This window comes from Sciurus carolinensis, chromosome 14 (assembly GCF_902686445.1).
Source record: "Sciurus carolinensis chromosome 14, mSciCar1.2, whole genome shotgun sequence".
Taxonomy (NCBI): Eukaryota; Metazoa; Chordata; class Mammalia; order Rodentia; family Sciuridae; genus Sciurus; species Sciurus carolinensis.
Window position 1 is genome coordinate 6,737,815 of NC_062226.1, and position 119,201 is coordinate 6,857,015.

The following is a 119,201-nucleotide window of genomic DNA, read 5'->3' on the forward strand; positions in this document are numbered from 1 at the left end:
AACAAACATATGAAGAAATGTTCACCATCTTTAGTAATAAGAGAAGTGCAAATCAAAACTACACTAAGAATCCATCTCACCCCAATTAGAATAGCGATTATCAAGAATACAAGCAACAATAGGTGTTGGAGAGGATGTGGGGAAAAAAGTACACTCATACTGCTGGTGGGGCTGCAAATTAGTGCAGCCACTCTGGAAAGCAGTGTGGAGATTCCTTAGAAATCTTGGAATGGACCCACCATTTGACCCAGCTATCCCACTCCTTGGCCTATACCCAAATGACTTAAAATCAGCATACAGAGATACAGCCACATCAATGTTCATAGCTGCTCAATTCACAATAGCCAGACTGTGGAACCAACCTAGATATCCTTCAATTGATGAATGAATAAAGAAACTGTGGTACATATATATATATACAATGGTATATTACTCAGCTATAAAGAATAATAAAATTATTGCATTTGCAGATAATGGATGAAATTGGAGAACACGCTAAGTGAGATAAGCCAATCTCAAAAAATCCAAAGAACGAATGATCTCACTGATAAGCCGATAATGACACATAATGGGGGATGTGAGGGGTGCAAGAATGGAAGAAGAAGAGACTGTGCAGAGGGAAAAAAGGGGTGGGAGGGGTGGCGGGGAAAGAAAAAATAACAGAATGTTTCAAACCTCATTACCCTATGTGAATGTATGATTACTCAAATGGTATGCTGTTACTCCATGTACAGACAGAAACAACATATATCCCATTTGTTTACAATAAAAATAAATTTAAAAAAAAAACTATATTAAATTGTTTCTAACGTGATTTCCAGCTCTGGTTCTGAGGGTCCCCTTGCATAAAACCATAAAACGATGCTGAGAAGTGAGTCTCACTGGTCCCGACTCAAGAGCGCAGCTCTGGAGCCAACCAGGGGTCTGGAACCGGACCGAGAAAGCGCCCTTCTGCGTACTCCGGCGGCCGACCCACTACCCGCTCTTAGTCCCGGAGCCCATGCTCCACACGGCTGAGCCCACCACCGCCCAAGCGCTCTTACTGCGGACGCGCCTAGGCCACGCCCCGCTAGTCCTCCGATTGGACGGTTTGGTGGAGGTGTGGCCGGGAGGTACGGGTCTAATTGGCAGGGGCGTGGCCAACGGCGGGCGGCGGAACATGGCGGAGCGCGCGAGGAAGCGGCCCTGCGGACCGGTAGGTGATTTCAGGTGGGGGTCCAGCCGGCGCCGGCGCTGCGGGGTGAGAACTACCCACGTGGGGCATGTGGCGGGTCCGGTCCGCGCTTCCCGTTCCCTGCTCCTCGCTCCTTGCGAAAGGTGCCGCACGCCGGTGGCCGCGTGTGCCCGGGACGGGGTGGCAGTCGGGGCCAAGGCCTGGGCTAGGACACGTCGCGGAGCCTACGGCCGACGGAGGCCCTGTGGTTCTCCCGCGGGGGCTGCATTCCAGAAGTGGAACCCGTCCTCATCCCGAGCCTTCTCTTCTGATTCCCGAGGCGGCTGTGGGCAGGTCCTGTCCCCTGAGCTTAGTTTCTTCTGACCCGTGGGAACTCATTCAACAGTTTAAAGCTTATTATGGCCTGAGCCCAGGTATGGTGGGTACAGGGGGTCCCTGCCCTCCTGAGGCGTTTTCTGCGGTAGAGGGATAGGTTGGCTGTGGAGCCCTGTGTGCTCCCTTCGCATTTGTGACCGTTCAGCCTCTCATTCTTAATCCTCCTCCCACTCCTACTCCAGGGTGAACATGGCCAAAGAGTGGAGTGGCGAAAATGGAAGCAACAGAGTACGTACCGGCTGGGCCTGGGGTGGGAAAGAGTGACTGTGCCCAGACCACTCCAGGAGAACACAGCCAGCCTCGGCCAGGACACAGGGAAGGACACAGTTTATTCCCTCTGTGTCTCACAGCACCCAAGAGTAGTAAGCCCTGGCTGCTCACCCAGCAATACCCCAGCATTCAGGCTGACCTAATGAGAGGGAACTGTCCATCTGACTGCTCCCAGTCACTCTTCCACCACCAATCAGGATGTTCTCTTATCCAGAGAAAGAGGAGAAAAAGAAGTGGAAGGATATGAAGTTGACAAAAAAACTGGAGAAGCAACGGGCACAGGAGGAGCAGACAAAGCGACAAAAGGAGGAGGAGGAGATAGCTGCCCAGAGGGAAAAGCAAGGTGTGTGGCTGAGTCCTGGGGAGGGGCACAGGCTGTGGCTTCAGCAGCTGGCAGAGTAGAGAATATCATATCTGGAAGAGTCCATAGTGACCATTGGGTCCAAACATCTTGTCCTGATAGAGAAACTGAGGCCCAGAGAAGAGGAGGGACTGTATTCACTGAGTCCTAACCTCCTATGTAGGTAGATTTCAAGCATCATGTCTCTTAACTTTAGACCTCCAGAACCTTGAAATTTTCTTCCCTCCCTTGCCTTGCCTTGCCTTTCTTCACCTTTCTTCCCTCTTTCTTTCTTTCTGCTGGGGATGGAACCCAGGTCCTCACACTTGCTAGGCAAGTGCTCTACCACTGAGCTACAGCCCCAGACCAGAATTTCATAATATTAATGAGTTGTTGTTGTTTTTACTTTTTTATTGAGTTTTCTGAATGCTTCAATTTCATTTTCATTTAATTTTTATTTTAATTTTTATTTTACAATGAAAATGTTTCGTTTTCCCATTATAAATAATACATGCTTAACAATGCCCCTCTGCTGCCTAGGACGGCCCTACACTCTGAGCGTGGCCCTGCCAGGCTCCATCCTGGATAATGCCCAGTCACCTGAGCTTCGTACCTACTTGGCTGGCCAAATTGCCAGAGCCTGTGCCATCTTCTGTGTGGATGAGATTGTGGTGTTCGATGAGGAGGGCCATGATGCAAAGTGAGAGGCCACCCAAGGGCCTGGGGACTCAGGGAGGAGGAAGGGGTTGCCAGGGTTGACTATGGATTCACCCTGTCCACCTGCCCAACTCCTCTATAGTACCCTGTCTAAAATGCTCAGTATGGGCTGGGGATATAGCTCAGTTGATAGAGTGCTTGCCTCACAAGGACAAGACCCCAGGTTCAATCCCCAGCACAAAAAAATGCCACAATATAATCCTTAATGGGTATAGTAACCAGGCATGGGCAATGACCACAGAGGTCAGATTAGGTGGGAGAAGCTCTAGAAAGGGACTGCAGTGACTTTTGTTTGGTTGGTCTTTGTGCTGGGTTTTGAATCCAGGGCATACACTCTACCACTGAGCTCTATCTCAAGCCAGAAATTGGAATTTGAGTCAGGTCTTTCTCTCCAGGACTGTGGAAGGAGAATTTAAAGGAGTGGGCAAGAAGGGGCAGGCATGTGTACAGTTGGCCCGTATCCTGCAGTACCTGGAGTGTCCACAGTAAGCAGTGACTTCCTTGGGCAGGAGGGGGTAGGGTGTGTGTGGGATCAACATGGAGGTGAGCTAGGAGGTGGCCTCCCCTGGGAATCTCCTGAGATCTGCATTCTTTATCAGGTACCTGAGAAAGGCATTCTTCCCCAAGCACCAGGATCTACAGTTTGCAGGTATGCCTGGTAGGCCTGACCCCACTTCCCACAGATCACCCCTCAGACACTGAGAAAACATCCAGCCCCCCACCAGGTGTCCTGGTGGAAGGCAGGCTCAGGAGAGCAAGGCCAAGCCTGATGTCAAGCAGCATGTCTATGGCAGAGCTGTGGCTTAAACTAGGGTCCCGGCCTCACCCCTGTATGCTTTAGCACCTCCCATACTCCTCCTGCTGCCCCGCCAGGGCTCCTGAACCCCTTGGACAGCCCTCACCACATGCGCCAAGATGAGGAATCCGAGTTCCGAGAGGGCATTGTGGTGGACAGGCCCACCCGACCAGGCCACGGCTCCTTTGTCAACTGTGGAATGAAGAAGGTAGGAACTGAAAGGTGGGCTGTGATAAACTTAAGGACACACACTAGCTGTGGAGGGTATGCAGGGCATATGGGTGGGGAGACCTGACTGTGAAGCCCCATTGATGCATATTTGGGTCTGGGACATGCCCAAAACAAGCCTGAAGAGATGAGGCAGAAGCAAATTTACTATTTTTTACTTATTTATTTTTGGTGCTGGGATTGAACCCAGGCCTGTGCATGCTAAGCACCTGCTCTGCCACTGAGCTGCACCCCAGCTTTACCGTTTTACTTAAAGCAGATCAAAACACAAACCAGAACCCTGCAAAAACAATTACTCAGGCTTCAGTGTGACACACAGCCTGGCCTGGGAGTAGAGCACTCATTTGCTACCTGTTGACTCTCAAGGGTCCTAGAGTCAGAGGCAGAAGCAATGAAATCTGTAGGATTTCCCCACCCCTCAAAAAGACCAGACCAGACATAAATGGCTAAATTAGACCAGGATGACACAAACAAAAGGGAAAAGCATGAGAAACTCTCAGAATAAGAGTGCCCACCAAGAGTGATAAATTCCAAAGTGGAACAGAACACAAATAATTGTCACTCATCACAGCTAGCATGTGTTAACCATTTACTTCATGCCAGAGCTTGTGCAGTGTAAGAATAGCTGCTGTTTGTGGAAGAGTTTTCAGTTTGGCAGATGTGGAGACAGGTTCAGAGAGGTTGAGTGACCTGCTCAAATGTCTACAGCCAGTAATTGGCCAAATCATCAAAATGTAAAAAACTGTGATTTCATCCGCTGGGAAATGCTCACTTCCTGTGTGTGCTAAGCCCATAGCCTTTATTACCTTGTAATAGTCCTATGAACAGGTCTGGCCTGTGCCAGAGCAGGAGGATAGTAAGTTGACCTGGACTCCCTGGGTTCCTTGCCAGCCCTGCAGTTCCCCCAGCAGGGTCTCGGGGGCAGTGCCTCCTGCTGGTTGTGGTGGGGAACAGCATCCATTTCTTCTGGTCTCTTCCCAGGAGGTGAAGATTGACAAGAACCTGGAGCCTGGACTTCGGGTGACTGTGCGACTGAACCAGAAGCAGCTTCCAGGTATCTGGAGGCTTCCTTTACTTTTATGGTGGCTTAGCCAGCCCCAGGTCTCCAAACCTCCTTCCACCTCCCTGTCCCCCTGGCTCATTTTACAGCCTCTCTTTCCCTTCCAGAATGTAAGACCTACCGGGGAACAGTTGTATCATCGCAGGACCCTCGCACCAAAGCTGGTCTCTACTGGGGCTACACTGTCCGGCTAGCCTCCTGCCTCAGTAAGGACGGCTTCCCTCTTTGAATGTCCAGCCAGCCCTCTGTCTGGGAGGTGGCAGAGAGCCTTGCTTAACCCACAGGTCAGACCAGGGTCCTTGCCCTACCATGTTGAGTGTGTCCTTGGGCAAGTGTCTTCTCTGGGGTTTGGTTTCTCTGAGTGCACTGCCTAGAATGTTCTTGAAGACTTCTGGGGAAAAGTATCAAAGCTGATTGATGGATCAGATGGGTCAACATTCTCCATGTTCTTAGAGCTGCTTCCACCCACCTTGTTTGTTTTCCCAACTACTTTCAGGCCTGGTCTCCCTCCACTGTGTTCAGTCCTCAACTTCTCAAGTGTCGTGGAGGGCCAGGGGCCCCCTTACCCGAGCCCCAGCTCCACCCCGCCCTTTCAATATAATGTACACACAGCCAAGAGCAGGACCCCCCACTGAGCTGGCCCCACCCCCAGGTGCTGTGTTTTCTGAGGCCCCCTTCCAGGATGGGTATGACCTAACCATTGGGACGTCAGAGCGTGGCTCAGATGTGGCCTCTGCCCAGGTGCCCAGCTTCAGGTGGGTGCTGCCTGGGGAAGGGGGCAGAGGCCAGAGGCCAGGGGAGGAGAAAGAGGCAGGCACCTGCCTGGTGGGGCAAAGCTGCGTGGGCTGGGCCCCTGCTGCATATAGGAGGCTGAGAGCTCTGGGGCTGTGTTCCATGGGACCTTGGTAAATAGTCATTGATCCCTTCTCTGGGTGACAGGCATGCACTTGTGGTGTTTGGGGGCCTCCAAGGGCTAGAAGCTGGAGTGGATGCTGACCCCAACCTGGAGGTGGCTGAACCCAGTGTCCTCTTTGACCTATATGTCAACACGTGCCCCAGCCAAGGCAGTCGCACCATCCGCACTGAGGTGAGCCCACCTGTGTTGATCCCCAGCCAGTGGCTGGGGCCTCAGATCTGTGCAAAATAGTTTGCAGCAAGCCTGGCCAAGGGGCCTTCTGGAGATGGGCTCCTCACCTCCTCACTACCATGAACTGGTGGCAGGGAGAAGACATGAGCGTGGGAGGGGGTCATGAATCCTGGGTGCTGTGTCAGTCCTCTGTTCCCCCCTGGGACCCAGGCAACCTGCCCTCCCCTGCTCAGGACTTCTATTTCCTTAGCTGTATGCTTAATGTTCTTCAGTGGCCCCAGCTCTGCCACGTCCTCTCCTGTGGCCTCAGTGGATATGGCTGCTGTCCCCTCAGGGTGTCACCTGCATCCCTGTTCCCTAGGACGCAGTGTGCCTCTAGATCTGAGAGCCTCAGTGCACCCACTTCTCAGCACGGAATGCTGTCCTTATGAGCACCGACAGAGGCCGTGTTACCCGACAGTCTCATGGGGTGGTGGCTTCACTGAGGGACAGCCCTGGTCTGCCTGTCCCTGAGGCCCTGCTCTGAGCCTGCCAGTAACACCCACAGCAAAAACCTGACTCCACTCCTGATACCTCAGGGAAGGCCGAGAACTCTGCCCATCATGTCCCCTCCCCAGCCCAGTGAGACTGGTGTTAGTACTGTCACCCCCATTTTATAAGCACACAGGAGCAGGGCGTGCAGATCTCAGGGTGAACCTGGCCCTTCGCCCCCAGGGCCCACTGGAAGCAGTCGGCTCGTGGGACAAGGCCTGGGTGGTCAGCCAGGGCTGGCACCTGCCTGCCTCCCGGGCCCCAGCCTGTGTTCGCTTCTCTTCCAGGAAGCCATACTCATCTCGCTGGCTGCCCTGCAGCCCAGCCTCACCCAGGCAGGCACGCGGGCCACCTGAATGTTCTGACGGGTGCAGGGTGTGGATGAAGTGGCAGTGAGAAGAGGCTGCTGCAGGTCACCAGGACAGACACGGCTCAGACTTGGCTCCAAAAATAACCATCTTTAATGCAACCCGTCCCCAGTCTCCAGGCTGCTGCCCTCATCTGCTGCCAGCAGTAATGGCCTTAAGGTTTCCTGCCCGGGCCAATATGTTTGGCACAAAGAGCAGCCCTGAGGCCCGCTCAATGCTCTCAATGGGCACCAGGAAGCGCTCCAGCGGGATGGCCTCATCCACGGGTGCGTTTGGCATCACGTAGGAGCGGAGCTCGATTTGCCCACCCGCTGCCTCCAGGATCAGCACCTTGAAGAAGTGTGTGGGCACAGCCACATGGTTCTTGCCAATTACCTGGTACTTCACATAGGACTTCCCGTCAGCTTCCGTCCTGTGGGCAGACCCAGCCACATATGACCAGGGCATCCTGGATGGACCCAAGGCTGCCTTCTCTAGGAAGCTTCCTCTGACCTGACATCTACCTTCTGCCACCCACCAGATCACCCCTTCATTGTGAGGCTTCCGTGCCCTGCTTGGCTCCTCCTTGAGGCTGGAACCCCCACACGGTTCAGGCAGAGTGAGTAGCAATAAATGCTGCTGAAAGTACCAGTCCTCTCACCTTCAGTTCACCAGCATGGACACATTTTGGCTGCCTTTCTGTCCTACAGTGGTGCACCAAGAGGGCAAGGGTCATGATAGCTGAAACCCCAGTGCCAGCACAGGGCCTGCACGTGGTAGGTGTGGGTATACTGGATGGGTGACTGGCTTCTCAGCAGCATTGCCTCCATTTCACTGAGCACTAGCTAATGATGTCCACCATCTCATTCTGTGCCCTCAATGACTGTGAGGTCACAGGTTTTAATCCCATTTTACAAGGGGAAACATTGAGGTCACTGGCCCATGGCACCAAGGGACTAGATATAAGGCCTGGATTCCATCCCAAGCTTGTGGACTTGAGAGGCAACTGGCTGTGACCCACTGCCTCACCTGGCCTTGTCCTCAGGGCACCAGAAACATCAATGACCACAGGAGCTCAGCCCTTCCACCCTGGGAGACAGAGCTGCAGAGGGACCAGAGTGAAGGCCCTGGTCAGGCAGACCTGAGGGTAGGGGAGGACAGCTTCGAGCCCAGCAGAGACAGTGAGGGCTTCCATCACTGTAGAACATGGGGCAGAAGGTGTCAGAGGAGGGAGGAAGGGAGGTTCAGGGCCTGGTGTCCATGGACAGTGTGGGCTAAGGAGGGCACCCAAAGGACTCTGGCTGCAGAAGTGGAATGAGGGCCCAAGGCAGAGAAACAGATGAGTGATGACCTGTTCTTGACCTTCAGTCTGGGGCAACAAGCCTGCTGGAGCTCAGTGGCAGCCCCAGGCCCCAGGTTGTGACCTTACCTGGGCAGGAAGAGTGGCCCTGTGCAGACATAGACATTTTGGTAGGTGCGGGTCAGGCTGCGGCTGTACTTCTCCAGGTTGTTCCAGGCGTTCTGGTTGAGGTGGGGCACCTGTGGAAGAAGTGGGCCTCAGTGGGATCATGCCTGGGACCCTTTTCCCTCTGCCACAGGGCTGCCCAGGCCCTGAGGAGGTAGGCCCACAGGCAGAGGAAACTGAGGCTCCAGGAACGAAGCACTCCATGAGCCATGTGGGTGGAGCCAGGTCCGAGCGGGCAACACTGCTGGCCACACCCCTCCAGCCATCCCTCTTGCACCCCCAGGTCTCTCAAGTCTTCTCAACTCAAAGAGCTACACAAAGAAAGGAGAATCTCTCCCCCTCTGAGGACACTGAGGGTCATTTGAGCTCTCCAGGCCTCAGGACAGGGTCTAGGAAAAATGGGTAGAGGACTGTGCCATGGGGGAAGGAGTTGGGTAGGAGGCTTGTGTCCATGGGTTTTACACAGGGCCCCCCATCATCTCCATCCGGGGTGCCAGGACCTGCTGGGAACCCACCTAGAGGTAGAGCAGGATGTCTAGGGTGCACTGACTGGCAACAGCCTGCCTGCCTGCTAGTTGTGTTCCTGGTAACTGCTCACAGGCAGACGGAGTAGAAAAGGGCTGGGATCTCAGCTCCTCTAGACAGACTTCCTGGATTCTCCTCCTCCTGTGTGGACCACGAGGTTACTTTGACTGTCTGAGCTCCGTTCCCTCAATATAGCTAATGATCAATGGGCCATGAACTGTGCTGGGTACTTTGGCTTACATCATCTTCAGTACCTCATGGCTACCACAAGGAGGTGAATAGTAGCATTATCCCCATTTTATTTTACTTATTTTGGGGGGGAATGAAACCCGGGATGCTCTACCACTAAGCTACACCCCAGTTCTTTATTTTGAGGCAGGTCTGGACTGGGCTGCCCGGGCTGGACTCGAACTTGAGATCCTCCTGCCTCAGTCTCCCCAGCCGCTGGAATTGCAAAAATGCGCCACCACCCCGGGCTCATCCCCATTTTACAGAGGAAGAAACTGAAGGTCAAGTAGGTGCCCAGGTCTGACAGCAGAGCCCTGCCCAGAGCGCTCAGTACGCATATAACTTGGGGCTCCCACTCGGCAAACCGGCTACCTGGGGCGCGACGTTGCTCAAGTAGAAGGTGTCGTCCATGGCCTTCTGGCTCCACCGATGGTTGGCGGCGGCGGCGAGGTGGCCGCGGTCGAAGCCGCTGCCGCGGTAGTCCGCGTTAGTGGCGCGATGATATGCATGCACCGAGTCATCCTCGCGGAAGTCGCACGAGCGGCGGTCGCCGTCGCCGCGGAGTCGCTCCGGCCGCAGCTGCTCGACCACCCAGAGCGCGCCGCGGGTGCGCGGGTCGTAGCACAGCACGTACGACTCGCGGCTCTTGAGCTGCGCAACCCCAGGCAGCCCGTATTTGGCCAGCTCGCCGGGCCCGCGGCCTGCTGGTCCCCCGGGCAGAGCGGGCACGACGGGAGACTCGGCCGCCGCGGCCACGGGCAGCACGGGCAGCCGGCCCAACAGCCCCGGCGTCGCCTGCGCGTTTGCACGCCGCCGCCTCCAGTGCTCAGCGGCCGCGCCCAGTCCCGCGCCCAACGCCAGGGTCAGGCCGACCCGCAGCGCCATAGCCCAGCTGCTCCGCGGCGGGGATGCGGCGCGGGCAGAGCGCAAGCCGCGACCTCCGACCAACCCCCGGAGCTCTTAAAGGGGCGCAGCCACACCGCGGGACCCACCGCGGAACTGACGCAGGGTGGGGATCGTGGAGGGTGGAATATCCTTTCCTACCACTGGCAAACGCTTCCAAGGGCTTGGGGCTCAAAACCATAGTAAGGGGGACAGGCCCCAGGTGAGCGCCGCGGCGCCCTTTCTTTGCCCCTTTAAGTCGCAGGCCCAAGGTATGGCTCCGCCTTCACCTCCTGCACCTCCGCCTTGGACCTTCCCCTCCGCACGCCACTAAGCGTTACGCGGACTCTAAAGCGCTTTCATCACTGAATTCATCCTCACAATAGCCCCCCGGGAGCTCCTAGTTGCCGGAACAAGGGCAGACCCCAGGTCCGTCAGACTCCAGAGATCTCCTAATCCTTACACCACAAAACAATCAAGAATTCTACTAGATTGGCAGTAATTTTCTTACTACCTGTCGTGAAGACAAGGGCGCAGACAGCAGAGGCCAGCAGCTGAATGGAACAGAAACCTGGTACAGTGATTTCAGAAGGCAGCTTCACAGTGTGTGTGAAAAGTCAAAAGGGTTCGTATTTTTTAAGCCACTTAGAGGACTGAGCCGGGAAAATAAACTGAGAACGAAGGAGTTCAAACACAAAGGCTCAGCACAAGAAAAGTGTGGCTAATAATAGAGGATGCAATAAGCAAAGTGCAAATAGAAACTGGCTAAGGGTATTTTTTGTACTTAGATGGAACAGTATTTAGGCCATTAAATATTTTAAAATCATACAGCAACTTTCTCACCACCTAAGGTAAGGGAAGGAACAATATACAAACACTATAAATCAAGAAAATAACAATTATGCAATAAAAATTACATTGGGGGAAAAAACCCTACATGTTATCAGATATTTTCTTTAGGTTGTAGGATATGGGGGGGGCATGTCTTATTATATACTTTTGAATTTCCAAGTTTGTGTAAGTTGTTAAAATATAATTGTAAATATTGTGGGTATATTATTTTTTTATATATGTATACAATGTGGAATGATTAACATCACCTCAAATGCTTACTTTTGTGATGAAAACATCTGAAATAACTCTTGGCAATTTAAAAATGCACAATATGAACCACAGTCACTATACTGCAATAATTGATTTCAGAAAAACTTATTCCTCCACCAGTCATGGTGGCACATTCCTGTAATCCCAGCAACTCAGAAGGCTGAGGCAGGAGGATCACAAATTTAAGGCCAGTTATAGGCAACTTAGCAAGACCCAGTCTCAAAAAAATAAAAAGGGCTGGAAACGTAACTCAGCAGTAAATTGTCCCTGGGTTCAGTCCCAAAAGACACAAATTTTAAAAATCAATTGACTATAACTGTGCATTTATTTATGGGCTCTCTATTCTCTTGGTTGATATTTCTATATTTTGAAATCAGGTAGTGTGGTGCCCCAGTTTTTTTTGTTATTGTTGTTTTGTTTTGTTTTTCCTGTTAGAGGTCAAACCCAGGGCCTTACACATGGTAGACAAGCTCTCTGCCACTGAGCTACATCCCCAGCCCTCCAGTTTTCTCTTTGCTCAAGATTGTTCTGATTATCTGGGATCCTTTGTGGTTGCATACAAACTTAATATTGGTGCCAAGTGTAATGACAAGTGCCCATAATCCCAGCAACTAGGGAGGCTGAGGGAGGAGGATCAGACATTCTAGACCAGCCTCAGCAATTTAGTACACCTTGTCTCAAAAATAATAATAATAATAATAGTGATAATAAGGGTTGGGGATGTAGCTCAGCATTTTAAAGCCTCCCTGGGTTCAATCCCCAGCACCCCCCAAAAAATTTAACTAACTTTTTTTTTCTATTTGTGATAAAAATTATGTTGGAATTTTGACAGGTATTGCACTGAATCTGCACATTGCTCTAGATAATGTGGACATTTTAACAACTAATTCTTCCAACCCATGAACATGAGATAGCTTTCCATTCATTTGTGTTCTTCAATTTCTTTCATTATTAAGATTTCATAGTATTCAATACATGAATAGGTTTTTCACCTCCTAGGTTAAATTTAAATTTGTTATAATTGTTTTGGGTGAAGTTTTCAGGATTTTCTACATACACACATCATATTGTCTAAAGAAATTATTAAATCTTTCCTAACTGGATGACTTCTTTATCTTGCCTAATTGCTCTGCCTAGGCATTCCAGTCCTATGTTGAACACAAGCGGCAAGAATGAGCATCCTCACCTTGTTCCTGTCTTAAGAGGAAAAGCATTCAACTTTTCGCCATTGAGTAGGATATTAGCTACACGTTTCTCATCTATGGCTTTTATCCTATTGCAGTATATTCCTATTATGCCTCATTTGTCAAGTTTTATCATGGAAAAAATATTGAATTTTGTAATATGCTTTTTCTGCATCTAATGAAATGACCTAAGTGTGTGTGTGTGTGTGTGTGTGTGTGTGTGTGTGTGTGTCTTGCAGTGCTGGGGATTGAACCCAGGAACACTCTACCACCAAGCTGTTTTATTTTGAGATAGGGCCTAGCTAAGTTGCTAAGGCTAGCCTCAAACTTGCAATCCTCCTGCCTCAGTACCTGGAGCCACTGGCATTACAGGTGTGTGCCACCATGCCCAAAGTGTTAAAAAAAATCTAAAAAATAACTTGCTATGTAATTATATGGCACCTTCTTCCTATGTTCATATTCCCTCCTCCCCTGGCTGCAGATCACTGCAGTTTGATTAGAAGAACTGAACAGGATCTCACAACAAGGACTTCCTGGCCCTCTTCTTAGACTGCTCCAAGAGACTGACTTCATCCCTGCCCCAACTTTTTTCCCTGTTCCAGAGTCTCAAAGGTATCAACCCATCAAGCACCAATGCCCACTGCAAAGAACACATGATTTATTAAAGACAACTCATCATCAACAGCACTGATTCAAAGAACAAAACAGATGAATAAACAAAAGCAGATTACCACTCTGACCCTCTGGACTGAGACCTCCTGCATTCACAGCTCAAGCTGTAGTAACCAGGTCTTGGGGTAGCTTCCCAGTAGAAGCCTTAGGCACTCTGACTCTGGCCCTCTCTTGAGAATCTGGAGGAGTCAAGGGCAGGTCCCTTCCTTACACAGCACCCACTGGGAAGCTCAGCTCAACCAAGACATGGTCCCTGGGCTCTTGACCTTCATCTGAAGGACAAGGAGGGCACTGGACTCAGCTGTCCCACTGAGGAAAATCAGATGCAGTGATTCAAGTAGTATGGTCCCAGGAAGGAAGCCAGGGACAGGCAAGAGGGAATGCATTGGGTGTCCTGGGCAGTATCTGCTGGGTCCCAGGCAGTAGCCCACGCCTCAGGTTGTGACAGGGGCAAAGTTGGGAAGGAACCAAAGCTGACAAGTTCTGGGTGAAGGGTGGGCCAGGCTGGCAGGAGTGTGTCTGCCCCATCTCCAGAGTCTCTGAAGCTGGCAAGGACACCAGCTGTCTGGTTTCTCTACACTCAACTCCAGTGCAGAGCTCACAGTCATCCCAGCCAGGACCTCCTAGAAATCCTAAAGGATCCAGAAGCAGGGGAGAGGATGTCTATGTTGACCTTGAGAAATAACAGGACCAGGTTTCCAACTCCTATCTTCCCAACGCCTCACCCCCACCCCAAAGCACTTGCCAATCTGCAATAAATAGCCAGGAATCAGAATAAATAGGAAGGACTCTCCCGGGACACTGATAGGAGAGAAGGTGGCAAGCAGGCAAATGCAGTAGGTCCTGGCAGCATTGGAGGAGCGCCTCAGCACCCAGCAGGGTCTGAGGGCAGCAGGAAGCCCTGCCTGTCAGACTCAGCAAGGATTCGGGGGCAACAGGGCTGCTAGGCCAGCTCCTGGCCAGTCTGGGGACAGGGTAAGGACTCTTGCTCCAATGCCCAGCCTTCAGATCCAGACCACCTGCCCTCTTCACACAAGCTGGGAAGGGACTTGGTCAGAACACAACTCACTCCTTGCAGAACTGGGAGCAGTCAGTGGCTCCTGCTCAGGATACACCTGCCCTAAATCCTGGGAACAGCCCAAGCAGGTGATCAGAGGGGAAGGGCCAGCACTGCCCTTGGTGTGTAGAGGGCACACCAAGGTGCAGACATGGCCCGCCGGCCCTGACAGAATCCAGTCTACACATCCAGTTATACCAGGACCCAGGGAGGCTTCACTGGGTCCCAACTGCCCTTTGTGGGACTTGTACACTGCTGGCTTGGAACCTGGCTGGAATTCAGGAGGGTGACAATGCTTCTGAAGCACTTGGATACCAACCCCTGTGCCGAGCCACGTTATTGTCCTCTGAGACTGGAGGACCTCTGGGGAACCTCTCAAATACCTGGGCTCCCTCACCTCCCACCTCTATTCCCTGGTAGAAAACAGGGACAAGAGCTTCACCAGCCATCATTTCTCAGCAGCTTTTGGTTTCCAAGATTTCTGTTTTGGGGAGCAGGATCAGAGCCCTCTGGTGAGGCACTGTGGACTCCTTCCCAGTCTGGGGGACCTGGGAACCTCAGGTTGGGGGATGGCCAAGGCCAAGGTTAACCATCAGGGGCCTTGCTGAGCCAGACTCCTCATTCTGTCTTCTGGCTTCATGAAGGGCGGGGCTCAGGATAAGGCACCCCAAGGAGAAGGGCAGAGGAACAGTAATGGAGAGAGGAACAGAGTAAGAGTATTACACACACCTCTGAGGACGAAGCGGAGGGAGGCAGAGACAGAGAAGAGGAAGCAGGGAGACCTGCAGGGACTCCATGACACCCTCTTCACCTCCAATACGCCTGTGCACACAGAGAGGCAGGGACACCTGTGGGATTCCGGGAATACACCACTGGCAACTGTGAGCAGACACACACGCTCAGTGGAAGATGAAGGGTGGCCCTGGCCTGGCAGTTGCTTAGCTCCTTTGGTGTCACTTTCCCCACAGAGAAGCCTAAGCACCAACCCCCAGAAGTGGTTTCTGGCCCATTTCCCAAGCACCTCCCCAACCAGCATCCAGGAGGAGACTGGAGGCAGGAAAGGATGAAGAGAGCAGCAGAGCAGAGGCAGGGAGGGTCCCTTGCCAGAATCCTGCGCTCCCAACAGGAAAACAAGTTCAGGAGCTCCATTCCTGCTCAGCAGTCTGGGCAGAGGGTCCCAGGGTTTGAAGAGCAGAGAAGATACCAGGGCTTGGTGGCTGGGAAGGAGCACAGCACAGGGCGCCCCTGTGGGAGCAGCCTGGGTGGTGAGAATAGGCATGAAAGCCTGCCACTTCCCCTGAGGCCACTGCACATCCCAGGAGCCAGAGCACAGGTGGTGCTGAGCTGCTGCCCCAATCTAGGTCTCTTGCTGCCAGGCTACTTTGAGTCTTGGAGTTCCTTGGCTTTCTGTAGGATCTGGCAGACATCTGTGATGGGGTAATCCTAGACATGGGAAAGGCAACAATGTGCCCCTGAAGCAGCTCTGCCCTTGCCACCTCAGTCACACCCACACCCTTCCCCCCGGGACCTGTCACCATGCTATGGATCTCAGGGGCAGGAACCACAGAATATCAGACACCCTGTGCATCCTGCCCAAAGATCTGCTTGTTGCCAAGGCTACACCTATGAACTTAACCAAGCCAGTCATGAAAACCCAAAGGGTCTCACAGCTGTTCTCGGGACCCGACTGTCCAGGCTCTCCTCTCCCGCCTCCCGCCAAGGAACCCCAAATTTCACTTACACTGAGCAGGCTAGGGCAGGGCTGCTGGCTGTATGTGTAACAGCTCCAAGTCCCCTGAGCAGTAAGAGGACTGCTGTGACCCTGCCCGCCTTACACATCTAGTTAATGAAGTTATTAAAAACCAATCCCAGGCCAGGCACTGGCAAAGATAGTGAAGCCCAGGGAGGTTGTTACTTGTCTCGGGTCACATGGAGACACAAGAGAACAAAGATGTGAACCGAAAGCTGTCTGGCCCTGAGGCCCACGCTCCACACGTTCCCCAGGTCCGAGCCATGTGCTAGGCACCTGCTTCATCCCGGGTGTGACTAACTTATGGAGAAAACATGTTTTAGAGGCCAAGTCATTAGCTTAAAGGCCACACCACACTCGAAGTCAGTATTGGGTAGGGACTATGACTCAGGAGTCTGGACGCTGACCCCCTGCCTGCCATGGCAACTGGCACGGCGTGGGTACTTGGTAAGGGTCTGCCTCATGGCTGAGACCAGACTTCCCTCCAACTTGCGTTACCTGCAGGAGCCGCATGTTGACGGTGAAGTCCCCTTCCAGCAACTGCTCCCGAATCAGTCTAGGGAAAACAAGCAGCTGAGGCGCTGGCCCCTGGGCGGCCCCGAGCGCAGGCACAGCCAGCCCCTCCCACCTCTTCCTCATCACCGACACCACCTGGCTTGGTGCTCACCAAGAGGCGCACTCTGAAGTCATGAGAGGGCAGCCCCTGCCCACCCTCCAGGGCAGAGGTCCTCCCCTCTGGCTGTTCCCAGGAACTTGCCAGGGCATGGCCACACTCACATGAGCATGGCACAGCAGACGAGGAGGAGGAAGTCAAAGCGGTTGTCATCAGCAAAGAGGGAGTCCCAGATACGGATGACATCAGGCAGCAAGAACTCCTGGGACAGTAGCAGTGTCAGCCAGCGGAAGGCAAAGAACTGGGGCTTGATGTTCTGCTCTTGCTGGGGAGATAGTGGTGGGGGTGAAACAAGCATCCAGGTTGGCTGGCTGCCCTGAACTAGCATGCAGCCTATGAGGGTGAACTCCAGGGGGCGGCAGGCCCAGTCTCCAAGTTAAGGATGCAGCAGGCTGGGTGCCAGGGGCAGCGGGGGAGGTGCACTGAGTTGCCTAGGGAACCTTGCTGTTAGGTGCAGCTGCTGCTTCTTGCCCACCAAAGCTGACAGATCTTCTGATTTTCAAGAGAAGCAGAAACATCAACTTCTGTAAGCTCTCGGATTTCTAAATGATGACTCTAAGTCTTAAAACTCTGCAGATTACAACCCTGGACTGTAGACATGCACAGTGACCGTCACTGCACACTTAGCCTGGTCTTGTGCTCAGCACACTCATTTAGTCCACACAACACTACAGGCCACTTGCTCCCTTTGAAAGATGAACCCTTTGATCAGCCACAGTGAGTAACATTAATATTATTATTTTTGGTATTGGATATGGAGCTCAGGGACACACTACCAAGTCACATCCCTGGTCCTTTTTGAGACAGGATCTTCTAAGTTGCCAAGGCTGGCCTTAAACTGGCAGCCCCCCTGCCTCAGTCTCCCCATTAGAAGGGATTACGGGTGTGCCACAGTGAATATTATTAACTGAAAGAAGCTTGCTACAAAACAGTAAAAATGGCAATCTGTGGTATACTTTTTTCACAAAACTGTTTCATTTACATATAAATAGAACTTCTTTTTACTGAACTGCTTTTTGAAATAAACAGGGTATGCCATGACAGTAATTTTTTTTAATGAAGTTACTATTCCTAACTCGCTCAGGCCTCACTAACTTAGTGCACTGCGCCTGGCACTCAGGGCACTGCTCTCAACTCTCCCCCGCCCTCCTAGCCTGCTGGCCTCCCCCACCTGCTCAGCATGTGGGTCAGCATTCCCTAGCACATGGGTCAACACCCCCAGGACAGGGCCAGCATCCCGAGCATGTGGGTCACTGTTCCTAGCAGCAGCTCAGCAGCCACTTTCAACCCCCAGACTCAAGCCAGACCTCACCCTGGGCCAGGGCGCTCAGGAACTCCACCCCTTTCCCTGTCTTCCCTGGTTTGTGTGAGCCAGGGGCACCTCACCAGTTTTAGATAGAGTTCCACATCTTTATCCTTCAAGGTGGAGTACACCTTTTCCATCTTGTAGGTGATGCCACACTGCGAGTCATCCAGGCTCTTGATGAAGTTGTCTCGGATCTCAGCCATGAGGTTGGTGAAGCAGAAAAAGGTGTCTGCCTCAGCGTGCTCTAGGAGAGACACAGGGCGTGGGCAGGTGCGTGGGCAGGGACGTGCTCTCAAGTCCAGCCTCAAGTCTCACCACAGGATATCACCCCAACCTCTAAGCCTCACCAAGGAGCTACCCTCATGACTGGGCTGAGCCCTTCCTCTGTTCTTGGCCACTGGCCACCTCGCCTAAGGACATCACTACTTTCTTCTCACATCTTCTGGCAATACTATCCATTCACTCAGCAATTTATTAAATGCCCTCCTGATAAAAGTATTCAAATCATTATTTAAATCTTACCATTCAGCTTTCCACATATACATTTCATCTCTTAATTTCTTAACCAGAAATTAAGTTACAAGTATCAAGAGGTCAGTAAACATCAACATTTTCGAAGGCAGAGCTGGAAAGGCTCTTAAAGATGATCTGGGCCAACCCCTCATCTGACAGAGGGAGATTAGAGGCCCAAACTGGGACAGGGCTCCTCAGTCTGCTCTGGCCCACTGGCCTGCCTTGCCTTGGTTTCTTTTCTAGGGAGCTGACAGAGGGGATGCAGACAGTCAAGAGCCAGTCTACCTTTCCATTCACTGTTGGGGTCGGTGGCAAAGGTGTAGTAGAGGGGCCCCACGATCTCGTTCATGCCCTGCACGTAAGCGATGCCAGGGTTGAGCTTGGCGTAGATGAAGAGGATGCGCTCCACCACCTCCCAGTGGGCCTCACAGCCATTGGGCAGCACCTCATATTCATCCAGGGATGGCGGCACAGAGTTCTTGTGTGGGGAGCTCATCTGGGGAGAAGAGGGGTCAGTTAAGCCATTTGGCCCAGACTTGATTTCCAGCTCATAGGAAAGACAGGCCTTTGGAAGAGTACTCAAACACCACCACAGGGAACAAGCAGGCAAGTCCAGAATATGAGACACTCTACAAAACACTTGGGCTAAAATCTGATTTTTGGTGCTAAGCACCAGAGAAGCAGTTACCTCTGAGGTGAGGGGTACTGACTGGGAAGGAACAAGAAGGAACTTGCTGGACGATGGAAATGTTCCACATCTTGATCAACTGGTAGTTACACAGACATAACCATTAAAAAAAAAATTTGGTTGTGTATTTAAAATTTGTGCATTTAACTTCATGTAAGTTACACTTTAACTTAAAATAAAAACTTTAAATATATCGAAAACACATGATTGTCTAAGACTCTTCAAAAAGTGAACCCTGGGAGTGTGTTGTGGGGAGTGAAGGCCTGTTCCAAGGGCATGGCACTAAAGAAACAGAACATCCCAATACAAGGAATAGGGGCTGGGGGTAGAGCAGCACGTGCCCAGCATGCACAAGACCCTGGGTTCCAACCACAGTACCGTAAAGTAATAATCGTAATAATGCAAAGCATAAACCTTCCTTGGATCTTGGTTTGAAATAAAACAACAGAATTACTCTTGGCACAACAGAGAACACCGAGTTGATCTCAACTTCAAGTGGACTGGATATTGGGTGATACTTTGGAATTAACCCTCTAGTATTAGGTAGGAGGAGGCCCTTTTCCTTGGGAGGCCCGCTGAGGCACCTGAGGTGAGGATCAGGCACCTGCAGCTCTAAGAAGCCCTGCTGGAAAGGCCAAGTCCTGGTGTGCTCAGGAAGCACACAAGCAAGCACCACACCCTGCCTTCAACACTTCTGAAATGTCTGCAAATCTTCATCAGGAAAGACTAGAAGATAGAGGAATGATCCTACTAAGATTCATGCCGAAGACCTGGGGTCCCCAGCGCAGGCTGCCCAGCAAGATCTTGCTGCCCAGCAAGAACTCTGTGATGGTTCAGGTACCTAGGCTCTGCCCTGCACTCACTGAATCAGAAGCTCCAGAGCTGGGGTCTACAGGAGAGAACCCAGGCAGAGTTCGTGCTTGAAGCCACCTGGGAAGCACAGTGATCCAGGGATCTGAAACTCCTGCTTCCATTATGGACATAGGTATGCATACACATGCATGCTTACTTGCACACACAAACATGAACACATTCAGTAACACCTACTCAGTCTTCTCTGTGCCAGACAGCACTACATGTTGTTCCTCCATTTAATCTTTTCATTGACTAGAATCTTCCCTCAACATCATTTTCAACGTGAGGAAACTGAGGCTCAGATATGTTCAGCCACTCATCAAATGTCTCCCATTAAGTGGTGGTCCCAAGACTTGACCTTACACTGGCTGATTCCAGAACCCGTGGGTCAGGCCTCCAGGACAGGCTGCCTCTTGAGGATGCTCAGCACTCCCCAGCTTTCCAAGAATCTGCACTGTGGTGACCTTGTTGCACCTTCCTGGCAATCCCCCAACCAGGGAGGGCAGAAATGATCATGTCCAGTCTGGGGAAAAGGAAAGAGATGCCTAGGAACAGGAGTCTGGAATCACTCACCCCGAGTCATACAGATGGTCAACTTGAACTCGCACTGCCCAACCAGAGGCCTAGGGATGAAGCTACTGGGGAGAGGCTCTGCCACCAGGACCAGGTCCAAAAGCTAAAATGGGTAAAGGCTTAGTTCTCAAACCCCGCTTATGACAGTGAAAGGAGTGAAAAGAGCTGGGAACTCAGCAGCCAGGCAAGGGGGCTGCTCACAAAGTGAGTCACAAGGGTACTTAATCAAGCCTGTGGCACCTCAAAGCACTCTGCCAGCTCCCAACCCTATCACAGACACATGGAACCTGGGATCACCTGGATCTGCTCCTGTGCCCCTGGGGAACACAAGCTTTTATAGTTGTAACCAGTTTTAGTTGGTTGAAGGGTACAGAAGATTTTTTTAAACTTTTATTTTTATTTATTTATTCTGAAGTGGTGCTGAGGATGGAACCCAGTGCCTCACATGTGCGAGGCAAGTGCTCTACCACTGAGCCACAACGCAGCCCCCAGAGGAGGATTCTTCCATTGATAGAGGACAGTGACAGGTTTTGGAGAAAAGCCACAGCTCCGGGTCCTGAAGTGTGACTATAAACAGAGGAAGAGGCAACACACTTGCTCAGCAACAAGTAGCTTCTCGGTTACCACAATCTGCCGGATTCTGGGGTTCGAACTCCAGCATGGCTGCTTCAGGATAAATCCTGCTAATCTGGCCTCTGAGTCTCTGAGATCTGAGATCCGTCCTGCCCAGCTCGGCCCAGCGCCCCCACTCTCACAGGGATGACAGCAGGCACCTCCTAGGCAGCCCCTGCCTCAACATCCCTCCTGGCACCACACCATCCTTCACCAAAGCGGCCTCTCGCTCACCTCCCTGCTGGGCACACTGCAGGGTACCCAGCCTCTAGACCAAGACCCTGGGTGGCATCGCCACCCTGACCTCTCCCGCATCCTCCAGCAACTTCTCTCTCATCTCACTCTGCCTCTAGCCACAAGGGACTGTGCCATTCCTTGAACACCACGCTCTCTCCTCTCCACCTGGAACACTCTCCTCCAGCCTCAGCTTAAAGGCCACTTCCTCAGAGAAGGCTTCTCTTGACACCCAGCCCCAGTCAGCTCCCACCACCCAGCACTGCTCCTGTCATACCCTCTCGCATCTGTGACTACTGTCAGTCATTTCCACCTCAAGACTGGAAATCCCCTGCCAGCCAGGAGTCCAGTTCAAACGCAATCAGCCTCTGACACTGACCTTCAGAAAGTGCCAGAGGTGGGTCTGGTGGGATCAAGGTTACTTTAGGTGACTGTCAGGGCAGATGCCCTGTGGCTAGTGGCCCAAGGGAAATAGGAAGGGAAAGGAAGTCAAAGGAGTCTTGGGGCCCCAGCTGGTACTCACGTTTGTGACCCCACTCCGGTTCCGGGCCACTGTCTGGGATTTCAGCGTTGTCTGTTCTACGCGCTTACGAAGGGTCTCAAACTCATTCTGGGGGTCCAGGATGAGGAGACAGGGGTACTCAGTGGCCCTCTGGAAGAAGGATATATCTGGGCACAACCTCCTGCCAAGAGGGAACAGGAGAGCATGCTGTTCCTCAGGGTGGAGACTCTGGCCATTCCAGTAGCACCCTGCGGCCAGGGGCCCGGCATCCCAGGACATTTTTGTTAGTTTTGTTTTTATGATACTGGCTTTGAACCAGGGGCACTTAACCACATCCCCAGTCCTTTTAATTTTTTATTTTGAGACAGGGTCTCACTAAGTTACCTAGGGTCTCACTAAGTTGCTAAAGCTGGCCTCAAATTTGTGATCCTCCTGCCACAGCCTCTCAAGCTGCTGGGATTATAGGCGTGTGCCATTGTGCCTGACCCATTTTGTTTGCTATAACATTTTATCTAAAAAACAATATATTTTTTTAAAAGCAAGTCATTACACATGTTCATATACCCATTTTTGTATGTAATTGTAAAGAGATATATACACTTTTTTAAAAAGCCTGTTTATGATCATACAACTTAATTTTTCTCTTTTTTGCAGTACTGGAGATTGAACATGGGGTGCTCCTGAGGTGAACTACCATTGAACTACATCCACAGCCTTTTCAAGTTTTATTTTGAGATAGGAGGCTGGACTCAAATTTGTGATCTTCCTGCTTCAGTCCTTGGAATAGCTGGGATTACTAGATGTGTGCACCAGTGTCTGGTTTTTTTAGACTTCTTGTGCATGGTACATTACAAACCTGCCTTCTAGAAACGTGGAGCGGGCTGGGGAGATAGCTCAGCTGGTAGAGTGCTTGCCTCACAAACACAAGGCCCTGAGTTCGATCCCCAGCATCACAAAAAAAAAAAAAAAAAGAAAGAAAGAAATGAAACATGGAGCAACATACCACAATCACCTACCACGTGAGCAGACCACTGTCCCTCCCCAGAACCACAAAATGCGGCCATTAAAACACCTGAGGGTACAGGCTCTATCAACGTCAGCCTGAGGACAAAGGCAAGAGACCCCTGCTCTGCAGCCACCCTGCTCAGAGGAGCATCACCCAGGGGTAAGGGAAGTGGGACCTTCCTCCTGACTTCACCCCAACATATCCCTTCTCCCCAAGACGTAGGCCACTCTCACAAGCTGTGCCCAGGAGGCTCTTCCAACAACTCTGTGCCTCCCGCCCCTCCTCTTCCTTCCAGTCTATGCTGAGTCACCTCCTCTAAAACAGGGGCCCCTCTTACTCTCTCAGGGCACTCTAGTTTTTTTCTTCCTTTACAGCTTTTTTTTTTTTTTTTTTGGTGCTGGGGATCGAACCCAGGACCTCGTGCTTACAAGGCAAGCACTCTACCAACTGAGCTATCTCCCCAGCCCTCCTTTACAGCTTTTACAGTGTTTGCAAAGATGTATCTGTTGTTGAACATCTGTCTCCTCACATAAAGGGGAACACCAGGAAGGCACAACTGGCCTGTGTCAGAGTAGACTAACTTGGGGACCCAAGAGCTGTCCCTTGGAAATGCTGAAGGGTCACTATGAAGGACACAGATTGTCCTGACCAGGGAGAGAATGCCAGGAGAGGTCAGGCAGGCTCCCGGGCCCCTTCTCTAATGGCTGATCCGATGGGTTTGTTTGTTTGTTTATTTTTGATTTGTTTTGATTTATTTATTTATTGGTTATTTATTTATGTTAGTTGTAGTTGGTAGATGGACAGAATGCCTTTACCCAGTGCCTCACACATGCTAGGCAAGCCCTCTGTCACTGAGCTATAGCCCCAGCCCTGATCTGATGTTTTTCAGGGCCTCTGCACTGTGCTAGGACCAGCACGACCCTCTTATTTATCTGTGGCAATCCAGGGCCCCTCAATGTTCTGAACCTGATCCATCTCACTCCTTCACAGATAAGTAATGTTCAGAGAGCCTGAATCACTTGCTCAAGGTCACACAGCTAACATCTGACAGAGCTGTAATGGAAACCAGACAAAGAGACTCCAGAGTGCTTGTCCACCCCACTGCTCCAAGACAAAACTCCCTTCCAGCTCCTCCCCCAGCCTCCTGGGAGATTCCACACACTGCCAGACTCCCCAGCCCAAGACAACGGAGGAGACAGCCTTCCTACAGTTCTTGATCAAGTGAAAAATGCAAACATGTCGTAGCTCACAATTTCTTAAAAACTCATGCCTGAGCTTGTCATTCCCTTGCTTAAAACCTCTGAACCACAACTACCCTATGACCTTGGGATCAAGTCTGAGGTCGTCCCTGCTCCTCCACCCCCTCTAGCCTTGGCATGGCTCCTCAGAGCTCCGTGGGCTCTCAGGGCCCCCCAGGTAGCTTCAGCCCACAGTGGCCTCTCCCTCACTCTGTCCCAAGGCCCCCACTCCCTGAGTCTCCACTGGAACATTGCCCCCAGTTTCACCCTCGGAGCACTCGCAGGTGCTAGCTCCATGTAAGACCCAAGTGGTGCCTGGACCTCTTCCCCTCAAGCTTCTTAGCTCCTTCTACGAAGGGGCTGTCTGCCTATCTAGTCCGTGCCCAACCCTGAGTATAACCCTGAGCCTGAGCCACAGAAGGGCTCAGCACTTGTGGAATGAATGGTAAGATGAATCCCCAATCACGGAGAGCCAGTGCGCAGGCACAGAACGCCTGCACACCCACTCCCTCAGCCCCACAGCCTGGACCCACCCTCGGGACACTATGCCGGCAGCTCCTCAAACACCCACCCTGAGGGCCTGGGCTGAAAAAGGAAAGCACGGCTGGATGTGGTGGCACACACCAGTGATTCCTGCCACTCAGGAGGCTGAGGCAGGAGGCAAGGGGAAGGCCAGACTCAGCAACTTACTGAGAGCCCGACTCAAAATAAAAAGTATAAAGAGCTGGGGTACCTCAGTGGGAGAGTCTCGGTTCAATCCCCAGTACCACTGAAAAGATCAAGATAAAAATGGGGCCGCACAGAGCAGGAGAAAGCCTGGGAAGGCTGCAGAGCCAGCTGCCAGCCACTGCGTGCCTCTTACCGGACGTCTTTGTCGATCTGCAGCAGCACCTCATTGTCCCTGAAGTATGTGTTCCACCGGCTGTCGGGGTTGGGGTTGAGGGGCTGCGGGGAGACAAGCAGCTGCTCTGTCCAAGGCCCAGACAGGGACTCAAGGGAGATCCCAGCCTGCAGAACTGAGCAGTGGCCTCGCAATCCTCCACAGCCCCAGCTGTGGCCAGGAGGCAGCTGGTGGGCCACTCAGAGGACAGAGCACAGGCCTCCCAGACCATGTTCACACTGCACAGCTGGCATGAGCCTGAGGTCTGCTCTGAGTTCATCTCTGCTTGGCAGAGATTGTTTTTTCTGCCCACCCCCCAGCTCCAGAACTCCACGTTCAGCAGGTGCTTACTGTCTGCGGAATGGATGAGTGAACAAATGAAGGTTGTTATCGTTAGGCCTCTTTGAATTTCTCTCAATTCTCCAAGTCATCAATTCCTATCCTTGGAGGATGGGCCCAAGGCCTGCCATCTGCTCTTCCTGCACTGTGAAGCACCCAGGAAGAAGCCCAGTATTGGCGAAAGGGCTTCCTCTAGGTCGGACACACAGCTTGCCCTCACTTCTGCCCTGCTCTGCCTTCCTCCAACCATGCAATCACAGGACCCTCCTCGAGGAACAGGGATGAGGGCTGAGTTAGAGCAACTGGCACAGGGCGGCCCCGACAGCACTCTTGGGATACGAGTTCTTGTCTGTGTTGCTGCCGAGGCCAGGCCATTTGGTTAGGCAGGGAGGGACAACATTTGTCAGGCTGGACAACACAATGCAGAGAGGAGGAACTGGCAAGGCCAGAGGGGACCCAGGCCAGGCTGAACTTACACTCTGCCAAGGAAGATCCTGAAGGCTCCAAACCCCCTCCTCTCCCCATTATACAGTCTCGGTCCCTGTTGGCGACCCCTACTCACATGGTCCTCAAAGGTCACATCCTCCCTGGACACACCCATGTTGGCCTTGGCAATGCCAGGCTGTATGATCATCTCCCTCAGGAACTGAGAATACAGCTCCCTGCAGGAGAAGAAGAGAGAGGGATGACTCCTAAAGGTCCTGCCCAGGAAGCTGAGACCGGAGAAGCAGCAGAGGAGGCAGGGCGGTCTCAGCACCCCTGGGCCTCTGATCAAAAGCCCTCGACTCTTCACCCTTCAGTGGGTCATACCTCTGCTTGGCCAGGATGGACGTCCACGCGGCTCTCTCCAGGGGGAGGTAGTTCAGCAAGATCTGCAAGGAGGGGCAGAGCTCTGAGGATTCCTGCCCCAACCCAACAGCAGACAGAAGTAGACGGGGCTCAGAAGAGGCTTCCTGAACGGGCTGGGGAAGGGGCTCAGTGGCAGAGCACTCGCCTAGCACATGCGATGCCCTGGGCTCCATCCCCAGCACCACATAAAAAAGAAAGTCTTGGTGAAGCCCAGGGACACAGGCCTGAGCAAGGGCAGCCTCCCTGTCCTCCCCTCTGCCTTCTCCTCCTTTACCCCAAAGTAGCTTTTCCTCTGCTTTTCCTCACATTGATTCTTCCAAATCATAATAAAATAAAACAAGGCGCTCAAAGGGGCTGGAAACCAGGACACTGAGCTTCCACCAAAATCTCTGCTCACAGTTTCAGGTACAACACAGCCTTTGTTTTGTCCCAGTAAGCGTCACCTTGGCTGTACTCTATGTGCCAGGAGAGGGAGCCTACACTGGCACTACACAGTGTCTCTTCCCCAAGGGGATCCTAGAGGAAATGCCAAAAGGACAGGAAACCCAGAACTTCCCGGAAAAGCTTCCTCAGACAAGCAAGGAAAGGTGCAGGACAGGAGGAAGGGGCCAGGGGTGGGGACAGCCCATGCAGGAACCCAGGAACTCTGAGCAGAGCAGCAGCCCCACCCCAGGCACACCCACCTTCCAGCAGAGGCACCGCAGTCCGCCCTCACAGGGGATGCCTGTGGACACAGCAGGCAAAGGTCACCCCAGGCCAGATTCCCAGACCCCCCAGCCATCCACCTTAGAGTCAGTTGGCAGGGCATGGAGTGGGCAAGAAGTACTTCTTCAAGAATCACTGTCCACAAAGAGACTGGCAGGCTGGATGCTAACTCTCTAGTTTCTGTCCATGGCCCCAGCCCTCAGTCCGGAGCTCCCTTTCTGGAATGTTCTTTTAAGAATAACACCTTCTCATCCTTGATCTTTCTTTCTCAGAGGAGTCATTACCAACCATCAACTCTGCCCGACCAAATCATTATTTATAAACAATAATGGCAGGCTGGGGATATAGCTCAGTTAGTAGAGAGCTTGCCTTGCATGCACAAGGCCCTGGGTTCAATCCCCAGCACCGAAAAAAAAAAAAAAAAAAAAGAAAGAAAGAAAGAAAAAGAAAAACAATAATGGCTCTGTGACTTCTTCACAGCATCCATCACAACTGAAATTATATAATTTGCTTTTTGTTTTTGGTATTAGAGATTGAACCCAGGGGCACTTTACCAATAAGCTATATTACCAATCCTTTTTATTTTGAAACCAGGTCTCATTAAGTTGCCTAGGCTGACTTCAAACTTGTGATCCTTCTGTACACAGAGAAGCACTACCATGCCTGGCTACTTTGTATATTGTAATGTACATAACTCCCACTACCGGGTAAGCCTCAGAAAGACAAGAACCACATTTGTCTATTACTCTCAGTGCCTAGTTAAGGAACTGTCACACAGAAGGTATTCAATAAGCACTTGCAGAACACATAAAAAAGCTGTGGGGCTAAGTGTTTTATATTTTACAGACATCATTTCATGCAACCTTCATTATACCCCAGGAAACAAGAAAGATTAGCATCATCATCCTCTTCCCCCTCCTCCCAGTACTGGGGATTGAACCTGGGGCACTTTACCACTGAGCTATCCCAAGTCCTTTGTATTTTTAATTTTGAGACGGGGTCTCACTAGGTTGCTGAGGATGGCCTCAAACTTGGGATCCTCCTGCCTCAGTCTCCTGAGTAGCTACGATTACAGGATTACAGGTGCATCACCACACCTGACTCATTCTTATCTTACTGATTAGGAAACTTATCTGGAAAGACACAGCAATCAAAGACTTGAACACAGGTCTGACTCTAGAGCCCAAACTCTTTACCACCACCACGACTGCCTTCCTTTTGATGCCTAAGTCCCATTCCAGACAGAAAGACCAACTGCTCCTGTAGTGGTGTCAGGAACCTCACAAAAGCAGATGCTGTGATGGTTTCCCTATACTGTGAACATGAGCTAATGTTCCACCTCACAATCTACATGGGCATATAGTCCTTGCTGTCAAAGTTACAGGGACAGGGCAATGACAATCTATATGAGGACCATGGGATATTTTTAAAGATAGGCAAAAAAGCAGGGGATCTCTGTGCTGAAAGATTAACCATGCTGGAGAGGGCAAAGTCAAACACAGCCAAGTTTTAGCTCCTTAAAGTCACTGTTCCAAGGCTGGAATTTTACCATTAACCAAAGTTCACTGTCACCTTAGTCAACTTTGATCCTAAGCCTCAGAGAACCTGGAACTACCCTGCAGCTAACAAAATTCCCAAACACGGGAGCCAGCTGAGGAGTGAGGAAAGGCCCAACCGAGGTTCAAAACTCTCCCCACTCTTGCTGGGTGCAGTGGTGCATGTCTGTAATCTCAGCAGTTTGGGAGGTTGAGACAGGAGGATGGAGAGTTCAGAGCCAGCCTCTGCAACGGCAAGGCACTAAGCAACTCAGTGAGACCCTGTCTCTAGATAAAATACAAAATGGGGTTGGGGATGTGGCTCAGTGGTCAAGTGCCCCTGAGTTCAATCCCCCCAAATTTCCCCACTCTCATCCTCCCAGATTTAACCCAGAGGCAATTTACCACTGAGCTACATCCCTAGCCCTTTTAATTTTTTATTTTGAGACAGAGCCTCACTAAGTTGCTTAGGGCTTGCTAAACTGCTGAAGCTCATCTTGAATTTGCAATCCTCCTGCCTCAGATTCCCAAGTCACTAGGATTACAGGCATGCCCCACCACACCTGGATTCATCATCCCGTTTCAATTCTCTTCAGTGACTCCCAGGAACCTAATGCTGCCCGGTATGAGCTTATGTAGCCACCAGTCCTCTGGGTAACTTCTCTTGAGATCAGGACAGCACTACACAATCTGCAGAAGGCCCCAAGAGTTGGGCTAGTCCCCAGAACTCACCAGATGTGGCTTTGGGTGCGTTCCTTTCCAACTTAGCCATAACACTGCTCTAGGGAAGCCCTGAAAGTGCTGGGTTGCCTCTTACCACTAAAACTGAGTTCCCGCAGCTTTTCCAATGCAATGGAAGGCTCCTTCAGGACGTCCTGGAAATCTGCGATCCTAGAAGTGGGGAGAGGGAGGCAAATGAAGCACACCCAAATCCTAAGGTGATGGCTTAGTCACCAAGTCTGCAATCCACAACTCCCTTATACTGACCAGTCTCCAACCTGAAGCTATAAACCACTTCTTCCTCTGACCCCAGAAACACAGAATGCCAGTGAAGAGACTTGAGAGAGATTCTTTCCTAGAGTTTCTCAAACAAGCACCATAAAATTAAGCACCTTCTAATATTAGTGAGGTGGCATTTGCTGGGCACTTCCTGCTGACCAGGCCCAGTCCACAGCAAGGCCACTACCTTAATTCAACCAACTCTAGGAACTAGGAGTAACCTGATCTGCAGACAATGGACCTGTGCAATCTGCCCGCAGTTCTCTATGCTTGAAAATATAACCATTACAAGATCTCAGGGCCTGCCCTCAGGCAAGGACAAAAGGTTTAAAAAATAATAAGTCCAGGAGGAAAACTGAAGAGTGAGCGAAATTTAGCCAATGCTTCAGGATTTTGCTTGGGGGAGAGGACAGACTGCAGAATCAAGGTTTTCTAGTACTTCTAGTAAGAAAAGCACAAGAGGCGCATTTGGAGAGAGAAGTGCTGGGGCAGAGGACTACAAAGGGGGAAGGGGCATAGGGGTGTCGAGATCTGGATGAGGAAGAACCCAGGGGAAGGCGTCCGGGGTGAGGGACAGAGAAGCGGGCAGCGGGGCAGACGGGGCGCCTGCGCTGCGTGTCTCCTCCCGCCCGCAGGCAATGAGGTTAGAAAGTGGGCGCCAGAGACCCTCTGCCCAGGGACCCCGACTCCTGGCCGCACACACGCTGACCTGCTCTGCGGGGCAGGAAGGGCGGCTCGGCCAAGAATGGCCCGGCCCAGTCGGCCCCCGTGGCCCCTTACCGACTCTTGTGCAGACTCGACATGGTGTTGACTTCCGGACCCCCCAGCTGCTCCGCAGCCTCAGCCGCCGCCGCCGCCGCCGCCGCCGCCCCCCGGGGACGCGGGGCGCTCCCAGAGAGCCTCCGGCCGGAAACCAAACTGCAGTCGCGCGCGTTCCGCTCTGCCCGGGCCCGCTGGCCCCGCCCCCCGGTCACGTGCCTCCTCTCGCCTTCCCACCGTAAGAGGGCGCTGGAGCGCTCTGCCCAGCTCCCCGCCTCGCGGACCTTGCGGCCCGCTAGCGCAGACTACGTCCCTGGTCTGTGCCTTGAGCTCGCAGTGGCCTCGATTTCTATCTACACAGTACACCTGTCAGCCTGTCTCCTGCCTTAAACACGCATCACACGTGTAATTAACGACTGCATGATTATGTCATGGACTGCAGCCAGTGCTGCTGAACCGGGCAGACCCCCCGGTTTGTCTTGCTAAGTGTCCAGCCCTACAGTAGTGACCCTCAGAGACCAGGTGACTCCATAAGTACAGGAAAGAGGAGTAAGACTACAACTCAGTGTTTCCTTGACCTTGGGATTTCATAAACAGTAGAATCTCTCTTATTGAACCATATATTCAGAACAATCGAAAAGGAAAAGATTTCAGAAATCCTTCCCCAAGGGGCTGGGGTTGTGGCTCAGTGGTGGAGTGCTAACCTAGCACGTGTGAGGCACTGGCTTTGATCCTCAGCACCACATAAAAATAAATAAATAAAATAAAGATAGTGTGTCAATCTACAACTAAAAATATTTTTTTAAAAAGAAAGAAAAGAAAGGGGCTGGGAATATAGCTCAGTTGGTAGGCACAGGCCCTGGGTTCAATCCCTAGCACCAAAAAGAAAGAAAGAAAGAAAGAAAATCCTTCCCCCCAAAAAATGGCAGGCAGCCTTATCATTATTTTCTCTACACAGGCATGCGCAGGTGCACAAATATCCTTCTTAATGAACTGTATAACTTCTAAAACCCCTTTAGCTCTGATATACCTACATACTAGCATTTCACTGCCCGGTAGACCAGGCACATAAATATCTGTTCTCTATTCACTCATTCCACAATTTCTGTTCACACTGTGTGCTAGGTCCCATATATTCATCCCTCAGTACCAAGGGGAATTGGCTCCAGAAAGACACCCCAACCCTCACAGAGAGCAAACTCCAGGATGCTCAAGTCCCTTTTATAAAATGACTTAGCATTTGAATATAACCGACCCAGATTTCCCTGTATACTTAAAATCATCTCTAGTGCTGGGGGGTAGCTCAGTTATAGAGCACTTACTTAGCATGCTCAAGACCCTGGGTTCAATCCCCAGCACTGTACAAAAGAAAAAAACAAGGGAAAAAAAATCTCTAGATTACTTATAGTATCAAATTCAATGTAACTTTTATGTAAACAGTTGCTCTATTGTATTTGTTAAGGAATGATGACAAGAAAAAAGTCTGTACATGTTTAGTACACACACAATGCTTTTCCAAATACTTCTGGTCCAGATTTGGTTGAATTCACACCGTGAAACCTACATATGAAGAGCCAACTGTACTAAATATTTCTGCAAAATACAAGATTAGGTTCCTCTGTTTAAAAATAAATAAATAAATATATATATATATACATATATATATACTTATGCCTGTGTGTGTGTGTGTGTGTGTATATATATATATAAATATATATATAAAGCTAGGCATGGTGGTACACAACCAAGTAGGTAATCCCACCTATTCAGGGAGGCTGAGGCAAAAGTATCTCAAGTTTGAGGCCAATCTGAGCAACTTAGAAACATTCTGTCTCAAAAATTAAAAAAAAAAAAAAAAAAAAAAAAAACAGGATGGAGCTCAGTGGTAAATTGCCCCCTGGCTTCAATCCCCAGTACTAAAAAACAAACAACAGGGAGCCCTTTAAAGAGACAAGTAAACATACACACACACACACACACACAAATGATATCTTAATAAAAAACAAAATGGACTAGGGCTGAGGATGTGACTCAGTGGCAGAGCACTTCCCTGGCATGCGTGAGACCCTGGGTTCAATCCCCAGCACCACCACCACCACAACAAAAATATGGACAAGCCAGGCATGGTGTCAACAATCTTGTGATCTCAGTTACTGGGGAGACTCAGACAGGAGGATCACCTCATCTCAAAACAAAAATTTAAAAGGGCTTTATGTAGCTCAATGGTTAAAAGTCCCTAATTCAATTTCCAGTATAAAAGAAAAAAAATTCAGACAGTTGGCTATCATTTGAAAAAAAAAAAAAAGCTAGGGATGTAGCTCAATGGAAGAGTGCTTTCCTAGCATAGTGAGACCTGGGTTCAATTTCCAGCACTGAAAAAAAAAGGAGTTTGATATCTTACCTAACATCAGAAACAAAAATATACTAGACAAATTAAATCTCGCCATGGAGAAAAACTATATCATTAGAAGAAAAATGTATACAAAACTGTTTAGTCTTGGTGAAGGAAGACATAAAGCCCCAAAGTCATGAAATATGACAGCTATGTCACCACATAAAGTCTAAATTTTTGTATAGAAAGCAAATGAACATCAATAGGGAAAATATTTACATCTTTATGATGAAAGGTTCATATCTCTAACACATAAAAGAATTTATATCAACAAATACCTCCACAGGAAAGAGGAAAAAAAAAGAATTCATATATTCATAAAGCCTTTTCTGTGATGTGCCAGGCATATGATAGGTTTCGGGAACATAGTAGAGAACAAAATAGAATAAATTCCTGTCCTTGAAGCTTAACATTTTAGTGTGGGGACACAGATGTAAAATAAATAAGAAAACTGAATAGTGTGACAGATTGTAATAAATACTACAGAGAAAAATTTAAGCGGAAATAGGCCGTGGGAGGTGGGGGAGCCAGAAGGGTCCTCTAAGAAGACAGCTAAGCCAACACCTGAGGAGGTAAGACAGAAAAACCAATGGACAGTACATCTAAGAAGACTTAAAAATGTCCCTCCAAAATCAGCCCAGTACAACATTAAAGTGGCCTATAAGCCAGGGCGTGGGCACCTGTGGTTCTAGCTACTCAGGAGACTGAGATAAGAAGATTGCTTGAGCCCAGGAGTTCAAAGCCAGCCTAGGCAACATATATAAGACCCTGTCTCAAAAAAAAAAAGTTTTTTATTTGTTATATTTTTAGTTGTAGATGGACATAATACCCTTAATTATTTTTTACATGGTACTAAGGATCAAACCCAGTGCCTCACCCATGCTAGGCAAGCGCTCTGCCCCTGAGCCACAACCCCAGCCCAATTTATTGGGTTACTACTCGTAGAAATATGAATTGAGCAACCACATTGGGTCTTCCAGATTGGTAAAAGTTGTCAGTGATGGGCTGGAGATGTAGCTCAGTTGGTAGAGTACTTGTCTCATAAGCACAAGTCCCTGGGTTCAATCCCCAGCACCACAAAAAAAAAAGTAGTCATTGTTTATTACATCCACCATTAGTGGGTGTGGTGAAACAGACCTCTCTCAGTCTTTTTGTTTGTTTGTTTGTTTGTTTTTCAGTACTAGGAATGGAACTTACCACTAAACTACACCCCAAAGCCCTTTTTATTTAAAAAAAAAATTTATTCTTGTTTTTTGTGGCACTGGAAATTGAACCCATGGCCCCATGTATGCTAAGCAAATGCTCTACCACTGAGTTATATCCCCAGGCCCTTTTTCACTCTTTATTTTGAGAGGGTCTCACTAGATTTCCTAGGCTGGTCTTGAATGTGGGATCCTCCTGCCTCAGTCTCTCCAGTAACTGGGATTACAGGTGTGTGCCACCATGCCCAGCTTACACTGTGTACTCTAGTTTTTATTTTTATTTATTTACTTATTTATTTGTGGAACTAGGGATTGAACCTAGGACCAAGATTAGACAAAAACATACTAGACAAAAACTCTGCCATTAAGCTACACCCCAAGCTTTTTTTTTTTTTTTTCTTTAAGTACTCCTTTTTATCTGGCGCCTTTCACTCAGCATCACTGTTTTGAGATTTATATATGTATAAGTCCTGTATCAGCACTTCATTCCTTTTATTGCTATGTAGATTTCATTACATGAATACAGTGTAGTTTATCCTGTTGTAGTTTATCACCTATTGGTAGACATTTGGGTTGTTTCCAGTTTTGATCTATTACAAATAAGGCTGCCATGAACATTTGTGTATAAGTCTTTTTCTGAGTCAGTTTTTGCAGCACCGAGGATGGAACCCAGGGTCTTGGGCATGTTAGACGAGTGCTCTTATGGCTGAACTACGACCCCAGTGTCATGATCAAGTCTTTATATGGACATATCCTTCCATTTCTCTTGGAATAGAATGTTTGGATTATATGGTAAGTAAACTTTAATTTTTTTAGAAATGAAAAAGAAGGAGAAAGAGAGGGAGAGGGAGAGAGAGAGGAAGGGGGAGAGAAGGGGGAGGAGGAAGAGAAGGCTGGATGCGGTTCTGCATGCCTGTAACCCAGCAGCTCAGGAGGCTGAGGCAGGAGGATCAGAAGTTCAAAGCCAGCCTCAGTAAGTTAGCAAGGCCTGAAGCAACTCAGTGAGATCCTGTCTGTAAATAAAATATTTTAAAAAGGCTGGGGATGTGGCTCAGTGGTTAAGTGTCTCTGAATTCAATCCCTGGAACAAAAAGAAAGAGAGAGAGAGAGAGAGAGAGAGAGAGAGAGAGAGAGAGAGAGAGAGAGAGAGAGAGAGAGGAGAGAGAGAGAGAGAGAGAGGAGAGAGAGAGAGAGAGAGAGAGAGAGAGAGAGAGAGAGAGAGAGAGAGAGAGAAAGAAAGAAAGAAAGAAAGAAAGAAAGAAAGAAAGAAAGAAAGAAAGAAAGAAAGAAAGAAAGAAAGAAAGAAAGACAAGGAAAAAGAAGGGGCCCGGTTTGTGGCTCAGTGGTAGAGCTTGCCTTGCACATGTGAGGCACTGGGTTCAATCCTCAGCACCACATAAAAATAAATAAGTAAATAAAAATATTGTGTACATCTACAACTAAAAAATATTTTTAAAAAAGATAAAAGGAGAAGTAGAAAAGGAAATAAGGAGACAAGACATTTTAAACACTGGTTACATCTTTTTTTTTTTTTTTTTTTTGCAGTGCTGGGGATTGAACCCGAGGCCTTGTGCTTTTTCTACAACTGAGCTATATCCCCAACCCTGGTTATATCATTTAACACTCACACAAGCAGAGGAAGCAGAGGAGAGTTCCTGCAGCGCCCCTTCCTCTGCCATGGTGTGGTCGATCTTTTTTTGGACATTCTAGTAGGTGTGTGGCTATATCTTGTGTTTGGCTTTCTGTTTGTTTGTTCTGTTGTTTGTGTTTTTGGTGCTGGGGATCAAACTCAGGGCCTCAAGCTTGCTAAACACTTGCTCTACCACTGAGCCACACCTTATGGACAATGTTTTAGCCTCTGTGTTTGGTCCTTTGCATTCTCTATTAACTTTAGAATCATTTGTTGATTTCTGGATGGGGGGAATTCTGGTGGGATTTTCACTGCAATTGCATCGAATCTATAGATCAATTTGGAAATAATATTATATTATTGATTCATCCGATCCATGAACATTATGTATCTTCCCATTGATTTAGGTCTTTAATTTCTCTCAACAATATTTTGTAGTTCTCAGTTACACATAATGGGTCCCTAAGTGTCTCATATTTTTGATGGTATTATAAATGGTATTTTTTGAAAGTTTAATTTCTAATTATTTATTACTATAATACAGAAATAGAATTGCTTTTTTGGGGGGTACTGGAGATTGAACCCAGAGGTGCTTTACCACTGAGCTACATCCCCAGTCGTTTTATGTTTTATTTTAAGACAGGGTCTCTCTAAGTTGTGGAGGCTGGTCTTGAACTTGAAGCCTCCCGTATTGCCTGGATTACAGGCATATGCCACTGTGCCTGGCTTAAAATTGTTCTTTATATTTTTGAAAGTGTATCTTACAATCTTGCTAGAGTCACTCATTAACTTAAGAAGCTTTTTTGCAGATTCCATAGAACTTTCTTTTTCTTATACTCTAACATATTCCCATAGCAAATTTACAGGAACAACACTGAAAAAAGACATTTAATACATGTGCTTCCAGGTAGGACAATTCAATCAGAAAAGTGTAGTGAATGGATGGAAGATTCTATGGCAAAAATACTCCAAACACCACTTGGTTGCTGTCAATAAGAAATTTACTTGTTTTAAAAGAATCCAAAGGTTGGACTTGTGGTCAACAGTAGAGCATTAGCCTAAAGTGTGAGGCCCAAGGGCAAGTGCTGGCATTGACCAGAAAAGTTTAACAGGTTTATTTGTAATTGCTCTGGAGTTGAATGGCTGATACTTGTTCACTGAAACATTTTGACTTGTATTAACCCATTATGCTCCCATGTTCATATGAAAAATTCACACACACAACTGGAAAACCGTCAATACCTCACTGCTGTTCTCTCTGGTTTTCCACTTACAACCAACCATTTACTGCATCTTCTGACCTCATGGGAGTGAGACAGGTCTAGCATTCAGAACTACCAGTAACTGAATGAGGGAAAAAATGATGAGAATGAAATGTTTCTATCGTAGTACTTTCTAAAGCACACGCTCCACCTTGCAGCATGCCAACGGGATGTCTTTTGACATAATGTTTATATATTTGGCATGCAGAGCACACAGGTTGGAGTCTAAAAAGTCCAATCAGATCAGCCTCACTTGTCTTCTACAAAGCACCAATAGCTGCGTTCTGGAAAAGTATCTCTTGAAATCCTGAGCAATCTCTCACGACAAACTCTGAAAGAGGAAGTTCAGAGGGCTTTTGACAACATGTTGTGCAGAGTGCCACAGCACCAGGCCTTAACAGTGAGGTTTGACCCCTCCAGGTGAGGGCCCAGTCTTGCAAGTAGTTTTTGTAGCCAGTTGCTCCTGGGGGCTTCATCAGCAGGTGGGTTTCCTGGCAGTCCACTTGGTACAAGCCTTGATTAATGATGTCCTTTTCCTTCAGCTGGAGTTCAGCAAGCTACAGGCAGAGCTGGCATTAGCCCACAGGGCAACAGCCCACAGAATTTTCTATATAGACTATTGTTCTGACATCCTAAGTCTTCTACAACAAAATGCCATAAATTCTGTGCGTTTTTTTTTTTTTTTATCCTGTTAAGAATTATATTTAACCAGGTGTGGTGGCACATGCCTGTAAGCCCAGTGGCTCAGGAGGCTGAGGCAGGAGGATGGAGAGTTCAAAGCCAGCCTCAGCAATTTAGCAAGACCCTAAGCAACTCAGTGAGACCCTGTCTCTAAATAAAATACAAAATACAGCTGGGGATGTGGCTCAGTGGTCGAGTGCCCCGGAGTTCAATCCCTGGTAGCCCACCCCTAAAAAAAAGAATTATATTCATTCTTTTAAGACTTTATTCAGTTAAAATTCTAATTTTTAGCCAAGCTGGTGGTGCACACCTGTAATCCCAGTGGTTGGGAAGGTTGAGGCAGGAAGATCACAAGTTCAAAGACAGCCTCAGCAATTTAGTGTGGCTCTAAGCAACTTAACAAGACCCTGTCTCAAAATAAAATATTAAAAGGCTGGGGATGTGGCCAGTGGTTTAGTGCCCTTGGGTTAAATAAACAAATAAAAAATAAGGGCTGGGGAGATAGCTCAGTTGGTAGAGTGCTTGCCTTGCAAGCACGAGGCCCTGGGTTCCATCCCCAGTACCGTGAAAAAAAATAAAAAATAAAATAATAAAATAAAATTCCAATTTTGGGGGAGATTTTCATAAAAGGGTACAAACTTTCACTTACTAGATGAACAAGTTTAGGGGATCTTTGTTCAGCATGGATGGTGATGGATGTGTTAACTAATGCAGTTGTGATAAACACTACACCATACATATGTATATCAAATCATCTCCTAGTGCCCATTGAATATGTTCAATCTTTGGTTGACAATTTAAGGTTTTATTTATTTTTATTTATTTTTTTTTTGTGGTGCTGGGAATTGAACCCACGGCCTTGTGCTTGCAAGGCAAGCACTTTACCCATTGAGCTATCTCCCCGGCCCCACAATTTAAGGTTTTAAAGTAAGAACAATACAAAGAATTTTTTTGCATTTATGTTCATCAGGGATATTGATCTGTAGTTTTATTTTCATCATTCTTTACCATTTTAAGAGTATAACTCAAGTCGGGTGCCTTGGTACACTCCAGTAATCCTAGAGGCTTGAGAGGCTGAGGCAGGAGGATTGTGTGTTCAAAGCCAGCCTCAGCAATTTAGCGAGACCCTGTCTCTAAATGAAATATAAAAAGTGCTGGTGATATAACTCAGTGGTTAAGTGTCTCTGGGTTCAATTCCTGGCACAAAAAAAAAAGAGGACAGTTTAGTAGCACTAAGGATCTTCAAAATATTGTGCAACCATCACCACCACCCATCTCCGTTACTTTTTATCTTGCAAAACTGAAACTCTGTCCCCCATAAACATTAACTGCCATTCCTCTTCCTGCCAGTCCCTGGCTTCCACCTTTCCACTTTCTGTCTCTACGAGTACTCTAAATATCTTATGTAAATGGAATCAGGCAAAATTTGTCTGGGTGACTGTGTTATTTCACTTAGCTGGATGTTCTCCATTTTCCTTTCTGCTATTTTTTTCACTACTGTTAGCATGATGTATCAGTCGAAGTCCAATTAGGAGAAAGAAATCACACAATAATTTGAATGGGAAAAGTTTAATATAAAGATTTATTAACAACAGCAAAGGATTGGAATTACAAGGGATTGATTAGTAAGAAGTAACATGAATGTTAAAGAATGTAGACATAGCTGACTGGAGAAGCATGCACCTATAGTCCCACCTACTCAGGGGGCTAAGGTAGGAGGATTGCTTGAGCTCAGGAGTTCCCAACCAGCCTGGGCAATGTAAGAAAGCCTTGTTTCTAAAAAATAACACTAGACTCCACAACCACACTTAACCAGGGGAAAAAAATAGAAAAAGAAAGTTTAAATTATAGGAATGGCAGATATCAGGAACAGTCATAGCCCAAGGACTGAGATGCAGCACTAAGGAAGTGCACCACCTCCCTAGACTGAGATGCAGACCCTGTGGGAAAGGACAGAGCCTTGGCTCATTGAATGGCAGAAAAGTCGCCGATGGGACTTTCTGGAAATTCTACCTCTGGAATTTGCTGGAAATCAGCTATGGTGTCGTGTCATAGAACTTGCTGGAATTTTGCCTTCTTAAGTGCTTGGGAAAGCTGTTTACAGGAAGGTGTCTCACCAAAGGCTCCTATCCAAAAATAACCCCTGGGGCGGGTGTTGGGAGAAGCTGCCAGCTGCCAGCAATGGTTAGTAGGCAGGTGCTGGAAAAGCCATGTGTGCTGCAGAAGGCTATCTAGTGAGCACACCAGAACCAGGAAGGAAAATCCCTTTCATGCAGGAAAAAATATTTAAAGGACCCAAATACATTTTGTCAGAGTAAGCAATGAAGAGTGAATTTGGAGCTCAGAGGCAAAACTGATAACTAGTATGCAATATATATCTTTTTTCATCCTTTGACTTTTATTTAAATAGCTTTATTGAGATAAATTCATATACCATACATTTTACCCTTTTAATACATATAATTCAATTGTTTGGGCATATTACATTATTAATTTATTTAAAGCAGAGTATAATACATATAATGTAAAATTTGCCCTTTTAACTATTTCATGCATATAATTCAATAGCATTAGTTACATTCACAATATTATGTAGCCATCACCACTATCTAGTTCCAAAACTTCATTACTCCAAAGAGAAAATATGTAATTTCCCATTCCCACAGCTCATGGAAACATCTAACTAGCCTTCACTTTCTATGAATTTGCATTTTCTTTGTCATGTTATACAATGTCTTTTTTTGTTCCCTTCCCCCAACCCCCCCCATACAATGTCTTTTTATGTTGCTTAGTATAAGGTTCATTCCTGTGGTAGCATGTAAAAGAACTTAATTCCATTTTTTTTTTTTATACTGGGGATTGAACCCAGGGCCTAGCACATACTAGGCAAATACTTTCCCACTGAGCAACATCTGTTGTCCAAGTTTAAATCCTTATTAAGCCTGAATGATATTCCATGATATGTATATACCATATTTTGTTTTTCCACTCATCTGTTGGTGGACACTTGGCTTGTTTCTGCCTCTTGTGTATTGTAAATAATGATTCAATGAACTTGGCATATGAGTAGCTGCCCCCATTTTCCATGTCTAGGAGTGGAATAACTGAGACATATGGCAACACTGCATTTAACTTTTTGAATAGCAGTCATAGTATTTTCCATAGCAACTATGCCATTTTATATGCCCTCCAGCACATATGTGAATTCAGTCTTTCCAATCCTTATAAACACTTCTTATCTCTCTTTTTATCATAGCCCTTCTAGTAGGTTAGAAATGTTATCTCATTTTGGCTTTGATTTGCATGTGAGTCCTTCAACTTTGTTCCTCTTTTTCAAGCTTGTTTTGTTTATTCTGGGTCCTTTGCAATACCATATGCATATTAGAGTGAATATTCCCATTTTTGTAAAAACTGCTATTAGAACTTTGACAGGGATTGCATTGAATCTGTAGATCTATTTATTATTGTCATTTTAACAATATTGTCTTTCTATCCATGAACATGGGATATCTTTCCCTTTATTTAGATCTTCTTTAGTTACATTCAGCAATGTTTTGTAGTTTGCAGTATACGAGCTTTTCACTTCTGTGGTTAACTTTGGTTTTAACTTTTGTTGCTTGTTTATTTTGTGGTACTGGGGGTTGAACCACATTGGGCCTCAAACATGGAAGGCAGGCAATCTACCACTGAACTACATTCCCAGATTTTAAAATTATTTTTATTATTTACTTATTTAGTTTTAGCACTGGAGATTTAACTCAGGGGCTCTTTGCCATCGAGCTACATCACCAAGATCTTCCTAAGTCGAGATCAGGTCTCTCTCTAAAGTGCTTAAGTCATTTCTAAATTGCTGAACTTGTGGTCTTCCTGCCTTAGTCTCCTGAGCCACTGTGATTGCATGTGTCACTGCACCTAGCCTAATTCCTTTTTTAAAAATTTTATTTTGAGACAGGGTCTTGCTAAGTTGCCCATGAACTTGAACTTGAACTTGTGATCCTCTGACCTCAATCTCCTAAGTAGCACATGCCTGTAATTCCAGTAATTAGAAAGGCTGAGTCAGGAGAATTGCAAATTCAAGGCCAGTCTCAGCAATTTATCGAGGTCCTAAGCAATTTAGTAAGATCCTGTCTTGAAGTGAAAAAAAAAGGGGGGAGGCATGCTAGAGAGGTAGCTTTGTGGTAAGTGCCACTGGTTTAATTCCCACTACCTAAAAAGTAAATTAATAAATAAATAACTGGGATTACAGGTGTGAACCACTGTATCCAATTTAGGTGTTTTATACTTTTTGATGCTATTATACATTGAGTTTTTTAAAAATTCCTGTTCAGGATTGTTCATTGCAAGTATACAGAAATTCAACTGACTTTTGTGTGTTGATTTTATATCCTATAACTTTGTCAACAAATTCATTAAGTGACTCTAACAAGTTTTTGTGAATTAGGGTTTTCTATCTAAGATTATGCCATCTGCAACAGAAATAAATTTATTTGGTCTTTACTAACTTGCCTTTTGTTTTTCTTACTTCCTGTGGCTAGAATTTCCAGTCTTGTTTTGAATAGAAGTGATGAAAGTGGGCATCTTTCTCATTCTCCTGCTTGGAAGGAACACATACATTTTTTACCACTAAGTATGGCTGTTAGCTCTAGGTTTTTCATTTGTCCTTTATCAAGGAAGTTTCCTTCTATTTCTCATTTACTGAGTGTTGCAGTACAAGAGGGTACTGAATTTTTTCAAATGCTTTTCCTACATTGGTATAGTCATCAATTGAGAAAGGAAGTTTTCTTCCTTTGTTATACGAATACTGTATATTTCGCTGATTTTCATATGTTGAAAAATCCTTGAATTCTAGGAATAAATCCCACTAGGTAATGGTGTATAACTTTCAATATGCTTCTGAATTTGGTTTACTATATACAAGGTATATTTTTTTCCCATCCTTTGGCAACTAACATGCTTATTTAAGTGGATTTCTTATTTTTTGTTTCTTTGAGATTGGGCCTCACTGTGTTTTCCAGGCCAGCCTTCAATTCAACAATCCTCCTGAGTAGCTGGGATTACAGGGATGCACCATTGCACCTAGCTTCAAATGGGCTTTTGGTTTTTATTTTTTTGGTACTGGGGATTGAAGCCAGGGGCACTTAACCACTGAGTCACATGTTCAGCTCTTTTTATCTTTTATTCTGAGACAGAGTCTTACTAAGCCATGCTGAGGATGGCTTTGAACTTGCGATCCTCCTGCTTCAGCCTCCTGAGCTGCTGGGATTACATACAGGCCTGGGCCACCATGCCCTGCTAAAGTTAGTTTTTATAGGCAGCATGTTGTTAAGGCTTCCTTTTTTATCCAATCACATAAACTCTGTCTTTTACTAGAGGTGTTTAGACCTTTAATATTCAATGTGATTATTCTCATTATTGAGTTAAGCCCATTCTGTTTGCTATTTTCCGTTTTTCTATTTGTCCTATATGCATTCTCCATTTCCTTTTTGTTCTTTCCCATTTTGCCTTTTCTTCACTTGAATTGAGTACTTTATATTTTTTAATATTTTTGGCTAGGGTTGTGGCTCAGCAGTAGAGCACTTGCCTAGCATGTGTAAGGCACTGGGTTCAATCCTCAGCACCACATAAAAATAAAAAAACAAAACAAAGATATGAAAAAATTTTTAGTTATAGACTGACACAATACCTTTATTTTAATTTATTTATTTTTATGTGGTGCTGAGGCTCAAACCCAGTGCCTCACATGTGCTAGGTAAGCACTCTACCCCAGAGCCACAACCCCAGCCCCTGTGTTTTATATTTTTATGATTCTATTTCATCTCCTTTGTTATTCTGGTTGCTTTGGGATTCATAGTGTACATCTTTAACTTATTGCAATTTATCTTCAAGTGACATACTGCTTCATGCATAGAATAAGAAGTACACAGTAATATACTTCTATTTTGCTCCTTCTGCTACAGTAACCAGCCATCCTGGGTTGCCTGGGATAAGGGTGTTTCCAGTACATAGGACTCTCAGTTTTAAAGCTGGAAGAATTCCAGGCAAACAATCCTGGATAATGACTTTATTTATATGTTGTTATTAAAATATTTTTGGAGGGTTCAACCAAATTCTTCCACTAAGAAATTGTACAGTTACCAGACACAGTGGTACGTGCTACCTGGGAGCCTGAGACAAGAGAATCACAAGTTTGAGACCAGCCTGGGCAACCTAACAAGACCGTCTCTCAAAATAAAAAATAAAAAGGGCTGGGGATGTTGCTTGGTGATAGATAGATAGAGCACTCCTGAGTTCAATCCCCAGTACCAGAAAAGAAGAAAAAAGAAGAAGAAAGAAAGAAAAGTATGCAGTTATTATAATACTATGCAATCATTCAAAAATTAAATAGAATTCTATGATCTTACATAAAGTGATTAAAAAGTTGCAGGGCTGGGGTTGTGGCTCAGTGGTAGAGCACTTGCCTAGTATGTGTGAGGCACTGGGTTTGATTCTCAGCAATACATATAAATAAAATAAAGGTCCATTAACGACTAAAAAATATTTTTAAAAAGTTGTAGAACAATTGGTATAGCTTGATACTAATTTTTAAATTCCATCCTATAAGTTTACATAAACATGTATATGCTTATCAATGTCTTTTAACAGGTTTGTTGAGATGCAATTTACACACCATACAAACTCAATATTTAAAGTGAACAATTCAATATTTTTTAGTATACTCTGAGAGTTGTGCATATATAACTATCATCCCTCAAACATGTAACCATCACCATCTAATTTTAGACCATTTTTATCACCTCAGAAAGAAGTCCTGTACCCACCAGCAGTCATTTCCCATTCCCCACCTACTCAGCCGGAAGCAACCACTAATCTACTTTTTGTCTCTACAGTTGCCTATTCTGCACATATAAATAGAATCATACAATATATTGTCTCTCTTGTGATTGTTTTTAAGTTCACCCATGTTGTAACATGAATCAGTACTTCATTCTTTATTCATGAATAATACTCTATTGTGTTACTCTGCCATTCCATACCATATCCATTTCCTAGTTGTTGGACATTAGGGTTGTTCCCACTTCTTGGCTATTACAAATAATACTACTATGCATATCTGTGTACAAAAAATTTTGTATAACATATTTCCATTCCATTTCTCTTGGGTATATAAGCTTAATTTTTGAGAAACTGCTAAACTGTTTTCCAAAGCAGTGGCTTGTTCTTTGTTTGTTTGATACTGGGGATTGAACCCAGGAGTGCTTTACCACTGAGTAACATCCCCAGTCCTTTTTATTTTTTCTCCTGAGACAAAGTCTCGCTAAGATGCTGAGACTGGTCTGGAACCTGAGATCCTCCTGCCACGGCCTTCCCATTCGTTGTGACCCGCCAGCGGCATGATTTAAAGTTGCCACAAGCAATGTACGAGGATTCCTGTCTCTCCACATCTTCACCAACACGAGTTGTGTCTGTCTCTGATCATTCCATCCTTGGGGTATGAAATTGTATCTCAACGTATATTTCCCTAATGACTAATGATGTCGAGCATCTTTTCATGACTTATTGGCCATTCCTTGGAGAAAAGTCTATTCAGATCCTTTGCCCAAGTAACCAAAAGGATGTCACTGAAAATTCTTTATGTGTTCTGCATATTCTTTGAATATTCTGGATGGCAAGAGGCTGGAAAAGGTGGTAGAGACAGATCATGAAAGTCCTTTTCATCTCGATTTGTTTTGGAAAAAGCACTCTGGGACTGTGGGGCTGTGAAGGCAGGAGGGGCTTCTGTGAGGAGGCTGCTGCAGAAATCCAGGAAAGAAAGGATGGTGGGCAGGGGCAGGGTGGAGGGAGGAGAGAACCTTAGGACTCGGCGACCAGCCTAGGGGCTGAAGGAAATGCGGCGGCTCGCCATTTCCACCTGAAAGCTCGGTGGCCCGCGGCCCGAACGCTGAACCGAGGTGCGGCGTCAGCTACCTCTAGAACCCGGAGTCGGTCCACGGCGGCCGCGTGGAGGGGCGGGCGCTGAGTCAGTGTTGACGGTGGAAGGTGGAGTCGGTCCTGCCCTAAACGGTGCCTGGGCCCCGGGCTCACGCAAACCGGCCCCTCGCAGGCCAGCCCCTCGCAGGCCAGGGCGAGCCCTGGGGCACACGAGCTCCGGGCCGCGCCGGCAACGCACGGCTCCCTCCTCCCCTGTGAGCCAGGGCCGCGTCCCGGGAGGAGCCGCCGCGGAGCCCCGGAACCTTCCGCCGCCGCCGCCCGCGTTCGCCGCGGGACCCGCCGGGGGAACCCCTTCTCTGTTGCTAAGGGGCGGCCCCGGAAGTGACGCGCCCGGGGTTTGTTGACAGCGGAGGCGGCGGCGGCGGCGGCTGGCCGCTCCGAGTCGTGGAAGCCGGATCGGGGGAGGGGCCGGGCCCGGGAGGCAGCACCTGGCGGCCCTCGGCCCTGCCGGCAGCCCTCAGGGCAAGGTAACGGCCAGGGGGTCCCCGTCGTGACCCGCTCCGGCCCTGGGCTCCAGCCCTCAGCATCCCAGGCTCCGCCCCGCCGACCCCCGGGCACCCCGGACCCCGGCCCTAGACCGACGAGATCCCCAGCCTCCTGAAGCGCTCTGGCCCCGGATTCTCCCGGGCCCCATCCTCCGCTCCTTCTCGCCTACGAAGCATCCTGTCTGCTTCCCAGCGCTGAGGGCAGCCCCATCCCAGGGTAGGTCTTGGACCCCGGGTCAAGGGATGTACCTGCGTCCTCATCCAGCCCCTCCTGCCTTCCGGGGCCTAACCATTGCCCCTGCAACCCCTTGCAGAGGTCTCTCTTGGCCCTTGGTGGGAGGGCTCCATTCTCCACCCCCGCTGCCAGATCTGAGGAACGTGCCTTTAAAACTGAACTCCCTTCCTCCAGAGAGAAAATGACGCTCTGTCGTTCGCCCCTACAAGATGGGGGATGGATGTAGGGCTGAGAAGGCCAGCCACTGCCCCTCCTACCTGTTGGATGAGCTTACGTTTCCCCCAGAGCAGTGCTTAAAAGCTCAGGGACGGCTTGGATTCTGAATCAGCTCCCCAAAGGGATGACAAGGTTCAGGGAAATCCAAAAGGGTGGGAAAGGGATGGATGAGGTTCAACCTGAAGGCCAGGAGATCTCGGTAGGTGAGTTGAAAGTGAAATTGACCGTGCTGGCCACTATCATTCTATAGGTGGAACTTGATTTGGCTGCTCTTTGACCTCCTGAATCCAAGATTTCTCTTCTTTGCCTGTGCCTAATAATGAAGTGGGCTTTTAAGGAGGAGGAGGATGTCTGACGCCTGGGGAAAAACCTCCTGTATGCTCTTTCCCACAGAATGTTTCTCTTTAGGGTTCAAACTCGTTAAAGTGAGCATGAGCGATAGATTTGAAAAGGATCACAGGAGGCTATGCTTAGAGGAGGAGTCAGTTGTCAGGGGTGAGGGATCTCTCTCCTTTGGTTTACTTGCTTATTTAGCAAATAACAAATATACAAAATGTAGGATGGTGTTAGGTGTCCTGGAGAAAAATAAAGGAGGAAGGACCATGAGAACCAGAGACTGGGGTCACCTCTTTATAAAAGGTGGTCAGGGAAGGTCACTAATGAGGTGATATTTGAGCAAAGATGAGTGAGAGAGTGAGCCATGCACCTCTCTGGTGGCAGGGCATTTAGCAGCAGGTGCAAAGGTCCTGAGGTCATGTGCTTAGTAATTTTAAGAAACAGTAAGAAAACAGAGAGCTGGAGCAGAGTGAAGGAGAGAGTGGTTGGCAAGGAAATCAGAGAAAAGTTGGAACCAGATAATGGAGGGAGCATGCCAGAGCTGTCTGTGTGGTGCAGGGTCACAGGGTATCTCATGGGGTTCCCTTTCAGAACTGTGCTTGTTGAAGTGTTGCTGGTGGTTGGAGAAAGTGCCAGATTTGTTTTAGATGACAAATGACCACTGTGTTCTGGCCTTGTGTTGTAAGTGCCCTTGTCCCATCTTTGTAATGTCCATTGATGAAATACATACCAGGAAACACACATAGAGCACCATAGTCAAGTCATGCTGTTAGTTGAGAGCATGTGGGCAAGAGACCGCTTTCTGCCTCCGTCTTCTCATCTGTAAAATAGGGCTGTTGAGTTAAATGAAAGCTTTGCTGGAGGATTTGGCACATAGCTGTACCCAATATGTAGCAGTAGATGAGGAGGAGGAATGGTCTGCCTCAGAGCCTTTCTTTTTAACACCAGTTGGTAATATCACCAACTTTGTCTGCCCCCCTAAACTAGTAGGATTTGGGGGCATATTGGGGAGACACAGGAAAAACTTCCTGACACCTCTTAGTGGTGACAGTGGTTGTATATCCAAGCTGGTAGCTTGGTCCTGACTTTTTGGTAGTGGGGGGAGGTGAAGTAGAGGCCAAAAAATCCCTTCTGCCCCCAAAATAAGCAAAATGATGTTGTCACAATGAATGCCATCTGGAGACAGGTTGGGAAGGGCAGTGTGCTCTGGGCCTAAATATGAGGTTGGGGACACGTGGCCGGCCTACAGGTGGAGGCAGCTGATCCTGGAAGCGTGTAGCAGAGGCAGAGGCTTTGCAGCTTCCAGAACCACGCTGGCTCTCCCTCCTCCCCCGCAAGCCTAGCTGCAGCATCAGGTCTGGGCCATGAACTGAGCACAGCAGCTGGGTCAGAGTATCTAAAAGGTCAAGTTGGTGGAAATGTAGCTCAGTGGTGGAGGACTTGCCTACTATGTGTGAAGCCCTGGTTTCCGTCCCTAGCACCATGAAAGGAAGACAGGAAGAAATTGAAATGGAGAGGTTAGAATGCTTAGAAGCTATGAGCCTGCATCTTAGAGCAGGCTGTTGTGACTAAAGCCCAGACTAGTGACCTGGGGATCTGGGTTCAAACTGTAGCTCTATGGCCAGCATCCCCTCTTTGGGCCTCAGTTTTCCTATCTATACACTGAGAATAATGTCCTCCTACTCCTGCTAACTCTGAGGGTTACTGGGAGGATGAAGTGAGACATGGGTTAGAAAAGAATTAGGTGCCCTCAGAAGCTCCCTGCAAAGGTGAAGAGCCATTCTTTCTTTTCTTTGTGTGTGTGTGCACGCGCACACACACGTGTGGTACTGAGGAGTGAACCCAGGGTTTCACACAAGCTAGGCAAGTGCTCTACCACTGAGATACATCCCTAGTCCTTTTTTAGATTTTATTTTGAGACAGGGTCTCAGTAAGTTGCCCAGGCTGGCCTTGAACTTGCAGTCCTCCTAAATAGATCAGGCCTTGTCATTAGTGTCACTAGGATTCTGCAGACACGTTCTGGGAGCCCACTAGGCAGAGGGATGCTCTTAGCACCTAGGTTTTTTGCTTGGCTTCAGCACCTCCACTGTTCTCAACTCCTGAAATGTGAGTTCAGAGACTCTTGTTGGGTCATCTATTTGGGAACCCAATCATCTATCTGATTCAATCAATAAGACTGGTTTTCCAGCTTCAGATGTGAGCAGAAGGGTCTCTCCAAGAGTGTGCTCAGGAACCTCACTCATCATAATTATTCGTTACCATCTTCCTGCCAGTATTTCAGGGCATCTCTGCAGCAACCCCATGAGACAGGTGCAGTTCACAACACATTCACAGGTAAGAACTGTGATCAATATTGAGTGTGGAACACACTAGCTGGGGGACCTCACAGAGCTCAGGCTTCTTCACCTGCAAGTAGCTGGTCACCCACCCCATGTATGATAGAGGCCCTGTGGATTCTGTGGGGTCCCTGCCTTCAGAAAACTTATAGTCCTCTAGAAAAAAATTACACATGCCCTTGGAATCCTTGCCAGCAGTGCAGGATCATCTGTGCTCAGTGCTCGAGTGCAGAGTTGTGAGGATGCAGTATAGGGTTGTACTCAGAAGGGAAGCCAAGGCTGGGAGAAACAGCCTGTGCCTGTAGCGTGTGGTAACCAGCCTGGTTTGCCGGGGACCTTGTGCAAGTCAGCACATATCTTTGAACACAGTATCTTCATCTGGAAAACAAACTGATAACGTGCCCCTTCGAGACTGTCTGTGGCGTTGGTGCAAACATCCCTGGAAAGCTTGAAGACGTTGAGTCTTGTACTGATGAATGCAGTGCACATGCATAGTCTGTGGCAGCCTACGTGGCCACTCAGCCTCAGCCACTGCACCTGTAAGTTGTAAACTGCAACTCCTGCCTCGTGTGGGGATTGAGAGAATAAAGAGGGTAACTCATCAAATGGTGAGCAGAGTTCTTGGCATGTACTTTGAACTCAGCGTGAGTATGATCATTAATGAGTTTGATTGCAAAACGAGAGTCCAGGCAGTCCGATTCCTTGCCTAGCCTAGCATCCCCAAGCCTAGTTCTCTTTTCACAGTATTTGTTAATTGTTTAGTTTTCAAAAGAGGAGGCATCAGCAGCCACCCGGTGGGGATGCTCACTCCTCCCTCCTTCCATTTCTGCATCTTCCTACAGTAACCTGCCCTACAAATTCAGTCCCTGGAGACCTTTCAGGCCGGGCGATCTCTGATCCTTACTGCATCCCTGCCCCTGGAGATCCCTGGCATTCGCCCCAACTCCCCTCCCAGCAGCCTTCCACCCCCAGTCTCTGGCCCATGATTTGCTCCCTCCTGGCAAGCCTCCAGCCTCTGTAAATAGGGCATTTGTCTGGGTCCCCCCACCAGCTCACGGGTTAATATTTCACAGGGTGGGCATTGCTCCAAGGCTCAGAGTTTCTGCCTTCCTCAGCTTCTCTGTCCCCTGAGAATCAGGATGCTGGTGGGGTCCCTCGCCCCCTCCTCTGGTCCTCACTTGTCTTTCCCCTCCCTTGGTTGGTTGGATAGGTGGACCAAAGAGCCAGTGGCTGGTGAGAATCTCGGGTCTGGCTTAGGTTCGCATCCCACCCTGTTGCACGATCTCAGGCCAACTCTGCATTAATGTGTGCACCTCGGCGAATTCACCAGCAAATGGGCTGGCAGTCCCGACCTCGTAGAGCTGTAGTGAGGTAATTCCCACGCAGCAAACCTGTGCTCTGCTAGATGCCAGGCGCAAGGCAGCAGGGAGGATGCAGAGGATGTGCGTGGGCGCAAAGAGACAGTCCCCATCTCAGGAGCCAGGGGCTGGGGGAGGAGTCTTAGACAAATTATTATGCAAATGATGAATTCTGTCCAAGTACGGGGTACTGGGACCTGTTGTTGTGTTGGTTAAATAAGAGACGACACAAAGTAAAGCCTACAAAGAGCTTAGTACCACTCTGGAGGGCCCAACATGGAGGCGGCAAGGTGGCAGCTGCTATCGCTGCTGCCACCACTGTCGCTGTTGCTGTTATTTTTCTCTCTTCTCTCCCACTGTCCCTTTCCCCCCCAGAATGTCCTAAGTCCTAAACTTGTGATGGATCCAGTTTTAGAAAACCTGCAAGAGAAGGGACTGACAAAGGTACAGGGTTCCCAGAATTCCACATGGCCGGTGCCTGCCATGAGAATGAGGATCCGTAAGGCCCCAGAGAGGGAGTGGGAAGAGACAGCGGCCGCTCACAGGTGCCAGGCCTGCAGCTAGATGAGGAACAAGTGGCAGGGTGTTCCAGCCCTCAGGCCTGCCAGCCTCCGTGCCAAGATGAGGACGGCTCCTTCCTCCTCCAGCTCACCGTAGCCCAAGGCAGCAGGGTTGGCACTGCCAAAGGGAGGTTAGCAGATGGCACCTTCTGCCTGAGTTGTTCTTGGGGGCTTCTGGTGACCTGGACAATGGACACGGTGATGTTTCCTCCAGTGGGGGCAGGGCACCTGAACTCAGACCTGCAGAAAAGGAAAACCTCTGGCAGCGCTTCCCCATCCAGTCACAAGTCTCCAGCTCTAGCTACCGGGTGGCCAGCCAGGGTCCTGGGCACAGTGGGCCCTTGCCCAGCCTGTGAGGCCTTCATCACTGCTGTCAGACACTCGTTGACACTGTCCTATGGATCAGGCTCCGCAGTGGGCCACCCTTGTTCATGTAGCCAGCAGTCCTGGGCCTGGGCCGGTGGCATCCATTCTCCAACCCCTGCTTCCAGTCTGTGCGCATCTGCTCCTTCTTCCTGAAATGCCTTTCCCTTTTTCCCCCACTACCAGAGTAAACTGGGGCTCATCTTCTGAGATCTCAGCTGAGATGTCACTTCCAAGGGAGCTTCATCAGGCCCCAGAGCCTCCGGGACCTCTCTGTCCTTCAGAACACTGGTCCTGGTTATGTGAGGTGTATTCATGTACTGCCTCGGTGGATGTCTGTCCCCCTCCAGAGCCAGAATGTTCCATGGGGGCAAGGACCTGGTCTGGTTTGCTTACTGTTGGATCCATAGCACTCAGCAGATAGTTGCTGGGTACACAGGCCCAGGAACATGACGCCAAACACAGCTGCTTAGTTCCTCCCCTGATGAGCTTCTGTCTGTCATGAATGCTAGAAGATTAAACTGGCATCAGGGTAGGGTCCATGGAGGACATACAGCAGGAGCACCCTGCCAGGTCAGGGATGGCTTCGCTAAGTTAGTATTTAGTGGCTTCACTAAGTTGACACTGGGTCATAGGATCAGCTAAGTAAGAAGAGAGTTTAGAGGTCATGTGGGCTGCTGTGGTCAGGAGATGCTTTCTGGAGGGAGGACTTGAATATGTATTTGGGTGGAAGGTAGAGAGAGACAATATTTAGAGTAGAAAGTGGAATAATTAGTTGAATTTGGATGGCCCCTGTTGAAAGAAAATAGACTGAGCAAATGTTTGAAGGTGACCTGGGCCTAGAGCCTCTTGTCAGTCTAGTGAAGGCGGCCAGACTGGCTGGAGTAGGGGGTCAGAGGGGACTGAGCAGGCCAGAGAGCTGGTTCTTATTCCAGAGGCCTCGGTGACTGCTGGAAGAGTTGGACCTGCTAGTTCCCAGCAGGGTGGGGCTTCCCTGAGCTGTACCTTCTGGTTCCGGGAGACGCTGTGGGCTCCTGACAATCCAAAAGCAAATGAAGGCAGAGGAAAGCCATGCCAGGCATCCCACTTCTGGCACCTTCCCTTGAGGGTGTCACATAGTTGGTGGGACAGCTGACACAGTGGGCCTTGTGGGAGGTCTAGACCTGGCAACCCAGGTCTGGAGCTGCCCTGGCACAGACCCTGCTCTGTGCGGGGCAGGCAGATGGCGTAAGAGAAGGCAATGAAGATCATGATAAAAATGACTGTCTTTTATTGAGGAATTACCACCTGCATCTACCATGCTAAGCCCGTTCTGTATTATTCCGTGTAATCTTCACACAGTGGATAGGGGACTGTGTCCCTATTTTAGAGAAAAAGATCCTGAGGCACAGGGAGGGGAAGATCCTTGCCCAGGTTCAGCTGCTCTTACATGACGGGACTGAGACTTGAAGCTAGGTCCACCTGACTTCAGCCCTTGTCCATCTTGGTCACTGATGAGTTGTGGTGCTGTGCTTGAGCTCAGAGCTGCTGGCTGTGGAGCCCACAATGCATTGCAGCCTTAGTTTGCACAGTGGCTTCTGTCTCTGAGCTTGAGTTTCCCCATCTGTGACGGGGATCATAACCAGCATTGGTTGTGTCCTGTTTGCGTCAAGCCCAGGACTAAGCATGTCCCCAGGATTCTCATTTGCTTTACCAGCCCTGAGGAAACAGGTCCAGAGAGGCTAAATAAGTTACCAGTGAATTTTGAAGTCAAAACTTAGATCCGTCTGATCACAGAGTCTGCACTTGTGCTGGGGATCGAACTCAGGGACTTGTGCTTGTAAGACAAGCACTCTACTGACTGAGCTATCTCCCCAGCCCGAGCCTGCACTTTTTTAAAAACTTTTTTGGGGGGTAATGAAGATCAAACTCAGGTCTCCATTCACTATACCCCTAAAACCCTAAAAACTTGTTTTAAATAGTCATCTCTCAGTGTTCATGGGGGATTGTTTCCAGGACCCCTCTTGGATATGAAAATTCAAGATGCCCAAGTCCCTTATATAAAATAGCATAATATTTGTGGAGAGCCTACATACCCCCTCACTTGTACTCTAGAACATCTCTAGATCCCTTACAGTACATGATTCAATGTAAATGTTGTAGGTAGTTGTATTATGTGGGGAATAATGACATGAATAAAGTCTGTACAGGTTCAGTACAGTACAGACAATTTAAAAAATATATCTTTGATTCACATTTGATTGAATCTGTAGAAGTGGAACCTCTGGATACAGACAGCCAACCATGTAGTATGCATAATAAAAGGCACACAAAATGTGAGTGCAGAGTTTGATGAATTTCCATAAGTGAACACACTTGTCCCATAAGCTATTCTGTCATCTAATTTCTGCTTGCCTGAAAGGTAGGCACTACCCTGACTTCTAATATCATAGATTAGTTTTGTTTATCTCTTCCTCTCTGATATAGACCCTTGTAGGAGAGTGTTGGTTAGGTTTAATTCCTGACTGTCCTAGGTTCTAGAAATTTCTTTTCTCTCCTTCTTTTCTTTGTGGGTGGGGATGGGAGATAGGATCTCTCACTATGTTGCCAAGGCTGACCTTGAACTCCTAGGCTCAAGTAATCCTCCCACCTCAGCCTCCTGAGTAGCTGGGACTACAGGCATGTACCATTGTGCCTGGCTAGAAATTGTTCTTGTTCAACCAATTTAAATATGAAGGTTCAGGCTTCATTCTCTGTAGTGGTGATCAGTACACTATTAGCTGGATTATCACTGGACTGACTCCTCTCCTTTTTTTTTTTTTTTGTACTGCGGATTGAAACCAGAGGTACTTTACCACTGAGCTCCATCCCCAGCCCTTTTTATTTATTTATTTATTTATTTATTTTTTTGTGGTGCTGGGGATCGAACCCAGGGCCTTGTGCTTTTAAGGCAAGCACTCTACCGACTGAGCTATCTCCCCAGCCCCCCTTTTTATTTTTTATTTTGAGACAGGGCCTCACTAAGTTGCTGAGGATGGCCTCAAACTTGTAATTCTCCTACTTCAGCCTCCCAAAGTGCTGAGATACAGGTGTGCACCAGGCCTCCTACCCTTTTAAATGTGTACCTCTTTGGTGTCCAGGCCATTTTCTTACCTTTGTATTGAATCATAATGTACATTTGAAAAAGTACACACAGCATGATATACAGCCTCATGAATATTTGAAGTTAATGTGCCTGTATCCAGCACTCAAATAAAAGGCTACAAACTCATCAGCACCAAGAAACCCTCTTCCAGAGTATCGCAAGTTTAAGACCAGCCTCAGAAACTTAGTAAGGCCCTATCTTGAAATTAAAAATAAAGGACTGGGGATGTGGCTCAGTGTGAAATACTCCTAGGCTCAGTCCCCATTACCAAAACTAAAGCAAAAAAGAAAAGAAAAAGAAACCCCCTTCGCGGCACCCCTCCCCTCTAAGGAACCAGAGTCCTGGTTTATCCCACCACAGATCAGATTGCACTTTTTGAACTTAAAGGAGTGATACCTAAATGGATTGATACAATGTACACTCTTGTATCCAGCTGCTTTCCTGTACCTTGTGAGGTTCATCCAAGCTATTAATTAGTTTGATCTATTCATCAGGTGAATACAGAATATATTATCCATTCCAACCTCAGTGGACATCCAAGCCCTTTTCTTTCTTTCTTTTTTTTTAAGATTTTTTTTAGTTGTAGATGGACACAGTACCTTTATTTTATTTATTTATTTATATGTGGTGCTGTGGATCGAACCCAGTGCCTCACACATGCTAGGCAAGCACACCCCCCGCCCCCCGTCCTTTTCTCTTTAGGGCCATTACATGTAGCGCTGCTGTGAACATTCGTATATAAGCGTTCATTTCTTTGGTTATATATCTGGGAGCAGAATTGCTGAACCTTGAACATGTGTACGTTCGGCTTCAGTAAAGTGTTAAACAGTGTTTCCACTGTAATCCATGTTCAAGCTGATTTGCGCTCCCACTGGCCGTGGGACTTCCTGACATTGCATGTCTTTACCCCTGCTTGGTATTGCCAGCCGGTGGTGGTGTTTTTTCTTCTGGTACCGGAGATTGAACTCAGGGGTGCTCTACCACTGAGCTACAGCCCCAGCCCTTCTTCTTCTTCTTCTTCTTCTTTTTTTTTTTTTTAATCTATTTTATTTGTTTATCTTTTTATGTGGCGCTGAGGCTCAAACTCAGGGCCTCACATGTGCTGGGCAAGCACTTTACCACTGAGCCACTCACCCCCAGCCCTTCTTATTTTGAGACAAGGTCTTGCTAAGTTGCCCAGGCTGGCCTTGAACTTGCGATCTTCCTGCCTCAGCCTCCCAAGCAGCTGGGATTACAGGTGTGCACCACCACACCTGATTTTAGCATAACACTTCCAAGTTCCAATGCTGTATCAGTACTTTTTTGTGAATGAATAAATGCAATTTTTTATGGCTCAGTAATATTCCACCTTTTGTGGGTGAACCGTGTTTTGTTTATCCCTTCTTCAGTTGAAGGGCATTTGAGTTGTTTCCACCATTTGATTACTAAAAATAATGCTTCTATGAACATTCATGTACAAGTTTCTATGTGGACATATTTTTTTATTTCTCTTGGGAGGCGCCTCCATTTTTAGTCACACACCATGAGATTTGTGATATTGCATCTGTGAAACCTTGACACTGTGCTCCCCAGGGAGAACTCGACACAGATCAGGAAGGACCACACTATCAGGACACCTTACTGTAACTCTTAAGGTCTTGAGAAGCAGATGGTGAAAGTCCCTGCTATCCCCACCCAAACAGTGGTCCCCAACACGCATGTCCACCCACAGGCATTGTAAAGTCAAAGAAACACTGGACAAGGCCCCCTGTTCTTTGAAGGTCAAATCGTGCATAGATTGTGGCACAGCAGAGGTGGGTAAGAGGGATTCAAGAGTCCTGGCCTCAGCCATGCTAAGCTGTTAATTTGAATATGATGCCTGGGGCCTATTTCCCTACTCAGAGAATGGACATAGGGCAGCTGATGCTTCTGACCCTTATCTATGGTTCACTTGACTTCTTTCCCATTCCCCAGGTGTAGCTCTGCCAATGATCCTTTGAGTACTGGGGAGTCACTGTTGCCCTTGGGGCCCTTGTCCTGGAGTGGCCACCTGCCTGCTCCCAACATGGCGTCTGATACGCCCGAGTCCCTGATGACCCTCTGTACTGACTTCTGCCTACGCAACCTGGATGGCACCCTGGGCTACCTACTGGATAAGGAGACCCTGCGGCTACATCCAGACATCTTCTTGCCCAGCGAGATCTGTGACCGGCTAGTCAATGAGTGAGCAAGTTTCTGGGATGGGATGGGGTGGGGGTCTTAACATGAGTTTGTGCAGAGGTATTAGGACCATGTGGGTACAGGAGAATGGTGATGTATCCATAACTGTAAAAGTATTTATGTGTGCACGTTGGTATGTGTGTCCAAGAGTGCATGGAGAAATGGGTGTGGGTACACATGGAGTATGCAGCTGCCTGTGTGCATTCAGGGATGAGGTAGTGTAAAAACCTGCATGGAAATGAAGGAGTTATGTGCTGTCCCATGTGTGTGTATGCTCACGTGTGTCCTCATCTGTGAATTAAGTGAACACAGACACATGGGTTTATGGGTCCGTGATAGAATAATGGATTCATGGCCAGGGGTCAAACCATCCAGAATTTTTTTTTTTTTTTTGTACCAGGGATGGAACCCAAGGGTGAGCAACACCCCCTGTCCTATTTATTTTTTTAAATTTTGAGATAGGGTCTCACTAAATTGCTTGGGGCCTTGCTAAATTGCTGAGGCTGACTTTGAACTTGCCATCTTGCCTCAGCCTCCCCAGCTGCTGGGATCACAGGCATGTGCTACTGTGCAGGGCCAGAAAATCTTCACGCAGCCCCTGAAGGGACGTCCCATTGTTCTGTGTTCCTAGAGGCAGCTACAGCTCAACCAGGAAGCCTGGTTGCGCTGAAGGGAATTTCCTGAAGGGAAATAGACCAGAGTTGTACAGCAAAATTGGAACTGTGTGGTTACTGAGGACAGAGCTGGACACATAACGACATCCTGAGGGCTAAATATGGGTCAGGTATGGTTGGTCACTTTGCCAACCAGAGTTATTTTCATTTTATGGATAAAGAAACTGAGGTCCAGGGAAGTTCAGTTACTTATATGAACTTGCCCTGGTAGGGAGCCAGCAAGCCAGAATTTAGATTCAGAGGGCTCCAGACCCCTCCAGCAGCCCAGGATTCTGGCATGGGCGATGTCTCCATAGGATCTTATTGAGGGTTTGGCCTGTGCCCAATTGGGAACTCCAAACCACTTGGTTTAATCCACCTGCTTGAAAGGTCCTGGGAAGGACTGAGGGCTGGGAAGCCGGCGTGAAGGCGGTGACTGAGGCCGCGTGCAGCCCTGCTGTGGGAGGAGCGTGCTTGGGGAGGAGGCATAGGTATCTGTTTGGTAGGAGATTGCTGAGACTTCTCGGGGGAACTTGGGATTTTATGTTGACTGAGGCCCCTCCATCACCAGGTTACCCTGAAAGCTACCATTAGACCTCTGGTTTCTGGGGCATCTTAAATCTCACCTGTAGTGTGGTCAGGATGGAGCCCCAGGTACAGGAGGAGGAGGAGGCGGAGGAGGAGGCTGCTGCTGCGGTGATTCTACCAGTCTTCATGGGTAAAGGGCTTGTGTTCCGAAGGGGACCCTGGGTCCTGGGCCCTTCCTGGAGCCAGGTTTTCTTCTTCCCAGGTATGTGGAGCTGGTCAACACCGCCTGCACCTTCGAGCCACATGAGAGCTTCTTCAGTCTCTTCTCTGACCCTCGCAGTACCCGCCTCACCCGGATCCACCTCCGTGAGGACCTGGTGCAGGACCAGGACCTGGAGGCCATTCGCAAACAGGTAGGACTGTCCTCACCAGGGCACTGGTCACAGCGGTGGTGGGGCGGGGGCAGGGAGGCTGGCTGGGAGGGTCAGACAGCGGGTAGGGGCAGGTCTGTGCCTCCCGTGTACCCATCCCAAATGCTGCCCAGTGCCCTTCCCACTGTGTAAGCCCTTCCCTGTAGGTCAGGGCAAGGCCCCGGACTGGGTGGGTGATAGTGTTGACGAAGCTGTGCCTGGCCCCAGGACCTGGTTGAGCTGTACCTGACCAATTGTGAGAAGCTGTCCGCCAAGAGCCTGCAGACGCTGCGGAGCTTTAGCCACACCCTAGTGTCCTTGAGCCTCTTCGGCTGTGCAAACATTTTCTACGAGGAGGAGAACCCCGGGGGCTGTGAAGACGAGTGCCTCGTCAACCCCACCTGCCAGGTGCTGGTTAAGGACTTCACCTTCGAGGGCTTTAGCCGCCTGCGCTTCCTCAACCTGGGCCGCATGATCGATGGGGTCCCTGTGGAGTCGCTGCTGCGGCCGCTCAACTCTCTGGCCGCCTTGGACCTCTCAGGCATTCAGACGAGTGACGCCGCCTTCCTAACCCAGTGGAAGGACAGCCTGGTGTCCCTTGTGCTCTACAACATGGACCTTTCAGACGACCACATCCGTGTCATCGTCCAGCTGCACAAGCTGCGGTGAGCAGCTGACCTGATTCCCTGGGGCAGGGTGGAGGGGAGGAGGGTGTTGTCAGTCCTGGAGGGAGCAGGGGCCCCTGGCCAAATGCAGGGTAGAGTTGGAAGAGACAGTCCAGCAAACCCAACCCAGTGTTTCAGGTGGATGACTCTTTAGGGCACCTGGGTCCCAGCAGAATTTTTCCCAGAATGCCCTGGAGCAGTTGTGGCAAGCATAGGCCCTCCCCTGCTGTGGACTGAAGGAGTAGGGGTCCTGACGTAGGCCCCCACCCAATCTCCAGACACCTGGACATCTCCCGAGACCGCCTCTCCAGCTACTACAAGTTCAAGCTGACCCGGAAGGTGCTGAGTCTCTTTGTTCAAAAGCTTGGGAACCTGATGTCCCTGGACATCTCTGGTCACATGATCCTGGAGAACTGCAGCATCTCCAAGATGGATGAGGAAGCGGGGCAGACCAGGTAGGACCCAACTCCATGGTTGCTGGTAGGCAGTCACCAAGTGCTCACTAAGGGCCCTTCTGCCAAGGGCTGTGCTGGATGCTGGAGATAAAGAAGCAAGTCAGGCCCTGCCCTCTCTGATCTGTGTGAGTCAGTGGGGACAGACATCTGGAGGACTATGACCCTCAGGGTGAGGAAGGACAGAGGAAGAGGAATGGGTTTACCAGTTTCCTGAGTTTGCCAGAGGGAAAGTATTCAAGTAGAGGCGACAGTGTGTGCAGAGGCTGGGGCCAAGAGCATGAGTGACTGGGAAGTTAGCAGCTGTTCTGGCTGAGGGCACAGTGTGATAAGAGGTGGGTAAGAGAGGAGGCTGCAGTATCTGTCCCCATCGGGTGTTTCTAGAGAGGCGTTGGTGCCTGGGTGGCTTGGTGGAGAGGTCTTATTCAAACCCAGCCACCTGTAATTGGCTTTGGCTTTTGGCCAGTTCCAGCTAGCTGAGTTTGCCTGAAGAGCTTGTCCCTTTACGATTGATGGTGAACCCTAAAGACTGCACGGTGTGACTAGGGTGAGATGGTATTTTCTAAAGATGACTGCAATAATACTCCTGTCCCACACGTTCTGCTACAGTGTAACCTTGCCACCTTTCCATTAAGAGATGGGGTCTATGTCCCCAACCCTTAAAAGGGAAAGAAAGAGAAAACCTTAAAAATAAAAAGGAAGTGTCTGGAGGGCCTAGAAAAGAGGACATTAAGTAGATGCCTAGCCACTCTTGGGGAGAGGCCCAGGTCAGACCCTAAGCCACTGATCCCAGTACGCTCTTTCCCAGCATCGAGCCTTCCAAGAGCAGCATCATGCCTTTCCGGGCTCTGAAGAGGCCACTGCAGTTCCTCGGGCTTTTTGAGACCTCCCTGTGTCGCCTAACACACATTCCCGCCTACAAAGTGAGAGGCAGGAGTGGAGGGTGCATGGGTGGGCGCCCTGGGAGAAGGGAAGCCCTGGGCGGGCGGCAGTGTCTGGGGCCAGAAAGCAAGCTGGGATGGGGATCCCACCCTGGCCTCTTCTGGCTTGGCCTAAGCACACCCCCTCCCCAGGTAAGTGGTGACAAAAATGAGGAGCAGGTGCTGAATGCCATAGAGGCCTACACGGAGCACCGGCCTGAGATCACCTCACGCGCCATCAATCTGCTTTTTGACATTGCACGAATTGAACGCTGCAACCAGCTTCTCCGGGCCCTGAAGGTCAGCCCCAGCACGGGCCCTCTGCTCCCTCTGCTCCCGTCCATCCCACCTGGAGGCCTAAACTTGGCTGAGACATGTACGCAGAGCCCTTGTCACTCTGTACCCCCACGCATCCCCGGGGAACGGCCAGTCAGGCCTCGGAACCCCAGCCCAGCGACGACAGTGCCTGACTTCTTCCACCTGGCCTCTTTCAGGCCCTGCCCTAATTCCTGACCCTTCCCAGCCTGCCTGCCCCAGAGGAGCTCCCAAGCCCCTCCGAGAGCCCTCGCCTCTCAGCTCAGCTCGCAGCTCTTCCAACCCAGGCCCCACCCTGTCTTAACACAGCTGGTCATCACTGCCCTCAAGTGCCACAAATATGACAAGAACATTCAGGTGACAGGCAGCGCTGCTCTCTTCTACCTGACCAATTCCGAGTATCGCTCAGAACAGAGCGTCAAGCTGCGCCGGCAGGTCATCCAGGTGGTGCTGAATGGCATGGAATCCTACCAGGAGGTGACGGTGAGCCCCCTGCCCACCACAGTCCACACGTCCTGGCCCAGGCATCCCTCTCCTGCCCACTGGCCCAGGCACAGCTCCCTCAGGGGTTCACCTGGCTCTCCAGGCCTCCTGGCCAGCTCCCCTTCCCAGGGCAGCACTCGCAGACTCGGGTTCCCAGAACCCAGCCCCATCAGTAGTCCATGACCCACAGCTGTCCCACCCCCAGCCACTCTGCGCCACGTGGAGCCCAGGGATCCGTGCCTCCCGCCTCTGGGCCTCAGGCGCACTGTCTCTGTAGCCCTTCTGCCCATCACACTCTGCTAGGATGCATTTCTTCTAGTAGCTACTTCTCTTGTAAAAGTAATAAAAATTTCACCATACAACAATTATGATTACAGATGTAAAGAAAATAAAAACCTCCCCAATCCCACCATCCAGAGATAACCACCATTGCCAGTGGATAGGCGTTGCTCTGTGTTTTAGTCTGTGCATATGTGTTTAGTAAATGGGGTAATTTTCAAAATTCTTTGTACTGCTTGTAAAATGTGGATGTGTACTTCAATGGTGTCTTGTGAATGTGAACATCCTCACGTCAGCAAACATTCTTACACCACGTGTGTGTGTGTGTGTGTGTGTGTGTGTGAGAGATGGAATCCAGGGCCTTGTGATACTATGCAAATGCTCCACCACTAACTAGCCAAATCCCCAACCCTTACAATTTTTTGTCTGGTACTTGGAATCAAACCCCAGGCCTTACACATACCAGGCAAGTGCTCTACCACTGAGCTACTTCACATGCCCAGCCCACAAAAAAGAAAAACTGGGGAGGGCTGCTGGGGACTGAGGCTGGGCATCCCACCCTGAGCCACAGTCCCAGCCCTCCTCTTCATTTTTCATCTTGAGATAGTCTTGCTAAGTTGCCTTGAACTTGGGATGCGCCCAGCTCAGCTTCCTGAGTTGCTGGGATTGCAGGCCTGTGCCACCACATCCAACACAAAATTTTTTTAAAATATTTTTTTAGTTGCTAAAGGACCTTCATTTTTATTTCTTTTTATGTGGTGCTGAGGATCAAACCCAGGGCCTCACACATGCTAGGCAAGCTCTCTACCACTGAGCCACAGCCTCAGCCCTGCAACATGAATTTTTAAAGTAATGTCTCTTTTCTGATTAAAAAGTAAGATACCCAAGGCTAAAAAAAATTAAAATTAAAATTTTTGCTAGACACAGGGGCTCACACCTGTAATCCCAGCAACTCAGAAGACTGAGGCAGGAGGATCCCAGGTTCGAGGGAGGCCTAGGCAACTTAGTGAAATCCTGTGTCAAAATGAAAAGAACTGGGGATGTAGCTCAGTGATACAACACCCTAGGGTTTAACCTCCTACCAAAAACAAAACAAAACAAGCAAAAAACAGAAAACAGAAAACCCCAACAAATATGAGAATGAATTGTCCAATCATGCCCAATCTCCTCCCAGCCTCAGATGTAGCTGGCTCTGACTACTCAGTTTCATAATTGCTGACCCCAACCTGGTGCTCACTGTCCTCTTCCACAGAGACCATTCAGCCGTGACCTCCACAGGAGCCTTGAGGCGGTAGCCGAGCCTCACACCACAGGCTTGCAGGCAGGTCAGGGCTCTGCCGAGTGTGCTAGTGGCAGTTATTGGGTCAGGTCCCCATGGCAGAACATTTAGGTTGTTGTTTTTTTCCTAATTAGTTATACATGACAGTGGAATGCATTTATGCACCTTGATATATCATACCTAAATGGGGAATAATTTCTCATTTTTCTGATTGTACATGTTGTAGGATCACATCAGTCATGCAGTCTTAGGTATTTTTAATCTTACTCTTTCAAACAATACTTTGTCAACTATGCTTAATTACTTAATAATTACTTAATTACTTAATTATGATTATCATAATACATTTCTAGAGTAGAATTGCATAGGCAATGTGTGTACACGTGTTAAGCATTTGGCACCTATTACCACATCGTTCCCCAGAAGGGCCAGCATGGGGACACAACCTCTGCAGGTATGAGAACCCACTTCTCCAGCCTTCTGAGTGATTTTTCTTTCTACATTAAGATTGAATTTAGGGAGTTGGGGATATAGCTCAGTTGGTAGAGAGCTTGCCTCGCAAGCACAAGGCCCTGGGTTCAAATCCCCAGCACTGGAAAAAAAAAAAAAAATTGAACTTATAACCAGATAAAAAGCAATGTCTTTTCTCTCTCTCTGTCTCTCTCTTTTAATACTGGGGATTGAATGCAGGCGATTTAACACTGAGCAACATCCCTAGCCCTTTTTATTTTTCATTTTGGGACAGGGTCTTTGCTCAGTTGCTAAGGCTGGTCTTGAATTTGCAATCCTCCTGCCTCAGCCTCCTGAGTTGCTGGGATTACAAGTGTGTGCCATTGTACCTAGCTGGGATATCTTTTTCTAAAAAACTTTTTAAAAAACTTTTTCAATTTATTCATTTTTTTATGTGACATGCTAGGCAAGCACTCTACCACTGAGCCACAACCCTAGCCCAGATATTTTTTAATGGAAAAAAAAAAAGCCAGATGAATTAAAAAACCTTATCAAACAAATGGCAATTAAAATAAGATCATATGTAATCCTAAGAGCATGTCGGTACCCAACATTGACAAAGGAGTGGGGAGCACTCCTGTACTTTCTGCTGGCGTGGGATGAAATTGTACAGCCTTTTGTGGGACAATTGGCAGAACCTGTGGAAATTGTAAACGCATCTATTTTTCAATCCAGGAATTCTGCAATTAGAAATATTCTTAGAAATGGAAACTGGGGCTGGGCACACTCTGTACATGTCCAGTGACTCAGGAGGCTAAGGCAGGAGGATTATATGTTTAAGGCCAGCCTCAGCAATTTATCAAGACTCTGTATCAAAAAATAAAAATAAAAAGGGCCAAGAATAGCAGGGTGTGGTGATGCACACCTGTAATCCCAGTGACTTTGGAGGCTGTGGCAGGAAGATCATGAGTTCAAAGCTAGCCTCAGCAACTTAATGAGGCACTGAGCAACTCAGTAAGACCCTATCTCTAAATAAAATACAAATTAGGGCTGGGGATGTGGCTCAGTGGCTGAGTGCCCCTGAGTTCAATCAACAGTACCACAAAAAAGGGGGGGGGGGGCAAGAATATAGCTCAGTTGTGGAGAACCACTGGGTTTAATCCCCAGCACCACTAATAATAATAAAAAAAATAATAATAATAATAGGGGGGGCTGGAGTTGTGACTCAGTGATAGAGCACTTGCCTGGCATGTGTGAGGTTCTGGGTTCAATATTCAGCCCCACATATAAATAAATAAAATAAAGGATGCACTGACAACTAAAAAAATATACAAAATAATAATAGCACACACACATATGTATACACATACACACAGAGACATACATGTGTACATTCTTATTTGATTAAGTAGAAATCAGAGGAAACTAAACTATTTTAGAAATAGGGTCCTGGAAAAGTAACATATGATCTAACCACACAATGGGCTATTACAATAGAATTCCTAGATTCTACATGGAAAATGTCCACTACATAAAGTAAAAGAAGTTTTGAACCAATCTGTATGATATCTTTTGTGCCTCCTCCCCGCACAAATATATGTTCGCAATTGGATGATGGAGAAATCTAGAAGGATGTGCACCAAATGCTTAACAGTGATCACTTCTGGGGGATGAAACGGGAGACTTTTCTGCTCAGATAGCATTATATGAACTTTTTAGAGCAAATAAGTATTGCTCTTATAATTTAAACTTTTTAAAAAATTTTTGTAGTTGTAGATGGACAGCAAGCCTTTATTTTATTTGTTTATTTTTATGTGGTGCTAAGGATTGAACCCAGTGCCTCACAGATGCTAGGCAAGCGCTCAGCCACTGAGCTGCAGTCCCAGCCCCCTAAACTTTTTCTTAAATTAAAAAAATATGGGCCTGGCACCATGGCACACACCTGTAATCCCAGTAGCTTAGGAGGCTGAGGCAGGAGGACCACACGTTCAAAGTCAGCCTCTGCAATTTAGCGGGACCCTGTCTCACAATAAAAAAAATGGGCTGGGGATGTGGCTCAGTGGTAAAGCTTCCCTGGGTTCAATCCTGGTACGAAAAAGAAAAAAATGGGAGGCTGGGTACAGTGGTGCACACATGTAATCCTAGCTACTTGGGACTGAGGCAGCTCATGGATTAGAAGCCAACCTGAGCCACTTAGTGAGACCCTGTCTCAAAATAAACCTTATAAAGGGCTGGTGGTAGAGGTCAGTTATAGAACACTTGCCTAGCATGCATGAAGCCCTGGGTCCCATCCCCAGCACCTAAAAAAAATTAAAAATAAAAAAAAGTGTGTGTGTGTGTGTGTGTGATAAATAAACAATCATATTGGAGGAAAAGAACCAAGTTAATCAGGGGTTATGTAAGTATGGTGAATATCCAATATCTAATAAGAAAAATGTGCTAACACTGTAAAAATATACATAAAGATGCAGACGATGCAAAGAGAAATCGAGGATGTGTAGCAACCAGAGCCTCAGACACTGCTGCTGGAAGTATCAACTAACATGACTACCCTGTAAAAGTTGGGCATTACCTATTAAAGTTGAAGACATGCACACCTGTGACCCAGAAGCCCCTCCAGGCATGTGTGCCCTAGAGCAACCCATGCCACGTACCCAGGGCGCATGTATAAATGCACTGTGTACAGTAGCTGACTATGGCAGTCATGTGGTGTTCATTAGCAAGAGAATGGGGGGTATCAGGCAGTGGAATGCTATACTGCAATGAAATGATCTTGCAAACTGTTGACCAGAAAGAAACAAGAAGACTCAGGTGTGATGGAGCTTGCCTGTAATTCCATTGACTTAAAAGACTGAGGCAGGAGGATTGCAATTTTTTTTAAATAATTTTTTAGTTGTCAATGGATCTTTTTATTTTATTTTTACTCATATGTGGTGCTGAGAATCGAACCCAGAGCTTCACACATGCCAGGCAAGTGTTCTACCACTGAGCCAAGCCCAGCCCAAGGATTGCAAGTTTAAGGTCAGATTAGCAAGACCTGTCTCAAAATAAAAAAGTTAAAAAGGTCTGGGGATGTAGCTCAGTGGTACTGGGAATTGAACTGGGTTCAAATTAACAACAACAACAAATAATAATAATAATAATTAGAAGAAGAAGAAATAAAAAGGGGGCTGGGGATATAGCTCAGTCGGTAGAGTGCTTGCCTTGCATGCACAAGGCCCTGGGTTCGTATCCCCAGCACCCAAAAAAAAAAAAAAAGAAATAAAAAGGGCTGGCTGTGGCTCCGTGGTGGAGCGCTCGCCTGGCATGCGTGAGGCCCTGGGTTCCATCCTCAGCACCACAGAAAAGTAAATTAAAAAAAAAAAAAAAGTATTTAAAAGAGAAAGAGAGAGAGATTGACTGACTGAGAGCGATTTCCCTGGAGTGGGTGTGGGGGTGGGCTGGAGCATATGGCCAGGAAGGGACATATGCACTGGCCATGCTATCTGTGACCCGGGTGGCAGGGACTTGTGTGTTCATTTTATAATTATAAAATCACACATGTACAGTCCTCACATTCTTCTCTGAGTGTTTCTTCCAGAGAGCCCGGACCAGCTGGGGGCCTTGCGCCTCCAGAGAGCACCCTGAGCCCTGCTCCCGAGTCCGCCCCTGAGCTTGCTCTGCTTGCCTCCCACCCCTGCCCAGGTGCAGCGGAATTGCTGCCTGACCCTCTGCAACTTCAGCATCCCCGAGGAGCTGGAGTTCCAGTACCGCCGGGTCAACGAGCTGCTGCTCAGCATCCTCAACCCCACTCGGCAGGACGAGTCCATCCAGCGCATCGCCGTGCACCTGTGCAACGCCCTGGTCTGCCAGGTGGACAACGACCACAAGGAAGCCGTGGGCAAGATGGGCTTTGTTGTGGTACGTGGCTCGCTTCTGCCTGCTCCACGAGGAGCCGGTTGGGGGTCTGGGGCTGGGCGCGAGGAGTGGGGAGGAAGGCACATGGAGGCAGGAAGGATTTAGGCTAGACCAAGGGAAGCACTTCCTTTTCCTTTTTCTTTTTTTTCTGGTGCTTTGGAATCGAACCTAGACCCTTGCGCATACTAAGCATGTGCTCTATTGCTGAGCTACGTCCCTAGCTCCTGGAAGAATTTCTAAGTGGTGCATGTTGCTATGACCCTGTGGATTCCTTCCACCTCTCCCATCCTCTGCCACTCATCCATTAGGTCCCACTTTACAAGTCACTTGTGCTTCCTCAGACCTGATTGATGTCCCCACACACATTCCAGCCAGGATGAAGCCAGTGTGTTCTGTGTGGGCCTCCCCCGCCCCCCGCCCAGTTAGTAGCTCTGTAGGGAGAGGCATGGTGCTGTCTGAGGTCACTGTCTACTCTTGTCCCCGCCCAGGACAAGTCAGGCCCAGGTGAGGAGGAGCGTAGGTAATGCTGACAAGAATTCCCCTCCTCTCCTTTCAAGCTGCCACAGCAAAGGCTGTGCCCGAAGTCACAGCGAGTCAGCATGGGGCGAGACAAGCACCCTGGCCTCCTGGTGCCAAGTGTCCAGGACCCATGCCTTGTAGCCTTCCAGTAGCCTCCCAGGGCCATGTGGAGATTTGGTCTTGTTGGGATGTGTTCTCCAGGAAGAGGCTGCCAACTCTCCTCTCCATCTGTCCTGGGTTCTTGGGGGCTGAACTCATTCAGAGCCCAACCCTCTGGCAAGTTCTTTCTTCCTCCCACAGACCATGCTGAAGCTGATTCAGAAGAAGCTGTTGGACAAGATAGTAAGTTGGGTCTTCAGGAGCCACTCTGCCCTTCCCCCAGCCTGGAGGGGACAGGCTTGCCCGGGGACATCCATGTATTGTCCTGGTGCTGAGCCCTGCCTGCCCCACAGTGTGACCAGGTGATGGAGTTCTCCTGGAGCGCCCTGTGGAATATCACAGATGAGACACCCGACAACTGCGAGATGTTCCTCAATTTCAATGGCATGAAGCTCTTCCTGGACTGCCTGAAGGTAGTGTCCAGCCTGCAGCGCAGGAGCCCCCGACGCCTGTGTAGTGCTCTCCTGGCCCTCTGCTCCCACAGCTAGACCCATCAGCACCCCTCAGGGGGCTCCCGCAGGCTACCCCGTGGGTTCCCCAGCCCGGGATTGGCTGTGAACAAAGCAAGACCCTTACCTGCTCGAGCTGGCTGGGACTCTGTAGGGCCCTCCTCACCTCCTGGGAAACCCAGCTCTGTCTTCTTTCCAGCCATCATTTCTCAGGTTGTCCACACTGGCTGGAGCCCATCATGATGTCAGCCCGACAGAATTCTGTCCAGGAGGATGGTCTGTCATCCTAAAAGCAGGCTGTATCCTCACCCTAGGGTTCAAGGGCATCCCAGAAACACATATTCTGAACTTTGATAAATAGAACCATCTTTGTCCAGAGGCAAGCTCTCTTCTCAGCCTTTGTCTCGTACAAGGAACCTCCACCTTTTAATCCCTCACCAAGAGTGCCGGCTCTCCTTGGCACCCTGGAAAGCAGGAGGCCTATCGTAACCCCTTTGTCTAGTTGGAATGGCCAGACAGATGCCCATAAGCTTTCGGGTTAATGTGTCAGAAACTAAGTAATTAGGTACTAACTAAGTGTCTGCAATGGCTGTCATTTTGCCAGGAATTCCCAGAAAAGCAGGAACTACATCGGAATATGCTGGGACTCTTGGGGAATGTGGCAGAGGTGAAGGAGCTGCGGCCTCAGCTAATGACTTCCCAGTTCATCAGCGTCTTCAGGTTGATAACTCTTGCCTTTCCCTTTTTGCCTTGGCTGCCAGGATGCTTAGAACTACAGTCTGCTCGGTTGCCACACTGTTCTTGGCCTAGGTTTCTGTTACAGATGTCACCTTCCCTCTGTAATGTGGTTTCTTATTTTTTCAACCTTCCACAAATGGTCCTCTTGTAACTCTCTTAAATAACCTCAAATCCCTTTTAGAAGGAGTCTGAGTATAAACAAGTGACAAAGGAATAAATAGTAACTCTGGCTCCTGGTTCCTAAGTGGCAACATAGCAGCAGCATCCGCAGAGGGACTGGGACCCCATTTCTCTTTCTTCCTGCTGGCAGCAACCTTCTGGAGAGCAAGGCTGACGGCATTGAGGTTTCCTACAACGCCTGTGGGGTGCTCTCCCACATCATGTTTGACGGGCCTGAGGCCTGGGGTGTCTGTGAGCCCCAGCGGGAGGAGGTGGAGGAGCGCATGTGGGCAGCCATCCAGAGCTGGGACATCAACTCCCGGAGAAATATCAACTACAGGTGCGGGTGCAGCCCAGGGGGGCCGGCCAGAGCCCTCTGCCTTTCTTAGTCCTCTAGGGACAGCCACACACAGCCAAGGGCACGGAGGACACAGCTCACAGTGCAGCTGGGTACGCGTTTCCTGCCCAGTGCCTGCGCGTTACCAGTGCTCCATCGGGCGTCCCGCTCTCATTCCCCAAAAGCCCTGCCGCTGGCCTGCGGGCACCCCCTCCAGCTCTCCTAGGCACGTGTGTCATTCCTCCCAGTCCAGCTGGGGTCAGTGCTACTGTACTGGGACAGAATCGCCAGTTATCTTATGACCGAGTCCCTTGCGTTGTGCCATGCTGTCCCGATCGACATATAAGTTGGATACTCAATTGGGGGTGGGGGTCAGGCTCACACCAGCAGCTTTGCTGAGGCCCCAAGTACTATAGTTCCTGGGGGTCGGGGGAGAGAGCGAGGGCGTGGAATCACTGGTACATCTTTGGGGGCTTTTGGACCATAACTTGAGGTTGGCCCAAGCAAGGCCCTGGGAGGAAATGCGGTCACTTTCTGCTTCCCCGTTTGCTTTTCCCTCTGACCCCCATGGTAGTCCCCTTTGCTGACCTCCCCAGCTTTATGCTCCACCTGACCTGTGTCCACCTGCCTCCCTCTCGTGCCCCTTGGAGTTCCTTGGTAGAGCCTGCAGTGAGGTAATGGGCCAGGTACCCCCTCTCCCTGGCATCTTACCATTGGCCCATGTTTGCCCTAAGGTCCTTCAGGGTGGAGAAACCTCAGACAAAAAAAGCTTCGCTCCCCACTCCCAGGCAGAAGTGACTGGTTTCTCTTCCTCAGGTCCTTTGAGCCAATTCTGCGCCTCCTTCCCCAGGGCATCTCTCCCGTCAGCCAGCACTGGGCAACCTGGGCCCTGTACAACCTCGTGTCTGTCTACCGTGAGTGCCCACTGCCCTTGGTCCCGTCACTCACCCAGCTGGGAGCAGAGGTGTCCTAGGGAGCACTAGGAGGGCTGGTCGGCACTGTGCCTCAGAGCAGAGCCTTCCACGCTCAGCATTGTGGGATGCTGGCATGATGGCTGTCCCCTGCCACGTTACCAGAAGACAGCCAGCAGTCAGCTTTCTTAATTCTTCCTGCCCCAGTATGAGTGAACAATCAAAAACCTATTTACAGGCTGGGGTTGTGGCTCAGTGGTGGAGCACTTATCTAGCATGTGTGAGGCACTGGGTTTGATTCTCAGCACCACATATAAATAAATGAATAAAATAAAGGTCTATCAGCATCTAAAAATATATTTAAAAAAAAAAAAAACCTACCTGCTTCTGCACCACAGTGGTGTTTTGTACATAAATACAGGCCCCTGAGCCAGAGCAGAGACCATGCCTATGATCCCAAGGATCCTGGAGGTTGAGGCAGGAGGATGGCAAGTTCCAGGCCAGCCTTAGCATCTTAGCGAGACCCTGTGTCAAAATAAAAAAGATGGGACTGTAGCTCAGTGGTAGAGGTCCCCTGGGTTCAATCCCTGGTAACAAAACAGGGCCCTGGGTCTGCTGAATCCCAACATCCAGAGGCAGGGAATCTGCATGTTGACCAAACTTTACAGAGGCTCACAGTGTCTAGGGCCACTGGTTCTGGTAGTTTCCACTGAACAAGCACTGGGGGGAAACGCAGCAAGGGTGAACCACAGTAGGGAAGTCTTTCTAAGGACTCACCTGCTTCCCCCCCGCCCCCGCCCCGGGGGACACAGCAGCTCCCCCCATGAGGCCAGGCAATGCAGCTTGTCCCTGCTCCCACAGGGCCCCTGCAGCTGGCTCCCCCTTCAGGTACTCCTTGAAGCACGGGTGGGTTTCTGATACAGGCTGATGAGACAGCCCTGTCTGCCCTACCTCACAGCTGACAAGTACTGCCCCCTGCTGGTCAGAGAAGGCGGAATGCCCCTTCTGAGGGACGTGATCAAGATGGCAACCGCAAGGCAGGAGACCAAGGAAATGGCCCGGTAAGAGACCAGCAGTGTGCTTCTGTCTGGGGCCTTGATGTGGGGGTGTGAGGGACTCAGCTGGTTAGGAATAGCTGAAGTTTCCAGGGGCCACTCAGGGTTGAGTGGTGGGCAGTGTACGGATGTCCAGCTGGGCCCTTTCAGGGTGACTTCAGCCACAGTGCAGTGGGAAACTCGGAGTGGACCTGCTACCCTGATGGGTGAGCTTGGTTTTCTTTTGGTCCCAACAAACTCCATCCTCTATGACCAGGCACTTGCAAGTAACTCATATTTTTGGCCAAAGACATTGCAAAAGAAAAGGACAGAGCATGGCGGGGTGCGTGCCGTAGATCAGATGGGAGAAGGCCAGCGCTCTCCCTGAGGGGGATGAGAGTCGTGATAAAAGAAGGAACACTGCCCCTGTTGTGGGCAGGCCCCCGCCAGTGCGCGAAGCCCTGCGCTTGGCCCCAGCACCGCAACGCACTGACGTGAAGGTCGCGGATGGTCGCTCTGTGGGTGTCATTGCTGGACCTGAAACATCAGTTCCAATTGTCCTATCAAGCTGGGCACAAGAAAGACTCAAGGATGCCACATGTCGGAAGGAGCCGTGCTGGCAATGACCTTCCTGTCTCCAGGGTCCGTTGGAGAGGGGAGTGTGTCAGGTTACTTCTGTGGACGTTGGTCATGGTTCTGGACATGGGGTAGAGTAGAAGGAAACCAGGAGCCTGGGCCTGGCGCTCAGATGCTCCCAGACAGTGATGCCGTGGCGGAGGCGGTTGTTGGTCCTGCCAGTGGTTTTGGAGAAAGCACTGCTTAAACATTAATTGATAGATTTGTCTGAATTTGGAAATGGTGAAATGAGTGGTTCTTAAACTTAATCTCCCCAAAAAATCACAAGGAAAATTTGTTTAAAATAGACAAGCCCAGCCAGGCGCAGTGGTGTCACCCATAATCCCAGCGACTCGGGAGCCCGAGATCGAGAGCAGCCTGGGCAATGTAGCAAGGCCCTAAGCAACTTAGCAAGACCCTATCTCAAAATCAGAAGGGCTGGGATGTGGCTCAGTGATTAAGTGCCCCTGGGTTCAATCCCCAGTACCCCCCACTACACACAAAAAAGGTCTTTTTCTTCTCTAGTGCATTTAGGAAGTGGGCTTGGAAATCTCTGTGGTAAACAGGGATCCCAGGATATTTGAAAACTACAGGGTCGGGGAGCAACCATATTGAGATAGTAAAAAAAAAGGAAGGGAGGGAGGGAGGGGGAGAGAGAGAGAGAGAAAGAAAGAGAGAAAAAAAGAAAAAGAAAGAGGAAGGAAGGAAGGAAAGAAGGAAAGAAAGCACTGGGTAAGACTGGTCAGTCAACTGTCCCAGTGCCGTTGAACGTTTCTCTGAGGCCAGAGGTAGGGTCTGAGCTGGTGGGCCTGTCTGCCAGCAAGGAGCTGCTGACCCTGGAGGGCATGCAGGAAAGGACCTGAGCTCCCGCCCCTCTGGGCCTTTGCTCCTAAAGAGGCTGTGGTACGCGGGGCACCTGTTAGCATGGGGAGTCTGCAGTGAGCCCCCAGCCCAGAGGCTTTGTGTCAAGTGGGCAGGCTGTCTAGGGTCCAGGAGGACACCTGACTGCATGGGCAGTGGTTCCCAGGGGCTAGGCTGGATCACACAGCTGCGCTCGTCCAGCCTGGGCCTGCTGCCAGAGCAGAGTCCCTGGTTTCTGGGTGCATTTAATATGCAGCTCCTTGAGAACCTCTCAGACGTGAGGGAAGAGGAAGGACCCGTGTGCAGGGAAAGGAGGGGGCGCAGCCAAGTAAGGGCAGAGGCTCGGAGGAGGCTGAGCTGCTGTGGATTGCCCTGTCCACCATGCCCTGGGTCTGAGAAGGGGAGCCTGTGTGGCATCAGGATTCGAGGCCAGGAAACCTTTTCCTGGGGCTTCTCTGGCCACTTTGGGCACGTCGTTCAGTCGGCACCATCATGGCTCCTGCCGACCAGCAGCAGGGTCTCCAGGACCCACCCGCACCCTCCAACCCTCTCTCCCCGTTGTCTGCAGCAAGGTGATCGAGCACTGCAGTAACTTTAAAGAGGAGAACATGGACACGTCCAGATAGAGGCCTCCGCCTGCAGCCGCCACTGCTCGGACCACAGGCCTGGAGGAAGCGCTCCCGTGGCCCACTGGCAGGAGCCTTCCAGGAGACTCCCCCGTGGCAAAGACAGAGGGGACTGTTGCACAACCGACGCCTTTCCTTAACATTAGTGAGATATATATATTATATATATATACATACATATATATATATTATTTTTTTGGTTAGGAAGTGTGAAGTTATGTGTGTATGATTTCTGTACAAAACAAAAAAAACCTCCCTGAATTCTTGCCGCTTCCCTGGCCACACTCAACCCAACTCCAAGCCTTCGTTGCTGCCACGCTCATTCAGTCCTGCCCTGGACAGACTCAACGCCTCCAACGTTGTGAGTGTCCCATCCTTTCCTAGGGAACCCGGACCCTGGCTGGCCTCCCATCTGTCTTGCCAAGGAGTCAGCGGGGCCTGCTCCAGCGCCCTAAGTCACACCCCCAGGCCTGAGAACCCCACTGGGGCTCCTGGGCACGGCTGATGGAATGTGGGGATTAAGACTAACCCCACTGGGTCTCCCAGAAGCCTTGGTGCTCCCGGCTGTGGGCCAGCAGGGGCAGGAAAGTGAGTGGCTCCCAGGCCTAGGGCCAGGCTGCCCCTGCTCCAAAGGCCCCCACCTCTGGCCAGGCCTGCCGCGGCCACGCTGCTATGGAGACTGCCTCTGCGTCTCCCACCAGGCCCCAGGCTGTTGAAGGCCCCAGCCCAGGGATGGTCAGGATTCAGGGACAGATTCTACTGCCCCTTCTGCCAAACACATCCCATACCTGCTCAGCTCCAGAAGCCAGCACCTCTGGGGCCAGGGGCTTGCTCCCGCTCACCATAGCCCTCGGTTACCCACAAGCTCCCAAGGTGCCCAGGTACCCCACCAGCAGAATTGAACCTGCCTCATCCACCCCCACCTGCCCCACTGCCCAGAGGTCCCCAGGCCTCTCTTGGAGGCAGGAGGTCCCCACTCCAGCCCTTCACAGTGGCAGCAGGCAGCCACCTCCAGACCAGCACTAAGCTAGCCCGGCGGCCCAGGCTGTACCTGGGAAACCTCTGTGCTGTTGCAGAACCCCGTGACAGGCGCCGTGTCTCCAGATAACCTGTGCCCCTGCTCTAACGCTGAGTTGCTTCTCATCGGACATACGGGTGGTGGGCCGTGTAGAACAAGAGACCTGGGGCAGAGCCAACCCTGGAGGCGACCCTCTTCCTTGGCCCTGCGCTGGATTCTCCTGGCAGAACAGACCAGGCAGCCTCAGGGAGAAGTAACTGGCCCTTTTCTCCCTGAGTCTCTCCCTCCAGGCCCTGGGAAGGGGGCTCAGCCCTGTTCCCTGCAGTGTGGCAGATGGCCACCCCGGCCCCTTCCTTCTATCCCAGGCCCTGGCGGCCCCAGCCAGACCCAGGGCAGAGCTCATGTCGCATTGCTTTCTCAGCCTGGGCCTGGGGAAATGTCTGTACTTTGGGATGTCACAGAAATACATTTTTGTGCAAAGTGCAGTGGAGCAGAGTGTCTTTCTTACGAGGGGCTAGGGATGCTGGCCTGGGGGTATCCTGGCAGGGGTCTGGAATGTGGGTAGTTCTGGGGTAGGGGTGGCTGTGTCTGGGGATTTGTGTGCCCAGTCCTCAGGGCAAATCGACTGCACTCAACAGGTGGCAGGTTGAGGTCGAATATGTCTCCTTCATGTTTTCCTCATGCCCTGTGTCTAGACTCCCGGGTCAAGGCTGGCCACCTGACCAACAGGGCCCCTACCCAGATGGGAGAGACCTGCAGAAAACCGGAGGTCACAACCCTGTGGGACCCCAGGGAGCAGGCACCTCCCACAAGACCCCTGGGTATGTACCTGGGTCCAGAAGCCCAGAGGCATCGGGCCATGGTGCTGAGCGGAGAGGGAGAGCCAGCGCTTGCTCCCGGGCAGCTGGGCAGGCTTCTCCCAAGAGGAGACAGCAGAAGGACGGAGCCCGCCCGGGGGCCTAAGCATCCCAGTCAGGGGGTCCTGCCAGGGAGAGGGTGACGCAGGGGCTGGGCTGGGGCTCGGCGGTGGAGCGCTTGCCTAGCACGTGTGAGGCGCTGGGTTCGATCCTCAGCACCACATAAATAAATAAATTAAATAAAGGTATTGTCTCCTTAAAAAATAATAATAATCAAGGAAAAAAGAGTGACCCAGACTGCAGCGACAGGAAAGGAGCAAGGGTGGCAGCGGGAGGGAGGGCCAGACCGCAGCACTGCCCAGCTCGGCCTGGCGTGCGTCTGGCTTCCATCCCAGAGGGGCCAACTGGAACAGCAGGCCGTGGAGTCTTGCTCCCTCTGGCCACGGTGGGGCTGTGGCCCTAGTCTCCACGTGAGGAAAGTCGCCAGAGGCCCGAGGCAGGAGCAGCCACACCAGCCACGACGTTCCCAGCAGCTGAGCGCCCACTCCATCCTGCTCCCCTGCAGCAGGTCTCTCTCTGCCTGGTAAGAGTCCCCTGCTGCCAGGCACACTGGCAGTTGCCTGTAATCCCGGCCTCTAGGAGCACAGAGCAATGGGGTGTCCCTTCAGGGCTGCATGAAGATTTTCTGGTCCTGCACGGCGGCACACACCTGTGATTCCCACAGCTCAGGAGGCTGAGGCAGGAGGATCGTGAGTTCAAAGCCAGCCTCAGGAACTCAGTGAGGCTCTAAGTAACTTAGAGAGACCCTGTCTCTAAAAAGAAAAAAAAAAAATACGTGTGTGTGTGTGTGTGTATAAAGGGCTGGGGATGTTGCTCAGTGGTAAGCACCGCTGGGCTCAATCCCTAGTACCAAAAGAAAAAAAAAAAATAGTCCCCCATGCTGGCCATCCATCAGCCCTGGGGAGGAAGGGTATCGGCAACACAGGTTTGCCTTGGAATCCTGGTGTGTGCTCCATGTCTGGGAGGATATAAGGGCACCACCTGCCAGGTGCTTGCCAATGGCCAGTCCAAGATCAAGATGGCAGCAAGAAGTTTGGTGTCTAAGGGCTGGGGATATAGCTCAGTTGGTAGAGCGTTTGCTGCCTGGCAAGCACAAGGACCTGGGTTCAATCCCCAGCACTGCAAGAAAAAAGAAGACTCATGTCTGATGGAAGCTTCTCTCTGCTCCAAGATGGTGCCTTGCATCCCTCAGAGGAGGGGAATGCTGTGCCTTCATGTCCTCCCATGGCAGAACAGAGCAGAAAAGCAAAGGGAGCCAACTGAGTTGCCTCCGGCCCCTTTTATAAGGTACCAGCCCAATTCATGAGGATGGAACGTCGCGATCTAATCACTTCCCCAGGGTCCCACCAGAGGGACTAAATTTCAACACATGAATTTTGGAGGGGACACATTCACAGACAGCTTTGGAACATTTGCTACAACTCAGGGTCCAATCTGATGTTTCACTGATGAAGAAATAATACTTTGCCAGTTGGGATCCTCAAACATGACCCGCCTCTTCAAAAGGAGACTAATGTCTCAGCCAGAGGGTCATTTTGCAGAGCTCCGTGAGAAATGTGATCTTGATCTTCCCTGGGAATACAGAAGTGCACATTTCTATGTGAAGTTCAACATCAAGCAAAAGATGTTCAGGAATACACTCTTCAAGCAAGAGGGCTAAGGGGGCCCAGGCCAGGGTCATCAAACCAGAGTTACCCACTGGATGCCCCCCACACACTGTTTTGTTTGTTTTTATTTCTGTGGTGCTGGGGATAGAATCCAGGACCTTGTGCATGGCGGGCAAGGACTCTACCACTGAGCCATACCCCTGACTCCTTATCTTTGCCCCAGTAAGATGCAAGCTCCAGGAAGGCAGGGATCAGTCCGGTCTGAACTCTGGCTTGGTTTGGATGCTTTAGGTGCAGGCAACAGAGACCCACTCTGAAAAGCAGCTGGGCTCACAGAACCAAAGGGCAAGCTGGTATGCCAGGCCTCAGAAGGAACACACAGGAGATGTCTGGGCTCTGGCTCACAGGAGTCCTGCTGTTCTCCCCAGGGCACTACCATCAGGGTGATAGGTCAGTCCTGGCTGCTGCCTTTCCTATGTCCCTGTGCTCAAGTTGAGAGTCCCGGCTCCAGAAGAGACTGGCCAGCTTGCTATGCCCTGCCTCTTCTTGACAGGGCCTCAACCTTGGTCTATAAAAACTACAGACTCAACCCACATGATTCTATTCACTCCCCTCCCTGACAAGTATTAACATAGTGTCTAACCTCTCAAGGTCGCATCCCTAGGACAACCAACCCCTAGATTCCGTTAACTGCCTGCCTGGGAAAGCGCAGGCTACCAAAAGAACTTCCCCGCTTTTTCCTGCCGCCATTTGGCAACAGAGCTCCTCTCCCACACCAGTGGTGCACTTACTGAAAGGGTTTATAACGGTGAGTCCTTCCCCTGTACCTTTATAGATGTGGCCCTATCTCCTACAAGGCAGGAGAGGCATTCTCAAGAACCAGAGAGCTGCTCCTCTGAAATGTGAGCATGGGAGGCTGCAGGGGACGAAGCCTGACTCCATCCTTACCAGCTGCACACGCTGGCCCCCAGGCATCAGCACTGACCAACCCCTTGTCGTTTTTCACTTCCCTGACTGTGCTTCCACTTTATGCTTTGAATATGGCCCTTGCTGCTCTGTCACTGCCACTTATTTTTAATACAGACATGTTTCTTTTTCTTCCTCTATTTCTTCTCCTCTCCAATCTCACCTCCCCCCCCATCTCCCCTAATCTCAGGGGAAACAGGTTTGCCTTTCTTCCCATCCTAGGCAGTTATCTGTCCCTGAGGACACACCCACCATAGGAACGAAGCCATCCAGACTTTGGGGATGGCACCCGAAGATCTCAGACATGACTATCTCCCAGTCAACAAGTGAACCACACTCCAACAGAGAACATGTGGAACAGAGCCTTCCAGTCACTCTTTAAAAGCTGATGGGCAGAATCACAGCCTCTGGGACAGGAAGCCCCTGTGTTTCTCCTCTGCTAGCAAAGCAATAAACATGCTTTTCCCTTTTTCTCAAAAACTGTGTCCTCTTTATTGGATTGGCATCAGGGACAAGGATCGAACTTTTGGCAACATGACTGCTCAAATCCCCTAGGTTCCCTCTCCCCCCGCCCTCATTCTACCTTTTATACTGCAGTACTGGTGATCAGACCTAGGGCCTCGCACATGTTGGGAAGTACTCTGCCACTGAGCTACACTCCCAGGACAGTTTTTAAATTTTTTTGATACTGGAGATTAAACCCAGGGGCACAAAACCACTGAGTCACACCCCTACCCCTTTTTTATATTTTATTTAGAAACAGGGTCTCACTGAGTTGCTGAGTTGCTTAGGGTCTCACTAAGTTGATGAAGTTGGCTTTGACCTTGCAATCCTCCTGCCTCGGCCTCCTGAGCTGCTGAGATTACAGGTGTGTGCCACTTCACCTGGCTGTCTTTAGCTTTATTCTGAGACAAGGTCTTGTTAAGATGCTCAGGCTGGCCTTGAACTTGGGATCCTCCTTTCTCAGCCTCCTGAGTCACAGGATCATTCTGCCTTTTAAGTGTTAGGGTACACAAACAGAAGTCGAGTTAGTTCACACTGGGTCCTCTTCCTTGGCACAATGGTATATTACTGATGGAAATCTGTCCTAACACTCTAGTTGTGCACCTTGTCACCAGCACGTTGTCTTACTCATAAAAGCGTGAGGACTACCTGAGTGGATAATGCACTAGAGTTCTCCACTGGGCACATTAAGTAACACACCAATCACAGCAATCAAGAGTGAGTTGCAAGTGACGGACACCCAACTGGAACTAATCAAGTGAGTCAAAGGTGGGAATTCACTGATCAATGCAATGGGCAACTTAGAGACAATACCAGCTTCAGGCATAGCTGGATCCAGAGGAAGGGACAACATTCGAACACTCACTCTTTTAATGCTGCTTATCACCATGTCCCTATAAGTTGGTCTATTCACTCCTGCAAGATAGGCTTTCTCCACTAAAAATGGCTGCTGGTTGCAGCAATGAATCTCATGGAATGATTGTCCCCTCCCTATGGGGTGAAGGGCAGTCCTTCTAGAACCATGCTGGATTGAGATGTTATTTCCCGTATAGAAAAAGGAATGTTGAGCTGGACAAAACAGTGCAGGTCCGAAGAGTATGCTGCAGAAGTGGGAGGGGACCAATCAGACAGAGGCTGAAAGTGGGCCCTGGCATTGGTGGGAAGTGTGCTAGAATCTGGGCTGTATGAGGAAGGCCCTGGAGATGCAGGTCTTGGGATGGGAGAGTCAGTCGGGCAGGGCGCAGGTGGTGGCTTAGAACGAGGGTAGAGAAGGCAGTCCCGTGCCAGGTATGGCACTTCCATTACTCAACCCTCCCAGTCACCTTAGGAGGTGGGTGGGGACTGTTAGCATCCCCGTTATATAGAAAGAAAACAGAGCTCAGAGGAGTTCAGAAACTTGCCCGTCAACAGTCAGGGAGGAAAAGGCCCAAGATGGGCCGCTCAACCAGAATCCGCACCATGGACCTCCACTTTTCCATCACGCGTTTGCAATATTCGAAAACGAACTGAAGGAGATAAGGGTGCAGTCACGGCGCAACCTCGGGCAGCCCCTGTCTCTCGGGACGCCTTAACCATCACACCTTTGAAATGGGCACAATTTTGCCTCCCGGAATCACAGGAAGGAACTGCGGAGCGCCCAGGGAGCTGCACGCATGCGCGAGACCGTGGGGGCGGAGCCCGAGAGAGCGGAGCCGGAGAGAGCGGGTCCAGCCGCTCCAGCCGCGCGCCTGCTCAGCGGCTTTGAAAAGTTACCTGGCTGGTGGGGGCTGGAGTTGGGGAGTTACCGGCTGCGCGCGCGCTGGCCCCGCCCTCAGCCTCCTCAGGCACCTGTTGGCTTGAGGGCCCACTCGGCCGCGGCTGTCATCCAATAGGCAGCCTCTCTGCGCCAATTCGGCCCCGCCCACCGCCCGGATCCGCCAATCCCAGGGCGACCGCGGCACCTCTCCCAGGGCCGGTTCCTCCGGCGCTTCTTCCGGGTGGGGCCCCGGCCCAGGCGATGGCGCCCTGGGCGCTCCTCAGCCCTGGGGTCCTGGTGCGGACCGGGCACACCGTGCTGACCTGGGGAATCACGCTGGTGCTTTTCCTGCACGATACCGGTGAGCCGGACCCCGCGCGACCCGGACCCACCCGATCCCGTGTAGTGCCCCACACGTTTGGGTCTCACCGGGTCCCCCGCCTAATCCCCAGAGAGCCGCAGACTCACCCCGCTGCCGCCAGCTCCAGGCCCTCTCCCCATCTGTCATTCCGCCAACCACCTGCTCTCCGCCTGGTAACCAGTTGATCCTTAATTAATCCCAACATCTTCCTGATCACTGCCAGATGCCCTGTCCATCCCAGAAACATCCGAGGACCGACTAGACCCCCCATGCCCTCTGAGCCTGGAGCAGACTCCTTCCTTCCAAGGAACTGACTCCCAATCTCCCTATTCATGAGATCAGCAGGATCAGCTATAGTCAAGGACTGGCATCCTGCCCACATCCCCAGTCCCCAAGTTGGGGCTTCCCAGTCTCAGGCAGAGCACTCCGGTAGGGGAGGGGCCGGCCTCCAGAGTTCCTTCGCGCACCCCACCACCCGCCTCCATCCCATCATTCCCCTCTGGAGTCCCCTACCGCCACTTTTACCTGCCACATCGAGCCCTGCCTTCCAGCCTCCATCACCTTTGCCCTTTTGCCTAAAAATGTGTTCAGGTCTCTCCATTAATAAAGGACAGCCCTCAAAAACCTCCTTCGACCTCTGCTCCCTTTTACAACCAAGGGCATCAGAGCTGTCCACACCCAGCTGTCCTTGGCCCCCAGCTGTCCTCGGCCCTCCCACCTCCCTGAAGGCCTCCTCACCCGCAGCCCTGCCCCTCCTGTTCTGCTCTGGGGAACCAGCCTCTCTGTCCTCTGGTCTCTCCAGAGCTGCGGCAATGGGAAGAGCAGGGGGAGCTGCTCCTGCCCCTGACCTTCCTGCTCCTGGTGCTGGGCTCCCTGCTGCTCTACCTGGCTGTGTCGCTTATGGATCCTGGCTATGTGAATACTCAGCCCCAGCCCCAGGTAACCGGGGCCCTGGGGAGCCTGAACTCTTCCAGACACAGGGACCCACAGGCCCAGTAACAGGCCATGCCAGGCCCTATTCTGTGGGCTTTTGTGGGGCATCTCAGTGAACTGTCTTGCCAACCCTAGACCCTTATCTTGCAATGAAGAAATCACCAAGGCCCAGAGAGGAGAATCTTGCAAAAGTCACACACTTTGCTCAGTGTAGGGTTCTCTGCTCTACCCATGCCTCCTTCTGCATAAGATGGGCCCCAAACTCCACACCCAGAGTAAGCTGGCCTCCAAGGAAGATGCCCATTGGTGTCATCTGCCTCTTAAGGGGATCCTATCGCGTTCTCTGTCTGTTATTTTCAGGAGGAGCCCAAGGAGGAACAGACGGCCATGGTTCCACAGGCCATTGCCCTTCGGCGCTGCAGATACTGCCTGGTGCTGGTGGGTGATGCAGGGACTCCCACGGGATCTGCTGTCCCAGTGCTCTGGCCTCCCAGATTCAGGCCCTGACCCTGGTCCTCATCCCTCTGTGCCCACAGCAGCCCCTGAGGGCCCGACACTGCCGTGACTGCCGCCGCTGCGTCCGCCGCTATGACCATCACTGCCCCTGGATGGAGAACTGTGTGGGGGAACGCAACCACCCGCTCTTCGTGGCCTACCTGGCGCTGCAGCTGGTGGTCCTTCTGTGGGGCCTGTACCTAGCATGGTAGGTACCCTTGCCACCCAGGGCATGGAGGAGCATGGGCAGAATGCACCCTTGGGTGTGTAGAGACAGGGCTCCCTGGGGCCCAGCTCAGGAGCCACTCCGCCTCCCCTATCTCTGAGTCCCTGTCCCTGTCCTGCAGGTCTGGCCTCCAGTTCTTCCAGCCCTGGGGGCTGTGGCTGCGGTCCAGGGGCCTTCTGTTTGCCACCTTCCTGCTGCTATTCCTCTTCTCACTGGTGGCCGGCCTGCTCCTGGCCTCACACCTCTACCTGGTGGCCAGCAACACCACCACCTGGGAGTTCATTTCCTCACACCGCATTGCCTACCTCCGCCAGCGCCCCAGCAACCCCTTCAACCGCGGCCTGACCCGCAACCTGGCCCACTTCTTCTGTGGATGGCCCTCAGGGTCCTGGGAGACCCTCTGGGCTGAGGGGGAAGAGGAGGAGGGCAGCAGCCAGGCTGTTTAGGTTTGCTGGAGGCAGAGCTGCCATCTTGTGCCTGAATACCAGAGGGGCCATACCCAGCTAGGGTCAGTCCTTGGAGGGCCTGGGGCTCCCCACCCCATCCCTGGCCTCAAAGCAGAGCATCAAGACAGAATCTCTTCCTCAGTGGCTGGTTCTGCCTTTCCATGGAAGAAGAGGAAGAGGACCTAAGTGGGGCTCCAGCACCAAGGCACCCCAGACTCCACCCTACCCCAAACCAGGCTGCCTCCAGAGCACAATTTTTCAAATTTAATAATCCATAAAGCAAGTCAAATATTAAAAAGACAAATCAAGCCACTCCTTACTGTGTACCCTTTCTGGTCCAGGTCTGGCCAGGAAGAAGAGAGGTGGGAGGAAGTGCAGGGGACACACTTTGCTCAGTGAGCAAATCCACGACAGCAGCCCTTGGCTGCCTCCTTGAGCCACAGGCTTATAAACCTAGGCCTCTGGGTGGGCACACAGATGGGCAAGTGGGGATTCTAATAGCCTAGGGGCGACAGGTAGAGGTACAGGGGAGCCTCAGGGCCCCAGGAATGTCTCAGACACGAAGTCAAAGTCCTGGAAGACAGCCTGTTGGCAGGTGGTGAGGGACCTTCGAGGGGCAGGTGGGGTCAGAGCCGGCGGCAGCCCGGTGAACTCGCCCTCGAAGTAGCGCAGGTCCGCTGGGCCACATAGGGTGGGCACAAAGGGGGGCCGGGCTGTGCGAGTGAGCAGGGCCTGCCAGTCAGTAGTCTGGGGACAAGGACAGAGGCGCCTGAGGTGGTGGGCACAACAGCCTGCAGAGGTCACTCCAGGCTTCCCCCATGCCAGGCTCCAGGGACCATGATGGTCCAAGCCACTCACCCTGAAGAACGGCTGGATCTTGATCTCCTCAGCGTCCTGCTTGCCTGCCCCCAGGCGCTGCTCTGGGCACTTCTGGAGGAGCTGGGCAGGAGAGCCCGTGTGCACTTAGGGTGCCCACCTAGGCACTGTCTGCCCTCCACTGTACCCACATGAGCCATGCCACAGGGCCCCAAGTGTGGCAGCAGAAGGCACGCAAGCCATGGCAGCTCTAGGGCCCAGCCCTCACCCCGTGGTGCCTACCTGCTGAATGAGCTCAAGACTTTGCGCAGACAGAAAGTGGGGGTATGGGGCATCTGCGTTGACGATGCAGTCGAACACCTCCTCTTCTGTGTCCCCTGGGAATGGGCACTGTAGAGATGGGGTTCAGTGGGTGCAGGGGCCACCCCACTCTGCCCCCCTGAGGCCCCAGCAGCCCCACTGCAGCCTTACCTCTCCCACCAGCATCTCATAAAGCAGCACGCCCAGCCCCCACCAGTCCACAGCCCGAGTGTAGGACTCCTGAGTCAGCACCTCGGGAGCCAGGAACTCTGGGGTGCCACAGAAGGTGCTTGTCCGGTCCCCAAAGCCAATCCCTGCAGACCAACATCCATACCAAAGCCTGCTTAGTGTCACCTGTTCACTGTAACTTCTGTGATTGTAAGAGTCAATGTCAGCTGGGCCTGGTGGTGCAGGCCTATGATCCCAGCTACTCAAGAGGCCAAGGCAGAAGGAGCTCAAGTTCAAGGCCAGCCTCAGCAACTTAGCGAGGCTCTGTCTCAAAATAAAATAAAGGACTGGGGATACAGCTCAGTGGTAGAAAGCCCCTCAGTTCAATCCCCTGTACCACCACCACCAAAAAAAAAAAAAAAAAATCAATGCTAAACCTTAAGATCCCAGGTAGCCAAGCCTGTGCCGAGCTCTGTCCCACACCCTAAAGGTGGCATGGTCTAGCCACTGGACTGCATGACAGCTAATTTTCAGCCAAGCTCACAGGCCAAAGTCACGTGGGAGAAAGGACCCAACTCCCTCTCCTGCCCTAACCACAGATTCTCCCCTGACCAAGTCCAGGTTAGGAAGGGCCAGCATTCCCAGTCATGCCCCAGAAGGGCTGGAGGTAGGGGCGAGGTTTCTGCTGCTTGGCAAAGCAGGGGTATGGATCTGGACAAGTGGCCCCACCTTCCTTGCATAATCCAAAGTCTGCGATCTTCAGGAAGCCCTGGGCATCAAGCAGAAGATTATCCAGCTTCAGGTCCCTGAGGACAGAGGGACACACAAAAGCGGTTCAGAAGGCTGAAGCCCAGGGCCAGCAATGGTCCCTGGAGCAGCCCAGGAGTAGGGCAGTGTCCAGCTCCCAGCCTACTCCTACTGCCCTCAGCATCTCCGAGGCAAAAGTTACCTGTAAATGATCTTCTTCTCATGTAAGAACTGCAGCCCCAGGACCACACAGGCCAAGTAGAAGCTGGAGGGGTACGCAAGGGACTCAGGCCCAGGCCAGGCAGCAGGAAGGTACTAGGATGTCCTGGCCAGAGTCAGGTGTGGGTGAGAGATGGGACAGAGGATCCTCATGCCTGGGCCGAAGGGCTTCTCCAGACAACAGGCCCAGGTTATGCCAAGGTTGCTGCACCATAATGGCCTATCCTCCCTGGGGTCTTAACTGTGACCAGGCCCACGCCAAGTGCCCCTCACACCTCGCTCTCATGGCACTGTCCCTGCAGTCTGGAGTGATACTTACCATGCCTATTATTCAAATAAGGACTTGAGACTCCAGGTAAGGGACCTGCCCAGGGTCACAAGCTAGGGGCAGAACTGACAGACCAAGAGCGGTCTTTCTAACTACAGAGCCAGCACTGGAGGGCAGAAAATAACTCCAGCCGTGGTCTCCGCGCCAGGTAGTTTATAAACCTTACTGATGTCTCCCCAACAGCCTGACAAAGGAGTGACGACAAACTGCAGCTACATGAGGGTCGTGAATGCCATGGCGTTGACCCAAGGCCTGACTCCACACTCTTCTGCTGACGGGTACCTGGAGGGAGCTGGATGAAAGGACAGGGCACAGGGAGAGTCTGCTGGAAGGGGCAGGCAGGAGAACCCACCAGGCCTGGGGCTCAGGGAAGACATCCTCGTGGATCTGCATCATGAGGTCTCCCCCAGGTACAAACTCAGTCACAAAGCAGACGTGGCTGGAAGTCTGGAAGCAGGCCACGAGGGAGAGCAGGAAGGGGTGCCCTGTGCGGCCCACGGCCTCCAGAATCCGCTTCTCACAGTACAGGCTGCAGGGGAGGGTGTGGGTCTTAGGGGATGGAAAGTCTTCATGGGCTAAACCCTGCCACCCACCCTGCCTCCTGGCTGGCGGGGCCCGCGAAGTGCCAGTCAGGCAGTGCGATGACTTCTCTGCATTGTGGGCTCACAGGGGTCACTGAGCCTGCACAACTACCATGGCCCCCATTCTCAAGAAGAGCACAGGTGCTGAGAGGAAAGGGGGCACTGTCCAATGCAGTTTACAACTACGGGTGCCAGAGACCCCAGGCCTGGCTGGTCCAGGGCTTTTAGATGCTGTCTGTATGCCCACAGCCCAGGTCAGCCACCCTGGGTACCTTCAGTGCCAAAGCCTGGGTACGTGAAGCCCACTGGTCCCACCACACACCTGTCGATTTCATCCCGGCTCAGCACCTCTTGCTTCTTCAGAGCCTTAATGGCATAGTATTTCCCTGTCCCCTTGAACTGGACCAAGAGAACCTGGGGACCAGAGAGAGGCTGGGTTACAGGTGCTTCCAGGTCCCGGCATCTCCTAGCTAAGGTGCTGGGGTCTGCCACCTGCTCCACTGCTGCCTCCGCTCACTACCTTCCCAAAGTGTCCCCGGCCCAGCACAGCCAAGCAGCGGAAGTCCTGAAGCCGGGGGGCTTTCCTACAAGAGAGAAAAGGCACAAGGCGTGGAGGGGACTGGGGTGTCCACAGGGGGAGAACTTGCCTACCACGTGCAAGGCCCTGGATTCCACCCTCAGCACCACCCGAAAAAAAGAAATCAACAACAAAATACAAAACAACCACAACAAAACCTGCAGGACCCAGGCTGGGGTTGTGGCTCAGCAGCAGAGCACTTGCCTAGCATGTGTGAGGCACTAGGTTCGATTCTCAGCACCGCATAGAAATAAATAAATAAAAGAAAGTACTGAGTCCATCTACAACTACAAAACCAAACAAACAAAACTGCAGGACCAGGGCTGGGCCTCCAGCTGAGCTACTCCAAACCACCCATGTCCCAGTCTGGGCTGCCCCCACAGAAAGCCTGCAGGGAGGCATCCAGCTGGAGCTCATGACATGGGTTCAGCCCATAAGAACCTGAGTGAGCCAGTGCCCACACCCAAGAAGCCAAGGCGTGAGGTATGAACGGCTGCACATACACCCAGGGGAGCTGATGGCATCTCCAGGTAACCCTGCGCCCACAGATACCTGACAGGTGAGGCTGGTGGGGTGGGTGCCAGTCCAGTCCTAGGCTCCATGTGGGGGCGTTTGGTGCACTGTGAGGGCAGGGCAGAGGGCTCAGGACACGGTGGGGCTGCCTTCCCTGCTTCCCTCCTGGCCTGCCCCCCACCCCAGCCCCTCACCCGTTGCCCCTTCCACCTGCCCTGCCCACCGGCACTGGAGTCTCCTCCAGGTTTGGCTCCCGGGCAAGGTAGAGGCGTGGAGGCTTGGGCGGGGGCTTCATCTCTTCTGCTAAGGAGGTCTTCTTGGGCAGGAAACTGCTGTTGGGAGGAAGCAGACACAGCCAAGCACCCCCGCCCCCAATAATAGAGCAATTAATCGGACAGATGTGGAGCCGTGCAAACAGAGGGTCAGAAAGTGAGCAACAGGGGACGGAAAGACACCAACTGAGTCTGGAGAGAGCAAAGACGAGTGCAGTCTGGGGCGAGCTGGCCCCTCACCTGGGGGAAGCAGGGTTGGAGGTCCCACGGGGTGTGGCTGGAGTCTGAGGGCACCCCTTAGGTGGGGAGATGGTGCTTGGTGAGCTACAGGGGGGCAGCAGGCTCATGACCAAGCGCCCCCAGGCTGCCATGCTGAGATTCATCTGGGATGCTCGCAGGAAGTCCTGGCCTGTGGCAGAGGGGCACCTGGTCTCAGGACCCCATGGCCCCAGCCCTGCCACCTCCAGCACAGCACCCTTCCCCACACACACCTCTGCGTTTAGAGAAAATGCGTTTCTGTCTCTGCAGGCGGGGCCTTCTCTCAATGACAGGATCACAGAAGGTCACCTACAGGGGCAAGGGCAGGGCTGAAAACTAGTCCCCTCCCACCCCACCTGCCATGGCCCCTCCTCCACCCCATCCCAAATCCAACTCTCCTCCCACCCCGTATCAACCAGTGGGTGCAAGAGCCGGGAGAACCCAGAGAGATGAATTCCATGTCCTTATTGGTGCCAGCAAAGAAACTGAGGTTCAGAGAAGAGGCCCGTGACCAGGTCACAGGTGAAGGGCCGAGTCAGGACAGGGACACGGGCCACCAGGCTTGGCCCCTTAGAGAGTGGCTGGGAATCCTTATTCTCGGAGCCTCCTCTCTGGCCCTCAGTTTCCACTCTTCTGCAGGGAGAATCACACTCTCAAAGGCTCTTCCAGTCCTATGCCCAGGGGCCCACCAGGTCAGAGGGCAGGGAGCACCAGCACCTGGGCAAAGAGCTGCCCCCGTGGCACCAGGTTGAGGGCGAGCTGGTGACAGGCATTGTCCAGGAAGTCCTCCAGCCTCAGGAAGGCCACACCACACAGCTGCCGCCAGTCTCGCCAATGCACCCCAATCTCCAGCTCACGGGCCTACATGGGGGCGCCAGGTAAGGGCGGGGCAAGGCAGCAGCCCCCACCTGGGCTGTCTTCCACCCTGTGGCCAGCAGCCACCCCTGACCACACAAAGGCCAGCCTTACTCGCTCCAGGGGGATGACAAAGGTCTGGTCCCAGGAGTGCTCGGCCACCTGTCCCCAGCCTGTCTGGCCCACAACACGGTTGTCCACCTTCAGCACAGCCAGCACCTCCCCTGTGGGGCCAAAGCTGGGGCTCAGGACAGGTCCAGAACAAAGGCCCCTGAGTCCCCGCTGGGGCTCCTTCCCCACTCACTGGCCAGCTCGCCTCCACCACGCTGCTGCCTGGCCCTGGCTCGAATCCAGCCCTCAGAGGGGCTGCCAGCCAGCACAGCCACTGGAGAACGCCCAGGCACAGTGGTCAGCAGCTGCTCACAGCCCAGGAGGCGGACCTGCAGTGTTCCTGTGGGGAACATGGGGCAGACCTGTGGGACCCCACCCGCTCCAGGAGGCGACTGACCCAGATCCTCTGCACATTAGATCTTAGTAGCCACCTGCTCTCCTGCGGCAAACCACTGACTCCTCCCTCCTGAACACCCCTGCGTGGGACAGTGGGGACACAGGCAGAGATGTAAAACCCAAGCCTCAGGCTGCCTGGAGCCACAACACAGGGTGTCAAGTGCACCGTGACCTCGAGGGCCACAACCGGGAGAGAGCCAGGGGCAGGGAGTGGGAAGCCTGGTGGTTCTGTCCCATCCCTCTGGCTCCGAGCCTCAGTTCCTCCATTGACTGATGAAGGGAAGTTCCACTGTGCCCACCTCCCCAGTGGGTCAAACCTGTCCTGCCAATCAAGTGGGCTCATTTCAGGGTAACTCAAGAGTTCTGTCTCAAAAGACAGAGGAAGCAGCAGGACTGCAGCAGCTCTTGAGGACACAGACTGGACCCAGGAACACCACTTAGAGAGGCTGGCTGGGGATACACTCAGGGAAACTTGTAAACAAAGGCCAATGCCACGGTGGGACGACACTCTTAGGAAGGACAAGTCGAGGGACTGAGGTATTAAGACAGGACACAGGGGAGTAGAATTCTAGGCCTTTGAGTAGGCTGTTCTCTCTGCTTTCCCCAATTCCCATGAATCCTTCAAGGTCAAGCTCAGACATCACCTCCTCCAGGAAGCACTTCTGACTCCCCAAGGCCAGGGAGGGGCCCCTGCACTTGCTTTTATTTTTTATTTTTTTTAGTTGTAGATAGACACAATACCTTTATTTCATTTATTTCTATGTGGTGCTGAGGATGGAACCCAGTGCCCCGCACGTGCTAGGCCAGCGCTCCACCACTGAACCACCACCCAGCCTGAGCCCCCGCACTTTCTCTGCTCAGCTCTGCTCACAGTGGGGCATGGCCCGCCTGGCCCTGCACCCACCTCTGTGCAGGAGGTGTGTCCTCCTAGCTCGGGGTACTCAGGTCACACTCTCAGATTATTTGTTGACTGTCATTCAGCTGCTACTTTGAGAAAACAGATCCCAACTCAGGGTAAGAAAGAATTTTCTTTCTTTTTTTTTTTTTTTTTTTTTGGGGTGCTGGGGATCGAACCCAGGGCCTTGTGCTTGCAAGGCAAGCACTCTACCGACTGAGCTATCTCCCCAGCCCCCATGAAAGAATTTTCTAGCAACCCAAGGTATCCAATACTAAGTCCAGGGCATCTAGGGTCAGAAGCTCCCTGATACTAGTGCTCTAGAAATTATGGTCACTTATTAAGTAACAGCTAGAGCCGGGCATGGTGGCACATGCCTGTCATCCCAGTTACTCAAGGAGCTGAGGTAGAAGGATCTCAAGTTCAAGGCTAGTCTCAGAAATTTAGCAAGACCCTGTCTCAAAATAAAAAATAAAAAAGGCTGGGGATGTGGCTCAGTGGTAGAGCACCCCTGGGCTCAAAACCCAGCACTGCAAAATAAAAAAATATGTCACAGCAACATCGCACTGTCCCTGCTCACTACACTGGGCAATTGTACTGTAACCTGTCAAGGAATTTGCATAGCAACCCTGTGAGGTAGATGCTAACATCATCCCTGTTTTACAGACTGGTAAACTAGGGTTCTGGGAAGGGATGTCAGTTGCCCAATGTAACGTAGCTAATGTGTGGTGGGGCCAGGACTGAAGCTCTTCCCCAAAGTGCTTCAGGGTCTTCCCTGGAAGGGAAGGGGACCTCTGAAGTGGGCGGGACTCCTGGCTACCTGTCAGGGCGATGGGCTTCACAAGCATTCCTGAAGGCTGGCTGCTCCCGAGCACCGCTGTCCGCAGCTCCTGGGCCACCCTGCTGCGCAGAGGGTGGGCAGGAGGTAGTTCCTCCAGCAGCTGCTCCAAGGCCAGCCGCAGGAGGTCCAACTTCTGGGAGGATTCCTGGAGCTGGAGCTGGGCCTACCCAGGAGAGAGGCAGGACAGGCCAGGGGGTCTGGGTGGGAGTGCCCTGCCACCCTGAAACACCCCCGGGGAGGTCTGGCGGCACCACTGCCCAGGGTGGGATGGAGATACGCAGACTCTCAGGCATAAGCCCGAGGGGCAGGGACGCCACCTGACCTCAGCCAGTGCCTTGCGGTCCTGAACCCTGCGGCCTCCGAGCAGCTTCACCACGTTCTTGGCCCCCTCGGCCACGGCCACCTCGATGCGCAGCCGGTGCTGCAGCTCCTCTGCCCGCAGCGCAGGGCCTGGGGGGATGTTGGCCTCAGCTCTGCCCCAGACGGTGTGGCCCTTCCTGCTTTGCAGGGCCTCACCTGGCTCAGGGGACGCGCTGGCCTCCAGGCTGCTGATCTTCATCCGCAGCAGGGCCACCTTCAGCTGGCTATCCTGCAGCATCTGCTGGGCGGCTGCCAGGAGTTTCCTCTCCTGTGGGATGTGACATATGCCCCCATTGGACAGGCCTGGACCAGGGTCTCCCCACAACACCCCACCGTACCCCTGTCAGTCTGTGGGCCAGAGCCATGCCTCCCACCGGCTGGGATTTGGAGCTACACTTCCGCCACCAGGCTAAGGGCCGAGGCTGCACCTCCCTCAGAGCGTCAAAAGCCGCTGGCATTCCCCTCTCGGAACAGGGGCTGAATCTGTACCTCCCCCAACATCTGACAGCCAAGCCTCTTCCATCAGGTCGGGGGCCGGACAGTGCCTCCCCCGTCAGACCCCGAGGGCCTTACCTTGGGGGTGCCACTGGCACACGTATGTGTCATGTTCTCAGCCCCCTGTTTCACCTTCAGTTCCACCTGCAGCTGCCTCCGCAGAGCCTCCAGGTGCCCAGCCCGTGACTGCTCTGCCTGCAGCCGGGGGCCAGAGGCCACAGGCTCTGTGTCCAGGGAGTGTGGGGCACACAAACCCGTCACCAGAGCCAAGACCCCTGTGGTCAACACTCTCCTCCCTCCCCTCCCGGCATATTGGGGACAGGGCTATAGGAGGTGTGGCAATCGGATACAGTGGTCAGTGCCAAGGCAAGGAGCTGGGTGACCTGGAGCCTCCTGTCCCCCGGGGTCCACCCACCCCTCACTCACCAGCTGGGCTGGGCAGCAGGACACGGGCATGCAGCTCCTGCAGCTGGCCATGCAGCTGCTCCAGACGGCGGTTGGAGGATCGCAGCAGCTGCTGCACGTGGCCCAGATGGCGGCGGTCTGTGGCCACACGCCTCAGATTCTCCATACCCTCCTTGATTTTCAGCTCCTTTTGGATGGCCCTACGGATCACCTCCTTCTCATCCTCTGGGGGCCTCTGGCCTGGCCCAGGCTGGAGAAGGGTGGAGAGGAGTCAGACCTGCAGCCCTCCACCGTGGGAGTGGGGAGGGGAGAGCAGCAGAGGAACATGTACGGTCGGGAGGATTCTCTGCCCTCTGAGCTCAGGGGTGGGAATCTCACAGCCGCATGTCCAGCTCCTGTCCTCTGCCATTTAGAGAAGCGGGAGGTGAAGTAGGAAAGGCTCAGTGCGTGCTAGCAGGTACCAGGTTCTGTCTAAGAGCTCTGCAGACATTGCTTCCTCCGACTCACAGCAACCCCACCAGGTAGGAGCAACTTATTTTATCTTTGTGCTGGGGAAGGAACCCAGCACCTCGCGAATGCTGGCAAGCACTCCACCACCGAGCTGTGCACTCAGTTCCCAGAAGCAGTTACTATGCCTATTTTACACATGAGGAATGGACACAGAAAGGCCAAGCTGCACGCCTACAGTGGCAACAAAGAAGAGGCCACCAGGCCTCTCCTTGCTGGCCACCCAGTACTCTCTACGCCTGGAAACCAGAGTAGAATTTGAGAGTCAGAAAAAGCTCACTGCCAAAAAGGAATTCACCCAAGGTCACAAGGAGAAGCAGTCAATGGCCCAAGAGCCAAGGTCTCTTCCTCTGCTTTCCTGATGCCACAGAGGCAGCCATTCCCAGCTCAGCACTGGGAGGAAGCAGAAGTCTCCTTCACTATTCACCCTGGTCGGAGCCCGGAAGAAGAAAACCCCCTCTCCAGAGGCCAACACTGCAAACCAAGCAGTGCCAGAGCTGACCCTGCCCAGAGTAACCCACAATGCCCCCAAGGGACTCTGGCAGCAACCCCTGTCTCACCTCTCTGTGGTCCATCTCCTGAGCTCAGCCTCAGGCACTCCCCACTCCAGGTCTCTGCTGGGCCTGCTGGCCAGGCAGTCAGAGGGCAAGGGCGAGGCTCAGGAAATCCTTTGGCCGCCCCAGGCAAGAGGGCCAAAGCCAAAGGCCTGAGCAAACAAAGATCTCTTGGAGCTGGGGGACCAACCACCAGGGTCCTGAGTCACCCAGCCTTTGCTGCAGGGCGGAGGCTGCAGGAAATTGGAAAATGTGTACAAGCTATGGCTGGAACAGGGGCAGAAGGAGCTCTGCAGGAAGGCGGTGGGAGGGGTAGACCAGCCCTGAAGGCTGCCTAAATCATCACTCCTACTACACCTCACCCCTGAACACCCCATGGCTGGTGTGCTCTGGGCTGGAAGCCTGAAGACACACACAAACACCCCTCCCCCTTTCTGCTCTGGACTGGGACCCTATCTTGTACACAAACGTCCCACCCTATCCCACAGCTGCTCTAGGATAGGCGTCCACCTCTCCCTCTTCAGTGACAGTTACACATACACACACACAGACACGCTGCCTAGGCCCTCTGGACCCACAGCACAACTACAGTCAGCTAGGGGCAGGAGCCTTGGCCCCTTCCACAGTCTGGAACCCTCTGTGTACCTGAAAATTCCCGCCTGCGGCCGGGCTAGGCGCCTCTGTGGCTTACACATCGCCCGTGTGCCCCACGTGCTGTGGGGTGGGCGCCCCGCAAGAGCACAGATTGGACCCCTACCCAGTGCGTGCACAGCTCTCTGCTCCCGGGGCACCTCCCCGAGTTCCACTGGGCCCCTCTTTGCTTTACCGGCTAATTCCCATGGGCCTTGGGGTCCTCCCCCGCGGCGCCCACTGAGGTTTCAGACAAGCAACCCAGCAACCCAGGAAACCCGAGCGACTTTAACCCGAGGCTCGAGTCTGCCCTGCGAAGGCGTCGCGAGCAGGGACGCTGGAAGGTTGGGAGCGGGGCGGGGCCCCGAGCCGAGCTCCGGACGCCCGAGACGGTGGACAAGGCGGCCCGCACCCTTCGGCCCGCGCAGCCCGGCCTCGCCCACGCCGTTCACCTGCCGCAGGGCCCCCTCCTCCATGTCGCCGCTCCGGCCGCTCGGGCCCCTCCTCTCGTCCACTCCGGTTCCGGAAGCCCCGGCTCCTCCGCCAGCACTTTCAAACTTGAAACTTCCCGGGAAGCGGCGCGGAAGACGCGGGATCGGGCGCCCCCTCCGGAGACCCGCGAGACCAGCGCCGCCTCGCGGCCGCGCCGCAACAACGCCCCAGACCCCTCTCCTAAATCCGAGGCTCAGCGCCGCCCCGGGTCCGAATTGAGTGGGAATGGGCCCTGCGCCTGGTCTTCGGAAGCTGCAGTGTACACTGCTGTTCCCGGGGATGGAAGGGCAGGAAGGCCATTTCCCCAGTCCCGGTTCTTCCAGTTTTGCCCCGCCGCGTGCTCACGCGGGTCGGCCCGGGTGGGGACAGCGCCCCCTACCAGGCGCTGAGCACTGCCTGCGCAGCGGGCGCCCTCCCTGCTGGGGCTGCCTCTTCCTCGCAGCATCCAACTCCCCACGTCCCCTACCCCATGCCCATCCCTGCGACCTGGCTCCTGACCCTAACGCGCCGGTGGACTCCTTCACCGTTGGTGTCAAATGGACTAATCGCAAACCGTCGTCCCCATAGATTGACCCTGTTAGTCACCCAGCGCCTCGCGAGACAGCGACAGGATTTGAGTTCAAAGCCAGCCTCAGCAACTTAGCAGGACCCTGTCTCAAAACAAAAAAATTAAAATGGGGTACTTGAATTGCGGCTCAGTGGTAGAGAGCTTACCTACTATGTGAGGCACCGGGTTCCATTCTCAGCACCGCATATAGATAAATAAAGGTGCATCAACAACTAAAAAATATATATATACATACATATGTACTTACATTAATATTTATATATTTATATGATATATACATAATATATATATTAATATTTAAAATAAATAAAAAGGGCTGGGGATGTGGTTCAACGGTTAAATGCCCTGGGTTCAATCCCTGGTACCCCTCCAAAAAAAAAAGTCATTATGAGAACATATACGTGAGTAAAAAGCCAGGTCTCACCCAATTTATGGCAAATTACAAATGAAACAAAACTTCTCTTGGGTACATCGGTTAACATGAAAGAGCTTGCTGGTTCAGCCAGTCACTCTTCTTTGTCCTGAAAAGTCCATCTATCCAGAGAAAAGACATTTGCACCTTGAAAAATAGCCACTATCTCAGCAGATTAACTAGCTACTTGAGGTGCCTTGGAGATGATGGTTATTGCTGCCTGGTCTATAGTTGGCGACTTCCTGGCATCCTGTGCTTACCAGCACTTTATGCTGACTTCACTGGAAGGTACTCATCAGGGAAGGGTCAAATATTGACCCTAACTTGGACTAGGTGCCCTCCAGTGCTTTCATTGAAGGAAAACCACTTGTTTTAATTTGACCGATCATCTCCCTCATAATGAACTGGAAAAAAAAAAAAAGTGAAATTGACTAGCCAGGGACAGTCCTAGATATGTTCTGCAATGGGTATGTGTGTGTGAAGTGGTATCAGTGTAAGCAGAGATAGCTTGGTTCAGTGAGAATGCCTAGATCTCACAATTAGAATGAGTGACATATTTACACAAAGGAATTTTTGAGGGCTAGACACTAAGACAAGTGCACCTGACACACAGTAGGCTTTTTTTTTTTTTTTTAAGACAGGAAACTCTGTTGCCCAGGCTTGTCTCAAACTCCTTTACTCAAGAGATCTTCTCACCTCAGACTTCCAAATTCTATGACCATAACATAGTAGTCTGAATGTTATCATTCATCTTTTGAAGTAAAAAAAAAATAAAGACCTCAGCTGACTGCATTTAAAAAAAAAAAAAAAAAAAAAAAAAAAAAAACTCACAAACTAGCAAGACTCTTCTCTTTTTGAGTTCCCTAAAGGTGCAATCAGTTCAGTCAGTTAACACTAAAAAATACACATTAGACTTGTTGGGTGAATTGCCACTACTACTGGAAGTCAAATAAGTAATCTATTCACATAACCCTCCATAGGAAGGCATTCACTTCTCAGCTCCAGGACCATTTATCCACAGTGCACCCAGGAAGCTGAAATAATTTTCTACATTTGCTGTTAAGTGTTTCCTTCACTGCCTCACACCAAGGGGAAGCAGTCCAGGCTAGCAGAATCCCTCTAATGGGTCCAGGCTGGGGAAACCAAGGCCTGGGCTGCATAATTCTTAATACTACTCAGCACTGCAAACCATCTGCATTTAGTCTCTCTGGGTACACAATGTCACCAACTAGTCAAGTTGACACACACCCTCCACCTTAAAAGTCCATGCCACTATTCTTGTTCTAATCACAACTAGTCCTTTTCCTCAGACCTATGAAAAAGTAAACTTGTAATAACAGTCACATTCTAATGAGAATGATCATTGCTGGGGTGGGGCAGACTCTGGAAAATGAACAGTATTCACTCAACTTGGGCTGGGAATGTGGCCCATAGGTAGAATACTTCCATGTTTGAGGCCCACAAAAGAATTTATTTTCAACTGTGTCTTCATTTTATAACAGAACTGCATTACAGTGACACTTGTAAAGGGTTCATACCATAGCAAAAATCTAAGAGGGGGAAGAACAATTTGGGGGGGAACTAAGTTAAACTATTCAACTAGTTGTTACTAAAATGAATCCAGATGCACAATTAGGAGTCTTGACACCTACAAGACTCCCAATATCCCTATAGTTCAAATTTCTTTTAGAAACCATGCAGCTAACATGTGAATATAGGTGGATTGGATGTAAAGTAAAATTGTCAGCCAAACACAGTACCCAGGTACTTTGTGGATCATTTAAACTCTGCACGTTAGCTGAACATGGTGGCACTCACCTGTTAATCCCAGCAACTCAGGAGGCTGAGGCAGAAGCAAGCAAGCTTATTGAGGGAGGTCAGGGAACAAGTTAGATATTTTTAAAATCAATGGAGATTTAAAAAAAAAAAAAGTCATCTTTAACTATAGGAATGGTCTTAAACTGCATTCCTTAAGGTTTTTTTGTTTGTTTAATTTTAGTTTATAGGTGGTCACAATACCTTTATTTATTTTTGTGGTGCCAAGAATCAAACTTCACACATGCTAGGCAAGTGCTCAACCACTAAGCCACAACCCCAGCCCAGCATTCCTTGAGGTTTTGAAACAACCCACACATACCTTGCAAGCTGCTGTCCTCTATCCCAATTCATGCAAATGCCCCTCCTAAGCCAAGTATGGCATAGGTTTGAAAATGCACAACACCCAGCAAAGATGTAAAGTACTAAAACAGGCAACTTACTCTGTCCTCGAGCAAGAGTACTCATACCTCTAAACCTTTCCCATACACACCAGAATCCCTCTCTAACAGGGCACAAGTACAATGGTACTCTAGGAATGTTCAGGAACCAAAGATTGCTCTTTTGCTTCCTCACAGCTTAGTACTCTTGTAACATTCGCAGATACAGGGAGTCACTAGAGAAGCAAACTATTAAAGGAACCCCAACTTTTGATACTTACCCATAAAGAAACATTATAGCTGGGCACAATGGCACATGCCCACAGCACCAGTTAATAATTCAGGAGGTCAGCCTAGGAAAAACAGAGATCCCATCTTCCAAAATAAAAATTAGGCCTGGGGTTGTGGCTCAGTGGTAAAGCATGAGGCATGAGGCACTGGGTTCAATCCTCAGCACCACATAAGTTATAAATAAATAAGCAAGCTGGGGCAGGGGTACACCTGCAATTCTAGCAACTCCAGGAAACCAGGAGGATCACAAGAGTAAGAATAGCCTTCATAACTTAGCAAGACCCTGCCTCAAAACAAAAACCAAAAGCCAAAAACCAAACACTAGAAAAAAGCTCAATGGTAAAACACTGCTGGGGTTCAATCTCCAGTGGAAAGGTGTATATATGTGTGCATATGTAGATATGTGTGTGTGTATATATATATTAAAAATAAAGCTAGAATCTCACATGTACATAAAACCAGTTGTGGCAAGCTATAATTTTCATGAAACACTATCAGAGGCTGAAGTAGTAATACAAATTACAGAACTTTTATGAGTCAATTTTAAGACTTCAACATAAAAAATGCCAAATTATGATGTAATTACATTTAATTTGTCTGAGCCAGGCACAGTAACACAGCTGTTATTATACAAGTCAGCTACTTGGGAAGCTGAGGCAGGAAGACCAGTTGTGTTCATCAGTTCAAGACCAGCAATGGGCAAAAACAGATCCCATTTAAAAAAATCTGTTCATACATTTTGTGCCAACCAGCTCGATCCTTTATATATAGATATTACCTATGGTATAATTACTACTAAACTATTTGAGCAGTCCATCCCCCACCCCAGTCACTAAGAATACATTATCCAATCCAAAGAAAGCAACATTTTTCTACAAAACAAGGAGAATGACCCCAGTCCAAAAAAAATCTTTATGTTCCTTTATTGGAGCAAGATTCCTGACCGGTATACAGTGATGTATTTACTAAACAGAGACCTGTGCAGAAATTACATACTATCCATCTAGACAGGTTTTGGTTACACTTTGCCTATTGATGGAATAGTTCCATATATAAAGTTTTATACAACAAAAAGCTTTGAATTTGACCAGGCTGTCCATTAATTCACCTCTGAAAAAGTGGCATTTAATTTCAGCTATATTTTACAGCATTAAAAAGCTTATGCATTAGGTAGCTTTTCAAAATGCTACTCTCTGCACAGCAGCATTGAGCAGACAGAGCAGAGTCCATCATCCCACCCAGATCCACACATTGACGATGGAGATTTATGCCAGATACCTGGGACTTAAGAGACAAAAAACGTCTTCCTGACCACCAGCACGGACTTCTTACTCTGAGAGCCCATCTTCTTGGCCTCACTTTATAGAGCCAATGAAGACATGCCAGGAACTGTCCCACGTACAACTTGACATTAGAGCACCAGGTCTGTTTGATGGTGGCAGCAAGCGCTACTATATCCAGGTAAATGAAGGCCCACTTTAAAAACTGCCAATTTGAGATAAAAATCAAGGGTATAACTCAGAACTTAGTTTTGAGTTTCTAGTATCCCAAATGACATGTATATTTTCAGAAACCAATAGTAAATTGTACCCATGTTTCCCAGCTACGGAGACATTAAGACATTGATTCAAATCCCTTTACTCAATCCACATTGCCCTGAGGTCATCCTGCAAAGTGCGTATCAAAAAATACGAAGTTAGGGTGACAAAGTTTGACGAAGATGTTATTATACAAGTCAAACTTGGAAGGTCATATTAAAAGTATATCTATTCTGAGAGAAAAGCATCAAATCCTTTGTGTACACATTTAGTTTTATTGTAACAAAGCAACTTGTACACTTTTAACGTTTAAAACTGAGCATCATCTTTCCTTTCCAGTGAAAACAAAAAAGAAAATTTAAAAATAAACAAACAAAATTACAATAGAGAATGTCAATTCCAAATAAGATCCTACAGGTTCTGCTGATTCTCCCATCGAGTGGCAGGGCTCAAGTCATCATTAGGAGAGAATTTTATTTTAAAAGTGTCATCTTAAACTGCAAGGATGTCCGTTAAACATCACAATTAAACATGCCAAAGGAGAAGCCATGTTGTCAAAATGCCCACTTAACCCACCCAAACATCTCAAACCCACCCTTTGCTGACCTTCTATAACCCCATTTTTGAAGTTTTTTTTTCTTTTTTTAAACAAGAAAAAGTAGACAGATACATGTTGGTAATTGCTAACTGTCCATATTCACATAGAGACACAGTGTAATCTCTGAGCCCAATATACAGAGAAAGGAGGAAAAAAGCTAGAATTCTATGCACTACTACACAGGGGCCTAGCACCCTCCAGCTTCCAGCAGAGTGAAGGGAGCAGAAGGTTTTTCTTTTTTCCCACAGAGCACGGTGGTGTTGATTCCATACAGTTTTTTGTTTTGAGACAGGAAGGGATAAAAATGAATTCAGAACAGAAGGGTGTAGATTCTTTTCCCATTATACTCTGCTCAAGGTATTTCCCCCCAAAATAAGTTGAGAACCATGGTTTGAGAAAAGAGACCTCAAGAACAGGGTGACTGAGCACAAAGGGGGGGGAAGAAAGGAAGGAAAAAAAAAAAAAAAAAAAAAAAAAAGACTGCAACTTGCTCCCAGGGACCGAATTAAAAGAAAAAAAAAAAAAAAAAAAAGGAAAGAAAGAAAACAACAACAAACAAAGGAAAAAAAAAAGGTTGGAATCCATCAGTGTTCAATTAGTCATCTTCTCCTTCATCCTCCTGAAAGAAAAAGTGGGCAGTTAGTTTTGAGAGCTAATTCTAAGTCCACTAACTTTCACACGGACCATAATGGACCACAATGGACCACATGGAACAAAAGGACAGTATACTCTGGGTACCACCCCATTTTCTGAACCTGTATTGTCAATCTGCAATTAAATCAAGGTCTAAAGACCCAGAGATATTGTTTCAGAAAAAATAACTTCCCAGAACAAACCAAATCACTGGCTACATTTCAGACCAAATAATCCAAATATAACCAACTACCTCAATTTAACCATTTAAAAATTCTGTAGTTTACACTTGAGGATATACCTCAGCAAAACTCTAGCCTAGCATGCAAATTCTATTTCCAGCACCAATTTAGCAAGGGATAGGGGGTTCTACAGTTTATCTCAAACACACAAAAAAGAAAGCCCTTTCTTATTTGAAAGATTCTTCCATACCTGACCAGCTATACAACCCACATTGCTTCATTAAGTACTGGCTTGGCTAGGAGGGAAATATAGGTTTTTTCAAAATTTTTTTGGTACTAGGGATTGAACTCAGGGGCACTCAACCACTGAGCTACATCCCCAGCCCTATTTTGTATTTTATTTAGAGACAAAGGTTTCACTGAGTTGCTTAGGGCCTTGCTAAGTTGTTGAGGATGGCTTTGAACTTGAGACCCTCCTGTGTCAGTCTTCCCAGTAGCTGGGATTACAGGTGTGTGCCACCGAGACTGGTGGGAAAGACAGGCTTCTATGGTCACAAAAATGAACCAGAAAAGATGACCCAGTTAAATAACTAATAAGCCCAGCAAACATTTCCAGTTTACCAGGTGCAGTGGCACATTCCTGTAATCCCTATGCCTTGGGAGGCTAAAGCAGAAGAATCACAGAAGTGAAAGCCAACGTCAGCAACATGAGGTCCTAAGCAACTTACCAAGGTCCTGCCTCAAAATAAAAGAATACAAAGAGCAGATGATGGGGCTCACTGGTTAAGCACCCTAGGTTCAACTCCTAGTACCAAAATAAGGAAAAAGAAACACCACATTTCCAGTTCTTAGACAATGGAATAGCTTATCTTCCCCCAAAATCCTCCCACTTGGTGTCAGGTCAGTTCTAGCATACTATAAATAACACCCCCCCCCCCAGTGAAATCTTTGTACATTATCTTTTGAGGTTTATCCAAACTTTATTTTACCTCTCCTTCCTCCCCTTCATCATCATCTTCATCCTCTTCACCTTCATCCTCATCCCCTTCTTCATCAATATCTTCCAATCCTTCTTCTTCTTCATCATCATCATCATCTTCTTCTCCTTCCCCTTCTTCATCATCCATATCAGGAACCTTTAAAAAAAAAAAAAAAAGTTAATTTAAGAACTCATTTTTTTCCACAAGAGACAAGTACCATTTTGAGTAAATGAACAATCAACTCACCAAGTAGTACTGCAATGGATTTGGCCAAATATCATCTTTGATGACCTCTCCTAATTCATCTGCACCTGCATCAGAATGGTCAGTAAACCAGGTAAAGAAGCTCTCTGGTTCTTCATGCTGCCTCTTCCTGCTGGCTTTATTCTGCGTTTGACTTGAACGTTTCGTCAAATCCTAAAATGAAAACAGAAAGAACTTTTAGTTGTCTACAACACCTAAACTCCCTACAATTAAAAAAGGATCTACCCCAAAGGAGAACACCACAAACATCAGTGTAGTATAAATACTACTATTGTCTAAAAGCAATTAATTATAAAATGTTCAGCAGGCAAAGTGGTTGCAAAGATTGCTTTCCCAAGCTGGGTATGGTGGCACATGACTATAATTCCAGGGGCTCAGGAGGTTCAGGCAGGAGAATGAACGGTTCAAAGTCAGCCTCAGCAAAATAAGGCACTAAGCAACAGAGGTAAGACCCTGTCTCTAAACATATAAAAAAGGGCTGGGGATGTCTTAGTGGTTGAGTGTCCCCAAGTTCAACCCCCACAAGACCCAACAGTTTAGCTTTTTCATAAAAATCAGTGTCACTTTAACTACCAGCAATAACACAGTAGAAAATCTTACAAATACATCTCAAGATCTTACAGTCAATTTATGAACGGATTTTGGGAAATGTCATGCCATTTGAAAAGCTCAATCACCAATGCAGGGGGTGGAAATTTAACTTACAACCTCTAATGAGAGGTCTAAGGTATTGTATTTGGTTTCAACACATTGGAATTTTTTATATTTTAAGGGTTGACATTTAATACTTTACCAAAGCACTAAGTACTAGGTTAAGTGGATCTACAAAACAAAAATAAACAAGATGTTATTTTTGTCCATTAACTCCTTAACACATACCTTTCCAGATTTCCATTTGATTTCAGTGGACTTTGAAGATGGATCACCACTCTCATTCAGATGAAATTCTTTGGAGAGAACTTTATTTTCGAAGTAAGGATTTTCATCAAAATACTGTAATAAATGATTGAAGGAATTAAGAAATCAATACAAACAGGTCTTCTCAATAAAGATCAAACTAATTTCAAAAGTGGCAAACATAATAATAGATACTTACAAAATCTATTCTGTAACCTGATTTGATATCTTCAAATTCTGTCACTTCAACTCTGGTCAAATAATGCAGCGCCTCTTCATCTTCTTCCCCAAGCAGTGCAGACACTAGACCAGCAAATTACAGGTCAGTTGAAGTTTAAAGAGGCAAACGTTGACAACACTCAACTGAACCCTTATAAGCTTTCCCAAGCTTAATGAGTAATTTTTTTAGTTGTAGATGGGACATAACACCTTTATTTTATTTATTTTTATGTGGTGCTGAGGATGGAATCTGGTGCCTCACACAAGCTGCTGGAAAGGTCTACCACTGAGCTACAACCCCAGGCCCTAATGAGCATTTTTGACTTCATAAGCCTACTAAGAGAAAGCCAAAATGTTCAGTGCCACTGAGGTCACTATCTTTTACCAATTAAACTGCAAGAGTATATTGTAAAAAATAGGAAACATTAACCAATTTTCTCCATTCACTGCTCATGCACCAGTCCTCCTCTACTCCAATAAACTAACATCCTACATTATCTTTTAATAGTGATCTGCCCAAAACATACCTTGTGGATGGTTGACAAATGTTGTTACCCAAAAATTTGGGATTTTGGCGATCAATTCTGACCTCTTCTGAAAAAATGGTTGGCGGAGTTTGTTATATTTCTGTTCTACTTTCAATATCTCCTCACTGGCTTGTTCATTAAGTCTGAAGCAAATGAAAAGACATTGGTGATGATCATTATTTAACAAATACAAAAAGTGTTGAAGACTACAGAATATTTATTTTAATTTTTCTTAGGACTGCATAAAATATCTACTTTTAATAACTGAATCACCTAGTTTATGGTTAGAGGCTCAGTTAAAACTCCAATAGCAACTTTATCAACAAACAACAAGGAATAGTTCTTACAGTGCCCAAACTCAGTATTCTGGTAACATTGTATACTTAATTCCTTTACTATTTCCAGGCAAACTCCAAATCTACTTCTCTAAAGCATGATTTCTAAATAAAAACTGCTAACCAAGTAACAAAGTTGTGAGGCAAGTTAGAGCAACACTGATGCCATAATTCTAAACTATCTGAAGTCCTACATTACCATTTGGACAATTTGTAGCCTTCAAAAGCAAAAAAACTATTCATTACAGGGGCAATGTACTTTCACCACCAAAACTTTCTGTGATTGTACAAATATTTCATGGAAAAATAACACTGAATCTACATAGTATTTCCAACCAAGACATAATGAGCTCCCCTTCACTAGAGAATAGAAATAACTGACCAGTTTCAATGATTACCAGGGCATTAGAAGCATTTCAGAAAACTTCTCTAAGAAAAACTTTACCTGTCTATTTCATTTTGTACTTCATCAATATGTTCAATTGCTTCTTGTTGTTCTTTTTCTGCAAAAAAGGGAGCATAAGACTCAACACTAATAAGACAAACTAGTTTTCCTGACATTAAGAAACAGTCTATGACATGCAAACAGTTAAGCTGTTTTTAAAAAAGTGCCTACTACAAGGCATGCTCTCCACGTGTTCACACATGTAGTTGACAAATCACTTTTACATTTTAAGAGACCATTCACAAATCATGTTATCTGTTAGGTTACTCAGGAAAAAAGTGTTTTACTGTAGCACTTTTTAAGCATTCCACCACAAGATCAGAATCCAAGTCACTGAAGTTATGAATGGTAAGGGAACAGTCTTATTCAGAATTTCTTGGTGTGTATTAGTTATCACATTTATACGCAGCTGCTAACTAGTATATGGAACTAGCCCTTGTCGATAATATAAATTGGGACACTACAGTGGATCAATCGTACCAATACTTTTTACAGGAAGATTCTGCTCAGAATACCCATAACAACGAAGACATCAAGACACACCGATAAAGATAAGGAAGTCAGAACTACCACGCTGTCTTAAAACACTCGACTCTGCCTTCTTAGAACATGAACCCGGGATTCGAATCTGACCTTCCTCACTCCTCCAACCCAATTCAGGTTGGACCGGTGTCACACGCGGCCCCGCACGATTTTGAGTACACTTACTGGGACTAAGTATAAGATCAGAGAACTATGAGGCGCAGGAGGAAGAGATCGAAAAGGGGGTGTGCTCCTAGTAGGTGCCCTTTTGTCCGGGAACGACTGCGAACACTACGAAGCTAAGTGGGCGTGAAGGGGCCCGATCGCGCGGCTCATTTCCGGTAACCATCCCGGGAACGCAGACCCCTGCCGTGAGAGCCAGCCGGTCCGAGGGTGGGCGTCCCACAGCCCAGTTAAAGACCCTGCCCGCGCTGGCCGCCGCGCCGGGCTTCTCCGCACGCCGGCGCCACGGGGTGGCCGCCCCACGTGGGGAGTGAGCCCCGGCGGGCCGGAGCATCCTCCGCCGGCCCAGCCCCGGCGCGCGGCCCGCCGCGTGCTCCCGAGCCCCCACCCCGCCCCAGCTCGCGGCTCCGGGCCGCCGGGGCCGGCCCCGGGTGGGGGCGCCGGGGGCGCCGCCGCGGGCCGCGCGGGAAGGGCTGCGGCGCGGGAGGCCGAGCGCGGGGCCGCGTCCGGCCGCACCATGTGGCGGCGGCGGCGGCGGCTGATGGGAGCGAGGCATCATGGCGGAGCACAATAAAGAGAGGCTTCTCGGGAGGGAGGGAGGGGGAGGAGAGCGAGGGAGGGGGGAGAAGGGGGGGTCTCCTCCGCCCGCGCCGAGCAGGCCGCAGCGCCCCCGCCTCGCAGCGCCGCCCGCCGCCGCGGCGCCACCCAGGCCCCCGGCCCCGCCGCGCACAAAAAAGGGCGCCGAGCCCGCGGCCCCCGCCCGGTCGCGCGCCCCCCGCGCCCCGCCGGCGGCCGCGGCCCGGGCGGGCGGCGAAGATGGCGGCGCGGCCGGCCCCCGCCTCGCCCGCTCCTCACCTGAGGTCTCGTCGGCCCCGTCGTGGTTGGAGTTGAGCTCCTTTTTACTGACTTTGGCCGCCGGCGCCGACATGGTGCTGCTCCGCGGTCGGGGGGGGAGCGGGGAGGGGGAGAGAAGGGAAGGCGAAGGGGGCGGGCAGGCGGCTTCCCCTCACGCCACACGCGCGGGCGCCCGCTCGGTCCGGCCGCCTCCTCCCGGCGCTCGCTCGCTCGCCCTCCCCCTCGCTCGCTCGCGCTGCCCTCGCGGCCTGACGACGAGGGAGGGGCGGGGGCGGCGTGCCGGGCCCCGGCCGGGGCTCCTGCTCGCGGAGGGGAGGCGGCGGCGGACGGCTGGGCTCCCTCACTGGCGCTCCGCGCTCCGGCTCGCTGCTCGTTCTCCCCGAGCCGCCTCCTCCTCCACCTCCTCCTCACGGCGAGGGGCGGGCGGCAGAGCGCAGGCGCGCCAGGCCCGCGCGCACGCCCCGCCCCCGACCGGAGAGGCTCGCGCCGCCGCGCCATTGGCTGGGGAGCCGGGACGAGGGGGCGGGGCCGCAGCGAGGAGACACAGGGCCTGGCGAAGAGGCGGGAGGAAGGAACGCCGCGACGTACGGGCCGGCCCCCCGCGCCGCGCTCCCCTCCCCCGCTTTCCCCTTCTCCAGCCCGACCCGGGACATTTGCGCGCGACGGGCGCGCGGCGGCCCGAGGGGCGGGGCCTCGCCGGGCTGCGCGTCCCCCCACGGCCCGCGCGTCACGTGGTGGCGGAACGGCTTCCCTTCTCCGCGGGGCGGCGCGGGCTGCTGACGCGGGTGTTCGCAGACCCCCGAAAGTGCAGGCCTCGTAGTAGTCTGGCTTCACATCCGGGCCTGGAAATCACCCGCCCCGATTATGCGTCCTGGGACACCGCTGGGATATCTGGGCGCCTTTTCGTAGGAGAAGACGGCACCTCCATCCCGTTTTCCAGATGGGAAGCTTCTGTCCGGACCCAGTTTGCAAAAACCTGAAGCCGTCCAGTACACTCCCAGGGCCATTTCTGGGTTTCAGTTCACTTGCCAGGGAGGCCGTACAGCCTGGGGCAAGTCAAGTCACTTTCCCTATCAGTACCCGTTTCTCTTATGAAATTATAAACGTTGTCTGCTGTCATACTTAGGCAGGGCCACAGTAAAGTGGAAGCCCTCTGAAGGCAAGGAGGTACCACATTCACTAACAGGTCCTTTTGGGCCATCTCGGTACCTAGTGCTGTCAAAAACCCATATCGAGTACCAAATGCCTGTTCCCCTCCCGCAGCCTCCACACCAGGGGATGTACTCTGTTAGTTCCTTGCACATTAAGGATGAGATGGGCTAACGAGGTTCGCTCTAAAAGCAAAGCCTGGAACCACCAAGTAGGGCGGAGGCATTCCAGTTTAAACAATGCTTTCCAGGTGACAGATGCACCACCAGCTCTGCTCTCTCTCCAGGGTGTCAACAACAGGGGACTAAGAAAAGCCTAACATTTCTCCCTGGGTGTTTGTAACCAGAATTTGGGACTGGATTATTTGCCTTCCAGCATTTTTACTATCAGTTTTTAAAGCTCAAGCAGTCCCTTTGACGTTCAAGGTACTCTGTGGTGGATGATCAATAAATATTAAATGGCATAGGGTCCATGGATAGAGAATACAAATGTCTTCTTGAAACTCTCCTCCAAACCCAGAAATTCATGGTATCCTTCCCTCTTAAACCTTCTTTTTCAATTGAGTCCAGCTCCACTATTATCTATCATAATTGGATAAGTCTCTTTAAAGTTTGAAGTTTTTTGAGTCAGGTCGAGTGGCGCAAGCCTGGGATTACCCAGCTATTGCCGATTGAGGCAGGAGGATCGCAAATTTGAGGCCAACCTCAGCCATTTAGGGAGACCCTAAGTAACAAAAAAACGAATAAGGGATGGGGATATATATAACTCAGTGGTAAAGCACCCCTGGGTTCAATCCCTTGTACCACAAAGTAAAGGGAGAATTATTAGCACCAAGGACAAATTGGTAAATGTCTAACAACTAGCTCCCAGAGGAAAAGATAAAACAAACAGAAACCCCCTGATTTATAGCACTTGTTGATTTCAGTGATGTAAATAGTTTCACCATGACCAATTTCAAGCCAGTGCTGTGATGTCATCAATTTGCAAAAAAAGTCCATGACTTACTTGTGAGCAGGCTCTACTCTGCCACATCACTTGAGCATCTACCACGGGTCACAGGCTGTGATAACTACATGCATTTTTCACTTAATCCTCACAAAATACAAGATAAATTTTAATGTTCCCATTTCACAGATAAACTTTTTTTCCCCTTTTTGTGGTGCTGGAAGGAACCCAGGGCCCCAGGCACGCTGGGCAAGCACTCTATCACTAAGCTACTTCCCTAGTCCCAAACTAAACTGACCCAAGTGGCAGAACCAAAATTTTAAACCAAGTTAGCAAATGACAAAGCCCTTGCTCTAAAACAGTGTTTCTCTTCCTTCCTTCCCCCACTCATGCCCCCCCTGTCTTTTCTTTTTCTTTTTCCCAGTACTGGGGATTGAACCCAGGGGCACTCTACCACTGAGCTACATTCCCAGCCCTTTTTTATTTTTTATTTTGAAACAAGGTGTTGCCAAGTGCCCAGACTGGCCTTGAACTTGCAATCCTCCTACCTCAGCCTCCCGAGTCACTGAGATTACAGATGTGCACCACTGAGCCTGGCCCCTCGGGGTTTTTGTTTGTTTGTTTGTTTTCTTTATAACTTCATTTTATTTATTTTTTATGTGGTGCTGAGGATCGAACCCAGTGCCTCACACATGCTAGGCAAGTGCTCTACGATTGAGCTACAACACTAGCCCCCCTCTGTTTTTTAACGTGACCTACAATAAGATGTACATTCGACATCATGACCTGCTACACACCTACACACAGAAGGTGATATGATTCTAATTTTCTTTCTCCCCCCCTCCCCAGAGGTAAGTCTGCAAGTCACAGCCTACTACACTTATTTCTTGGGCCACTACTGGGATGACACTTGGTCTGAATAACACTGCTGCTATTTTCATCTACAAAGCCTGCTCCATGGGTTGGTACCATTGACCCACAGCATCTCCCAATCGCCTGATCCACCTGTTTCCCAAGGATACCCAGGGGGCCCAGGGAACCTTGCAGTGCTTTTAGATTAGACAATGGGCTTGGCTGCTCCTTACCCACCCTCCCAATAGCGCCTAGAGCCTTCCTCTTCCTGACCTTTCCCACAGCACTTCTCAAGCTGAATGCCAGGAGCACACTAGGAAGTGGAAGAGAAAGAAAAAGCAAAAGAACAAGAGTTTCAGTAAACAAGGGAGGGGCATGGGCACAGCCAGAGATAATTCAGCACTCTGGGCACTGTGTCTCCCCTTCTCCAACACCAGCAGCTCTGCATTCTCTGCTTGGCCTCTCACCTCACTCTCAGTATTCCTCCCTCCGCCCCACCTCTGAGCTCTTGGAAGAGGAGTGAACAGCACAGCCTGTATGACTGGAACACAGGGATGCTGCCTGGGAAATCTTAGCCAGGATGGCCTTGAACTCCACCCCCCACATTTCTGTATTTTTCTGATCTGTACAGTGAGGATCCCCAGCACATGCTTCTGCTGTCATAAGGACTGAGCAGGTAGAGGAGCGCTCCGTTCGGAGCCTGGTGGGTCACCCCATGCACACTAAGTGGCAGAACCTCAGAGGGACTGAGGTCGAACCCTCCATCCCTCTGGTCTTGTTTTTTTTCTCCCAGAAACTAATGGAATAAAACCAGGAAAAGTCACCCTCATTTTTCTGCTCACAGTGGGAAGGACTTTCCTCCCATCTCAGCAGCGTTTCTGCACCAGCAGCTGTCTTAAATGATTTACTTAGATATAAGTCCCAGTGGGCATGAGAAAGGGACTACTGAACCCATTTTACCAAAAAAGGAATAAGCACTGATTAAGTCACCTACCTAACAAGATAGGTTTCACACCCTGACAGTGCCACACTAGGGCGTCAGCTGACAGGTCTCTGCATCCCATTGGAAAGGCCAGGGACTGAGACCCAGTAAAGTTGATCAACAGGTCCACAGGAGCACTGAGACGACGTCACTGCATCCAGTGCTCCTTCCATGAGTAGGGTCAGCCCTCAGCCAAGTTGATGTTTCCCGTCTGTTTTCCTGCCTTGGACCTGTCCAGACCCAACCAGAGAAAGCCTGCTACACACCCACTCTTATATAAGAAAAACTAACCGGTACAAGAGTCAACTCTTCGTTTAGGTTCTGTGTCTGAGAAACTCAACTCTCATCTCAAAGTTAAACCAGCGAGAATGGGGAGCGGATATAAAACCAAGGATTGCGATGTAATGATGCAAGGGCCAGGATGGGGTGATTCTAGGTGCTGCCCTACAAAGGAGGCTCCTGAGGCAAAGGAGCTGGGACTCAGAGGACGATGCCTACAAGAAATGACTTTTCCCCAGAGCTGAGAGAGAGCCCCCTTGTGGGGGCTGTGCACAGGTAAGAGAGTGATCCTGGCAGAGGGATGGTAGGTACCCAGGCCCAAGGTGAGGAAATGGAGCCCCTGGAATTGAAGAAAAGCTAAAGGTACCAGAGCTCGGTCTCCAGGTGGTGTCAGAAGCATAAACCTGGTGTGGTGGGCAGGGACCTTGGGGTAGGGCCCCGGAAGTCTTAGTGCATATCTGGAGGGCAAATGGAAGTTAAGCCTGGAGTCGGTCACACGACTGGCCTTGCTAGGGCGGGATGGGAGAAGAGGAAGCTGGGAGCCAAGAAGAGGCAGTAATTCAGGTCAGAGTTGTGGGCCAGTGGCAACAGCAAGAATCAGAGGTGGACGAATCTGAGGGGATGGAAAAGACTGGACTGCCAAGCAGGGGAATCTGGCTGCGGGTGGAGTGATGGAGAAGCTGCAGCCTAGTTGGTGGTGCCACTTGCTAAGACAAGGAGACCCACAGGAGGGAGCGGAGAAGTTGGGGAGACTAGCACAGCATAGGCGTTGGGCTGAGGGCAGGGATGAGCTCCCTGGTGCTCCTGAATCCCAGTCCTGTGCCTTGTTTCTTCCTCCACATCAACTTAATCCACCTACCCCTTATTAAAACCCTTCAGGGGAGCTTGGGGTCACACCTCAAGGAAGATTGGAGGGGAAAAAAAAAAATCACAGTCAATTCTTGTAAATCCCTTAAATCTCCAATAAAATGTAGTTTAGGGACTTACCACCCTTCGGCAAGCCCGGAGAGGCCGATGAATCCGCCTGCCTTGGGGCAGGAGGCAGTTTGGGTTTCTTCGTTTGAGACTGGAGCGAAGATTGGCGTTTGGGGGCCATCCTGTGAGGGAAGTCAAGGAGCAGAGCTGCGGTCTCACAGCTCACCAGGGAGAAGTGCAGAGAGCCGGTCGCCCCGGCTGCAGGCGCTTTAAACCAGCCCTGCAGCCGCCCCGCCGGGAGGGGATATTTACATGACAGTGGGACATCGAGACCCCCACGCCCCTTCCCCCAACCTCCTCACCCTCCCTCCGATCAGAATGAACTTCTTTGAGTTGCTTTCCCGCGAATCTCAGCGGGGCACTCCTGGCACCGGAGGAGGGGCCACTCCTCCACGTGAAGAGTGAGCGCCAGGCTTTGTAACCTCCGGTCTTCCTGGGAAACGGCAGCTCTCGTCCTCAGGCCGTCCGTTCCCAAGTCCCCTCAGTAGGCAGTCCTGCCCCACTGAGAACGCGTCCTCCTCTTTGGTCCTCTCTCTTTGGCCTCCAGTCTTAAATTCATGCTTTTGGCTCACCTCGACCTGGAACCTTCTTCAGTCACCCTCACCCCCACTTCCTTGTCTGGCTGATTCCTTCCCAACCTCAAGGCTTAGCTTCTGGGCTAGAAGAAAAAAGGGATTCCCAATCAAGAATTATAACAGTAGAGCACGTGCTCGGCCCTGGGTTTCAGTCCCCAGTTCAAACGGGAGGTGGATTGGTACACCGCTCCGGAAATCTGTGTGCCAGGTCTACCAAAGCTGAGTGTGTGCATACGCTCTTACACAGCGATCTACACCTGGCTGTGTTTCCAATGAAAACGTATACACATGTGCGCCACTATGTGTGGTGAATGTGTACGAGAGTGATTCACGATGGCCCAGACCTGGAAACCATGTAAATATCTGTCACCAGTAGAATGCATCGAAGGAACATTATAAATCAATGAGGATAAATGAATTATGGCTTATGAGGAAAGATGTGAACAAAACCTACAATGTAGTTTTGTGGTTGTTTGTTTGGACTAGGGATCGAAATCAGGGGTGCTTTACCACTGAGCTGTATCCCCAAGTCTTTTTTTTTTTTTTTTATTGAGACAGGATCTCACTAAATTGCTCAGAGTCTTGCTAAATTGCTGAGGCTGGTCTTGAATTTACAATCCTCCTGCCTCATGCTCCAGAGTTCCTCCAGAGCTCCTCTCCCTGCCCACCACGCCCAGCCAAACAATGTTGAGTGAAGGGCATGAGACACAAAACAACAAACACTTATTTCAAAGTGAAAAATGGCCGGGGATGTAGCTCAGTGGTAAAGCACTTCTGGGTTTAATCCCCAGTACCCCCACCAAAAAAATATTTAAAGGTGGGGGGCAGGGTGGGGGAAGGAAAGACAGACATCATTACCCTATGTACACGTATGATTACGCAAATGGTGTGAATCTACATTGTATGCAACCATAGAAATGAAAAGTTGTACCCCATTTGTGTACAATGAATCAAAATGCAGTCTGTAAAAATAAAAGATAAAGGCGGGGAGCATTAAGATTCAGTACCTCTGGGTTCCTGGTGGTGTTCAGCTTCGAGGACACGCTGCCCAGTATATCTGCTGTGTTCTTCTGTGGTGCTGGGAATGGAACCCAAGGCCTTGCGCTTGCTGGGCCAGCGCTCTACCACTCCACGACACCACAGCCCTGATTCTGGAACGTGAATCCTCTGTTCACCAGACATTTGATTTTGTCAGTGAGATTCCAGAGATGCACACTTCTTTTCTTTTTCTTTTCCTGTTTTTTTTGAGATGGGGTTTGAGTGCACTCAAGGAGTCTTACTGTCTCAGCCTCTGGAGCAGGTGGAACTACAAATACAAACTACCATGCTCAGTTTTAATGAAACACTTTACAATGAATTTTGTAGAACTAACAAAATGTGTCACCAGGCCACTTGCAGCCCATGGGCCATGACTTGCTACCTTGACACTGTACAATAATTTTCCTTTTTTTTTTCCTTCTGTGTGTTGTGTTCCATTCATTATGCTTTCCACAAAAGAAACCTCAGACAAAAGTCCATGATACCGGGGCTGGGGAGATAGCTCAGTCGGTAGAGTGCTTGCCTTGCAAGCACAAAGCCCTGGGTTCGATCCCCAGCGCCCCCCCCCAAAAAAAAAAAAAAAAAAGTCCGTGATACCAATGCCAATGTAAAGCTGAGCTCTCTCTGGTGGAAGAAAAGGTAGAGGATCCCCCCTCCCCCGCATTACTTCTCACGCCCCTTCCATCGGGCTCTGGGCTTCTAACACATTTACAGTCACAGGTCTCTTGACTTTACAGCTGGGCAGGCTAAGGCACGGGAGGCATGATAGGTCAAGAGGGGAATAACTAATAAGAATACAGGTTCTGGGGGCTAGGGAGATGGCTCAGCTGGTAGAGTGCTCGCCTTGCAAGCACAAGGCCCTGAGTTCGATCCCCAGTACCGCAAAAAAAAAAAAAAAAAAAAAGAATGCAGGTTCTGGAACCACCATATGGCAGGGATGTGCTTTCTAACAAGGCTAACCCTCAGTGTTTGCATCTGCGAAATGGGTGATAATAATACTTACCTCTTTATTTCAGGGTAAGATTACCAGACGATAGAGGATTTTCATTGTGAGGTCAAGAGTCATCAGTTCCCTCTTTCCCCCAGAGAAATCATCCAAAAGCAGAGTGGGAAATAAAGTGACAAGTCTTGTGGATGGAACTGGGAATCAGCTAGCCCCAAACCACAAAAAAGGTGGCCAGGGACGGAGGAGTAGTTCTGTGGTACAGCAGTGGTCTACCCATGTGCAAGGCCCTGGGTTCACCACACAGCACTGCCCCCAAAATAAAGACTGGGTGACCAGACAACGGAAGCAGGAATAGGACATGTGCAGGAATTGATGACAGAGTCCCAGCAACAGATTTCAGGGAGTATCATCAAAGAAGATTCTAGAAGGATCATCCACAGTGTGATACAGGTCAGTTCCTACAAAGAAGGGTTGCTCATAAGGAGTGGCTCAAAGGAGCTGTATGAAACAAATACAAATGACAACTACCCAGACATTCCACTTTTTTTTAATCTGGTACTTAGAGGCACTTTACCACTGAACTGCATCCCTCTTTAAAACATATATATATATATATATATATATATATATATATATATATATATATGTATTATTATTATTATTTTTTTTTAGATGGGGTTTTTATAAATTGCTGAAGTTTTCTCCACCCTAAGCCCACTCCTCCAGGCCTTGGAGGCTGGGATTACAGGCATACCCCACTGTGCCCAGCTTTTTAGTTTTCTTTTTTATTTAGTAGTGCTGAGGCTCAAACCCAGGTCCTTTCCCATGCTGGGCAATGGGCAAGCACTCTGTCACTGAGCTTTACCCTAGCCCAATTTCACCTTTTTTTTTTTTTTTTTTTTTTTTTTTAACCCACTAGCTTCATTGAATATCCAGAAGTCTGAAAGCATCCTGCCTGGGAGAAAGCAGGAGCTGAGGCTCATCTTTACTAGGGGCAACTTAAATGGAGACAGCCTCCTTGGGAGGGCAACATAGTCATCAGGTCATCTATCAAAAGTGCAAGAGCCTGGGCTGGAGTTGCGGCTCAGTGGTAGAGCAACTTGCCTAACACGTGTAAAGCACTGGGTTCAATTTTCAGCACCACGTAAAAATAAATGAATAAAATAAAGGTCTATCAACAGCTAGAAAAAAAAAAATTTTTTTAAAGTGCAAAAGTCCATACCTTTGACCCAGAAATTCCCCTTCTAGGAAATTCATCCTACATATTCACTGCACAGCTATGAGGTAGCACCTGAACAAGGCAACTCATGGCAACATGGTTCAGAAAAGCAGAAGACTGGAAACAACCACGGGGCTCGGTGGCACACATATAATCCCGGTGACTTGGGAGCCTGAGGCAGGAGGATTAATTACAAGTTCAAGGCCAGCCTCAGCAACTTAGTGAGACCCTGTCTCAAAATAAAATGCAGAGGGGACTATGGATATAGCTCAGTGGTATAGTACCCCTGGGTTTAATCCCCAGTACTGGGGAAAAAAAGGAAGAAAAAAGCATGTTCACTGATTTGGTTGTATGTCTTTAACACAGACTTTGAAGGACTCCTAAGTTGCAGTCCTGAGGGGGCGACTGGGTGGTGAGAGAACAGATGCAGAAGGGAGCAGGAGCTTTCACTCTTTACGCTGCTGTACATTTTGATTTCTTAACCTTATGAACATATTACATTAGATACAAAACAGGCTGGGGGTGTAGTCCAGTGGTAGAGCACTTGCCTAGGATGCTTAAGGCCCTAGTTCCATCCCCAGCACTGCAAAAACAACAGCGAAAATAAAAATAAAGAAGATGAGGGCCTGGGGATAGAGGACTTACCTAGAATGCATGAGACCCTGGGTTCCGTGCCGTACTGAAAGAAAAAGAAAAGAAAAGATAAAGGAAAATTTCTCTCAGTTCTGGTGCTTAGAACCATTTAATCACCTCACAGAGCACCCACCCAGCATGTCAGCTTGAATCCAAGCAGGCCAGATCCACCTTTCCTTTCCTGTCCAGCTTCCAAAATTTTAGCTTCCTGGATCCCCAGTGGTGTTACTAGGCAACTGTAGCCACCCTATAAACTCCTCTTCATAAGGACTGCAGGGGAGCTGGGGGCAAAGCAAATGGCCTCGCTTTCCCCAAACTGAGTGTTGATGGGCTCTGAGAGGGCCAGATGTTCTGTAACCCTGAGGCCAGGCTCCCTCTGGAAACCAGAAGTTTCCAAAACAGTAACGTCTGGTTATCTGTTTGCATGTGCACTAGATGGCTCTAGATAGCTACCGTTTATTGAGCATACCTCTTACAAAGCATTATTCTTTTCAACCCTTTCATCAACCTTTCCAGGGTAGTATTATGTCCTTATTTTACAGTTGGAAGAAGCCACCAAAGAAGCAATGTTTAAAGAGGCAACTTGCTCTAATATTAAAGGTCTAAGACTAGAAGAATCTGAATTCAAACTCATGTGTCTCTGACTCCCCTGTACCAACTTAACCTTAATGATATGATGCAAACAGGTTGCTCATAGAGACTGGCAGTTACCGAGCCTGAGCCCACCAAGGTTTATCTCTGAGACCCCACTGAACTCCTGGAAATTCCACTATAACAGGGCCACATAACAGTCTGGGCCCTGGTATTCTCCTAGTAAAGTTCCCTCCACCAAAAAAGACCTTTGAGGCTCCCACACTGTTCTGACTCTTCAGTACTCATTAAAATATTATAATAGTTTTTTTTTTTTTTTTTTTTTAATACCAGAGGTTGAACCAGGGGCATTTGACCACTGAACCACATCCCCAGAACTTTTTGCATTTTATTTAGAGACAGGGTCTCACTGAGTTGTTCAGGGCCCCGTTAAATTGCTGATACTGGCTTTGAAATCACAATCCTCCTGCCTCAGCCTCCTGAACTGCTGGGATTACAGGCATGTACCGCCATGCCTGGCACATGTAAATTTCTATTTATTTATTTATTTATTTTATTTTATTTTTTATCCTCAAGAGACAGGATCTTGCAATGCTGCCCAGGATAGCCTCAGACTTCTGGGTTCATGCAAACCTCCTGCCTCAGCTTCCTGAGTTGTCAAGAGTACAGACAAATGGCACTGCACCTGGCTCATGTACATTGTGTGTGTGTGTCTGGTCGTTTGGTGCTGGGCATCAAACCGAGGGTTTTGGTCATTGCTAACCAAGTGCTTTACCACAGAACTATTTTCCCAGGCCTTCATGGATATTTTTTAAATTGAGGATTATAAGGGCTGGGTGTGCAGCTCAGTGGTAGAGCTTGTCCAGCAATGAGGCCCTGTATTCAATTCCTAGCACCATAAAAAAGAAAAAGAAAGAAAGAAAAAAAGAAAAATGGCTGGGTGTGGTGGCACATGCCTCCAATATAAGTGACCCTGGAGGCTGAGGCAGAAGGATTGCAAGTTTGAGACCAGCTTCAGCAATTTAGAAAGACCCAGGGGCTGGGGAGATAGCTCAGTCGGTAGAGTGCTTGCCTTGTAAGCACAAGGCCCTGGGTTCGATCCCCAGCACCCAAAAAAAAAAAAAAAAAAAAAAAAATAGAAAGACCCTGTCTCAAAAAGTAAAAGGACTGGGGATGTAGTTCAGTGATAAAGTATCCCTGTGTTAGATCCTCAGTTTAAAAAAGTAATAAATGGGACTGGGGATATAGCTTGGTTAGTAGAGTACTTGCCTACCATGCATAAGGCCCTGAGTTCAATCCCCAGCACCACCAAAAATAAATAAATAGTAAATAGGAATTATAGTGTAAAACCCTTTGTTAGTTTAATATTTCCTAGAGAGGGGAAAATATACCAACTGAGCTATCTCCCCAGCCCTGTTAGTTTAATATTTCCCGCTAACATTTTTAACAACTCTTTTTTCTTGGTAGTGGGAATAGAACCCAGGAGTGCTCTGCCACTGAACTGCATCCCCAGACTTTTTTATTATTTTTTTCAAATTTTGAGACAGGTTCTTGCTAAGTTGCCCAGAATGGCCTAAAACTTATGATCCTGCTACCTCAGCCTTCTGAGTTGCTGATATTACACCATTGCACCCAGCTGTCTTCAACAACTTTTTACAATGTTATATATAAATTACATTTTTCATTGCTGCACTATCTTTTTGTTAGGTAAATGTGCTGTTATTTATTTAACTAAGCCTCAACAGGGACCATCTAAAATGTCCCCACTGCTTGGTCATTACTAGTAACACTGTGAAGAACATGCTAGCAATAACTTGGCACATATGTGTGAATTATTTCTTTATGATATGTTCCTAGAGCCAGGTGGATGGTGCACACCTGTAATTCCTGTTACTCTGCAACCTGAGAGAAGGAGGAGGATCACAAGTTTGAGAACAGCCTGGGCACCTTAGAAAGACTGAGTCACAAAATAAAATTAAAAAGCACTGGGAATGTAGCTGAGTGGTACAGTGCCCTGGGGTTTCAGTCCCAATGCTGCAAAATAATTACAAAAAAGTAATAAATATGTTCCCAGAACTACAATTGTGAAGTGAAAAAAATATGTAAAATGGTAAAAGCCTAAGATTTGGGGGTTTTGGTGTTGGGGACAGAACCCAGGTCCTATAAGGTAAGCACTCTATATCTGAGCTGTAGTCCCATCCCTTTCTTTAATTTTTTTTTTCTTTTCTTTTTGGGGTACTTGGGATTGAACTCAGGGGCATTCAACCACTGAGCCACATCCACAGCCCTATTTTGTATTTTATTTAGAGACAGGGTCTCACTGAGTTGCTTAGTGCCTCACTGTTGATGAGGCTCGCTTTGAAGTCGTGATCCTCCTGCCTCAGCCTCCCGAGTCACTGGGATTACAGGCGTGCACCACTGCACCCGGCTCCTTTCCTTAACTTCAGACTTCCTAAACTGTGGAGGTTGTCCTTGAACTTGTGATCCTCCTGTCTCAGCCTCTTGAATAGTGTGCATTTCAGTTGTGCATCACCTGCTCAGCCATAATAATGGTTTTTAAAATATTGCAAAATTGTCCAGTTGCTTCCTACAGTGCTAGAGTATATTTTACTGAGCCTGGTCCCATTCTCTGGACTTCATATTTGGTATTTGGTAGGTGGAAAATATTACTTCAGAGTTGTATTATATATAAGAGTGAACAATTTTTAGTATGCTTTTTGATTGATGATACTTCTTCTTTTGTAAATGGTTCATTCATGTCAATTTTCCCAATTTGGGCAAGTTTTTAAATTTGTAAGTGTATTTTACATAGTAAGCATATAAGTAATCTCTTTTATATACTGCAAAATATTTTCCCTTAGGTTGTTATTTTGCTACTACTCATTGTATTTTTTTTAAATACTTTTTCAGTTGGAGATGGACACAATCCCTTTATTTATTTTCAATTGGTGCTGAAAATTGAACCCAGTGCCTCACACATGCAAGGCAAGTGCTCTACCACTGAGCTACAAAAGCAGCTCCTACTGGTCATTGTATTTTTAGTGGCTTTTAAGTTGGGGATGGGAAGCTACACCCCCAGCCTAAATTGTCCTTTGTCTTTATTTATTTATTTATTTATTTTTTACTGGGGATTAAACCCAGGGGTGGTCTATCACTGAGCTACACACCCAGCCCTTTTTATTTTGAGATAAGTTCTCCCTAAGTTGCTCAGGCTGGCCTCGAACTTGTAATCCTCCTGCCTCAGCCCCCTGAGTGCTAGGATTACAGGTGTGTGCCACCACACTTGGCCTAAATTGCCCTTTCCAATTTATAACCCAACTGGATTCATCTTGGAATATAATATGAGGCAGGGATATACTTCATTACATTTAATTTCATCCATATAACTTTACATATCACATTCTCCAATAGAATTGGTGCTACAATTCATAATGCAGACTAAAGAAATATGGGAATTATGTATTTAGAAAACACTAACCATCTTTATTCAGTTGATCAATATTTATTGGGTGCCTATGTACCAGGCAGCAGTGATTATGATCCATGACTTGAATGAAATACACATGAAGTCTTCCCCAAGGAGTTGGCATTAGGGCAGAGACCTCAAGGAAAAATGGAGTAGGCACTGTGAACATCAGAGGAAGAACATTTTGACAGAGAAACAGGAAGGCAAAGTGCTG

General features: G+C 49.6%; 7 protein-coding genes and 1 long non-coding RNA gene across 21 annotated transcripts; 3 read left to right on the top strand and 5 right to left on the bottom strand.

Moving 5' to 3' along the window:
- The first annotated feature begins 1,138 nt into the window (after nt 1–1,138).
- On the top strand, nt 1,139–7,586 carry Spout1 (SPOUT domain containing methyltransferase 1). 2 transcript variants are annotated; one of them, XM_047524448.1, is made up of 12 exons: nt 1,139–1,195; nt 1,732–1,777; nt 2,034–2,162; nt 2,700–2,859; nt 3,272–3,361; nt 3,476–3,525; nt 3,750–3,880; nt 4,882–4,954; nt 5,068–5,166; nt 5,613–5,715; nt 5,900–6,047; nt 6,866–7,586. In XM_047524448.1, exons 1-12 carry the CDS (start codon nt 1,160–1,162, stop codon nt 6,932–6,934), a joined length of 1,134 nt encoding a protein of 377 aa, XP_047380404.1. In that variant the 5' UTR covers nt 1,139–1,159; the 3' UTR covers nt 6,935–7,586. The 2 variants fall into 2 exon arrangements, with proteins under 2 accessions (XP_047380404.1, XP_047380405.1); XM_047524449.1 differs by lacking the exon at nt 1,139–1,195 and adding an exon at nt 1,233–1,587.
- On the bottom strand, nt 7,022–10,470 carry Endog (endonuclease G). Its single transcript, XM_047524450.1, has 3 exons — nt 9,516–10,470; nt 8,355–8,464; nt 7,022–7,358 (listed from the first exon to the last, which is right to left on the bottom strand). The coding sequence occupies exons 1-3, from the start codon at nt 10,026–10,028 to the stop codon at nt 7,076–7,078; spliced, it is 906 nt and encodes a 301-aa protein (XP_047380406.1). The 5' UTR covers nt 10,029–10,470; the 3' UTR covers nt 7,022–7,075.
- A 2,479-nt stretch (nt 10,471–12,949) lies between these two features.
- Nucleotides 12,950–30,228, bottom strand: Tbc1d13 (TBC1 domain family member 13). 3 transcript variants are annotated; one of them, XM_047524446.1, is made up of 12 exons: nt 30,080–30,228; nt 29,118–29,191; nt 26,744–26,784; nt 26,022–26,083; nt 25,774–25,873; nt 24,855–24,937; nt 21,770–21,929; nt 18,570–18,780; nt 17,852–18,015; nt 16,570–16,730; nt 16,291–16,348; nt 12,950–15,485 (listed from the first exon to the last, which is right to left on the bottom strand). In XM_047524446.1, the coding sequence occupies exons 1-12, from the start codon at nt 30,100–30,102 to the stop codon at nt 15,420–15,422; spliced, it is 1,203 nt and encodes a 400-aa protein (XP_047380402.1). In that variant the 5' UTR covers nt 30,103–30,228; the 3' UTR covers nt 12,950–15,419. The 3 variants fall into 3 exon arrangements, 2 of the variants coding, with proteins under 2 accessions (XP_047380402.1, XP_047380403.1); XR_007104930.1 differs by having other exon boundaries at nt 15,415–15,485; nt 16,550–16,730; XM_047524447.1 differs by lacking the exon at nt 26,744–26,784 and having other exon boundaries at nt 30,080–30,144.
- A 15,299-nt stretch (nt 30,229–45,527) lies between these two features.
- Nucleotides 45,528–74,668, top strand: Zer1 (zyg-11 related cell cycle regulator). Of its 3 annotated transcripts, none has more exons than XM_047525022.1 (16): nt 45,528–45,916; nt 56,181–56,429; nt 57,870–58,020; nt 58,246–58,682; nt 58,961–59,137; nt 59,943–60,057; nt 60,208–60,354; nt 60,679–60,846; nt 66,545–66,760; nt 67,577–67,618; nt 67,729–67,848; nt 68,489–68,604; nt 68,933–69,121; nt 69,935–70,032; nt 70,988–71,090; nt 73,108–74,668. In XM_047525022.1, the coding sequence occupies exons 2-16, from the start codon at nt 56,272–56,274 to the stop codon at nt 73,163–73,165; spliced, it is 2,295 nt and encodes a 764-aa protein (XP_047380978.1). In that variant the 5' UTR covers nt 45,528–45,916; nt 56,181–56,271; the 3' UTR covers nt 73,166–74,668. The 3 variants fall into 3 exon arrangements, with proteins under 3 accessions (XP_047380978.1, XP_047380976.1, XP_047380977.1); XM_047525020.1 differs by having other exon boundaries at nt 45,529–45,916; nt 60,679–60,852; XM_047525021.1 differs by having other exon boundaries at nt 45,563–45,681; nt 60,679–60,852.
- Nucleotides 74,669–80,087: 5,419 nt separating this feature from the next.
- On the top strand, nt 80,088–82,685 carry Zdhhc12 (zinc finger DHHC-type palmitoyltransferase 12). Of its 3 annotated transcripts, none has more exons than XM_047525532.1 (5): nt 80,088–80,273; nt 81,076–81,212; nt 81,567–81,644; nt 81,743–81,909; nt 82,071–82,272. In XM_047525532.1, exons 1-5 carry the CDS (start codon nt 80,174–80,176, stop codon nt 82,270–82,272), a joined length of 684 nt encoding a protein of 227 aa, XP_047381488.1. In that variant the 5' UTR covers nt 80,088–80,173. The 3 variants fall into 3 exon arrangements, with proteins under 3 accessions (XP_047381488.1, XP_047381487.1, XP_047381486.1); XM_047525531.1 differs by having other exon boundaries at nt 80,098–80,273; nt 81,746–81,909; nt 82,049–82,685; XM_047525530.1 differs by having other exon boundaries at nt 80,102–80,273; nt 82,049–82,685.
- Pkn3 (protein kinase N3) lies at nt 82,618–94,032 on the bottom strand. 7 transcript variants are annotated; one of them, XM_047525528.1, is made up of 23 exons: nt 93,654–93,668; nt 92,578–92,640; nt 91,532–91,760; nt 91,184–91,329; nt 90,767–90,878; nt 90,573–90,700; nt 90,230–90,413; nt 88,312–88,458; nt 88,122–88,231; nt 87,870–88,013; nt 87,386–87,461; nt 87,135–87,303; nt 86,846–86,954; nt 86,662–86,729; nt 86,053–86,116; nt 85,855–85,946; nt 85,304–85,480; nt 84,607–84,669; nt 84,387–84,463; nt 83,661–83,803; nt 83,472–83,579; nt 83,232–83,312; nt 82,618–83,120 (listed from the first exon to the last, which is right to left on the bottom strand). In XM_047525528.1, exons 2-23 carry the CDS (start codon nt 92,590–92,592, stop codon nt 82,908–82,910), a joined length of 2,655 nt encoding a protein of 884 aa, XP_047381484.1. In that variant the 5' UTR covers nt 92,593–92,640; nt 93,654–93,668; the 3' UTR covers nt 82,618–82,907. The 7 variants fall into 7 exon arrangements, with proteins under 7 accessions (XP_047381484.1, XP_047381482.1, XP_047381480.1 ...); XM_047525526.1 differs by lacking the exon at nt 92,578–92,640 and having other exon boundaries at nt 93,654–94,031; XM_047525524.1 differs by having other exon boundaries at nt 90,573–90,878.
- Nucleotides 94,033–98,949: 4,917 nt separating this feature from the next.
- On the bottom strand, nt 98,950–105,769 carry Set (SET nuclear proto-oncogene). Its single transcript, XM_047525777.1, has 8 exons — nt 105,338–105,769; nt 103,778–103,835; nt 102,998–103,140; nt 102,451–102,554; nt 102,234–102,347; nt 101,337–101,507; nt 101,100–101,246; nt 98,950–99,914 (listed from the first exon to the last, which is right to left on the bottom strand). The coding sequence occupies exons 1-8, from the start codon at nt 105,408–105,410 to the stop codon at nt 99,891–99,893; spliced, it is 834 nt and encodes a 277-aa protein (XP_047381733.1). The 5' UTR covers nt 105,411–105,769; the 3' UTR covers nt 98,950–99,890.
- A 4,762-nt stretch (nt 105,770–110,531) lies between these two features.
- On the bottom strand, nt 110,532–111,085 carry LOC124964980 (uncharacterized). The gene is made up of 2 exons (XR_007105049.1): nt 110,822–111,085; nt 110,532–110,641 (listed from the first exon to the last, which is right to left on the bottom strand). It is a non-coding gene; the product is annotated as an uncharacterized LOC124964980 (long non-coding RNA).
- Nucleotides 111,086–119,201: the final 8,116 nt, after the last annotated feature.

What these genes read in the sequence shown, in the direction of transcription:
- Pkn3 (XM_047525522.1), bottom strand. Translation starts at nt 93,677, where the DNA reads ATGGAGGAGGGGGCCCTGCGGCAG. An exon ending in TGGTGGAGGCGAGCTGGCCA is followed by an intron (nt 88,232 to 88,311) that starts GTGAGTGGGGAA and finishes TTGGCCCCACAG; the next exon opens with GGGAGGTGCTGGCTGTGCTG. An exon ending in TGGAGGAGACTCCAGTGCCG is followed by an intron (nt 86,730 to 86,845) that starts GTGGGCAGGGCA and finishes CTGCCCTCACAG; the next exon opens with TGCACCAAACGCCCCCACAT.
- Tbc1d13 (XM_047524446.1), bottom strand. Translation starts at nt 30,102, where the DNA reads ATGTCGAGTCTGCACAAGAGTCG. An exon ending in TGCGGTGCCTCTGCTGGAAG is followed by an intron (nt 26,084 to 26,743) that starts GTGGGTGTGCCT and finishes CCCTCCTTGCAG; the next exon opens with ATCTTGCTGAACTACCTCCC. An exon ending in ATGTGACCTTTGAGGACCAT is followed by an intron (nt 24,938 to 25,773) that starts GTGAGTAGGGGT and finishes GTCTCCCCGCAG; the next exon opens with CCCCTCAACCCCAACCCCGA.
- Endog (XM_047524450.1), bottom strand. Translation starts at nt 10,028, where the DNA reads ATGGCGCTGCGGGTCGGCCTGACCCTGGCGTTGGGCGCGGGACTGGGC. An exon ending in TGAGCAACGTCGCGCCCCAG is followed by an intron (nt 8,465 to 9,515) that starts GTAGCCGGTTTG and finishes CTTCTTCCACAG; the next exon opens with GTGCCCCACCTCAACCAGAA. An exon ending in GGGCCACTCTTCCTGCCCAG is followed by an intron (nt 7,359 to 8,354) that starts GTAAGGTCACAA and finishes GTCTGCCCACAG; the next exon opens with GACGGAAGCTGACGGGAAGT.
- Zdhhc12 (XM_047525530.1), top strand. Translation starts at nt 80,174, where the DNA reads ATGGCGCCCTGGGCGCTCCTCAGCCCTGGGGTCCTGGTGCGGACCGGG. An exon ending in ATACTCAGCCCCAGCCCCAG is followed by an intron (nt 81,213 to 81,566) that starts GTAACCGGGGCC and finishes TGTTATTTTCAG; the next exon opens with GAGGAGCCCAAGGAGGAACA. An exon ending in GCAGATACTGCCTGGTGCTG is followed by an intron (nt 81,645 to 81,742) that starts GTGGGTGATGCA and finishes CTGTGCCCACAG; the next exon opens with CAGCCCCTGAGGGCCCGACA.
- Set (XM_047525777.1), bottom strand. Translation starts at nt 105,410, where the DNA reads ATGTCGGCGCCGGCGGCCAAAGTCAGTAAAAAGGAGCTCAACTCCAAC. An exon ending in CGGGGCCGACGAGACCTCAG is followed by an intron (nt 103,836 to 105,337) that starts GTGAGGAGCGGG and finishes CCTTTTTTGCAG; the next exon opens with AAAAAGAACAACAAGAAGCA. An exon ending in ATCCATTGCAGTACTACTTG is followed by an intron (nt 101,247 to 101,336) that starts GTGAGTTGATTG and finishes TTTTTTTTAAAG; the next exon opens with GTTCCTGATATGGATGATGA.
- Spout1 (XM_047524448.1), top strand. Translation starts at nt 1,160, where the DNA reads ATGGCGGAGCGCGCGAGGAAGCGGCCCTGCGGACCG. An exon ending in GGAAGCGGCCCTGCGGACCG is followed by an intron (nt 1,196 to 1,731) that starts GTAGGTGATTTC and finishes CTCCTACTCCAG; the next exon opens with GGTGAACATGGCCAAAGAGT. An exon ending in GCCCAGGTGCCCAGCTTCAG is followed by an intron (nt 5,716 to 5,899) that starts GTGGGTGCTGCC and finishes TCTGGGTGACAG; the next exon opens with GCATGCACTTGTGGTGTTTG.
- Zer1 (XM_047525020.1), top strand. Translation starts at nt 56,272, where the DNA reads ATGGCGTCTGATACGCCCGAGTCCCTGATGACCCTCTGTACTGACTTC. An exon ending in GTCCAGCTGCACAAGCTGCG is followed by an intron (nt 58,683 to 58,960) that starts GTGAGCAGCTGA and finishes CCCAATCTCCAG; the next exon opens with ACACCTGGACATCTCCCGAG. An exon ending in GAGACCAAGGAAATGGCCCG is followed by an intron (nt 71,091 to 73,107) that starts GTAAGAGACCAG and finishes CGTTGTCTGCAG; the next exon opens with CAAGGTGATCGAGCACTGCA.